Source organism: Cyprinodon tularosa, unplaced genomic scaffold (assembly GCF_016077235.1).
Source record: "Cyprinodon tularosa strain WSP-4 unplaced genomic scaffold, ASM1607723v1 ctg8, whole genome shotgun sequence".
NCBI classification, from domain to species: Eukaryota; Metazoa; Chordata; class Actinopteri; order Cyprinodontiformes; family Cyprinodontidae; genus Cyprinodon; species Cyprinodon tularosa.
Window position 1 is genome coordinate 761,611 of NW_024039562.1, and position 121,896 is coordinate 883,506.

A 121,896-nucleotide genomic window follows, 5' to 3' on the forward strand; every position below is an offset into this window, starting at 1 on the left:
TTTAATGGGGAAACAGATTTTCTTGGATATGCAACATGCAATAAAAGTTTACCAGACTTTGCTGTGCTTTATTTAAAATGAAGCTGTCGCGGCCTTCTGTTCCAACAAAAATAAAGTACCAAAGTTTCCAATGAAGGCCGTGAGTGGTAACAGGTGGTTTTGTTTTTGTACACAGTTCCAGCTTGGCTTAAAAGGCAAGAATAAAAAATATATAAAAAAAAAGAAAAAATACTTCAAGTGTCTTGGAACTTAGTAGAAACGAAATTTAATGTTTTAAACTTCCAAAAAGGTGGTCAAAAAATCATTTTTCAAAACCTCCCGTCCACACTAGACATTTTACCAAACATCCTCCAACACCTGGTGTGCTCCTAATCACTCAAGTTAATGGGAGGGACAAACAATTAAGAACTTACTCCAAACTACTCCAAATGTAAAAAATAAATAACACATTTTGGTTCTAAATTAACTGAAATATATTCTATATACCAAAAGACAAAAACTAAATTTGTAGAAATAACAAATTACAAGAATTTAGCACAAATGGCCACAACAGAAGCATGTCCATATTTTTCTGAATGGATGGAATTGACATTTTAATTCTAGGGATGCATGATACCGATGTATATCGATTTTGACATCAGAATCAGCTGTTACTCATTATTTTTTTATACATTAATGGTATATATATATATATATATATATATATATATATATATATATATATATATATATATATATATATATATATATATATATATATATATATATATATATATATATATATATATATATATAATACACTAAAAGGCATCTCTCTAACATCTCTAAATATAAGTGTGTTATAGTTCTCTTGTGTTCTCAACTATAGGAAAGCATTCAATAAATAAATGTTTCAGCTCATTTTTTGGAAAATACAAAAACCTATATAAGGGGAACAGAGCAAAGGATGGTCTAATGAGCTGAATATGGAGCAGGTGTGAGTGGAACTAACTAGAAGGAAGCCGAGGGGAAAGGAAACAAGCACAAGGGGGCATCAGAGAGTAACTAAAGCTTGCAAAGACCAACAAAACAGAACAACTAAAAACTCAGAGTCCTGAATGGGGAGAACCATGAGAGAAATCTTTAACAATTGTCACATTCTCTCATTACAAACTCTTTTATTTCATGTTCATTTTTTCCAATTGTAACTACGCTTTCTTGTTAAGTATCTTGTTCTTCAACACTTGATTGTTATGATCAATGATTTTACAAAAAAAAAAAAAAAAAAACCCAACATTAATTGTTTAACTCAGCCATCTACATTTTTTCTCATGGGCTTTTAGAGATTGCCAAGGAAAACAGCAGCATTCTTCCTTTTCTGCATTGCCTGCCAATATCATCATTTCTATAAGCTTTCATGTTTTGTTTCTCTTGTTTTTTCCTAATAAATCAGTGAATCAACTTGCTCTCAGCAGTGGCCAAGGACAGGACTATGCAAATGTTTTGCAACTGTTGAATAATATTTATCAAATGGATATTGTATTATTTCCTAGTTTAAGTTAATTTAAGTAGTACAAGGACAAATAAGATTGTAGACTATCACAACAATTAAAAAAAGTCCACTGTAGTACAAGTGTTTTACTGGGGCTGAAAAGTAGTATCAATCATGAACATTTATTGAATAATAATACTGAAACATCTCATTAACTGTCTTAGCATATCTCTATAGTTATGCTGCTAAAGGCTAAGGCTGCTGGAGCACTTTGGCACCACTTTTATCAGTATGCTTAATTCTCTCTCTTCTCCATTTGTTAGTTTAGCTTTATGTTATCTTTGCTTTTCCTGATCATAGTAACTTCTTCTGGGCTGATTCTGATCGGCTATGAGAACATCCTGTTGGGAAATATCAGCTTGACTTCTGCCATCAACAGCTTAGATTATAGATGATAGCATCAAGCTTGTTTTGAGTGTTTAGTGCTTTTTATCCCATGGGGAGCTTACTGTATTGTATGCGTTCTTTTTCATCCCTTTCTCTTTTACCAGCTTTACTGTTTCTTTCATAGACAGAGACAACTCAGGAGCTAGTTTGTGGTTACATCTTCCAAAAATGGAAAGTATTTGTGGAATAGTTATTCAATCTGTGCCTCAGGCTCCTCAAACCCCCTGTTGGCCTCGCTAGCAGGGCGCTTACACTGACCTGGTATTGCTGGAGGAATCTTGTTCCACCCACTGTCACTGCATGCATGCTCAATGTGAGGAGTTGCTCTAGAATCAACAACGCATGTAGGAAAATATCTACTAATGCCAAATGCTCATCCAAGTGGAAATAATCCTGCAAAATTTAGATAACTTAAGGGCTAATACTAAGAAATCCATTAATTGAGGAAATGTATCAATTTCTATACACATAAACACATATACAGATTCACATGTGCATACACCTTCATTTATAGAAATGGGAGAGTGTGGGGGTCCTGTCAATTTGGCTAAAGATGCACATTTGTTACTTGGCCATTGGAATGTCCCTTTGATTGACAGGTGTCAGGAATCTTGGCATTAAATCCTGCCTGGTCCCTCTGTTGTAATGTACCTTGCCACACAATTATAACCCATAGCCCACATGGCCACAACTATTGAAAAGATACTTATACACCTAAAAATACAGAATTTTTCTATCTTATATATTTTAATAAAACCAGTTTGAGCCATTTCCTGAACAGCCTCATCCTTGGATATTGCTTTAATTCGACACAGTATGGTTGTTTATATCAAAGATGATGAAAGCTTTTTTGTGGATAAAGTTTTCTTTCAGGACAGCAAAGAGGTGGTAACAGAATACACATGACTCTTAGATGACTAAAAAATGACATGCCTTAGCTTTCATTGTCAACACAAAGACCAAACAATAAGGTAGCTGATAAATTAATCAACAAACATAATCATAAACATTTCTGCATATTATTCATGTATAATGGTCACCTGTAGCCACACAGTTGATCACCCTGCACACTAAATCTTTTCACTTTGTAAACAGTCAGTTGGCCTATTTGGAGGGCTACAGTAGTCACTATACTGTTTGGTTCGATGGTGTGTACCACACCAACTGGAGGAAAGAGTTTTCTCAGAAGATTAGAAAGTTATAGAAAAGCATATTAAAGGTACAGGCTATAAGACCATCGCCAAGCACATGGATGTTCCTGTGAATACAGTTGCACATATTCAGAAATTTAAGATCCATGGGACTGTAGCCAACTTTCCTGGATGTCGCCGCAGGAGGAAAATTGACAAATTAAAGAGACAGACAATAGTAACCAAAGAGCCCAGAAAAACTTTAAAAGAAATTAAAAGTGGAAGTTCAACCTCAAGGAACGTCAATATCATATCGCACCATTTATCAAGTTTTGAGCCAAAGTAGACCTAATGGGAAATGATCAATGAGGATGGTATTGTTGAAAACAAATCATAAAAGAGACAGACTGACGTTTGTAAAACTACATGTTAACAAGCCGCAAAGCTTCAGGGAGAATTTTCTATGATCAGATGAGACAAAAATGTAACCTTTTGCCAAAGCATATCAGTTCCATGCTTATATGGAAAAATAGGCATATCAAGAAAATAACTCTGTGCTTACAATGAAATATAGAGGAGGCTTTGTTATGTTCTGAGGCTGATTTGAGGCTGTGCTGCTTTTAAGGGTTTCTAGAAGGAAATGTGCTGACCATTTTCAGAAAGCCTTAATTGCAGTTTCGAGCCCTTACTTAATGATAATGACTTAAGACACAAAACTAGAAAAAAAACAGGAACGGAAAATGAAATCATTGCACTATTTTAAAGTTGCCTTCCATTAGCCCCAGTCATCGTTGACGGTCCTTTTTTTCACGATGATAATGAAAACTGACGAGCTAAACATGAATTTCTGATGACTAAAACATTACTAGTCATGTGTTTGAGTTTTTTTCAATGAGATGAGACTAAATAAAAATTAGCGGGTCATTGTTCAGATGTTTAAAATGCATAATTTTACTGAAATCAGCAAAGCAATATCAGCTGCGTCCTGTTTGATCCTGCCGCCCACCTGCCATGCAGCCTTGCACAGGTTGAAGGAGCACAGATGGATCATGGCAGCAGCGGCAGGGTCTGAGAAAATAACCCAGAAAGGTCAGGTACTGCGCGCTCAACGCTGACAAATTCTACTCTGATCTTCAATCTGCGCCGAGAGATGGCGCTGGTCAGACTCGTCAATCTGTAAGAAGAACAACTCCCTTGTTTGCACATGCACAGTGCTCAAGGTTCTGGTAAATCGGCTCGTAGACACTCGTAGCTCTTCTTCGACAGCAGGATTTGTCCACGAACACCTTATGAGGGCTGACTACATTTAAAAAATGCTTGATTTTTTCCCCCCCAACCTTACGATTCCTGATCGGGAGGTGGTTGTGAGAGGCTGATTGCCCCTCATTACCCCCTTATACTACACACTGATACACGTCACACAATGAGGCTGAAACTCGGTCCGATTGAAAAAAAATCTTGCACAACTGGAGAATCAGCCCGAAAAGGGCAAAAGAATTTAGAAAAGCTAATTGACCTAACATTGTCAGAAACAACACATTAATTCATCCCTTAGATTTGTATATGAGATTTGGTGACTGGTGTTCATCTGGGAAGGCATAGGCAAGTTAAAATAAGACTGGAATTAAAACCAAGTGTAGATAAGTGATACTTTCTCTTACCTTGCAATTGATGTCTGCTTATTTATAAAAGGTGGGTTCAACATAAAGACGTAAATAATTCCAATGACGTGTGTGGTTTACTACCACTAAAGCATAAATAATTAGCAAATATTAAGGTCCAATGAATGCTTTTTAAGCCTTTCAAAGTCACGTATAAACAATTATGTGATGAAGTAATGCCTTTTTTTTTGTCACATATTGTTGTTTTCTCCCACTGACACCACTTCTGAAGGCTGAACAAAATCTGAGACCTCTAACACCCAAAAAACAATTCCTATGACTTAAACACTGCGACAGTGCCTGCAGACTGGTAGCTGATACCTGAAAAGAGTCTTCTTATGTAGATAGCTTTCAGCCACCCATTTTCACAGGTGATGTCACGGGTTGGTGGAGGTTTTTGAGGACCCAAAGGCAGAGATCAGGAGGCATAGGTGAGTCTTGAAGATTTAAGAAGGCAACTGAGGCAAAAAATCCAAAGTACGAAAACACAAAGAACATAAAAAGAAAAATGAAAAAATCAGGGGAAAACTCATGTGGGGAGCCAGAGATGAGAAAGCAGTATAGCAACAACAAGGAACCTACACTGAGTGACTGCAGAGGTGATGTATATAAGGGGAACAGAACAAAGGATGGGCTAATGGGCTGAATATAGTAACTATAGTAACTACTTTAATATAATGAAAAATAAACCAAGATAAACAAAACAGAATAACTCATAACTGAAATCATAAAACTCAGAGTCCCAAAATGGGAAAACCATAACAGTTTGTTTTGTTTGCCAGAAAGGTATGTTTCAATTTCAGCAGAACATTCATACAGTGAAATTAGATACTTTGTTCATTTTAGAGGGTTTAATTACCTGTAGAAAACTTCAAAAAAATAAGATGTTGGCCTTCCACTTGAGTGTAGCCTTAATGTGTTTTGGACCTTTTACATTCAGACCGAATTAAATTCTTTCTAAGATTTGAGGCCATTAATAAGACATAATAGAACTGAATGCACTTTTTTCAAAATGAAGAAAAATAAGAATTTTAGCTTGATATAATTTTCCTTCATTATTTCATCCAGTAAGTCCTGAGCTGCACTTAACATGACCTTCATAGGTATGTTAAAATCTGTAAATCATTTGACCCAATGCATTTTTTTAACTAGGAGAATTGGCATAAAAGCAGAAGTTTTCTGTAGCTTCATGGTTCACTAATTTACTCCTACCCTCAACCATGCTCTCTGATTTGACTGTCAGGTTCATTTTGATATTCTACACACTGCCACCTTCTCTTTTCCTGCAGGAGGCTTGTGTCCTTATCCCAGTTCCTCCTGAGCTGTTCTGCCAATCTGTAACTCAGCAGGTTTCACAGTGCTGGCACACACTTAAAACATCCCCACAAGTACAGACTGTTATTCTGAACTGTAAAGCATGGGGGTAAAATTTGCAGCTTTGTATGTAGACAGCTCCTGAAACTAATACTCATGTATCCACTTATGTCTTTACAGTTCGGTTCTCTAAAAGTGATGTGGTCTGGTATCTGTCGCTTTTAATGTTCTGCTTCTGCACACAGACCATGGTTGGTCTGTTTTTATAATAAATATCATAACTAGCTGTTTCAATTCAGTTTAGGTTATATATTTATATATAACCACTATTGAGCATTTTTTCCTTTGGATAAACTTTACATGCCCAAGTGCACTCTCACAAACAACTACAGGTGCTTGGTTCCACGTACTTAGAGATTCACTTCTATACAGATAGCCCCTTCTCCCGTTCAGCTGCCACAGTATACATGTCAGATTAAATAATACCACTTATACTTCAGCAATAGTATCAAGGTTTTACTTTATTGTATCTCTTTTACTATATCCGTTGGTTGTGTTGTTCTTTTTACATCTCTTTGCAAGTGATGAAGCAGACTGAAGATGTTTTATCATTATCTCCCTTTTATCTCTTTCTTTCATCTTTTCTCCTTTTTGTGTCCATAAAATCTGTAATACACCCTGCTTGAATTATAATAAAGATATTTAAAAGCATAAATCAGGCGGAAAACTATGGCGATAGCCGTACTGCTCCACTTGTGAAAGCAAAATCTGTTGGGCTCTTTTTGGCAATTATTCTTATTGCCACATTGCCAGACAGGACACTGTTAATTAAAAAAAGAGACAATTCATTCAACACATACAGACAGATTGGTTAAAAGTTTTCTATCTTAGGTAACCCAACCTGGTGACACTGCACACAATCCAAGTGAGTGTTCGATATTACTACGTTGACTCTGCAGCATTCCCTCATACCGGGCATACATGCAGTGGAGTGAAAAGAAACTCCCTTTTAAAGGTAAAAAAATTATTAAATGATAGTATACACCAAGTTTCCATCCTCATAGTGTTTATATAGAGTTTTTGAGCCTGCAATGAGCTCAACATGAGCAGAAAAAGAGATAGATGTGCTGGTAGATGTGTGCCATCTACCAGCACTACCACAAAACTTTCAGAAAGCAAGGTGGCAAAGATCAACGCAGCTACCTAATACTAACCTTGCCTGTGAGCTGAATTCTATGAAATTAAACTCTTCCATATAATATACTGAAAAATGTGCATAAACACCAGTGAAAAGCCCTCACATAAACTAGTGAAAACCTTTACCTCTTAAACTAACCTACTCAAAAGCTTTCATACAAAGTAGTGAGAACTGTTCATATAAACTGGTGGAAAGCATTACCTTTCATACACACTACTGAAAACCTTTCATATACACCACTGAAAACCTTTCATATACACCACTGAAAACCTTTCATATACACCACTAATAAGCTTTCATATACACTACTGAAAAGAGTTTAATTTAATTTGTGTGTGTAGCCCGGGAATAATTGGCCTCACAGGACACAATAACTGGGGTTCTTAATGTGCAGTATATTTTATTTCCAATTGAAACAGATTAACAAAGCTGTCTTATTTTCTTACTTTTGTTCAGAAATCAGAACATATGTGTACCAAACATTAGGTAACTACTGCTGAAACGTGGCAATCTCTCAAATAACAGAGGAAAAGCACAAAAAGAAAATAGAATGCATAAAAGGCGAACAAAGAAATATGGCAGTGGCCTCTGGATTCCACAGTAACGTCTCAGTTCACTCTTAATACCGGAGCACATCGAGGATCAGACATCTTATTATCACGTGCAGGAAATGGCCGCCCCGCACCGCACATACAGGTTCCCGTTTTTTCTGCCAAATCTTTCTCCCGCGGATAAAACACGTACTAGTCACATCCACGTTCAACACGCAGCATAGCAACACAGGAAGACGCACTTCTTCTCCCGTCTTGGGAAACAGCAATCACCTTGAAACACTGCCCTCTGGTGGTCAAAATGTCCAGCACCTGAGACCAACTACCAGCACATATTTATATATAAAGAATAAATAAAATTACATAACTGAACCAAAATAATTCAATAGCATTGTTACTGTAACCTAAAAGAAAACTAACACTTTAAAACAATACAGTCATTCAACCAAACTTTACCACCCGGCTACATGTGTATGGAAGTTAATTTTGATTTATGTCCCTGGGGGAATCTCTTATGCCTGTGACCCTTTTTTCACATCCAGAGATAAATGTCAGGACTCGAAACCTTGGACCCAATATTCAAAGAGACAGATCCGAATAAGTTCAAACTGTCTTTTCTTACAAATGGGGTGCAGCTGCTCGTCAGCTGGAGAAGATAAACTGAATTCTTTGTAGAAACAGAAACTCAGGTCAGTGACTAAGAATAAGGACTGATTACAACTAAGAGAAATAGTCACTGACCTGGTTCAGAGTTCAGTCCGATCACAGAGGGATGTGATGAATCAGTGAAGGGGATTGTCCTCACTTGTGATGGGCGCCGCCCCCCGAGCTCTGGGTGATGAGCGGAGCTGATGAAAAGCGACATCGAGGAGCAGCCGTGCCCTGAAGGGAATATCCGAGCTGAAGTCGTAACAGAACCACGTTCATAAATTCAATTTAATTCAGTTTATTTATATAGCGCCAATTCACAACACAAGTCATCTCAAGACACTTTACAGTTCAACCAGATCATACAGTCAAATTAATTCAAAGTTTTCTATCTAAGGAAAACAAGTTGATTGCATTGACTCATTGACTCAAATGCAATCCCTCACACTAAGCATGCTTGTAGCGACAGTGGAGAGGAAAAACCCCCTTTTAACAGGAAGGAACCTCCAGCAGAACCAGGATCAGTGTTAGCAGCCATCTGCCAAGGCCGACTGGGGTTCAAGGAGACAGAAGCAGAGATACAAAAAGCAACTGTAAAAAGCGGCCCCGTCCAGAAAACACAGAGCCAGGCAGACGAGCTCTGAGCCAGCTCCCATGTCAGAGGATGAAGAGAGCACATCCAGCCAGTCACTGTCAGAGAAACAGGACTACACTGGAAAACAGGCCGATCTCCAGCATCTATAAACAAAGGTGTTGATGGAAGCAGCACAGCTGATATAAACCAGACCATCAGAGAGCCGATGAGGTACAGATTGGGGAATCCAAGCTGGGGTCAGAAAAACAGTCCAGGTTTGGTAAGCCAGTAGAATCCTTAATCAGTCCAGAACAGATCAGACTAATAGAGCAGACAGGGACAAAAAAACAACTCAGGATCCACAAGACAGAAACAGATCACAATCAGATAATCAGAACATTAATCAAAACGCTAGAGTTACTCTGACCAAACATCTCAAATAATCTGGCACTGGTAGCTTGTGCAAAAGTTATACATTTTTAATAGAGGAAACGCTTGTAGATATCTGTCCAGACTGCTTGACATACCTCTGGATGGGGCAGAATGTGGGTCAAATATGCCACACGTTAGTACAAGGAGCCTACATCTCATTTGATGGGAGCCAAGAAGGTACCTGAATAGGACATTGGCTCAGAAGGGTTGGGGACCCCTGATTTACATAAACAATACAATATGCTTTTCCATTTTTTACCCAAAAATGTTTCTGTGTAAACAGGGCCCCAGAAAATAAAATATACCTAAAGAAGTACTCTTTATATGAAATTGCCTAAGTTAGCATGTCATTTTCAGATTTTAGGTTTTCTTTCTGGCATTTTCTTTTATTTATTATTTTTTGCTTCACAGTTTCTATACAAGGTTTCAGGTAATCTTTGTGTTTCTGATAAAATATGAAATAATGCCTGAAATATTAATGATGTTATTGACAACATCTTTAATATCATTATTATACACCTTTGTTTAATAAATTATTGTTAAAAAATGAGTGGGTTTTTTCAACCAAGGTAAAGCATAGGGAGTCTGCTTGTGCTAGATCTGAAAAATAAAAGTGCTGTTTCTTTTATATCCTCATGTTCTTATATGGAAATAAAATTAGGAAAACTTTGGGGATTTCATTTTGATTTTGTGTCCAGTACTTTTTATTTAATTTCCTTTTTTGAGGCAAGTATTTTGCCTTGATGTTTGAACATTTCCTACCCAACTTTTTACAGATACATTTTCAGCAGAGCTAATGTTAGGAAGCAATATTCAGTAGAAATAATATGTTACCATCTGTTTATTAAGGTTGTGTAAATTGTAAAAATAGAATTCAAAATAATATTAAACTGCCCTTAATCTGTTGAAAAAAATCTGTTTCAATTTCTTTTTCTTCTCAATCTGACATTTAATGTTATTGTTTCTGTAATTCATAACACACTTATTAATGTATATGAAAACAGTTGAAAAACATGCAAAAAAGTGAGCCTATCATTCTCTCGTGTTTGTGTTCTCTAACTTACCAGAAAAGGTCAAGCCAATTATTTCAAGCTAAATTTAAAGTGAGAAATAATTAAACATTAATTATATTTAACATAAAATCCTGCGTCGCATAAAAATGTACTAAATAACAACATCTGCAATGCAAAATCTCTGTTCTTTTGCTTACTTCAGAGAACTGCTGAATAACAAGTAGCCCCCCCTCCATTTCCATGTTGTTTTTGGTTTGCATTCAGCAGATTTCTTTGTTTACTGTTAGCTGAAGTCCACAGTTTCATTTTCCAAGAAGCCAATATTAACAAAAAGACTATTGAAACAGTTTTTCTCTCGAGATCATCAGTATTTTGTCAGTTCTATAATGAGAGGGTTCAGCTTAATTCTGAGTAAAGTCCAGCATCACAAAGTTGCCTGCCAACTTTTAAAGCACTTATTTACCAAAGGATAAATGGATCCTTTGTAGACTTTAATTCAGTACATAGTTTTAAGGGAACATGAAGTCAGTTTGAGAACATATTTACTGGTACAGTGGGAATATCTTTTCATTTCAAATTCTTGTTCCTATTACACATTTGTTGAGTCTGGCTTTGGTAACATGAAGTGGTCCTCGTATATAAAACAGACTTAAACAGCAGGTATTTTATGAGTTCTGTGAGCAAACCTCTTAAAGTTTTATCAGCATATTCATAGTTTTAAAGTTTTATTTTAATTCTTTTGTGAAGTGACATATACAAGAGACAGTTTTGATCAATGAATGTCCCATCAAATATGAGAATGGATATAAATGGCCATTTCTGTATGTTTTTTAAATAAATGAGCAGTACAAATGTCCATCTCATATAGTGCTGTATGTCCATTTGAAGCACTTCAGGACACTTTAGAGTTAAAACCCTGAGGAGTTATAAAAAGCAGCAAGCTCTCAAAGAATAAACTCTAGTGTGATTGCTATGAGCTTTTGTTAATATATCCAACACAGTGGAAGAGTAGGATCTTGAGTTACTGCTGGGTTAGGAGCTAAAGACAGACATTTACAGATTAAGTGATGAGAAAAACAAGATGAATGAAGTTCAGCCATGCAGTAGAGAGGAAATGGAACTTAAGAAATATTCAGGGAAATGAGACAGAAATGAGAGACGGAGAGCTAGGAGGAGATGAAGACCAATGAGAGCAGTCAGCAAAATAGCTTAAAGGAATGAGTAATCTGCAGATATTAAATATATTAATTATTATTTGCTGGATCCTGACTATTTCCTATGATTATTTGAATAGGTAAAAATGTGATCCTTGAAAACCTGCACCAGTTGTACCAATGATGCAGGCATGGGAAGATGGGCAATTATTCATGTCCTAAGGCCAATATACCTCCAGTAGAATTAAATTAAAGGATCTCCCTTTATTTTAGCCAAGATTTACTGAAAAAAAAACTTTACTTTTTGGTTCTGTTTAATTAACTTTGGTTTCTCAGTTATGCTTTGCTATTCTGTGTTATTTTCAAGATTTATTTTTAATGATTTTAAATTTTTTTTTTGTTTGACTCTTCCTTGTTATGTCTTTCAGTTATCTCTTTTCAGCGTTTATTTATTTATTTATTGGTGTAGTTTTTCATGTGTTTCACATGTTTTTCATATGTTCCCCAATTGCATATTAGTTTTCTAGTTTATCAAGTTTATTTCCCATAGTTTAGTTTTCACTTGGTCATTGCTTTCTTTTTTCTTGTCATCTTGGTTCCCAGCCAAATTTCATTTTTTCTCGTTACTCTCCGGTGCCTCTGGTGTCACCTTCTTTCCTTTTAGTTTTGTTCTAGTTCTTTCTCTGCTCACCTGCTCCCACATAGATCATTACTCCATTCATTGTTCTGTTAGTCTCCTCATCAGTGTATGTATGCCCCTCCTCTGCAGTTTGTCTTTGCTGGATTGTCTTCATTACCTCCTGGGATGCTCCCTGATCTGAGTCCTGTGCCGTTTTACTCTGGATTTGTACTGCAGTTTCCATCAATATATCTCCAAAACATCAACTGCCTCCCTCTCTACACTTGGGTCTTCATCTAAGCTCCACAAACCTTACAAAAAGTGAATAACAACATTTTAGATAAACGGCATAAAGTGTCCTTTGTCAGATTTAGTTTCCCTATGTTTTGTTGTATTTGTGTAATTGGTTGATAAACTATTCAATGAAATATGCCTTAACTTTCACCATGTTTTTTGTAGTTGTTTTTTCTCCAGCAGATTATATGGAGTTAAAAGGATGCAGCTTAGAGAAGAGTCTGTGAGGATCCTATTTAAGTTAATGCTTTTTTAGTGATGCTTTGTGACTATTGATGAGCTTTGTGGTATTAAGACACTGTATTCCCCGCTAGAAAAAGTTGAGACTTTTCTTGGCATCATTATCTTTCCTTTAGTGTAAAGGTGCTCTTGCATGACTGCTGGCAGTCCTCAGCAAGACAACTTCAGGTCGGTCAAGTTTAAAGAGAAGGGGGGTGCATGTGGGACAGTTAGCCTACTGTTGATTGGGAGGAAAAGGAAGCAAGGAAGGCTTTAAAGATTCACACACTGAGATAACTTAAATTATTCTGTGTGCATGCCCTTATTTGCTGGTTTGAAATCTGCAAAGACCTTACTTTGTTGAAGCCTATAGTTTATGTTCAGTGATACTTTGGGCGCAGTGGGTAGCACTGCTGCCTCGCAGCAAGAAGGTTCTGGGTTCAAATCCCGGCCTGGGGTCTTTCTCCATGGAGTTTACATGTTCTCCCTGAGCATGTGTGGGTTCTTTCTGGGTACTCTGACTTTCTCCCACAGTCCAATAACATGACTGTTAGGTTAATTGGCTTCTCTAAATTCTCCTTAGGCGTGAGTGTGTGCGTGAACGGTTGTCTCTGTGTTGCCCTGCGATAGACTGGCGACCCGTCTAGGGTGTACCCCGCCTCTTGCCCGTAAACAGCTGGAGGCACCAGCACCCCTCGCGACCCCACTAGGGATGAAGCGTGTCAGATAATGGATGGATGGATGATACTTTGAGGTGTGATTGGGCATGTCAATGTGTTTTGTTGCTGGTTGTTGTCTTTGATAATTCACAAAAAAAGGTAAAAATTTGATTAAAAAAATCAAAACACTGTTGTCTACAGCAACAAAATGATTTTTGTCAACCATCAGTGTTCTAGAAGAATTTGGGATAAACCAAATACAATGTGTGGGCTGCACATGCAGTTTGCACCACTGTTGCCTTTCAGCATGAAGGGTTTGGTTTCCATTCCTGACCCTGGAATCAATGGTGAAAGAGTTTGCATATTTTCCCTGTGCATGCATGGGTTCTCTCTGGCTTCCTCCCACAGTCCCAAAACATGAGTAATTAGTTAATTGGCGTCTCTAAATTGTCCCGGTGTGTGTGTGTGTATGTGCATGGTTGAATGAATGAATGAATAGGAATTTATTTCAGACAATTTGACAAATAACCATAAATGAATCAACCAAATACACACAAAAGAGACTAGTTAACATCAAACACATATTTCCAAACTAATGCCCCTGTCGCACCTTGACGATTAAGATCAGCTTATGCCTGACGTAGGGAAAATCTGGCAAAACTCTTGCATACATTGGATAGGTTATGGGTACGTTTTGCATAAGTTACGAGCACGCTGATGTACGCTGACATACGCTGTCACACACCAACATACGGCAAGTACCTTCTTTTTTTTCTTTTTTTCTTTTTTCTTTATATTTGTTCTTTTTTTTGTTAGCTGGAGGCAAACAGCAGGTAGGTTAATACCATGATCAAAGACATATTTTTCTACAGACCAGGAGCCTCATATACAACAAACATAGATACCTTCACAAACACATCAGGCCAAAATCCACATTTACATTGTTGTAAATTGGCACTCAGAGTACTGGGATCCCCCAAAACCCCCAATCACAGCCACAGCCCAACACCAAAGTCCCTCCACCCTAATACCCCACTGGTCCTACCTCGCATCCCACAGCGATATTCTAGACAGACATTTACAAGTCCAGTCCAATTATCATCTAATTACCATGTACTACTCTTCATAATAGCATTATATTAAAATCTAATATCACAGAAGCAATAAACCAAATCATTAACCCAGCAAAATTTGTCGTTGTAAAAAAAGAACACTTATTTTGTGGCTTATGTACATATTTGCTTAAAAAAAATGTTTTAACAACTGGAGCTGTACAAATTTTTTTGATTGTTATCCCACCAGGTTTTTTTTTAATTACTCTTCCTTGAAGTTGACTTAGTAGTTGACTCAGTATCCCTGCTAATGATCAAAAACTAATTTCCACCCACCAGGACATTGCTTTAAAGAATTATATAGAGAAAAAAATTGTCAGATGAGGTTAGTTGCTGCCTTTACAGCCCTGCTGTTTTCACACAGGAAGAACTAAGAGAGACTGAAACTACTGACATTGCCAGTGGCAAGCTTGAAATATAAGTGTGTCAGTGTCACATCACAGGAGACCCAACAATCTCCCCAAGCTTGTCAGACAGTTTTGCTTTAGGCATGTCTGCATCAACAGCTGCCAGACATACACTGATTTGAAAAAAACATTTGTGGTACTTGTCTACCCCTTGTTGACCATTGTTGAGTAGATACCTGAATACCTGGAGTTTTTTTTTCTACAGATTTGTTTCCATTCATATCATACTATCACGTCTTTTTTACCCCCTGAAACATACCCAAATAAGGGCATCTGTAACACATTTTTACTCCATGAAAATGATCAATTCTACCTTAAAAAAGACTTTGTTTGCTTTGGAGATTCCAAACTGCTGATTAACACACATATGAGCTTTTATTCTATTCCTGTCCAAGCAAAGCATGTTCAGTAGTAAATTCGTTGATGTAAAGCCCAAATCTTATCCAATACTTTGCATTTTATAGGCATTGAGTTATGTCTTTCATAAGGCCAAGAAGAGCCCAACTGCTCATTTAGAAAACACTCTGCCAGCTTACATTACATTTCAGAAACACTAAACAATTTCTTGTTCCGTGGCCTGGCATGCACTCACGGTTTGTTTTGTCAGTTTAGCTGCATTTATTCAACCACTTGCGGCAGCTGTTGAAAGAAAGTTGACAACTAAAAGTTACCTGACTTCTATTAGTGTCTGGCAACTAAAGTAGTCAAATTCCCCATTTGTGTCTTGGGTTTTCAGAAATTTAATGCCACATGCCTGATCAGGATCTTAAAGTGGCTAACTTTGACTTCATGAAGCAAGCAGTGTCTGTGTAATGTGATTTCCAATTCTAATAGTATTTGGATTATTCAGATCAGCCTGAAAAAAAAATTATTCAGAAATTTAGAAAAGATTTAACAGAATTTTATTAACTTATCCTGATTATCAAATGGGAAAATTTTAATACTTTCTTCAAGTGAAGAATAACAGAAAAGAGATTACTTGTAATATCTCATTAATTTGGAATTTTAAACTAGTTAAAAGATCAGTGAAATCATAAGTATCAGTGATGAAAAAGATTTTGTTTTGAAAGTAGCACTAATGAGAAATAAACATGATAACAGTCATTTAGGTTTTTTTCAGCAGCAAATGATAAATAACAGCTTAACCTTGAAAGAAATAATTGAACAAAAAGAACAAATGAGGGTAATAAAGAAAAAAAAAGTAATTTATATGAAGTACTGTCCGCAAATGTGTGTGTGTGTGTTTTCATGTATGCATGTGTTTGGGAGGTGTTGTTTATTTCTGAGACAAAAGAAAAAAAAGAAGGCATCAGGTGCTGACCTGCATGCCTGTAGCCTGGCTGTGTAGGTGTAAAAGTGAGGAGACAGGTTTTTTTTGTTTGTTTTTTTGACTAGGTGGCAAATTTAAAGTCACTTTGCTTAGCTTCTGTTTAATTTATTCAACACAACAGCTGAACTACCTTTGCAGGAATATGTGGTTTATGTAGAAAAAGAAGAAAAAAAAAGTTTGTGCAGAGAAAAGTGGTTTAAGCTGAAAATAAACATGTTTTTTTAATTTTCATTCAGGGTGTGGTTCAACCCAGCTGTTACCAGCTTATCAGGATTACAGATTGTCAGGGTTGCCGCAGGGTCGGTGGGCTATGGGTAAGAGGCAGGGCACACCCTGGACCTGTACACATCTGACAGGTCGTCAGGCTGTCACAGGGCTACACATAGACATACAACTATGTACACACACACTCACACCTAAGGACAATTTAGAGAAACCATTGAACCTAATAGTCATGTTTTTGGACTGTGGGAGGAAGCTGGAGTATCCAGAGAGATCCCACGCATGCTCAGGGAGAACATGTAAACTCCATGCAGAAAGACCGCGGGCCACAAATCAAACCCAGAACCTCCTTGCTGCAAGGCAGCACTCCCACAGCTCCACTGTGCAGCCCCAAACAAACAGAAATTGCTTTGGGTATTATTGTTAAAATCTATGCCATGTTAAAATATCATATTTTGACACATACAGTTTCTTCATACTTTCTAGTCAGAATAAAACATACTGGTCAAGTTTATGATAGAGAAAAATTGTTCAACATTTTAAACAGAAGAGGACAGAAAGTGGTTTACTCAGTCTATACAGTATAGGTAAGAAAAAGGTCATGCTTTATGTCACACACCTGTAACCTTACAAACGCATGCCGTGTATCTGCCAAGTGTTAGCATTGTGAATTGAATGGCTTTAGACAGAGTCAATGGGAAGTGCATAAGTTTGCAGGCAAAATGTTACTTTTTTCTTGATCAAGAAAAAAAATTGTGGTTCAGATGCTATGATGGGTTTTGGGGTTGTAAACAATGACATGAGATAAAGGGAATAAATAAAAACACATACATTAAATCAAACTCACAAAAAAGAATGTCCGCTTAGGAAGCAACACTGATTCACAATCAATTTCACATGCTGATATGCAAATGGAATAGAAAATAGGTGGAGAATATTGGCAAATAGTAAGACACCCTGATTCTGCAAGTTGGGTAGGGTTACTCAGGTAGTGCAGCTCCTCTAGTGGCAAGAAGGTTTCCTGTCTGTCAGCACGGTGACCAGAGGCTGAAGGCACTACAAGAAGGACCAGTATACCAGGAGACGTGAAGAAGGTAGTAGGAGAGCAACAACCCAATAGTAGGTCCGCTGCCTCTACCTTTGTGCAAGGTGGAACAGGAGGAGCAATGCCAGAGCCCTGCAAAGTGACCACCAAGGGGCTAAAAAATTTTCAAGTGTCTACACAAACTTTTAGAAACCGACTCCATAAGGATGGCATGAGGGCCCGAGGTTTCACAGAAATCCAAGTGTTGACTAATCTGCACTAGCATAAAATCCTTCTTTTATACAGTTTTCAGGCAAGTGGCCATGCAGGAAAGATAAGGAATCCATTCATCAACTGCATCTCTGGACAATTGATAGACATCTCATATAGCCTGCCCTGCAGCAGGATTGCCGTTCAGAGTATTTTACCAAGGTGACTAGCCTTGCTAAGAAGGAATCCAGCTTTGTGGTAACGAAGAGTCAGGGTTAAACCTGAAGCTGTCTCACTAACCCTGTAATCCTGCTTCGTGGTAGGCCAGGTCCTTTGAAGGATCCAGACTTTGAAGAATCCAGCCACTTAATTTGGCCATTGCCACTACATTATTTCTAGGGGTGTGCCCATCCACGATGGGAAAAAAAAAACAAATATCAGCCAAATATATTCAGGATCTCATTCTTTTAGTAATGACTTAGATTTCATGGTCACAGGTAAAGGTAAAAACATAGACAGATTAGTATAGTAGGAGGTTTGCCTTTTAGCTCAGCTCTCTCTTCACCACAGACCAGCGCAGCATCCAAATCACAGTGGCTTAAGCACCCATAGTCTGTCAATTTGACACCCCATCCCTCCCTTACTCATGAACAAGACTCTAAGATACTTTAAACCCCTGGGTGATTTATAATACTTATGCATAAATAAGAAACTGGATGATCATCTTAGAAAATGATTTATTTTACCGGTAGTATAACCTTGTCCAGTCCAATATATGTCCTGTGGAAGAGGTTTAGATACAGACATTCAGAATTATCTTTTTGTTTCAGAATGTCTGCCTATGGGCAACAAATGTCAGCAAGCTCATTTAGCACAAGGATTAATATGGACAGAGAAATAAATAAATAGCTTTGGGGATTTAAGTTCAACTAAATAAAATATATGAATAATAGCACTGAGACTGCAACACTTTAGGTTGTGGAACACTACTTATTATGAAATAATACTATATTCTTGCAATTTCCCAAAGGCAGCTTTTACATAATAAAAATAAAAATGCAAACACTTTTAGCTTTTAGGGGAGGAACAATAAATTACTGTATGTGCTTGCTGAACTAATTTACCTTAGAACTGTCTCAGAACACCCATTTAACAAGTATTAATTACATGCAGAGCCAAACCATTAAAACCGAGGACAGTAAAATTGTTTGTATGGGGGATTTTGATAAGGGAGTAATGTACTGCTTGGTATTGCTGCAGATTCCCTTAAGATCCCACCCTGATCTCTGCTTCGCAGAAGTCTAAATCCACTGATCCCCTGAGCTGAAACCCAAAGATGAAGAAGGACATTTGGTTCTGATAAAAATTCCCCTGGACATGCTGTGTCTATATTCATCTATTCACTTATATTGAAAGAAAGAAGGAACAATGTAAAATTATAATGCAGAAACAAGATAATTGACCAAGATACTGATACCTGATAGATAAATTATAATAAATGTCAAATAGATTGTGAATCCTGAGAATTACATCGGTATGCTTTCTCTCTCTCTCTCCCTCTCTCTATCAACCAATCTCAGCAACACCTACAACTCAAAAGAATAACAAAGAAAAGAAAAAACAGACAAGGCTACTGACCTGAACACCTACCCACAGGTCCAGGCCAAAAGGTTATTGGACAAGGAAAAGATCCTGGTTGAACACATAGGTTAAAGCTTAAACAAAGTATCAGATAAGAGATTTAATATATAACAGTTTTACTCAATGTCAAGAAGGCAATATTGTTCAAGCAAATATAAATGCATTTGTCTTTAAAAACAATGTAAAATAATTTCTAAAATATTCAACAGTGTGGAACATTTAACATACTCTAAATAGTTTGATTATTAACATAGATAACAGAATTCTTATGACTTTTTTCTCAATACAATATTCATTAAAGTATTCACAGAGCACGGAGTTCACACTACCAACACTTATGGTTGTGAACTAATCATACATTATTATGCATGATTTTTACATGTATGTAGATAACATTTTTGACATTTTTTTAACAAAAAATAAAAACTGTTTTCAATGAAAACATTTGATCATCCATCCAGGTTTAATGTATACCACCCAATCAGTCAAAGGATGTCTTCTATATTTAGTTTAAAGATTTTCTGAGCATAAGGCCATAAGGTTCTTAAAATGTTTCAAAGTGACTTAGAAGAAGGTTTACCTGCGGCAGAGCCTCAAGCTCGACCCTCTCTTGGAGCTTTAAGGATTGGATGAATATCCGACTCCAGATCTGTTTACATTTCAAAATCATCGACCTCCTCTTCCTACTTAACATATACTTTAAGAAAAAAATCCTTGTAGAAAAATGAGGAATGAGCATCCTAAGAGATGACTCCTGATAAATGTAAAATAAGAAAAACATATGTACATAGATTGGGGCATGTAGTATTTACATAAGTTAAACAGACCTCTTAAAAAATGTTTGGCCTCAAGATATATAAAACATTTATAGATAAAATGGCATGTTTTTAACTAAATAAACACTGGATTTGGGGTTTATTGTTAGGTAGTGCTTACTAAAGTATGTACCGTCCAATTTTCCATCAGAGAACATTTGAACATGTCACATGGTGATCATAGTTCAGAGGTTTCTGACATACGGCATGATAAACAGGTTATCCACAAGCAACAACAGCAGAAGAACAAAGTTCCAAGTTATTTCCCCAGTAGGTTCCCCACATGTCTAAAAACAAGTAGAGACCTTGAGCACACAGCAAGAAGACAGAATTTACATATATATATATATATATATATATATATATATATATATATATATATATATATATATATATATATATATATATAGATGTTGATGAATCATGTAGCATTTTACCAGTCTTGCAGTAAATGTGCTCTCAGTTAAGATATTTATCCCTTCCTTTCTGTTCATCATTTCATTGTTTTAAATCGGGATATACACTGCAAAAACGACCAAGAAATAAATACAAATGTCTAAAATTAAGTGCATTTCACCTTAATTTGAGTTGGTAAATAAGATGATTGGCCAATAGATTGAGTAGTTTTGCTCTTAAAATAAGAAAATTAGATAATATGCACTTAAAAGAAGACAATGTAATTGTTTTGTCTTATTTTAAATGTACAATGTCTTTTTCCATTAGCAAACTGTCTCACTTACCACCTAAAAAAAAAAAAATGCATTTATTTTAAGAAAAAAATACTTATTTAGATTTAACTTTTTTGCAGAGTAAAGAGAACGTGTTACTGGAACATTCCATGTTCCCTGAAGAATAATACATTTGGGGTTAGCACCTTGCAAACTTGTCTCGCTTTTTTTTTTTTTCATGACTGAAGAATAATACATTTTGGATTAACACCTTGCTTAACTTGTCTCTTTTAGACCATCAAAACATGTGCTACCAAAGAGTTAAAGAAATTACTGTCTAAGTGTCACATCGACTGTATCTGTGACACAGATTTTACTGAGAAACACTGCTTTTTACAGTCAGTTTTGACCTCTAGCATTTGACACCATACACTCAAAAATAAATAAAATAACTAAACATTTGTTCAAATTTGGCTGATATCCAGACATTTTAAATTTTTAGGTATCTTTTTATTTGAAAAGACTGGAAAAACTTTATTTTACTGGAGTGCAGTACATATGTTTTGTAAACTGAGGCTTGTCATGATAAAGTGTCTTTCTTAAAAATAAAGCTTATCTGCAATGCACCAACTACTATTTTCATGACAGGCATATTATGACACTGTGCTGCTCTAGTAAGTTCACCTACACACACTACCTCTCCATTCTGCCCTGATGCAGACATGGCAGAGTGGGGTTATTTTGGCAGATGGTGTTCAGTGGGGACATCTTGTTAAGGTGAAGCAGGCAGATCAAATCCATCTGTTTGTATACAGTGCAAATCATTCAACTACATCTAAGTCTACAGGATTAATGCAAAAGACCAGGTGTGTGAGGGAAAAGAAGATGATGAATATATATATATATATGTGTGTGTGTGTGTCTGCTCTAGGTATTTATACATTTTTGTTATTTTTTGCAAGAACTGTGAGAGTGTGTTTAGACTTGGTTTAAGATATTACTAAACTACATTTCAAATGTAACACTTTCAATAAAATATATTTACATGCTTAGATTAACATGCTTAGATTAAAGCCCGTTACTCAATTATGGTTTTACTTGATTTCACATCCTTGTCCAGTGGTGCATTTTCTATCTTTACTAGATTTTTGCAGTATACTGTACTTGAAAGGTTTGCTTTAGATGTCTGTGCTGTCCAAAACAACTTGCTGGGGCTAAAGGTTTTAAAAACTAGAGCATGTGAAGCCAGAGAAAAGGAATTTTGAGGGAAAAAATATAGAGACTGAAGCCTGATGAAGGCTTGCCAACTTTTATACTTTTGTGTGAGATGCTTGCTTTCAAGCTTAATCCCCTCTATTCACATTGCTCAAAGTATTCTTGCAGAAGTTAAAGAAAAACTCAAAAGTTCTGTATTGTATGATAAAAAATAATGTCGCAAGTAGGCGAAATGATACACTGTAGTAATACCTTTTTTTCTGTTTGTTTGATACTGCATATTTAAAGATTTCGCTAAAGTTATAGACAATAGGCAACTTAATATATATTTATAGTTTAAGCTTGATAAATCATAATTCCTAGTTTATTATTAACCTATTATGAAAAAGCACTTTGTGCCAACCAAGCGGCCCTTGGTTGGAAAAACAACTAATCTAGTTGGTTAAAACTATTTTAGTCAAAATAAACAATGTAATGATCAAGCCACTTGAACTTCAACTTCAGCAGACAGCACTATTGCTGTCTGTTGAACAGTTATCAGTGTTGGTGGTGTCAGCTGTAAGACACTGACTCTCACTCCTGAGTTTGATGGTTTGAGAACCACGTTACACGTTTGAAAGTTGGAACTGTACTTATGTATTTTGGCTAATGTGACTAATTTGTTTTGTTTTATAGATTGGGTAAAAACACTGGCAAATTAGATTGGCTGGTTTAGCCAAAAGATTGGTTGAACACATAATTTAAAACCCAATGAAAAACGAAAACCGTGTAAAAACTATCATGTTTGAAAAAATTATCCAAAACCTTTCATTTTGCTCCTCATTGCCCAATTTTCACAAGCACTTCCACTGTCTGCTTGAGCTCATTTCACTAAAATGGCAGAAAAAGTGTACCTTAAATATTTTTTCTCCTCTAAGACATTGTACAAACAAAAATCTTACAAAAGACTTTATTATACACACCAATAATTAGCAATTTCAAAGGAACCTAAATGGGAAAAGAAAAGAAAAACACATGCAGAAAATCACAGATTATATTACTAACTGTAGTTTTGCACTCCATCAGAAGGTACTGACATGTTCACATGAAGCTTCCTGAACCGTGGGGATCGTTAAAGCAATTAGCCACAACAGCTCAATGCCTCATGAGGGTTCATCTCATCACCACCACCCAGGATTTTTTCCTCAGCTGTAGTCTTCTGGTGCTATCTGGCTCATGGTGCTGTCTGCCCGCATGCCCCACTCCCCCTTTTCGGTCTGCCTCCCATACCAGTCGGGCAAGGAGGGATGCGTGATGGATAAGGAGGAGAAGATGACAGACGGGAGGAAGACAGACGGGAGAGGGGCGGACCTGAGCAGCGGACCTGAGCACTGGACATGAGCGGCATTTCTGAGAAGCGGGCCGAGGGTGGGCGAGGAGAGAGCAGAGCAGAGGTTTCACCGAGGAGAGGATCGCAGAGGAGCGCCGCCGCCGGCATCCACCAGCTCTCTCTTAGGTTTCGGGGTGGGGGAGAGCAAAGGGAGACAGGCAAGAGGATTGCAGAGGAGAGGAGAAGAGAGCTACCAAGAGCTGGGATCCAAACGATATAAAACACCACCCGACCCAGCGGAGCGAGTCCCCGGCATCCTGGTTGTCGCAGCTCAGTGTTGTGCTGGGACAGCGGGAGGGTAAAGATGGACTGGTATGAGAGCAGCAGTCTAATAAACCGCTGTTGTTCTTCACTTAGAGACTCACTGGTAGCAGCAACCAGGCCTTGGAGATGTTCAGGAATGTCAGAGCTTGTTGCTACCCTTCCCAACAGTAATGGTGATGCACTCTGTATCATACAACTATGCATAGCACTTTGTTCTGGTTCACATGTGGTTTCAGGGAACGCTTCAACAAGGATTCCAAGAGAACCTTTGGCAAAGCTGTTCTCTTGATTGAAAAATTGCACACTCTAAATGGCACCTTTTTTTTTATTGTGACAACAACTCTTGCAAGGGCCACATTTTCTGCAATGTCTGAAGGCTCTAGCACAGCTGTAACATCCGGCCTTGGGTCCTCCACTTCACTCCTACAACACATTTTAATGTAGCTAGTGTGGTGATGGTTTCTCCAACAGTCACTCAAGCTACACAGTAGTCTGACCCATTATTTCCCACATTTTTTTAGGGTACTAGTTAAACTTTCAACGAAATCCTTCCCATGGGTATATGTGATGGAGAGCAGAAACAACATCATGGGCTTTCATCAGATCCAATCCAAAGAGAACAAAGTCTCTTATTGAAGCAACATACACATCCGATTAAAAAGACTTTGGTGCAATTTGAAAGGTCACTGTGAGTCCATATTTGTCTTTCATGCCATATGGTGAAGGTCTACAGTTGTTGTGTTGCTCTCCAGGAGCCTTTGGTATAGCTCTTCTGATATTTCAGTTGTTTGAGCCCCTGTGTCTGCCATGGCTTGTGTTGAAATGACATTTATGACCTAGGGAATTTGTAAACTCTCATCTCTCTTCTTGTTGCAACCAATCTGCCGCCCTTGTAATTAGAGATCTGTGATAGAGGCTCCATCTGACTGCAGCATATGGTCGGTATGCTTTTCATTATGATTACATGCCGCCACAGGGCTGGGTGGTCTAACACAGTCCTTTCTAAAATGTCCTGCCTCTCCACATTTAAAACATTGACAGGGTGCTCCATGATTTGGGCTTGGTGTTTGAGAGCGCCCTCTGTTGTGTTGCACCTGTTGATAAGTTATCTCTTTGCGTCAGGTTCAGACAATATAGTTATCCTAGATGGCCCCTGTGCTTCTAGATCTTTGATTGATGACCTCCAGTTCAGCTGCAAAGGTCACATTATCTCTCAGTCTAGTAGTTATATCAGAAGAGGCACATGGCTCTGGTGCATGCATTTCTCTTGTCTGTGTTGGGATTACATTCTCCCTTCCATTGACAGGAATAAGTGAACAATGGTAAAGTAAATAATGATTCTTATTTCATATTTCAACTGTTGCATATATTAGCTGCGACATATGAATCAAGATACAATGCAATAAAATTTTATTGACAGATGACCATTTATATATGATTGGCCGAATTTAGATGTATAACTAACTGGCCTGCAGAAGATAATTTAAAAAAACAAACAAACACAGATTTTAAGACAGTTCGGGACAATATAGTCTGTTAAAGAGTACATTAATATACAGGTTTAATCCAGAATGATTTGATATTCAAATATGATTCCCCTACGACTTTAAGCTGAGCACATGAGACAGACAGTGATTCAACATAAAGTTTAAATTCTAATACTGATCCTTTTTAAAATACCTTATTTGAGACCTACTATGAATACACACTTAATATAGCAGGTTAACAAATTTCAGACATCCAGACACCATCATATCCCAAATGGTGCTAATATATAAATCAAATTCAAGCAGCCAAATGATTAAATCTTACAGGTATATAAATGCTGTTAATCATTATAACTAAAACCAAAATATGTATAAAAATAAACTGATTTACTTATTTCATTCCTATTTTGTCAGTACACCATTATCAGTTACTGCCAAGCTCCATTTTCTATCCAAAAGAAGAAATATTCACATAAGTTGGATTTAGAATTGTATTTTTAATGTTTCCTTTAACTCAATAACAAATGATTTGCACTTCAAATTATACATTTTCAGTTTCCATACAATCCTCTTCATTTATTGAAACAAATAAAAATGTGTAAACTTGTTCACAGTGTTTCTTCAACTCTACCGACAACAATTATAATATTTTAACAAATGCAAAGGATATAATTTGAATTTCTAAATAGACAAATATTTTTTTATTCAAAAATACATAAATGTACAACACATCACATTCAACCTTAATTGTATCTTTGAAAATGGGGAAGAAGGCCTGCATAAAGCCAGATGTGTTATATTTTCAAAGAAATAAAGGTGCAAAGCGAAACATTTTTCACTGATTCAGTCTCAAAAGGGAACCAGGAAAATTAGTTTTTTCATGTTTTTGGGTTGCATCATAGCCATAGAATTCAAAGTTAGCAGCAACATATGTAACAAAGGCATTAAAATAATACATTTAGTAGCAGTGCTGAAGACAGCTGAATTAACAGAGAATAGTGACTGCTGCATGCAGCCTGAGCCTTTTCATGAACATTGCTATATCAGCATTCTGATGTTGCTGTAATTAGGTCTCCATGAAGCATACAGCTCATCCATGCAAGTGTAATGTAATGTTTCCACAGCAACTCTTGTTACTAGGATCTCTTTACAATGAAAGCTCTTTTACAAAAATTTAATCCCTTCTATTATACCTCCTAAACTTCAAATTTTGTCTTGTTACAAACCTTTGATATTTTTTTAAGGATTGAGTATTCTAGATCCACACAAAGCAGTCCCTAACTCTGAACCAACAACAAAATATTTTTTTATATTTTTAACAAGTCCTCTGAGATTTGCGACATGAATTAGTATTCTGTCTCCTAAAATACGATACTCTACAAATATCCATAGCAATAAAAAGCTCTAATTTAAAAAATAAATATACTTAATCTCAGGATAAATACGGCTTATATGTGAAGGTCTACAGGTTTTATTAAATAACAGATAAGCTTAAAGAAGATCAATGAACAGTCCAGACAGGTCATGGATATATAGGTCAAACCAATCAAGAAATCGCTCCTTTAGGAGGTTTTCTGACAAACTGCCAAGATGCCCAAAGTTATCGTTGTTGAAGTAGGAAGCATTGGTGATGCATTGCACAAGCATGGTCTTTATATAAAGAAAGGCATTTAAAAAAAAAATCTATCTTGCTTACATATTGCCAAAAGCACATGTGGGAGACAAAGCAAAAATATTCTAGAATTTAAATTGCTTTATGTATATGACACCCAAAATATTTTTGCCTAAAACATTTTAGCAAAATGTCCAGTGTCGAGAAAAACTAACACAAAACATCAGCCTGAATACACAATTTGAACAATGAGACATGGTGGTGGCAGCATCATGTAGTGGAGATGTTGTTTTGGCAGGGGCATGGGAGCTGGTCGAAGTTGGTGGACGGAGCTAAATACAGGGTAGGCCTTAAAAAGGAAGATGCAAGATGATACAAAAGCCAACCAGAGCTAGAATGGTTTTGTTTACATCCAAGCATATCTACTCAGTATGTCGGTAAACAAAAGCTCCATTCAGATTTCGGACCAGTTTGGAATTTGTCGGAAACTAGTAAACTAATGCAGTTGAGCTAGTTTGTAAAGAAAAGATTGTTGAGACTATCAGTCTCCAGATCTGAAGAGATCTCTGAAGAGCATGTTTTGTTGTTTTTTTTTCCCAAGAGATTTTTCAGAAATTCAGGCATGTAATGGGAAGAGAGAGAATGGGAAAAACATGAATCAGGTTCTAAGTTTGGAATAGTAAGGACCATCAATTTCAGTAGAAGTACTCAACTGCTATATCAGAGTGCTGCTCCACACTACAAAAATGATCCAGAAATAAGTAGACATTTCTTAAATTAAATGTATTTATTCTTAATTTGAGTAGGTAAATGAGATAGTTAGCCAATGGAATGAGTATTTTTACTCTTAAAATAAGATAATTAGATAATATGCACTTGAAATAAGACAATGCTGTTGTATTCTTATTTTAAGTGTAAATTGTCTTGTTCCATTGGCAAAATGTGTCATTTACCTCCTCAATCCAAGCACAAATGCACTTATTTTAAGAAAAAATTACTTATCTAGATTTCAATTTTTTCCAGTGCATAATTAATATAATTCTGCAACAAACTTAGTGGGGCTAGGCTGAAAGGACTGCCACACGTCACTACTTAACTTTTTTCCTTTCAATTCATAATTTTGAACTGTTTTGTGATTGTCTAACTACATCCAAATAAAATACAATCAATATTTTTTTTTTATTGCTGGCAGTAGATTTAGACTTTTGCCATTTAAAAGTATTTTAATCTCAACATACCATAGTACATTTACGCTAAAACTTGTACATATTTGAGGTGGAACAATGGGTACAAATGGGTCAAAACCTTTGAAACTGACAAGTGAGAGCAATCTAGACTTGTACAATAGACAGCCTTATACAAATATCCTCTTTGCCTCCATTTATGGAGGCATCATCTTAGCAGTCTCATGGAAATTTTATACAAGCTTAAGTAAAATTGGCTCCAGCTGCTGAGGAGGAACCCAAAAATCCAGCAGCTTACGAGCACCGCAATCTCTTAATGACCAAAGTTTATGGAATCACATTGAATATGACCCCGCTAAATTGAAACTACATAAAAAAAAATCCTTCAACCCCATTTCAAGATACTGCAAAGGACATTTCCTCCTTGATTGCACAATGTGGCTGATATTCATGATAATTTACCTTTGTTACGAATTTTTACAAACATATCTACACACATGCAGCTTTATACAGCATGTACACTATATTTTCTTTTCAGTAAAACCTGTGTAGGTGACAAGTAGGAAATGGCTCAAGTTACATAACGATCTAGGTATTTTATAATTTATTATCAGACAAAAAAAAAAAAGAGTAGAAAATAAGAGACATCAGAAGTAGATTTTCACAGTTGTGTTTCCTAGTTTCAATGTCCATCTTTGCCCACAGATGTAAGGTCAAAGAAACCTGTCCAGCACAGGGCTCGAAACAATGTCTTTGATATGTAAATTCTTTTTATGTTTATCTGCATATTTGTAGAAAAATATGAAGGTCCAAAAATGACATTTTGGCTATGACCGAACGTTTCTGAATCTTTCTGTAACCTTTGGTTGCTGCAAACAAGCATTAACTACAAAATGCATTTCATTGATCCTCAGGTCTTTACAATCATTTCCTTCTTTTGGAACATCTCAGTCAACAGGAAATCACTACATGTGTGAAGACATCACATAAGTACAATCATTTAGATTTTTTTCTGGATATAGTACCATACTTAACCACATTTTTAATTCCCTCTGGAGTTCACAGAAAAAAATGAGCTGCCACTGTATATATTTATAATTGGAGCTGATCAATATGCACTGCAATGGGAGAGCTGAAGGTGAAAGGGTTTTCAGCAATCATCTTCATAAGAGCTGAGAAAAACAATGTTTTTTGCAAATGGTGATTTCTTTTATTTTTTACAACAGCAAGTTTTCACATGTAGCTACACTTGTCAGTTGAAATAAACTCAGGCTACGGATAGCTCCAGGCATCGTTCATTTCATCTCACAGCTCAGTTTTGATGTACTAACACCCAAGCTTCAAAAGTCCAGGCTGAGGTTATCAAAACAATCAAAGAATTAACTGGTTGGTTTTGAAAAGACCACAGATGTTAAATGGTTTTTACTTTTCTGTCACGTTTTCTTTTAAGGTAACGTTCAAAAATGAAAAAAAAAAAAAAATAGGTATTCCAACTTACGTTCTTAAGTTAGTAAGAAAATATTTACCTGGGGATATGGCACATTCAGGGTTTAAAACAGCTGGGCATTCATACTAGCATATAACACAGTCCTTCCAAATGTAGAGTTGCAGAGTGTTCCTGCAAGTCAACCTTATGGACCAAGAAAAAATATATGTCTGGGTAGGTCCATGTTATGCAGCGACTTAGGTTATGTCTGTAGATATGTCATACTAAAATCACTACAATCATCCTCCATATTACTGATAAAAAACACAGCCTTTACTGTAACACTTACTTTAACTAAAATATAGGTATAAATATATACTCAAAAAATGAAACAAAGGCTTTTACAGAGTTACAGAACATCTATTTATAATACTTTAAGACACACTATAACAACCATTAGAAGTTGTCATAGCAACAATAGTCTATATCCTCCACTTTGAAAGTAAAGAGGTAGAAATAATCAGTTTGACATACGATAACTGTAATTTGTATTTAGTTACATTTGATTGTCCAAACAAATATGATATTGGGCATAAACCAGCAGAAAAGAAAACAATCTATGCAGTATTTTTCCCAGTAAACTAATCTCTAATGCTCCCATTGACATGAAATGCTCATAAGATTTTAGTAACAACCATAGAAATAAAAAAGCTGAGCTGTTCTCACTGAAAGATTAATAAGGATTAAGATGTGTCTGTTACAAATGGTGTCATTGTATTGCATTTCTAAATGCAGACAGACTTTTTTTATGATTCTGGCTATTTCTCTTGTTTGCATTCAATGTTTATTAATTTATTCATCAAACCTTGATTTACAGTTTTTGTATGTGTTGATTTATATACACATCTTTTGGTTGTTTTTTTAAATTGGCCATCGCACCAAATCAGAACTGCTTTTGTTGTCAGTTAATATGCCAACTGAGCAAGTAGAGAATGTTTATCAGTTATAGATGAATGAATGAATTATGTAGGTATGTATTAGAACTAGTTTATAGGACACCATAAAATAAGATTTTTAGTAGAAGTGTATACATGGATGTTTAATAGTGATGTCTACAAGTCCCAGAAGCTATTATGACAGGTTGTTGCTCAATTTTTGTATTCCTGCTTGTGTGTATAAATCTCAGTTTTTGGCAATCTCCTCAAATTTAAATGTGGGCAGAGGAAGAAGCAGACAAATAAAAAAGAAAAGACTAAATATATATATATATATATATATATATATATATATATATATATATATATATATATATATATATAGACTCATTCAGGTAAAAACTGTATGAGCTTTTTGCCTTAGATGATAGTTTTGGAACAGATGTCAATGAGTGTATCAAACTACCTCATGTTTTATTGAATAAAAATATGACAGTATGAGTAATTACAAAGCAAAATTATGAAATACAGGTTATGGTGCAAACAAGAAGACATTGAAAAAGAATATGATTTGACAATACTGATGAAGAAAAAAGTTTTATATGATTGAGGTATAGTAAAGGTTCTGTTGAAATTGTGTCCAGGGGACTAATGTTTCCATGTGACAATAATTCACACTCTATCCAGCAGGAATGCCAGCACTCCATTTGTCAGTCTGTATTTCCAAAGTTGGATGTTTCTTTTTCAAAGATAAATCAGAGAAGGAAAAAAAACCTTCACCTCCACAGTTTTGGTCAACTCTGAATTTTTTTATATTTGAAAAGAAAAGTTTACTTGGACCATAAAGAGACATTACTGTTTTGTCACGCCTAATATAAAAAATAATTTTATAATTTGCTGATTTAGCTCAGCTAGGATTACTTACATGATTTTTAACTGGCTTAATGTTAGAATATTGGGAAATTGTATTTTTTCATAATTTTTCGATGTCTGAAGTTATAATAAATTGGTCATACTCTAATAAAAATAGGAATTTATATGATTATCTTTAACATCTCTTTCTTAATCAGAGGCAAACCAACATTTCTATTCTAAGGTACCATCTCATACCTAAGACCTCCCTGTCTGATTGGGGCAATCAATAAAACTAGCAAGCAAGACTTCAAAATAAGAATTTTGAACATCACCCAGTCTGGATTATCTTTGGGTACAAATTTTAGATGCTTGAAACTCCATCCGTTTAAAAAATTTCTGCAACTACAAAAAGGAAAAGGATAGCAGAATTGAGTTATCACACTAATTACCAACATTTTTCTTTTTTGAATGAGACAACTACTACTTTGATAATTTGTTGATTGTGCATTTTTGTTTTGATTTTGTCTCAGAAAATCAGATAATATATCAACAATTGTAATAAGTAAAAGGAAAAACAAAAAAGCTGCAAAAGAAGAATAAACTTTTCTATGAAACAGAGAGAAATTGTTCATATCTTGGTCCATAGGAGCTGCTCAACAAACTATTCATGTAATTTGTTCTAGAGTCATTTCGATCACCAAGGCTATTCTCTTAATCAAACGTTAATTTCTATATAGGCAATATGCTTTCTCAACTCGTACTTTTCATAATTTCTCTATTGTCTCTTCAATGAATGTACTTTTAAAAGACAAAATTCAAGTTTAAACAAATTGTAGAAGCTTATGTTAATTAGGGCTTTAAAATGTTCTCGCATAGCAATAAAGGACATACTCATTTCATGATAGACAAAAGCAGCAACCCTGTTGTCCTTCAGTTTGAGGCATGCATAAATAAATACAAATATCTCATAAAGTACAGTACTTGTAAAAACACATAAAGGGTTGATTAGGGAGTAGAAGTTTTTGTATCAGTTCCTCCCCCTTAATCCAGCGTAAATTGATTTTGCTTCAGTCTTGTTTCCTTGGTGCTGATTGTTCAGAGCAATAAAATAGTTGCTGTTTGTTGAGTTGACCTGACAAACCTTACAAAGAAATTATTAACTCTGTATAGGTTGGTTTGCTTAGTTTCCTGTATTTTGCATCATACTGCATGATCATCTTTTCATTTCTTTTTTAGTTTATTTTTTTTGGCAGTATTAAACATTTGAGGCATAAAACAAGTTCTGACTCTAAATCCATAACATATTTTTTATCTGTAAATAAGTCTTCATCCTTTGACAATTCCTTGAATGCAATTAGTCTTTTGTATCTTTTGTCCTTGCAGCTATCTTTTGGCAGCTTCTCACTTTAGAGAAAGTCACTCTGTAGCTCATTGGAGAGTTGACTGACAGCAACCTCGGTGAGCACAGATCCTTTAAGTATTCTTGCAGTCTGCTGAGGGCTGTCATCTGTGAAGTTTTCCTTGGCACCGGTGACCATTTCAGTGCAAGGACAGTGTCTGCAGGTCCGATGGTTCTCTGGTAGCCCATTGGACAACCTTGTAGAATTGCATTCATCATTATGATGAGATTGCCTGCAAGTACCCTTCCGTGTAGAGCTGTGTTGACAAATAAATCTACAGAAAGTGTTTCTACAGTGAGCTACATCCCGACACAATGACATGCGGAAGTTGGGTTTAAAGACCAGATAAACGATGGGATTGTAAAGAGTGGAGGATTTGGCAAAAATGGCTGCCAGAGCAAATGCCATTGGTGGTACATCTGTTGAGTGACCAAATGCTGCCCACATGGAAACAATTGCATATGGACTCCATGCTGTCAGGAAACCGATGCAAACTGCCACAGAGAGCTGAAAAGCAAAATGAAAACACTCAAAAGACTTTCCACATGAAATAAAAACGCTGATGCCAACAGAATAAGACAGAGGACTATTGTGTAGTTACCTTGACAATAAGTGTGTGTGCATTGGTAATCTTGTTCTGCGGAGACATATGTTGCTGCACAGCCTGCCGAGAGCCTCGCACAGTCACCAAAATGAAGGTGTAGGACAGAAAAATCACAGTGCAGGGTACAATGTAGCAGAAGAAGAAGAGACAAATGATGTAGCTCATGGCTGCCGAACTGTAGTTGGGAGCATGCCAGTTGATGCAGCATGCTGTTCCATAAGGTTCAGCCCCATACTCTCCCCAACCTGACAGTGGACCCACGGCAAACACTCCAGCGTAGCACCAGATGCCTGCGACGAGCAGGTAGGCATGGCAGTAGGAGAATTTGTTACCTGTAGTGAGAGGATAAGGATAAGTGATTAGCTAATAACCACAGGCAGGAAATAAATCTGGAACAGAAGAGTATAATAAAGTGAAAGTAAATGGTATTTACAAAAAATAAGGCAATTTATATTCTGTGGATCAGGAAGAACCATTCTTTGAAAATTCAATACATTAATTGTCTTGTACAAAGACCCCTTTTTAATACAAGACTGAATAAGTGCTACTTTAACTAAGCCTCTGATGTTTGTTAGAGAAAAATTGGTAAAAATAGCATCAAGACCAAGGAATCATAAATGTGAAGAAGCTTGATAAGGAGTTAGATATCCCAATCTTTGAATGTAACCCAGAACACTGCTCAGTATATCATCCAAAAACAAAGGTATGTAACCATTGGCATTTACATAAATTGAAAGGCCTGTACCAGTTTTCTTTTTGGCAGGCTTGTAAGTTTTAGTCTTTGTCTTTTAGATGAAAATGCTTATTAATTTTAGTCAAATTAAAGCAGTACTAAATAACTTTTTTGGCCCTCCACGACACCTGACTGATATATTAATTTAGCACTCGCAAAGTGATTTATCAAACCTAAAAACAATTTTGCTAACGGTATCTGACTCTATATTTAACACGTTTCAAAATAAGGTGCAAATGGTCTGTATGCGTAATTGCGCACACATGGCAGCGGTTATTGTCGCAAGAAGGAGACATCGAAATGAAGCAAGGAGACGCAGAGAATGCATTTTTTCACTCCGTGTGAATATTTTTGGAATGAACGAGGAAACGATCATCAAAACATGTCGTTTATCCAGCATTGCCATTTTGGAGCTGTTGGGGGAACTCCGAATGGATTTGGAGCCAGCCACAAGGAGGACCCACGCAATACCAGATATCACAAAACTCCATGCAACGTTGCACTTTTTTGCATCTGGGTCATTCCAGCGTACGGTTGCAGCAAGAGCTGGGATCTCCAAATCTCGTTTTTCAGAAGTGCTGTCCGAAGTGCTGTCCGACGGGGTCGGGGTTCTCCACCTGCGCCTGTGGAGCAACATGCCAATGCTGCGGGGATGCGTAATCTCATCCACAGTCACTTCTTGTGAGCCGTTTGGTATGTGCATTTTTCTACAGGCCAATACAAAACACCTGTTTTTTTTTTTGTTGTTGTTTTTTTTTTTTTTACTGCAGTGAAGTAGAAATTCAGCCACATACCACCTTAGGGAATAAAGGTTGCCAAAGTTTTTTCTTTATATCACTGTAAGATTTAAATTTCTTAATGCACTAGTTTGTAGAAACTACAAACTACTTTGCCGCAAACCACAAAACGCGCAAAACCATCATTTAAATAGGGCGTCTCCAACAGTTTTGCACCTGCCACCAGTTACGCAATCGCTCTTGTTAAATCACCCGCAAACCATGGTCCAGCCCCTCGCGCAAAATTCCAGTTTGCGAGCGCAAATTACTGCACGCAAAATTGGATCTTGATAAATCCGGCCCTATGTCGTCAAAAGTGGCCTGCTGTCATATTCCAAAACATTGAGGGGCTGTTTATTTTTACAGCAGTGCATTCCGACAGTAGCGATCGAGGGGCTAAAGCTAAAAGTCACATGGTTAGTGACCCAAGGTGGCAAAAGTTAAACGGTGTTGCTTTAAATCAAATACTCAGATTCTGCAGTATGCAATTTGGATGTTTGATTGTTGCTTTCATGACACCTAACTTTCTATAGTCAAAGGTAAGTTGTGCAGCATGTCACAGCATTTGTGCCCCAGTGTAAATCACAGGATCAGTAAAAAAAAAAAAATAATAATAAAAAAAGCTGCCATCCTCTGCTGTAATTGATTTCGGCAAGGACTTTTTCAGAGCACATTCTGTGAGAACACAGACAGTCTTATCTGGCACCATACAGCCTCTTCAGCAGGATGTCAGCCCCTCTTACTCTTCAAGCTGATGCTGGGGGAGGCGATTACACCCAGTGGCACTTGCTGAGCTGCATGGTATTGGAGAAAGTGTTCAGATAGCCAATACAGATTTTTATCTATTGGCTTTTATCCATCATGGAGCATTACTGCTGAGCAAAAAACTCAAAATATTCAAGTGACACATCAAGAATTCTGCAAAATCTTTTTGTGTTTAGTTTTGTTAAGAATCTGCACATAATTTTGTAGCAAAAAAGAACTCTAATATTTGACTAAAATAGTGTAATATTCTATTTTGTTAATGCCAACTTAAATATGTATGAAATATTTATATTCAATGATTGATATTTTTATATAAAAATATAACCATGTTGACACCCTGTCTAGAATGTTATGTGAGACATTCTGTCACTTTCCAAGACAATCTTTAAACGTGTACAATAGTATTTTTTTTATTTTTATTTTTTTTTATAAATCTTAATTGTAATAGAAAACCGTGAAAACTTAATTTCTTCGGAGTACAAAGACTAAAAACCAAAACAAAAAACATATACAGAATTTGGTTGTCAACATAGAAATAAACTGTGGAAAAGATATGTTAAAAATCATATTCATTTCAATCAAATCAGTTTTCCTACAATAGTACATCAACAGAATGTTTATAGTGGTGCAGAATAAAAGTATTCAACTCAGTTTATGTATATAGGGACAATCCACAAGACATGTCATCTCAAGGCACTTTACAGAGACAATTCAACCAGATCATACAGTCAGATTGGTTCAAAGTTTTCACTAGGATTGCATCATTGATTCGACAGCAATCCCTCACCTCAAGCATGCATATAGCGACAGTGGACAGGAAAAACTCCCTTTTAACAGTAAGAAACCTCCAGCAGACCTACAGTAGGCTAAGTGTAAGAGGCCATCTGCTGAGGCCGACTGGGGTTCAAGGAGACAGAAGCAGAGATACAGAAAGAAGCAGAGTTACAAAAGGCAACTGTCAACCAGCTCCACAGGTGACCCTGTTCATGAAACACACAGCCAGGCAGACAAGCTCCAAGCCAGCTCCCATGTCAGAGGATGAAGTAGAGCACATGGAATTAGTCACAGTCAGAGAAACAGGACTACCGTATTTTCACGACCATAAGGCGCACCGTACTAAAAGGTGCAGTCTCAGTTATGCGCGCCATTTCTGTATTTAACACACACATAAGGCGCACCGGACTATAGGGCGCGTTTTTTATATACCGGTACATGTCCTCTACTACCTTTAAATAGCTCTACTGCGTATTTAAAAATACAGCGGGGGCAAAACTGAGTATGACTGTGCTTTATTCATGTATTTATTACAAAGTATTAATCAAACCTGGAAGCTGGCCGTGAGACAGACACATCGCAGATGACAGAGCGCTGTGATCACTCCTAAATTAACTTGAAATCCTGAAACCTGCCGACGGAATATGTTCGCTTTTATTACCAGGATCCTGGTGCCTACAGTTTAAATTATTTAGATGAAAAACACCTGCCAGCCACCACAGTGAACCCGGAGGCGACCCGGCCCAGAGGCTGCTGTTGAAGGGATTTCTACTGTCGGTGCACCGCTGGTATGTGGGGGTCTGAGCGGCTCCGACAGAAATAGTATAGGCACGATGATAATCTGGATGAACTGACTGCAATTATGAAGTTTTCAGGTGGACTTTCTCACTTAAAAACATATTAAAACTACTTTATTCCCACTGATCACAGCAAATATAGTTGCAAGATTTAGATTATTTAGATGAAAAACACCTGCCAGTCGCCGTGGTGAACCCTGCCCAGATGCTGCTGTTGAATTAAGTTTTCAGGTAGAAAAATAGAGCGGGAGCAAAACTGAGTATGTTTGTGCTTTATTCATGTATTTATTACAAAGTATTAATCGAACCCATCAAAGTCATCATCCTCTGTTTCTGAATTAAACAGCTGCGCTAAATCAGACATGCCAATTTCCCCTTCTTCGCTGTCAGAGTCACTTTCCGTGCAGCGCGGCTCCTCAGAAATAATGCCTGCTTTTGCGAAAGCTCAAACAACAGTGCCAGCAGACACGTTAGTCCAAGCATCAACAATCCATCCGCAAACTGTGGCGTTAATTGCCCGGCTCTGTATTCCACTTTTCCCCGTTGGTCATCCATCGCTCCCACGCCGCTCGCAGCCTTACTTTGAACGGCCAGTTCACACCGATGTCGAGCGGCTGAAGTCTCTTTGTCAGACCTCCCGGGATAACAGCAAGCACATCGTTTATTTGTTTCACCATGTTTTTCACATCGGCTGTGAGATGGGCACGCATGGAGTCACAGATTTAGCGATGGTAATGCGTGGAAAAAAACCACCTGGTCTCCTCACATACACCTCCCTCAGCCACGCTTTCATCATCTCCTCATCCATCCAGCCCTTTCATTTGCCTTAATATCATATGTCATCAGAGCGATGTGTCTGTCTCGCTGTCAGCTCCCAGATCAGTTTCTCTGATTGGTTGATGCGGCGCGTCCAGCAGCAAAACTTCAATTTTTCCATCTCGAGCTGCAGCAGCGCGTTGGCGGTGCGTCAGATGCTTAAACGACGCGCTGCGCCTGCTGCACAAAACGCGCCGCGGGACCTTTTGCTGCGCCTATACGCGCGTCAACCATTGACTTTGCATGTAAACTCGCTGCTTCTGCTGCGCCTGCTGCGTCCGGTTCACACCGATGTTGAGCAGTTGAATAACAGCAAGCACAGTGTTAATTTGTTTCACCATGTTTTTCACATCAGCTGTGAGATGGGCACGCACGGAGTCACAGAATAACAGCAATAGTGATGAGTGGAAAAAAAACACCTGGTCTCCTTACATTCAGCCACTCTTTTATCATCTCCTCAATGAGGTGGTCTCAAAAGTCGCAGTTACAACACACATAGGGCGCACCGCACCAAAGGGCGCACTGCACATTTTGAGGGGAAAAAAAGACGTTTATGTGCGCCTTATAGTCGTAAAAATACGGTACACTGAAAAAACAGGCCAAACTCCAACATCTATAAACAAAGATGTTGATGGCAGCAAAACATCTGATATTTCTCTCTCGGAACCACATGGGAACAGACCACATGAAGCTCCTACGACAAGAAAAAGTAGAGAGCGCATAAAAGTTAGTTGTGGAACTTAACAGATACGGCAGAATGCGAGAACAACAATAGAATAAAGCAGAATTATGAAATGCAGTTCCTATGTCCATCCTACAGTTGTCTAAGGATAACCTGAGCCACTCTAACTACGTATAAGCTTTATCAAATGGAAAGTTTTAAGCCTAGCCTTAAAAGTAGGCAGGGTGTCTGCCTCATTGACTATAACTGCCGTATTTGACTATGGTCCCCGGTGTCTCAATTACCATGTTTCTGACTATGGGACTACTACGTTCCATAGTGCCCAGTAGAGAAGTGCAGCGGTAGAAGCTGTGATTAAAAGTGCTGAACAGTTTGAGTAACTTAGAGATGTACTGTATCACAGAAAAGAGAATTTAGCTCAGATGTAGAGAGCCAGAGCACCACCACAGAATGTTGGTCAGCAGTCAAAACAGGAACTGAATGATATATGTCTCACCAACAGCAGCAGAGGAACCCTCTAGTCGATATATAGTGCTGATCTAAGGAGGCAAAGGGGCTCAGGAGCCAAACAAAGGTTGTTTTCCCTCTGGACAGGTAAGTTGCAGGGGACCTGGCTACAGACTGAAAAAAGAGTGCAACTGAAGGGTGGAAAGAGAGTGGGCTATCATGAGTGTGCCACTTAATGGCTGGAAGGACTTATAGCTATCTTCCTCATTGAAAAGGCTAAAAGGCAAAAACCTACTTAAAAGGGAAAAGCCTAGTTTTCAAAACAGTGGACAAGAAAAGAAGACCATAACCAAAGATACATTTCACAATATATTTTACAAATATTACTAAACTTTAAATATTCTCTATTATATCTCCAATATAGAAATGTTATTGTGATAAATAATCAATTCCAAACACAAAGCTAAGGTTTTTCTTTGTTTATGAAAGCTTTTTTCCATTTTTTTCTCACTATACATCTATATTTTAATCTAATTCATGTTTAAAGTATATTCTACAGTTCCAACAGCAACATCTGCAGTATAATATATTCATCACCATCTAAGGAGTTTCCCTTAAAACATTAAATATTTCTGAACCACCTTTATCTGTTCAGCCTTTCTCTGGAGGAAAGTGTCACCAGTTGCAGGGTTACAGTATGTATGGAGTAATGTGATGCCTAGTGCTAAAATAAGGGTTTATTCACAATAGATTTGTATTTTTTTTTTCTGGGGACTGTAAGATGAGTAGATAAGGGTTCTGAAACCTGGATTTATATTTTATAAATTGGTTTAAAGCATAAATGTAAAACAAAATTATAGGTATTTATATTCAAACCCCCAAAGAAACGCTTCATGGTATTTCTTCATCGTTATTGCAGAATGTGCAGTTTGGACTGCTTCTTGTCAGCCTAAAAAACACATTTTAACATTTTAACATTACAGCATGAAAAATTCTCAGTATTTTAAAGCAACCTGGAAGGCGAAGGCTATATCCGTTTTCTCCACAGTGGGAGCCCAGTTCCACAGTGGAGGGGTTTGCAACTCAAATAGGTCTGTTCCTGTGTGACTATGACTCCAACCTCGAAACAAATCAGCTGGGCTGCTGCCATCAACACCTTTATTCATAGATGTTGTAGTTTGGCCTGTTTTTTTTAGTGTAGTCCTGTTTCTTTAACTGTGAGTAAATGTTTGTGATCTCTTTCATCCTTGACTCAGAGCTGGATAGAACCACCTCTGAAGATAGTTAATAGTTATCTCTTTGTACATCTGTTTTTTGTTTTTGTTTCTTTTTCATATATCTGCTTCTTTAATTTGAATCCCAGTTTGAGGTCATGAACCCCAGTCTGCCTTGGGAGAAAGGCACTCACACTGACTGTGGTTCTGCTGGAGATTTATTTGTGTTAATAGAGAGTTTTCCCTTTCTACTGTTATTGTATTCATGCTTGATGTGAGGGATTGCTAAAGCACCAATCACAACATGCAACTGAAAACCATTGCTGCAAGCCTGTCCAGGAGGACCATGTCCAGCAAGTTAATAACTTGATGCAATCAGCTAGTTTTTCCTTTATAGAGACTTTTAACTAATATGACTCTGTATGATCTGATTGAATTGTCTCTGTGAAGTGCCTTGCGATGACATGTGTTTTGAATTGGAGGTATACAAATGAAGTGAATTGAAGTCCATTGAATTGAAAAGTCATGTAAGGTTGCTATGCATTGCGGGTGAAAAGTGAAAAGCAATTGGCTGAACCCAGAAAAGGTTAGACCCAGTTCTTTAGAATCACTATTTGGAAGAAATCTCTACATTCAGTTGAACTAATCCATTTGAACATCATAACCTCACTAAGGACATAACCTGAATAAGGATTTATATGAACTTACATGTAGTGTTCATAAGCTGAGTTTTTTTTTTCTATACACCAGCTAAGAATTCAGAAATGCTAAGTCCTTTGCTCATGGCAAAAGTAACTTTGAGTGGGTCCAAGATCTCAGAATGTTTCAGCTTAAAGAGAAAACTGTCTGTCTGCAGGTGTCTTGTATAAATAATGTATGTTGTTCACATAATGCCTACTGGATTACACGCACAAGCTAAGTGTATTTAGACAAGCAAAACAAACCAGTTGTAACTAGCAGAGATGGGAAGTAACGAAGTACAAATACTTCGTTACTGTACTCAAGTAGATTTTTCTGATATTTTTACTTTACCTTACTACTTATTTTTATGGCGACTTTTTACTTCTACTCCTTACATTTTTACACAAATATCTGTACTTTCTACTCCTTACATTTTAAAAACTTGGCTCGTTACTTTAGTTTTGAATCATTTCAATGGAGTTACCGTTATTATTTTTCACGTCATCAATACCAAATTCAATCTAATTGGATGGGAATCTACGTTGCATTTGACGCACCACTACAAGATGAATCGACAGATTCGGCGGTATTCATTGGCGGCAAATCATTGCAGCTTGGTGGCGGTGGCGTTAGCATAGTAGTATGGACGACGAGATGATTGAAAATGAACACAACGGAGATCTAGTCCTATTGGCAGACATCCATTTAAAATGTAGGCAACGGCATGAAAAAAGTGGTTTCTACTTTTACTTTTATACTTTAAGTAAATTTACAAGCCTGTACTTTGTTACTTTTACTTGAGTAAAGAAGTTTAATCAGTACTTCCACTTTTACCAGAGTATTTTTTAACACAAGTATCTGTACTTTTACTCAAGTACGGAAAGTGAATACTTCTGCCATCTCTGGTAACTAGTTATTCCCAACTCACTACCCTCCAAGCAAAAAAAGCTACTATCAAAAAAGTAGAAAATAAATAGTCTATAATAAAAATGTATTAAGGATTTTTCTCTGAATCAAAATGTTCAAGCATCAATGTTTGGGCTGAACATGCAGAGCCTGTCATGCTCTTCATGCCAAAACTCTCTTCCTTATATGAGTTCTTGCATTTCTGCGTTCCAGATGAGTGTCAGAGGATAAACTAATAAGTCATCTTATGTCTTTGTATTCATACAAGGTCAGAAGGACACATGAATTTCCTTTTATTTTTAAAAGTATTATAATACCTTCTGTGACAAGTTAACATGTATTAGGCCAGTATTGATTCGTTTGTTTTTATAACCTCTGCTGCCATAGATTTAATATACAATAAGATATACTGGCAGCCGTTTTGTGCTCATGCTTGTCTTCTATTGATCCTACAGTGTACACCCAGTGTTAGTTAGCAAAACTGGTCAGTATGTTTTAGCTTTGTTTTTTCTTGAAGGATTGTGGGAATGAGTGTGACAGTTAACAACTCAGCAGAATTGCACTTTGTTTTAAAAAATTTAAAAGCAAAACAAAAAAGCAAAGGCAGCATTGTGGATGCAAGCCTTATAATTAAACAGAAGCCTTTTTCTGGATGACCAGAAATGTAGAGCAGATTAACTTTGCAGAACTTGCTGACATGCTAAAGAGGAAATTCAGCCCTTCAGGTGTGTTGGAGCGGGTATTCATCCAAAAGTTTAAGGCCAGTAGCACTCTAGGACTGAAACTGCAGACAATTGATAAAGGGATCCAGAAGTACGGTAGATATTGTAGTTTTGTTTGTTTCAAAGGTATTCTAAATAGGATATACTCCCTTTAAAACTTACTAACTAAATCTAACTTTGAGCCCAGGGATGGTATTGGGTTCTTTGTCTTGAGGTCTCATAAAAGTGTAATGATTTGTCCTCATTTGCACTTCAGACACTACATAAAAGGCCTGCTGTCTCTTGTGTTTTATAAACTTCATAATAGAGCATGTTTGCCAATTAGACAAGAAGAGATCTTTGAGAATTAAAGCCACAAAATGTTCAGCCTAATTGAGAGCAGAAAGCACATTTTATTATATTAAAATAAAGTCAGGATGAATGAAGAAAAAGTAATTTTAGTTCAGTTTCGACTAGAACGATGTTTGCATTGAGGTTATTTAAGAATTTAATGTCTAAGTCTTTGTAATTTAACTCACCATTGCAGCTGGATCTCATTTTGTTTTTTGAAGCAGCTCTTCTAACTTCTAAAGTACTAATAATTCTAACCGATAAATTATATTCAAAACTGTCCTGTCCTGTGAACACCTGTGGTGAAAATAGACAGGCATAAATGTGGGTGGAATATGGAGCATCAATGGCACCTGTGCTTTGGGATTCCACCAGTCTAAAATACATTCAAGATTGAATCATTCATCTAAAATCTTCAGAAAGATTGCATGTAATTTTTTAAGATTATATGATATTTGAAAAATATACTCTTACTGTTAGGCAACATAGAGCAAAACAATGCTATCCAATACTGTTCTTTACCTGGGAAAATATATTAAATAATTGTAGTCTAATAATGTTTGCAGGACTGTAAGTAGATAAAGCTAGTTATCTTCTCACACTCATTAAGTTGTTATTTAAGGAAAACCAATGATATAAAACTACTAATAAAGCATATATAACTAGGGATGGGGATCGTTAATATTTATTGATATCGATACCTTTATCGATACTCCTTATCGATCCGAGTCTTTATCGATACCACTATCGATACTTTTCTGTTATTTGGTGGAAAGACGATGCGACAATATGTTTTTAACAGAACTGGTATTGCTTTTATTGCTTAACAAGTGAGCATAACAAAAAAGTTTCTAGCCTTCAGTAAACATGGCTAATGTAATAGGCCACTTCTAAATGACATAAAACTAACTAGAATATATCAGCAGCACCAAATGAAAAATAAAATGTCATAATGTATATAAATTAAATGAATAATATGCTGTGTCAGAAAAAAAGGAAATAAAATATCAGCCCATAAATTAACAGGTATTTTTTTGCAGAAAAATTAACATGTCTGTCACTTTTCATCAGGTTTTTAGAGATTAGGAAAATATTTATCAAATAAATAATTTTATTTTAAATTAAATGTAATTTTTAATAAATGTTGGCATCAGTAGTTTAATTATATATTGTAAAATAATTACAGCAATATACAACTGTATTACTCATGTTTCTCGCCAAAAACTCAATTTCCCTTTTCTTTACGTTACACTTGAACGCATCATGATAACCTAATTGTCGTTTTACTGAGCCAACCTGAACACATCATCACGCAGCACGTCTGAAACTTTATTTACTTTTTAAGCTAACTAGCTTGTATGCTGCCGATTACAACACGGATTTCACAATTACCATTTTTAAGTGACCAGACAAGCTACAAAGTCTGTGTGCGCGCTAACCAGTGGTTCTCTGAGTGGATGATGAAGACGGGCCCGACTGTGGTGCGGCGGGGCAGCAGCAGGAGGAGGAGGAGTCTTTTCCGTTCAGCCATTCTCGAGTTGCGAGCAAAGTTAACTGCCAGACTTCACTTGTTTTACTTTTAATATCTGTTTGCTTACAATTTCATTCCAAAACATTGGTAGACATGCTGCAGTGATTGGATTGATTAGATTTAAATGCTGTATATATAACCTGACCTTTGATTTGACTTATTTGCTCCAGTTTAGGTTTTCCACTTTCAAAAATATTTGCATAATTTAAAACTTAGATCTGTTTAATAAACTCTATAACATCATTTCTCCTCTATTTAAATATATATATATATATATATATATATATATATATATATATATATATATATATATATATATATATATATATATATATATATATATATATATATATATATATATATATATATAATACATTTTTATAATCATATTTGTACCCCAGGCTTTTATTTTAGTTTTATAGAAACCTTAAACTGAGAAGTCTACTCTCAATCAAGATGCCTTCTAAACTTCTAAATATCTTATCTTACCTAAAATTATAGAAAAAAATAGTTCCTTGTTGTTTTTGTGGGCACTTATACCATGATCACTGATTGAACAGTTTCACTCAGGTTTCAGAGCTCTTTATAGCACTGAAACAGCACTGATAAAGAGACACTAATCATCTTGCTATTGCCTCAGATGGACAGCATCTGAGGCAATGCCTGTTCTCTTGGACCTCAAAGATGAATTTGTTACAGTCTTTCAAAGTATTAAAGTTTGAAGGCCCAGCCATATTATAAAGACCATACGGCTTATGAGTAGAAATCTACAATTGTACACACCACAACACAATTGTCTACTTATCTGTTGAATAGTAATAAGGGATTATTGCAAAGTAAATCACCCAACACCATTGGCTGTGTTTCCCCAGATAAAAAGATTTTTTTAATCAAAAGGAATAATAAACTTAACCACATTTTTTTATAAGTAGAATTAAATGGACCTCTTTCTAAATTCTCTTTGTGAATTTGTATGGATGCTATTAAGGCAAGTGTATAGATAAAAGCCTAGTGATGCTCAAACACTTGTCCTTTTGCCTGCCCTGCATCATTCTTTATAAAATTATTCATCCATATTTAAAGAAAAATAATTCACTCCACCATCCATTTTCCCCAACAGTGTTTTGATATTTGCTGGACATTTATTTGCATTCTTTTAAGAATTCTTCACTGGCCTCAATCACTGAATACGCAAGTCCCCACCTTGCCATCCCCTCCTCTCCTCCTCCACAGGCATCTCACCTGTAGAAATCCCTTGTCTTTTCATAAGAAAAGCATTAATGCGCATCACATCCCCCAACACTTTGTACTCCAGGAAGCCATATGAAAGCCTTTTCTAATTGACTACTGACATTTTGTTTAATGAAGAGAGAGAGAAACAGACCAGCTGCAGCTATTAGAGAGGCAGAGTATTTAAAGACAGTTTTACTCTTTTACAAATAAAAAAGACAAAGTCTTGCATGTTTTAGAAGCTTCCCTGTCTATGCACACCTGAATTAAATAAATGTGTGATTAGCAGGCCCCTGCAGCCTACTGGCTGCTGAGGAGGATTGCAATCATTTCATGCAGGTGTGCTTGGATAGAGAAACATCTTAAAACGCAGAACAGTGGGTCCTGAGGGCCGAGTTTGAAAACTACTGATTTAAGGAGTTTTCCAATGTAACAATTCAAGCTTCCAATAGATAAAGATGCTTTTTCTCTAAGTCACCAACAGTATATTTGAGCACTCAATAAAAAGATGAGTGAAAAAGGAAAACTACATTAATTGATATATATTGCCTGTCAGATTAGCTACCAATGCCTAGTTCCATAACTCAATGCTAAGCTAATATTCTAAAAAAAAAAAAAAAAAAAAAGTAGGTTGATTTAAACCAATATTGTGTAACTTTCAGCTTCTAGGGTCATGAGATCTGCATCTTCTAGGCTTCTAGGTTTTGCATCTGTTTGGTCGGCTAACAACAACTTTTAGCATAGTAGCCTATGCTCTCATGTTTAAGGTGTTACTTTAAGGGGTTATTTTAAGGTTTTCAGACAGAGCTCTGGGTAGTTCAATCACAGATCTTTTCCCTGTTTCTGGCCAGCCCATATGGAGCATGTAGCAATGTGCATGTAGTTATATATTAACCTAAAAAAATAATATATCTCAAATAAAGACAATACCCAAAAAGTACAGTGTTGCTTTAACAAACCTTTAAAAAAAAAAAAAAAATCAAATGTTATGTGGTTTAAGCGGTACAATCCCCCCTTTTAATGTAGCTAGTGGTTTGATTATCAATGGACATGTTTGTTATTAAAGCAATTATTCAAATTTGAGGCTTGGACTGCACAGACAGATGGATTTGCACAAGGCAGTGAGGATTTTTCTTTGTCATTTTTTATATAGAACCAACAAAATATTGCAAAAACTAAAGAGTTTCCCAATCAGTCAAAAAATAAAAATATTAAACAGACTAGTAAAGCATATAATAAATGTAATATACTTCCCTGATGGCAGGAGCTGTAAAATACTGTTTATTAAATCAAGATAGTTGGTTTATTAGAATGTTCCTCAAATATTGCTTTATTCTGGTCCCTTCTAGTAGTCAAAAAGCCATAGCATCTTATGAGCAGTCTGTATTGCTTATATCTGAATTAATTTCATGTGTTAATATAAATACTAAAAAAATAACCTCAGGCTCAGAAGCAGATAAGAAAAAAGATTCTGCATTTTAGAAGCCTATATCATAAACATACAACCTGTATTTCATCACTTTATTATTTATTATTCTACAGAACAGAAACTCTTTCTAAAGCCCTGAAATGAAAAACGTTCAGTAATATTAAATTAACTAGATGGAACGTTTAGTGGAAAATTAGACCTATTTACTCTGTGGTTTTCTCCAAATATATAGACAAGATCCTGACAAACTGTTATATTAAATTATCTTTCAATCAGATTATATCTGGAGATAGGCTGGATTCGATTGAGAACAAAGGTACATAGAAAATTCCTGTCAATAATAAAAAGCAACAATATTTGTTTCATAAAATGTTAAGACATTTAAAAAATGGAATTGAATTAATCACAGATTAAGTTAGTTGATGGTATCAGTTTTCATGCCACAACAAACTTCCCCCTTCCTCCAAATAGGCACAAAACAGGGGTGGAAAAAGTTTAATGAGCAACTTGGAAAAAGGAGACATAAAAAAATCAAACTGAATTAGTGTCCTGGAAAAACAGATGCGGAAACATGCTGCTTGTGAAACTCTCCTTGCAAGTCCCTTCATTTCATTTAGAAATGATCCCAACTTTCTGGGCAAATGAAAGACCTGGCCTAGAAAAACAAAGTTATGTAAAAAATAAACCTCATGTCCAGTTGCCTAGACTGAACTTTTTCAAGATTCACCATGACCTGGATGACTGAGAATCTTCACAGGTGTGAATAAATCTGTATTTTCAAAGTGCTTATAGAAAATGGATAGTTCACCTTACATTTGAGACATTTACTTCTAAAGCGTAGTCAGTCCCTAATTTAACTCTGTCTGCATTGTTTTTATGTGTTACAATGACCCAGGTTTCTTGTATAATAATCCAAGTATCTATCTGCTCCAAAATCTTTATCAGTATAATGTCAGGGAAATCATCTTAAAGGCTTTGTGTATATAATAGTAAACTTAAAAGCAAAGCTAAATGTAAGCATCAAGGTCAGCATTACACAAGATTAATCCAAAACAACTATAATCCTTTCAGTAATTATCTGTGTTGATGTCTTTGTCTGATGTTATAATTACTTTCCTCTGCTACATTTCACATGGAGCCTTCATTTCGGAAGATCTACTGTTTTGCATTTTTCTTTCAAAAATCTACTTATTATTTTTACTATTTTCACCTAAATCAACTCAGCGTAGGTTGTACCTTGGCTTAGGTACAGTATTGTTAAATGTTTTAAAATCTAACAAGATTTTTTGTCATACCTCTTCACTCAATTTCATAGATGCAAACAATAAGTGTTGCAACAAAGAGAAGCTTAACCTAAATTGCTGATATAGGTATCCTATTTCATTGTGCTTTCATAGATTATGGTTTCTGAAGTGTAGCTACAGTTGCAGCAAAAACGGAAAGACCTCTGTGCAGATACATACTTCAAGGTAAATGCTATTATGTGAGAACCTTAAAATAAATATTTTTTTCCCTTCTCTTGGCTGGTAAATACAGAGTATTTATGCTACCTGTTACTTTTCATGTTTTTTTTGTGTGGGTTGGCACACACCCTGTGTACTGTCAAACAGTACAGTGGCTAAATGTAGCCCTTTATATAGACCCACAGTCTGGTTACAAGATTGTAGATACCTGGGATTTCTGTGTAAATTCTTAGTCATCCTGGCCATAACAACCACAAAACAGTCCCGTTGCATCTGATTTAGGGCTGTTTTATGGATACTTGTCATGCAAATTACTGGTCACACCTTGATTTCTCTTGTCCCTCTGGTCACATTGTTTTCATTCTTGTTTAGGCTTACCATAAAGTTTTCCAAGCCTGTTTGATGAGTTTATTTCTTTCATAGTATCAATGTATGCATCTTTTTATGTTTCATGTGGCAAGATTCCATTTTTTTTCCTAAAAGTATAATGGAGGATTTTTGTAAAATTTTTGAAAAGACCCGCCCTCTATCCTTTAAAAAAATGCACTTGCACAACCTTTACCTGCCCCTGAGAGGGAATGTTCGAGAGCATGCACAAGCCCATTTCTCCTTGTGCACACTCTGTTTACAAGTTACTGTTTGCATCACTCATACAAGCTTACTTTCCAAAAGAAGATTAGCAATTTCTCCATTATGCCAGACTCGCCACCAGTAAAGCTGAACATACACTGTACGATTTCTTGCGCTTTTAGGACCGATTCTCCATGCGATCGGGCATAGGTTCAGCTTCATTGTGAATCGAGTTGTATGCAGGGAGTAACGAAGGGTGAGAAGACTCTCACGACCACCTGCCGATCAGGAATTGTAAGGTCGGGAGAAAATCAAACATGTTTGAAATTCAATCAGCTGTCGCAAGATCACATCAGAGCATTGGGCCGCACAGTGTGAGAATATTCATCATGAGCTGTGAACTTTTAAACCCTGCAGTTTCATTGTACAGCTTGAGCTGTAGCTGTGTGCAGCAATTAAAAATTTTTCACAGTGTATGCCCGGCTTAAGTGAAAATGGGGACGAGCATGTGGTCTTACGTAAACATATCACCAGAATAATTGACAATTAGGAGGATCACATATTTCAATGATCCACCCAGAAAAAAACATCCTCTATTACACCTTAAACAGAACTGATTTATGAAAAAAATTTGGGATAGAACCGTTTTTGGGTGTATAGTGCGTTTTCCCACTTGGTTGGTTCCAAGGATATCAAGAGGGATTGTTTATACCGACAAGTACTGTATGTTAAACCCAGCATGTGTACCTGTGAAAGACAAGCTTGTAATTAAAACTCTAAGCTAAAACCTTAATTACTACTGAACGTGAAGTGGTTTTGCATTGGTGTCAAGTACTGGTGGTTTGCGTATACATACCTCCATTAACATGTCTCCACAATTCCAGAAAACAAATAAAATATACTGCTTGTTGACTTCAGTGGGGGAGAAGGTACCCACAACCCCAACCCCCTTCAAACACTTCTTCCACCAAATCACCTTATAATAGCATATTAGGTTTTGTAATTATACAGCATGCAACATGAAAATTTGACACCACAGATCTATCTATTATCTTTAAAAGTCAGATATGTATTTGTTTAAGGGGTTTACTCTTTTTAGAGAAAAAAATAACTTTCATTTACTGTTATCTCTTGAAACCTTTTAAGTATCAAACTTTGTATTCTATTCTTGTTGTGAGGTTTTCCTTTACATAAGCAGGAAGTATATAAAGGTGTAAAAAATGTTTTTCTTACCATAGTTTGGACAGCAGACCTTGAGCCAGCAAACACAAGAGAGCACAGTGAGGTTGGACAGACTACAGAGGCCAAACAGAACACCACAAAAGGCATATGCAGTGCATGTTGTCAGGTTGAATAACCACCTGAACAGAAAGAAAGACAGAAAAGAACATTTATGAGTGACATTTTGCTCAAATAAATGTGTCTGTGCAAGCCAATAAAACATCTTAATCTATATGCTAGTGTGACAGGTAATATATTAATTGGCATCCTGGTTCGGAAACAAGAGACAACGGGCAGACAGTGATGTGTTTTGACTTAAAAGGGGTCTAATTGACAGCTAAGGCTAACATACCAAAGATCTTTCTAAGATCAGAATAAGATGACAGAGATGGTCATTAAATAAATTGGGAGGAACAATTAAGTAGCATGATTTCAATTCCTCTGAAATGTAAAAAAAAAAAAAAAAAAAAAAAAAAAAAAAAAAACATACCTGTGATGTTGGAAGCTATGAGTTGGGTCATCATAGCAAACAGGTCATGATAATGGAACTTTTGGGAACATTCTTTGAAGAGACACTTTTAGTACCTAGCACTTGACTTTATGATTGCCAGTGAATCACAATGATAAATGTTTCATTATGATCATTTTATAAGATCTTTCTCTGAAAATATAAGCACACTGTCCTTTTTGTCTAAGGTCTTTCCCTTTTACAGTATACCTATATTTATAATTATGCTTATTGTTCTTCTTGTAATCTTGATGATAATAATAATGATAATAATAATAATAATATTAATAATATTTTAATTTGTTAGAATTATAGTCTGCTGGAGGAAATATAATGCAGTACGGTGTTGAGCAGTAGGGAGATGGTTACTTTTTACTTTGCAACTGGAGACACACTGTTTCTCAATTCTATTACCAGGGTTTTTTTTTTTTATCATTTTGGTACCTATTTCTCAAAGAAAAAAAAATACAGTAATAATGAAAAGAAATATACAGAATGGATCAATGGTTTTATTAGTTGTTTTTTTTACTAATGTTAATTTTCAATTAAGATGAAAGTAATAGTAAAGAATAGGGTTAATTGAGTTCACCTAAAGTTTGAATGCATGCTAAATAGCTGTTACCTAGTGAGTAACCGTACAGTTCAGTGTATGAACATGACAAAATATCAACGATATGTTAATTAAAAAACGCTTTTTTCTACATCAACAAGAATAACATTTCTTCAGGAGAAAAAAACTCAAATATTCAAGGTTTTTTTCACAGTTTATAAAGCCAGGATGTTTCTGTTAACATAAATACATTGTAGTTAAGTGTCTTGTCTCACTTATCCCACCACACACTCCAAAATAGTGGGAATTAGTTTATGATTTCAGAAATCTAGCGCTTCTTATTAATCATTTTATTGATCATTTAATCGCAATGCAAATGTAAACAAAACTTCAGATTTTTGTTTCAACTTCATTTGGAAGTGAAGCAGCAATCAAATGTCACCAAGTTCATCAAAATTGTGCCATTCGCCTCCATAAATTTGCAACCTTTTCCCTCTACATAGAGATAACATGGGGATCATTTGCATTAGCTACCAAATTCACATTTGGTGTGAATGCCCCTTTACAGTAAGCCCAAAACCTTCTGCTTTACCATTACATTTCTCATGCATATTTTTTTTCCACATTGATATTGATTTCTACCAAGATTGTGTACAATGAGCTCCTTGGCTTCAACACAAAATGTTGTAAAATTAGTTGTGAACAATAAATTGGTGAATTTGTGTTTGACTACTTTGTGGCTAAAGGACTTGGTTGCCTAACACAAAGATGCTACATTTTTAAACTGAATATGAATAAAAGGTAAAAGGGAGCAAAATGTATTTTCAATACAGCAAAATACATTTTCAAAGCAAAAACATTTCATCTCAAGTTATTTGATACTGTTTCAATTTCCTGTGTTGCAAATTAAAAATTACTCTAATAATACAAATTCATTCTGAGCAGTTCAAATGTTAAGTTAGTTAACAATTTTTTAATATATAAAAACATTTGGCAAAATCTGTAAAAATATCCAAAATGAAATCTGCAGTTATTCTCCTTGACAGAAGCACGGGGTCAGGAAGATGTCAGTTTTATTTTGAAGAGGTAGGAGCAGTCCATTGAAAACAGCCAATAAAGCCTTGTGATAGTGCCAAAAGCTAGAATCAATTTATCTGTGACTAAAATAATGTGGAAAAAGATCTGCATACAAGATGAGCTGAGAAACTTAACAAATAGGGCAAAGAAAAGTCATATCTGTCATGATCTGCCCTGATAGTTGACCTTAATTGTTCACTTCATTTACCTGCTTAACTCTGCTCGGTTCTTAATCATCATTCATCTTATTCACCTGCGTCTCTTACTTTATATTCGGCTCAGCCCAGCTATTGGGGACAGTAGTTGTTGTAAACTTGCTTCAAGCTTGCATGGGTTTTTGGATATTTACAGAGTTCATGTTCCCGTCCCAATAGGCCAGTGGGTTAAAAAGGGTTTTAGTGTTTTCTCCGGATCTTGTCCTGGCTTCTAGGTGGAGACCAGTTTAAAGTTCTGCAGATTTCCTGGTACCATGTCTTGTCTCTGTCCCCCAACCACTGAGCCTGCCTGTCTGTGCATGTTTACCTGAGATCGCTGCTGGACTCATGGAACTATGAAATTGCCTTCTAGCTCTGTGGATTCCTGGAACCCTGGATCTGTCTGTTCCTGCGGAACCCCTGTCCAGGCTGCAGACTCTTGGACTCCGGAACTGTTCCTGTCTGATCTGAATCCCTGCCTGGATCGGATTCCTGCCTGCTCACTGAGGTTGCTGCATCTAGGACACTCTGGGCAGCCCTGCACCGCAGCTTGTTTGGCAGTTCATCAGCTGTATCCTGCCTTCTTCAGAGAAATTTTCAACATCTCACTGGTGAAATATAAAGTGCCAACCTGCTTCAAATCCTCAACTATTATCACTGTTCCAAACAAGCCAAGGTCTAGCACGTGAAACTGGGAAAACATGTCTCCGACTAACAGATCATCAACTATGGTACCCCCCTATCGCTGTGTTCTTTATCTTCTGCTCTTCTCCTTGTACACCAGCAGCTGCACCTCTAGTCATCAGTCTGTCAAGCTTCTGAGGTTCACAGATGACACCACTCTCATCGGACTTATCTCTGATGGTGACGAGTCAACCAACAAGTGGTAGGTTGACTTAGTGGAGTTTGTTGTGGACTTCAGGAAGAACTCAGCCCCAGCTATCCCCATTACCCTCTGTGACTCCACAATTTACACTGTGGAGTCTTTCTGCTTCATGGAAACTATCATCTCACAGGACCTTAACTGAACCTCAAATCCCTCACGAAGAAAGCCCAGCAGAGGTTGAAAAATTTCCAACTGCCAAGGAAAATGATGGCGCAGTTCTACTCCTCCCTCATTGAGTCCATCCTCACCTCTTCCATCATCATCTGGTAGGCTGATGCCACCGCCAAGGACAAGGGCAGACTGCGGTCATCCAGTCTGCAGAGAAGATGAATGGCTGCAATCTTCCATCTCTCCAGGATCTGTACGCCTCCAGGACTCTGAGGCATGCATGGAAGATTGTGGCTGATGCCTTGCACCCTAGCCACAAACCATCAGGACCAAAACCTCCGGCCACAAGAGCAGTTTCTTCCCATCCGCTACCAGCCTTATCAACAAGGCCCACAGACCCCCATGGCACTGACACTGCCTCTCTTCCACCCCCGTTTAAGACCTACAAGCTACACCAATGTAGCATCTCCAGACCAACTGTGTTACATTAACGCACAGTCTAGTGTGTATATAGTATATAGCTATTTTTGCTATATATTGTATCTTGTTTATTGTATGTTTTATATTTTATAAAGCTTTAGATTTTGTATTCAGTATATGTATTGAATTTGTCTGCACCAATAAATCCAAATCAAATTCCTACTTGGCGATATATCTGATTCTGAAGAATGGATATGATAATATGATTGCAAGTCTGCAGCTTCTGCAGAGCTCTGCTGCTCGCTTACTCTCCCAGACTAGTGGACACGTAGTGCCCCTCCCCCACCACCACTTGTTCCTTGTGCACTGCAAGAACTAATTTTAAGCTTCTATTTGTTTTTCAATGTTACAACAAACTTGCTTGACCACTTTTTCCGAGCTGCGTCATTGCAACTGCTCACCCTGATCTCTTAGATAAGCTGATTAACTGATGCTGACAAAACTAAAACTAGGCTGAAGCTCAGAGCTTCCAGAGCATTCGCTCTAAATTATGGAACAATTTAACGTTAAGTGTCTTAAAGGCCTCCTCTTCTCCTGATTTTAAACCTTGGCTTTTGACACACGGTGATTTTTTTTTGTATGGCATTTTAAAATATGCCCACTGTGAACCTGGCTTTTATATCTATTTTTAAAATATTTTCTCCCATCCTTCTTGCAAAGTACAGCATTTTCCCCCCATGCGTTTTAAAAAAGCGCTATAGAAATTGGTTGACTGATGATATTAAAGAACAAATACTTCAAAAGGTTCTTCTGTCTTTGACCATATTTTTTATATATGGGCTGGGGCAGTTTCTAAAAAGGAAAAAAAAATCTGATAATAACCTGAAGATCAAAATTAAAAAGCAGAAATCTTAAGCTGTCTTTGAATTTTGTTTTGAAATTTAAGCGATTCATGCATGATTTAAAGCAGATTTAAAAATCAAGCTCCATACTAGACATTAAGGCTTTTTTTAGTAAATTTTTATTTTTCCTTTTTTAATTCTTAATATAAACCTGGAAAGCTTTAATATAAGACAGTTTTGCTTGGTCTCAACCAAAAATACACTTTATTAGCCAAAATTAAGTATAGACTTCACAAAGACTTGAATAACTGAGTGGGCCATGTACCTTGATGCTGAACTCAGGTGGGTTGCTTAGAGAAAACTCCAAACAACATATTTAAGCTCAGCTGAAATTTCACCCTTCCAATAGGAGAAGCTATGTAGTCTCTAAAAAAATTTTCTAACCTCAGATGAGACAAATATAGGGTAAACTGAATTCACTGACAAGAAGAATATCATTAGAAACCAAGGTGAGGCTTTTAAATATGAATAAACTGACAGGCATGTTGATGGAAGCAATATACTAAGAGTCAATTTCACTCCCAGTGGTACCGTTACATTCCACGGAGTAGCTAGAATAATGGAAAATGGGTTCTGCTCCCAAATGTTTAACTTAATTTCAGATCAACAGCAGGTCCATTGAAATGTGTATATGACACCTTAATTTCTCAGTAAGATTAAGATCCAAAATAAAGGTTTAAAAAATGGTAGGATATGCTAGAATATAGCTTCTGGAATGGGCTGCCCAGTGTTTAGAAATCAATCCTATTAGACATGGGTGTGCTATGTATAAAGGCATATCTAATAATTATAAAACAAACATGTTTTGAAAAATATTGTCCAATTCAGATAATAAAACTCACATGTGAGCATAGGCTGAAGGAATGGCCAGTGGAAAAAGAGTTGTAGTCATGCTTAAATCACTGATTGCCAGATTTACGACAAAGAACTCTGCTGGCTTTAGGGAGGACTTCTTTCTATAGGCCACAAACAGCAGGATCCCATTCCCCAGAATGGACAATACACCTGGAAAACAGAGAGGTAAAATAGCAAGTAGGAGCCACCTGACATATAAAATAATCAAGCATGCGACATTTAATTGACCTACCAAAAATCGTGTAGAGTGTTCCCATGATGAAGTCATTGTCTTTCGATATTCTGGACACGAACAGAAATATTTCAGAGGCATTTCCCATCTTAAGTGAAAGAAAAAGAGTACAGGAAATTAGAGTATATAAAATCTATTGCAATATGAATCTGCCAATTTTGTCAGCAACAACCCAAACAATCCTCAAATCCAAACAATCCAATTTGGAATTTTACATCAGATAGGTAATGTATGGGGAAAAAAAGGAAACAGGAAGGGCAAAGCCAAAAACCAAAAATATTGTATTCTGTCAGTATTTACAAAGGATTCCTGATGTGCAAATCAGTGTCAGCTGATTTAATAGTTACTGATAACCAGCTAAAATAATTATTTCCACCAAGGTACTAGGAGAAAAAAATGTTTAAAGAGGCAAAGAGACCTTAACAAAACTGTCTTACTATAGCAAAACATACTTATTTTACCATTGACAATCCACAACAAGCCACAATGCATTTAGCTACTAACATTACTATTAACACTGACTGCACATGACTCTGATGGAAAACATATATTAAAGCTTATTGTTTGTGCACAATACTTGGACAAGCTGGTTGATATTGTAAAATCTGGTGAGATTAGGCCAAAGGTGAACTATTTGACGTTATCGCAAACACAAGGTTAGTTAAAGGGAGGGTTTTGCATGTGACCCTATAAGCACAGTGATGAAAAATGAGGCTTGTAGGCAGGAATATGGTTTGGGTTGTCTTACAACATGTGGTACTAGAAGACTTCATATAATTAAAGGGAGTACAAATGGAGACATATGCTTGAAACTTCCTAATATAAGTGAATTTGAAAACAAAACAATGGTTCTAACTAGACAGCCTGTTAAACTCTACATTGTTTTCAGAGACTAATGGTAAGATTGCTAGAATGGGCCCAGTAATATTTTTTTTCGGATAAAAATTGCAACACAGTATACTATATTCAAATAACATTCGCCTAGGGTGCCCCTCATTAGCCTTGTGAGACCATCCTGATCTCGCGAGCTTTCAAGGTTTCACTCGCAGATCAGTCTGGAGACTCTCGGTTGAAGAAAATTTGGAGCCGTTCACCAAACGAACGTCCAATCAGCATTGGCTTTGAGGCGGGTTGAGGTGTGACGCAACGAGAAGCGCGACAGTTCAGTCTAAAGAACATGGCGGCTTCAGCCGATGAAACTAGCATTAGCGTGGCTATCGAGCAAGTTTTATCGGAATTACAGAGTATTTCTTCACTGAAAGAAGAGCAAAACACTGCTCTGGAGGCTTTTCTCAGAGTAAAAGATGTTTTTGCTCTTCTCCCGACTGGTTTCGGCAAGAGTTAGCCTGGCTTGTAGTTATGTTTTCGTCGTCGCTCTGTTAGTACGTCATATGCTTCGTTGCTCTGAATGGTTTATTTGACCCGTCTATCACCAACAAAGGCCAATCAGCTAACCAGCATTTTCGCCCCTTCCCAAAATTTCTTCAACAGAAGGTTTCCAGGTGGATATGCGGAGCAAATCCATCTGGCGGAGTCAGGTTAGCCCCTCATGGGATTGCATGAAATAAGACTAATCTACTATTGTTAGAGGAGCAACTCACTAGTCATATACAAAGATAGATGTTGCTGTCAGCTATTTTGATACCAGTGAATTGAGTATTTCTTGCATTTTTATATGAATGATGATCTAAAATATAAATATCTAATTATCTATGTTGTGTTATGTTCTTGCTGTATCACAGAAGAGTTTTTATATTTATATGTCTATATGCTCAAAAAATGCTGCTGGAGGAATTTTTAGACTTAATTAAGTCTGTTAACCTGATCCAGTCAGCAACTGGCTAGCTCAAGTGGTAAGTCACCTGTCCTGCACCCGGGGGAATGAGCTGTCAGTGTGGGCACTAAGGCAAGACCCTTCAAGTGATACCTGCTTTGGGGTGTGGCGGCATAGTGGTTGGGGCATTGCACACAATGGCAGCCCACTGCTCCCCAAGGGGTTAAATGCAGAGAGTTTTAGATAATACAAAATATGTATTTAGCTGGGATGCTCAGTGGAACAGGGGGTAGCACGGCTGCCTTGCCTTGCAGCAAGAATGATTCACGGCCCGGGGAGTTTGCATGTTCTCCCTTTGCATGCATGGGTTCTCTTCAGGTACTCCAGCTTCCTCCCAAAGTACAAAAGCATGACTGTTAGGTTAATTGGCTAGGTTTTATTTAAATAGGTTATTCCTCCTGAGGTTTTCACTTTAAACAACTTTTAACTAAATCACGTCCCCTTGTTTGTCACTGTGGGACTTTTAATACATCCTCTGCTATGCAATTTTCTGTAGCATTTAATCAGTTCCCTGTCCCTTCTGAGATGCTTGCTTTTGGAGTATAGGAGCTCATCTCTTGGTTTAACTGGCCAAGTAAAACACTCCTATACTCTGAAGATCCCCTAAAAACAAACCGGCCTAGGTCTAAACCAGAGCCTTGGTTTAATGTGAGAACCAGGGCTGGGAGAAGGGAATGTCACCAAGCAGAACGGATGTGGAAAAAGGTAAACAGCATGGGTTACATTATATCATGAAGGAGTGCTGGCATCATTACCGAAAAAAAACAAAAAACTTTTCTGGTTCTGGAAAACAGACATAATCTTTTCATTCTGTTCAACATAATTGACTCATTCTCAACCCTCCCTTTGTCTCGTGTTTGGAAAAAGTTGAGACTTGCTATAACTTTTTTAATATTTAATTGAAGAGGTGTCCATCACAACGGCTCTAATCACACCTCCTAACGCTGATCCTTCGGTTGCAGCTCTTTGATCTGTTTTTTAGATGGTTTGAGCCTGCAATTCACTCTTTTCTAAAGGTTTTGTCAACAGATCAGAAACCTCCAGGTTCTACATTGGATTCTCTCCATTCATGATTCTTTAAGGATTTTTTTTCTTGTATTTTATGAATTGTTTTTACCATTGTTAAATTTCATCCTCAGTTCTGGTTTGGTCCTTACTAAACTTAAACAGCAGTTACACTTCTAATGAAGAAACCAGGACTAAATCACTCTATATGTTATCCTATTATAGCCCTATTTCTAAGCAACCAATTGTTTTGAAAGTAAAAGTCTTGGAAAAAGTTTTCTCTCAGCTAAAACATCTGGATGAAACTGACCTCCTTTAAACAATTAAGTCTGGGTTTAAGGTACAGACTCATTATTACTATGAGACTTGCTTACTATGATACTCTCCTTGCATGTGATTCTGGTCACTATACCTATTTGGTTCTGCTTGATCTAACAATTATTTTTGACACTGTTGACCATCATATCTTGATAGCAAATCTAAATCAATTAGTCGGTATCCAGCATGCTGTTCTCGACTGGAAGAGATGGTATCTGACTAAATGACCTTTCTGCATCGAAATTTGTAACGCTGAATTGTCTGGTGTTTCCTTATCCTACAGGGTCCCACAAGTCTCAGTTTTATGGTCCCTGGTCTTTGTATGCATTTGCTGCCATTCAGTTCCATACTAATAACACATGGGATCAATTTCAAATCAATTTGCCCCACCAACTTGGGTTTTAAGCAGTACAGTGACCCAAGGTAGAGCTACAGAGTTGGATTTACTTGTGACAAATCTTTAGCCTGGAAACTACATTACTAATCTATGGCTATCATTCTCTGCTGATCTTAGTGACAAAGGAAAGCCTTCTAAGCAGATGGCTGATTGATCATCTTGGCTACTCATCAGTGTCATTCCTTTCCATCTCCATTCTGGGGTCTCTGTATGAACAGCACACTTCTACCTGCAGAAGTCTCAGCTTTACACCAACTTCTCGATGCAATAAGTTATAATACACAATTGTTTTTTTGTTTTGTATTTTACTTGGGAAAATATATCCTCACACAACTATAGAATGTATAACTCATATGCACAAAATATCTTAATTTCTTGCCTTTTGTGCTTTGTGAAAATAACTTAGGGGCTTGGGATAACTCATCATCCCCTTTCATTATTGATCAAAACTTTTTTCTTCTTTGACACTTATCTGGATGAATGTTAAAGGGATTTTCTACAGAAAGGTTAATGCAATTTTTACATCTGCAATTCAATTACTATGAGTATAATCATTTAAATGTGAAAATAACCCAGATTTCAAGTGCCTGAATACTGAAATAAAGGCAGTGAGATTAATTATCGCTGGTATTATTGAAAGTTAAATGTGGAGAAGATGTGTTAATTTCTGGGATTTCAATACTTCGTACTTTTTTTGGTCCAAGCAACAGTATTGCTGACTAAATTGTAGTAAATTGTTCATTAAAAGCAGTTTAGGTCAAAAAACTATAACTAAGATCACCAGACTGAAACAAGACTAAACAGTGACGAAAGTATGTAACTTTTCACAAAAGCCTTTTACTTTTCTTGTCAAATAACTATACATTCTAAAACTTGTATTAATTCTGGCAAAATGTTAATATATTCTGCCCTGTTCAACTCTTTGAAAACACTTTAAACATGCATACACTTTTTGAAGATAGTACCAACATCATGGTCTGATCATGTATCTGCATTATTGAAGATTTGATAGAGGAGGTTTAATTACACAATTTTATTCAATTAAATAGTTTCTTCAATTATGAATGAATCTAATTTCCAATGCTCATGTGATACAACTAATAAGTTATTCTGGGCTCCCAGATGGAGATGTGGACAGCTGAACAGGATGGATAAAACAAGAGTTGTTTGTAGAGTACACAGAGAAAAACGCTGTGATCATGGCTGAAATCAAAGCAAAATTAACTAGCTTATCAAGTTTACCAGCATAACCTTACAAAATATTTAGACTGGCCAGACAGACTGACCTGTGCTATATATAGTACATTGGCATATTAGTGTGGCAAAGAGTCAGAGGAGCCGAATTTCAAAGGCAGGACAAGGCCTTGACTAACAGGGAAGGTATTGTGCATATATGATATATGTAATGCCTTCAACTGTAAGGGTGGAAAATATGTTGTTTAATCAAATCAAAGTTTATTTTGAAGAATTAGGAATGTAAATGAAAATACGTTAACATTATTAATAGAAAGCTGGCTCTTGTGTTTAATGCTGAGCTGCAAAATGCATTAAAGCAAAATGCTAGGAAACTGGAGAGAAAATCGAACTCCACAGGCCTACAGGAATCCTACCTTCTTCTTACCTAATCACAACAAGATAAGATGGAGTAAGACAAGGAACCAGCACTGAGGAACTGCACAAGGAGAATATTTATGGGAGACTGAACAAAGAGAGGACTAACGAGCTAATTGTGAGCAGGTGTGAACAGAGGAGTCTAGAAAGGAGCTAGGGAAAAGGAGACCAACAAAAGAGGGCAACAGAAGGCAACAAATAAAAACCTAAGAACTGAAATATAACCAGTAAACACAACAAACTAGGAATAAAACCAATAAAACTAGAAAACATGGAGCAAAGTAAAACTGAATACTAAAAAGAAACCATAACAGAACCAAGACTGTGACAGAAGTTTTTCCTCTCCACTGTCACTACAAGCATGCTTACAGTAGTGTGAGGGATTGCATTTGAGTCAATGAGTTGAAGCAATCAACTGGTTTTCCTTAGATAGAAAACTTTGAATCCATTTGACTGTATGATCTGGTGAACTGTAAAGTGCCTTGAGATGACATGTATTGTGAATTGCCGCTATATAAATAAACTGAATTGAATTGAATTAATTAAATCAGCCTTTGACTGATTTAGAGCAATTGGAATGTGTCCAAATCAACTCACAATACAAATTAAACAGGTCAATAAAACATTATTTGGTAAAATAATATCTTATCAAATAATTTTCTTATTTTTTGCAAATAGATAAAAAAATTTACAAAGGTAATTTAAATGATAAAATATGTGAGTATGATATAAACTTATTTCTCTCTAAAATATGTTTCAGTTGTTTGTTTTTATTCTGATTACTGTATGTCAGAGTTGGTTCTACATGTCTCTTAAGTAATTTTAGACATCTGATAACAATGTAAAAATATGTTCATTTGACCAGCTTATTCATTCACTTAAGGAGGCTGTAGTTTTTAATGTAATTTTTTAAAATGTTAATCCAACATCTGTAAATAAAGCATTTCACTTCTAAGGTTATTAGGGGTGAAGAGGTTTTTTTTTATTTTTTTTTTTATTTGTCATGAGCTGTCATATTCACTTATAGATCAAGCGTTCACATTCGTAGAGATCAGTAAGAGTTATGAAGAACACAAGATAAGACTAATAAACAATTATCTAACAGCATGTATTTCTCCCATAAGTGAGTGTCAGTGTTTCATATATTACGAAGCAAAACCTTTTTTTTCCAAAGTGCTTTCAGGACAACACCTTCAGCCTTGAGTTTGTTTTTTGTTTTTTTTTTCAAATAAAACAAAACAAATATTAAATTAAAGAATATTTATGCAGCACAATTATCAGCACTATTGCTGTTCAAACCTCTGCTGAGGATTTTCTACACAGAGCTTGCATTCATAGGTTTTTCCTATTGCAAGCACTGCAGTTTCCTCCTGCTGTCCAGAAATGCATATGGGTTTAATCGCTCATATGAAGAGCATATATTTTCTTATGCAAAAAGACTTAAAGAACAACAAGCTGACAAAAAAGAATAGATCTAAACACCTCTAGAACCTCTTGAAACAATTTTACAAAGAAGGGTTCTTCATAATATGATGAAGATTATGTACAAAGGTGTTTTCAGTTTGTTCTCTAGATCTGGTGCAAGAACCCTACAAGGGATCCTTCCTGTCTACAGCTATTAACATCTGCAACAACTCTTTGAAAGGAAAAAAATACTGCAACACATAGTTTCCTTTGGATTAAATAAGATACGTTTGAACTGAATTGAACTGAATGACTACTCAACCTTCTAATTTAGGCTGTTCAGGGTGTAGCTTTCCTCTTGATGCAAGCAGGAAATCGCTTAAAACTGCCATTCTTGATTTAAGACTATTAAATGGGACATAGCTAAAATATAAAGTGACATTTTTGTATTTTAATTTAGACTTTTATTGACTGCACTACTTTTATTCTCAATCCATAGCTATGATGCTTCTTCCACTACAATTTTGTTGATTTATAGCTAAAGGTTAACGGACTAAACACTAAACAGACTAAATCACTGATTAAATACTTTATCTGTGATCTTGCCTGCTTGTTGACCACATGCCCTCAGTTCATCTCTCCCTTCACAGTCAGTTCTACAAAGGGCATACTCAGATTAACAGTGAGAGAGGGTAAAGTCTAGAGAGAGAGACACTCTTAAAAAGAGTGAGGTAGAGCAGTAAGGCAGGATAAGAGATAATTCATGTAATTCATGGGTTCAAAGGCTAAAGATTCCACAAAGTGAAGTTGAAAGTCATAAAATGCCTGTCAGCCCAGTGCTGAATAGTAGGATTGTAACTAATCATTTTAGAGGACATCAGTGACAACTTAAGCCCTGCTGTCATTTGAATGGATCTTTGGGCAAGGGGGAATATTGCCAGTCAGGAGTTAAGGGAATTGGGGATGTTGTAAAAAGTATTTGAGGCTGTAACAAATAGAGGATTTGTGAGGGACAAGAAAAAATTCATAACCAAAACTGTCAAAAGCAAAGAATTGAAGGCAGAATGATAGAGATTAGCCACAAGGAAAATGGGACAAAGGAACAATAAAATAGAACTGAAAACATTCTAACCAGTGCACACGGATCAGTGAATACCCTAAAGATAGTAAGGCTACTGTTAAAACAAGAATCATGGGTGAGTTTTCAAGTAAATATATATTTGAGAAAAGAGCAGTATTTGAAGAGTTCTACGCCATTAATCTTCGTCCTCTCTTTCAATTCCCAGATTCTCAGTTTGAAAACAGTTAAGATTACCTAAAAAGGCTAAGCTCTAAAGATTTACTTCACAGTTCAGTTTTCTGAAGTAGGGTTTCAGTCAACAACTGTAAGCTTTTTAAAATAGTTTTACAGCTGATTATCTTAGGATCATTCAGTAATAAAAAAAAGTTGTTAAGTCTCATTATTACTTTTTCTCAAGCAAATATATATAATTTTTGAATTTTGTTGATCTTAAATGTTTCTGTAAATAAAAGCATTTATAATTCTTTAGTGTAGTTTATTGTGAACCTGCTTCAAGCAGCATGCAACAAAATCACTTTGTAGTGCCAACTCCACAGATACTGTAAGTTCTTACCCTGTAGAAAACACTGTAATGTACGGAGCCCCTCTGATGACATGGTCAAAAAAAATTTTTTATTGTGGCCACGAAGTAGTATTTCGTGGCCACGCAATAAGTATAACGTGCGCACGAAATACTACTTCGTGGCCACGCAATAAGTTTAACGTGCGCACGAAATACTTATTAATAATATTAATATCATTCCTGGACAACTGGGTAAGCAAATCGAGCGCGCCTTCTCTAAGGTCTAAGGCGCGCTCGATTTGCTTACCCAGTCGGTCTCCGCCAGTCACGTGACATTTGTTGCTAAGACGCTATTTTAGGTGGAAAAGGCATAGTGTAAACAACCGCAGCATAGCTAAACGAAGGACTAAAGGCCCGTTTACATAGCAGCCCGTCCAAGATAAGTCATTACAGTTAACATAAGCCTGAAAACAGGGGCGGATTTATTGATATTATTAATAAGTATTTCGTGCGCACGTTAAACTTATTGCGTGGCCACGAAATAGTATTTCGTGCGCACGAAATACTACTTCGTGGCCACAATTAAACATTTTTTTTGACCATGTCATCAGAGGGGCTCCGTAGTAATGTATGATATAACTGTTGGTAATTAGATTCTTTTCTCAGATTCAACAAATTATATTTCATCATCTAATGCGATTTTTACCAGAAACGTTTTTTCTACAGTTTTTTACATTTTAATCAGTGAATTACTATTTTATAATTATCAGGCAAGATGTACAATTTGCGGGTTATAGATAAATATACTCAGTTTACATGAAAGAAAAAAAATTAAGTTACATTAATTACCTTCTATAGAAAGGAGGAATTCCCTCTGGGACCCGACTTAAGACATCTTCAGCCCTATATTTTTCTCTAACTCATTTAAAACCCCTTTAAAATAATTTAGATCAGTTCTGCAGTCTGCAGACAGACTGAATGACACCTGCTATACATGAGGTGCTAGAGGGCAATAAGGAAACGTCCCAGCACTATTAATATGGCATGAAGGATGTAGAGCAGAGCTCTGAGCCATTGGCATCTTTAAATGTTTGGGAGGACAATATTCTGTTGCTATCAATTAGAGAACATCAGAAAGGGTTTTAATATGGGTAACGTCTGTTCTTTTTTTGATCCGCACAACATTATTATAAACTACTTCAGGCTTGCTTTAATTGATCAGTATGTTGCAGAAACGTATTTTTTATTAAGAAATTTGATCTGCATCCTCGAGGTATTATGCAATCTAAGTTTGCTATCTAATTCCTATCTAAAATTTAGAACAACAATAAATCTCCCTGTTGCTTCTCGTAAAATACACAGTCTGGTAAGTAATCAGTGCAGATTAAATGCTAATGAATCCCCAAAAGAATTGCTGGAAAAATGAAAAAAAAAAAAAGTTGTTTCTTTGTATTCTCCTCCACCAGAAACTGCCTAAACTGTTAAGAGCTCCATCAACCATGTGACGGGTGTTGGCTAGTTGAAACAGTGTCATAATCGTCTATGAACGCAGCTGGCATATATGCCAACTTTTTCACTACTTCTGCTTGAGAGATTTTTCAGCAGATCTGATAACTATGTAGCTAAAAGAAAGATTGATCATAAAAAGTGAGTTACAGTTAATTTGCTAAATATTTCCAAACCTTATCATTGTGAACTGTCATTTGATTCTAAATACATCTTTTTCCAATGATTACGCACATCCCTTAGTAACTTAACAAGCAACTTTGTTATACTCCTTAAGCGCTGTCTTAAATAGAAAATGGATCTAAGTTAATCTCTTGAAAGGATCGTTGACATGTTATACTGGCCTATAAAGGTCCTGATCTTTGGCTGGGTGTTAAAGAGATCATCATATATTGTGAATTAATTCCAGTGTTAATTTAAAATGTTAATTGATATGCTTTTGTTCCAGTAACTTTGATGAGCAGTGTTCCTGTCAGACAGGTGTTGGGGTTTATTTGGATGTTTGCAAGTAATAAATTTGAATATGTGGCTGAGTTCTATTTCCTTTCATGAAGTGCTGTGGCTCAGTAGTGTTGCTTTCTCCCTCAAGTGGAGAAGTTAATTGGAGAATGGGAGGAGTGATGGGGAAAGTGCGGCTGCCCCAGTTATGTGGATGGTGAACCAGGCTGTTAAGGTGAAGAGAGAGCTGAAAACCAAAGGCAAACATCTTGATGCAAAGGTCGTTCTACATTCCTACTCTAATCTAAGATCATAAAATCTAGATCATGACCGAAGGAATGAGATCCCAGGTAAAAGCAGCTGAAATTAGCTTTCTAGGCTGAGTGGCTTCATGAAAACACACCTCTGAATCTCACAGGTGTGCAGTAGGTGAAAACAAATACAGACAACTAATAAAGACATTACCTTCTTAAACTAATCTAACAGAACCTTAGTTTAAAAATGTTTGAAATTTTACTAGTATATTAGTTACTAATATAATCGTATATATATTTAAATCAAAATTCTGAGAATTTTTTTATGACTTTTGTTTTTATATCCCTAAGCAATTTGAAATGTGAGTTTCTATTATTTTTTATGAAAATGCTAAAGTATAGCATTCAAGTATATTAATTTTAGTAAAAAAAAAAATTCATTCTTTGGTGCAATTTCCACAGATTTAGGTTTTTTTTTTATTGTGGATCATCTTAAGGTCATGGAGCTCCTCTATTCCAAGCCTATCCTTTCCAATAAAAACTGGATTTGTCAATAAGTAGGACAGGATTATTCCATATTCCAGAGGTCATGTTCTGACATCAGCATAGATCAGTCATCCTTCAACCTCCTTATGGGAAGACAGAATGAGATCAGTGGACAGACAGCTCTTCATCCAGAAAAGGAAGAAGGACATGAGTTACTCCTGCAGGGAACTACATTGGATATGCTCCGGAGGGTTTAACTAGTGTGAAGAGTCATGGGTGTCACTGTCAATACATAGCATGAATAACCTTAAAAGAAATTGCATAAAAATGCCTCTAAAGTTAATTTTAAAAATTAAGAGAACATCATAGCCATAGAACTTTGTAACCATATATAGCTTAGTATAAAGCACAATAATTTTAGTAGCTTATAACAACTGATCCTAGAATTTTATAGCCTGATTACCACATTTGTAGATGTGCATTACCCAAAAAATGTTAATGATGAAATTTTGGCAATTTAACAAATTTGAGATTAAATTTTTTTATTTTTGCTTACTTGTTGGACTTTTTGAGTAGTATTGACATTTAGGTTAACCAGGCATTGGAAAGATTGCTGATGTTAAGGTCTGAGAATGAAGAGGTATGAAGTTTACTTTTTTATACCTTTTTTAGACATAAGCACTGAAGATTTTATCATGTTAAGATGGATGTCCTTATTTAAGGCAAGGAAACAGTAAAAATCATACAGCAATTACGATGACAAAATATACAAAGAAGAAAAAAAAAACGTCACAGAGACATAAATGAATGAATACATAGACCTCAACAGTGGTAGAAGAAAAAAAGAAAGCAAAAACAAAGTCTATTCAAACACTCAAATGGGAAATATGCATACAAAAAAAGATTGTCATGTTTGCAACGCTAAGCAAATTCTTAAAATAGCCCCTCACTTCCGTATCAAATTCTCTTTACATTTAGTATCCAAGGCCTGAAGCATCATCCCACAGTAGCTTAGACACATCTTAAGGAAGGATAAATTCTTACTCCTTTTTATTTAACCATTCCAATATTCCTCAGATACTGCTGCCCTCTGAATGAACCTACCATTTATTGAGTTAGTCATCATATTAATAGTATAAACAGTACTGATATCAGAAGGAATTGTTTAGATTATTGTGTAAATGTAAAGCTACCAGGCCAGCAGGTAGACTTTCACCACCTTTGATGCCAATAGGTGATATATATTCACAAGCCAACACACAACCTGCTAACACAGATAGTGAGTCAGTCAAAAGCATGGTAACAAATAAGTGTGTATGCAAAGCAACATAGTGAGAAAGACTTGCTGAAGTTCACTTTAGGCTCGATTTGAGCTTCAGCACATAAGGATTCCAAAACTGGTCAGGTTTATGGTACAAGGTGGACTGGTCTCATCCAGCCTTAGTGATCTAAAAGGGATTTTATCACAGATATCTCTTGGATTTATGGAGAATGGTCTGAAGAAAGAAACAAACAAAAAAGAAAAATAGAATGGCAGATGTGTGGTCAACTATGGCTTGATGATATCAGAGAGAGAAAGACTGGACAGACTTGCCAGGGTGGAGTCAATGTTTTCTGGTTTGCAAGTGTGTTAGTGTTCTACAATTTCATTATTAATGTCAGGTTTTAGCCTCTGCTCTCTAACTTGGCAAGTTGAAAGATTAGAGATTTAGAGTGCCTAATTTTGTTTAGTGGAGACCTAACCTTCTAATTCCCTCTCTTGTGTCACTGGATGTCAGATGACAAGACCTCATTCAGTTAATGTTTCAAAAATTAAGATGCTCTCCTGAGGATGCAAGAGCTTTCTCTCTAAGCCCCTGTCAAGTACAGCTGCAATTAAATTACTTTAAATTTGCCTTTTGACTCTGGCTTTTAGTCTAATTTTCCACAAGCCCCGACAGGTAAACCATAAAAATCAGCAAATAAATGTAGATTTTGATGACTGAGACAGTAAAGCGCATACAAAATACTGGGGTAAATTTTAATTAAGATGGAAAAAAAGGGAATTGTATGTTAAGGGAATATTGGCAACGACAATTGTCCAGTACTATTGTGAATGCACTATTTCATGAATAGTTTCAACACTTAGCCAAAATAACATGAGCAAAAAAAAAAAAAAAAAAAGTACCGTAAGAAATATTCCTGTCCTACAAGACTCCTAAAGCCTAGTGCGTATATTTTCTTCTCCCTAGATCCCTAAAGGAGATAGGCCATTTAGATGCATTGCACTTAGACATGCAGAGTATAGATCTGTTTAGAAAGTCATTTGAAATTCGAAAAGTGTTCTGTGCTGGAACAATTTGAGAGACCCAGCAGGAGAGTTGGACTTTAAAATGGGAGTGTGGAGGATGTGATATCTTGCACTAAGAGTCACAGTCAGTGATGGATTTTCTTCTCAATGCCAGAACATGTCACCCCTTATAGTTTCAGTGTATACTGTATCTCACATTTAACAATAGTTATATATCAGCTCTGGCAGGGTCACCCCATCAACCATATTTCTCAGAATGTAAACTTTGTGGCCTTGTCCTTTCAGCTCTGCTTTAGCAGATACTTTTTTATATTTTATTTATTTGGTTTTCTTGTGTTGGGGATGGGGATGGGGGTGTGGGGGGTGGATGAGAGGGGTGTAGGGATGGGGGGCTCGTGACCAATTTCATCTAAAAGAGGTAAACAGTAAAAAATGTTTAGATTAATCAGTTCTCACCATTAAATCATTTCCTTAGCGTTCCTCATTTCCCCCCCAATTAGCTTTTATTCAGGTAGTCTCTGGTATACAGTAACTCTTCTGCATGCACTTTTTCTACGTACTAAGTTAATTCGCTTAAATTGCAATTTTTACTTTTGCAACTGAAAAGGAAAGTTTATTTTAGCCTATTGCTTATATCCATACTAAAGATAATCTACCATCATAAGACTTAATCAGAATGTATTCAATATTGGTAAACTAAACTTAAATTAATTTAGAAACAGTTTTTCTACAAATTGAACGACTGAATGAGGGACTCTATATCCATCAAGGATATAAGTGGCCCAACGAGAAAACAAGGAAAATGAGAATCAAACAGGAATTTGGTAAGCTTTTCAAACCTGTAATAAGGTTTTAATGAATTTATTTTTCAAGGTTGTGTTGATGACAGAAAATCCCATCTCAACATCTCTTTATAAGAAGTCGCTCTCAGATGTGTCATCTGACATGTATGGCATGTTCTAATATACTTAGACATAACCCCCCTCAATAAGGCTGGGAAAAGTATTGCAGAATGTTGTTGTAAGTTTTTGGACTTGAAGATCCCAAAGGTTGGGAAGCCCCCAACCTTTGGCTGCAAAACTGCAAATCTCACAAAACCGGCAAGCACCAATAATTCATCCTTCAAAAGGTACAGCACCTACTTTGCAAAGCTTTGAATCAGAGGCTTTTTATAGAACTGACTCAGGGAGGGATCTACTCTTTGTTTTGCCAAGAAGCCACTGCAAGAAACAGGCAAAAGAGACATCTTGAGAGCTTCCAAAGAAACCTTACCTTCTCTGCCTCCCCATGCTCAAGGTAGAGACTGGACCGTAACTCAACACACCACAAAATTTGTGTCACCGCGCAGGCCGCAAAACCTCACAAAGATTTCCAGCACCAACATCTGACTTTCCTGTAATAGATTAAACTGTTACTAGTGGTGGAGGTGGCAGGTTTCATCTCCAGCTTGTCTCCTTGCAAGACCCTTGACAAGAATGACATACACTCCCTCAAAGGTAAGAGCTGAATGCACTTCCATGGTAACCTTTTCCTGAACCAACCTCCATTTTACCATTAATTTATGCATTGGAACTACTTTAGAAACACAGTCAGTCCCCTTTGCCTCATTAAAAATAGTCTCCAGTATTAGTTTGCTCAGAAAAAGGTAACAAATAGCTCACAATGTATAAATCAAAAGCTCCACTTTCTCTCATAGCTGTACCCTGAGTATCACTCCCTATTGGGAACATAGCCATCCAAAGCGAGATAAAATATCTGCCAGATCCAAACTGCACTTCCCTCTCATTTCCACCTGCATCAAAAGGGGAAAAGACTGAACAAACAGGTACTATCAACTGAGTATGGCCATTTCCAAAGTTTATAACAATCATGTTTACACTGCTCCAATTCCATTTGTAATAATGGGATATTTCATTTGAGTCAAATTATTCTTAAATATTCTGAATCTATTTTGAACCACAATAATCAGGTTATGACTTACTCCATCCTCCCACTTTACATGACCTGCAACATGAAATTTTCTGGCTCTCCTGTAACCAGAATAATCACAGGCACTGTACTCATTGCCACTCTTAGTGTGTGTTTAAGGCCCGTGGGTGAGTCGAATTTTTAATAACTTTTCTCCAATTAAAGGTATTGTGGAGGATGTTCTTTTTCAGGGCAGATCATTAAAATAAGTGGTCCTCCTAATTGTTAATCATTCTGGTTATATGTTCACGTAAGGGTGTCCTACTGTACCTATTCTATCCCCATTTTAACCTACCGTAACCCTATAGAATACAAAGATAGAATAACATCCCCTCTCACACACTCATGAGAAAACCAGCTGGACATATGAACTTTTCGTTCATATGTCCAGCAGCATGGGAAGCAGTCTTACCTGGTGATCACTGAAATGAAACTGGGAGCATAAAAACAACTGGAAGTGAACCTACCAGAAGGATCTGGAAGCATGGCCTGCACCAACCAAACTTGACTTAAAATCTTTTACTTCCAGTCACTTCACTTAAAGCCGGTCATGTTCCATCACAGCCTGGAGCTCCTGCAAATCCTACTGCTGTTTAAAAGTTAAACTAACAGGAACAGGAGTGAAAATGTTAGACATTGGGTACCAGAGTCACAACGGTTCTGTCCCTCTGACTAAGCAGAAATCTCACAATGTCCCTGCTAGTATTCAGATGCAGTTTGTGGCAGATTCATATGGAATAAGGACCAGTAAAATATGAAAAACCTGAGACTGACCTGCAGCTGAGAGAACGCCACATTAAAATCAGCCCCTAATAAATTCCAAAAGAAAACACATTCTAAAGCAGGACAGAACCACTGCTACTTACTACTGACATATGCAGAACTGCCAACTCTGCTTAAAAAACTACAAAACACACAACGACTGCCACACTTAATGACCCAACAACAATAGACAACAGAAGCTGTTCAACAACCTTACAAATTCAAATTAATGAGCCCTCACTAGCTGTAACACCTCGACTCTGAGGCTGCATCAAAAATCTAGGCAGATGAGGTTGAACATATTTCTAAGTAGCTCTATTTTCTCCCCTTATATTAAAGCATATCAATGAGACTGATCAAGAACTGGACACAGACACCCAAAGAACGAATAAACAGTGAGGTCAACCGAAATGCTTTTTACAGTGATTCCTCACAGACGTATGAAGAAAACAACACAAAATGGAACAACTAGTGGATCGGAGGGCTCGTCATGACCTCATCAGATTTTAGTTTTGGCATTTTAGTGAATGTTTTAGAGTAGTGAGTTCAGAGTAAATAAACATTGCCTAGAACAGGGAAGTAACGGAAAAGCTTTGTGAACAGAAAAAAAATCATAAACTATATATTTTATTTAACATGCCTTTCAGGACCCCCAAGGACACTGTACAACAAAACAATCAAAAATACACCATATAACACCATATACACAATATCAGCTACAGTGGTATGCAGTATTAAACAGATGAGATCTTAGCCTTGATTTAATTTGAGATAAAAAGTCAATATTGCAAATTTCAGGTGGGAGTGACCTCCATAGTTTGGGAGAAGAGAGGGAGAAACCTCTGCTCCACACAGTGACGAGCCGGGCAGGAGGCTCAACAAGGTGGATGGATAAGGAACATCTAAGGAGAAGGCGGTAGCAATCTGTAGGAGAAGTAGGGGGGAGAGATTATGGAGAACACTGAAAGCAAACAGAAGGATTTTGAACTGAAATCTGACAATGACAGGAAGCCAGTAAAGCACCTGTTAGACTGGGTTGATGTGATGGAATGAAGGGGGATTTTGTAATTAAGCAAGCCACTGAATCCTGGACCAACTGAACTATATGGAGAGATTTCTGAGGCCAAAAAGAAGAGGGTTGCAGTAATTGCTCTGAGAGATGACGAGGCTATGGACCGAAACAGAGTACAGGGAAAAAGAGGGATGCAGACACAGAATGTTTCATAGGTCTTGTGCTTGTAGAAGAACAAAAGCAAAAAAAAATGTTGCTTGTAGGTCAAACACTGTTAAAATATGTGTCCTTCCATTAGTCATGTTATTATTATGAAAAAAATTACTAAATTCTTCACGGTAAATTATTAAAGTTATTATACTATCATACTATATGTCATATACAATTACCAAAGGCCCGGATGGGTTCTTTGACCAGAGGTTGCCGTAAGCAGCTTTTGAGGGCCTGCATGTTTCAATATGTAAATAAATGGATAATTAGAAGGCTTCTAAGAAATCCACCAAAAATAAAAAAAAAACATTCAAACTGGTTGTTTTGGAACAGAAATATACCTAAAAATTGTAGAACACCAAAGCAGCTAAGGCTCTAGATGAGAGGTTCATGTTGAAGCTGAGGATAAATGGGTTGATATCTGGGGAAAATTCTTTAGTTGTGGTTGAGTCAACTGACTGCAGTGGTGTAGCTACACAGTGCCTTTGTTTAAGACTCTTTGATGTTGAATGCTGTAGGGAATGTCTGTTTGTACTTATTAATTTTGTTGAATACACTTCATGTGGAACGTATCCATTTATTTAAGTAAAATAAGTCAAATGTAGAAGTGTATTAACAGGCTGGTGGTGAGGAAAATGGAGCACGGGGCCCATGGCTTTTCTAAATGGGTAGCCTCTTGGGGGTGTCATGATCTGGCCTGTTTGCTCTCCCTTAATTAGTCATTCCTTTCACCTGTGGTTTTTCGCTCCCTGCCTCAATTATAATTTATTCCTCTCACCTGTTTCCTCTGGTTTATTATCAGTTCAGCCTGAGCATTCAGTGCCAGATCATTACTTGTCTTTCTCTTAGCCTGTCTGTTAGTATTGTTCCTTGGTTCGTGTCCTGGATCCTAGCAGCCAGTGGAAAGAGGGTTTTTGTGTTTGTCTCGTCTCCTGATCGTCCACTGTTCCTCCCCCGCGGAGTCCTCTGGGTTTTTGGCTCATTATGTGGGGAGGTTCAGTTTTTATCCAGTAAGCCTGGCTCAAGGGAGGAGACCAGTTTAAAGTCCTGCTTCAAGTTCAGGTTCCACGTCCTGTCTCGGGCACCCTCTTCCACTGAGCCTGCCTGTCTGCACCTGATCCTGTCTGCTCCTGTGCGTGACCACCCGGTCATGCTTCTGGTCCCAGTCAGACTCTGAACCCTCCTGGGAGCCTGTGGATGCCTGGAAGTCTGGATCCTGCCACCTGTTTCTGTTCCTGCCTGATCTGGATCCTGCCTGTTCTGTCTGTTCCTGTCTGTTCTGGATCCCTGACCAGGATGGGCTTCCAGCATGACCTCTGGGACTGCAGCACTGGGACATTCTTGGTCTGGACTGTTAAACCAGTTGTTTTCATAGAACACTTTTGTAACCTGTCCGTATGATTTGAATGAGTTGAGTTTTTAAATTGCCTTGACATGGTTTGTTAATTGTTGTTATATAAATAAACTGAATTGAGTTAAATATACACAATACTGGTACCAAAACCTACAAAATAGTTAAAGCCGGGGTAATAGTTCACCTTACAGAAGGAGAAATACCCTAGGCATGTATTGCTCTAATGTAGTTGTAGAGATGAAATTTGTTAGAATGGCTCAAATGCCAGACTAAAATTTTGTATTTTTTACTTCTTCTATTTTGGTAATATTTATTCATTGCTATTCTATTCATAATTATTGCCAGAGAAGTATTTCAGATCCATAACTGTGATGCTGAGGGATCTCAGCCTGACTGGAAATGATAAAGCATGTGGTAAGTCAATTATGTAACCATTTTCCAAAAAATCACAAAAACTGTGAGTTTCAAAGGTTATTCATCTGCCTTTTAAGATTAATGTGCTGCTTTAGTGATGTATTAACCAAATTTAAAAATCACAGAATTACCCAGAAATTTAGCCATTCAATCATTTAGAGTTCCATTAAGTTCTATGCATTGCATCAATAAAATACTCAATAATATTCCACTGATATTAGGACAGCAAACTCTCAGCAGCTAGAGTTATGATTGCACTCAACATATGATTTAAAATCTGACTTTAAACAGTCAAAGCCCTTAACAGCACTACGTTATTAAATCTTAAGGATATCAAAGCTCCATGTAATTTTAACCGAGCAGTTTAATATTTGTGGGTATGATTATTGTGACTTCCCAACATTTAAGTGTTCTGGTTAGTGTGCTTTTTGCAATAGTTTCGCTCAATGAGGCATATATTTTATCCTTTTAATGATATCATGATAGCACAGAATTAAGAGTTTTATTTATTAAAGCTAAGAGATGGTTCAATGAATCATATTTTGACTATGTTGCTATAGACTTTCTTCAGAGAATCTTGATGATACATTTAGCACCACATTAATACCCTCATTTTTTTTATCATTTCATATTTATACCATCATTACATAATGCTTAAAATAGATAGAAGATTATGCACAATATAGCTTATTAATGATTGAAGATCCTTGAGAATATATCTTTTGTACTTTGCTCAGTTGAAAACTGCAACACTGTCTGAATTTCCTTTAAGAACCTTGTAGCTTATTCCAAAAATGCTGAGTACCACCAGACGTTAATTAGGCTGTAGTTCCTCTATGAAGTATAAAAGTCCTTAGAGAGCAATTTGGTGAATTGATTGTTAAAAAATTACATGCACCCATCAGCCATGAGATTGCAACATATCTTAATCTATGTCTTGTCATTAATTGAATCACAATTATTTGAAATTGGATTACATAAGTTAGTAAATGAGAAAATTAAATACATTTTCTAAAGAACAGAAAAGACTTCAATTTTCATGGATTATATTTATGGTTTGATGTGGTGGTCTTAATTGCTGCTTCGTAGTTAAAATTAAAGAGCAGAACAACTTGTGGAAAAATATTATTGTATCTTTTTTATTAAAGTCACAGGTCAGGCCAATTTATAGATATCTCCCCATAATGCAGACATCCTTTGGCTCACTGAAAGGATTCAGCACAAGCACCGACATTTCTTGTTCATTGTTGAGAGCACTGCTGTAGCCAACGAGCATTAGAGGATTTGGAGATGTTTACAAGTCTAAGCCTGGCGATATATTATTGGATGTTAGAACACAAAGAATCACCAATTTATGTGTGAACAACCTCCTCTGACAAGATGCTCTGCAGTTCTTATCCCTGAGTCTAATGCAGCTTTAAATTTACATACATGACATTATGGGTAAGATTGCTCTAAAATTATTAACTTTGCCTCAATGTATCTCATCAACCACTGTTTTCTCCCATGGAAAATCTTTATTTAAACTTTACAGCATTAACCTCTTGAGCTTGGTGGGCCCAGTAACGGGCCCATCTGACACCTGCTCATGTTGATCTATTTATAGAAATGGCCAAAACACAGTCACATGGTGTTTCGCCTTTCACAATGGGGCTTTAAAATTTTTAAACCCTGTTTCAATATTATTTTTCACAAATCCTTTTAGTTTCATAGCTGCGTAAATAAATAAAATGAGATTTAAATTCCACCTGACATGACTCTTTCGAGAGTAATGCAACAGCAGGTATTCATTTTTAGCCACAACCCTTAATGCAGTGTTTTTCAATCCTGGTCCTCAAGGCACCCTGCCCTGCATGTTTTAGATGTTTCCCAGCTTTCACACAACTGTAATCAATTGATAGCAGATTATCAGGCTTTGCTGAGCTGCAATTATCTGATTCAGGTGTGCTGAACCTCAGAAACATCCAAAACATGCAGAGCAGGGTGCCTTGAGGACCAGGATTGAAAAACACTGCCTTAATGCATCACTGGAAACTAGAGCCTCAGGTCTTTTCAAGGAGGTGTTCTGCAACGATTTCAGGTGATCTTACCTGCATGCGTTACATAAGCTTGCTGTTTTATTCTTATTTACTATTCAGTTTGGTGACATACTGGTAAATTTCAATGAAACAACAGCTAAATCTTTTTTTTTTTTTTTGAGTTTTTACGGCAGTAGTGGCTCGTTTTTATGGATAGTAGGCTGACAGGAAAGGGGGTATGAGAGAGGGGGAGAGACACGCGGGAAAGGACCACAGGCCAGTTCGAACCCGGGTCGCCAGCGTTGAGGACTAAGGTCTCCATGCATGGGTCATATGCGCTAACCACTGCGTCACCAAAGCACACACAACAGCTAAATCTTAGGAGAATAATGTAAATCCTTATATTTGTCTGACCAGATTTCCTTTTATGAATGGAAAAATTAATTTGGCACATTTTGGCCATATTTGGCACCACCTTGCCAAAATTAAATTTCCGCCTTGCACACTGCCCACTAAAACCTTTGTGGAATAAACATGCTTCAAGTTATTCAGTCCACATTTGCCTGAGATACAGTCAAGATGTAGATCTATAAAGTCTGAAGGTTCATCCAGAGGTTCAAATGGGCTGTCATTGTTTTTTTTCAGTGTTTATTTTGGAAAACATTTTGGCAAGGCTAAATATTTTTATATTTTTTCTTTGTTTAATAACCTATAAATCAGACATTGTGACATTTAAAATAGTGCTTCCTCCTCAAAAATATTCCTCAATGTCTTTCTGTCACACAAATAAAAGCACTTGTATTTCCAGTTTATTGTTTGGAAGCTGTACTTGCTTTAATACACGTTTATAATTTCAGGCAGAATTTTCTCCTAAGACCCTCTGGGCTTAAGGGGTTAATTGACCTACCAATGAATGCTGCGAGTAAAAGACAATGAATAAAAAAACAATTACTCAGTCAAGACCCAATACATTTGTTTGGCATATTTTTACATCAGGTAAGATTCTTTCATAAGCAGTCTCTAAAAAATGACACGTGAAGGAAAGCTCTACGTTTACATCTTTAAGCTTTCTCTACTCAAATCTTTCCGGAAAAGAGATCACTAAGAACAGACACTTAAAATAACACTTTTTAAGGTTTATGTATTAAATTACTATGAGACATGACAGCAAATTTTGACAGCAATTATAACCGTCCTCAGACCAGATTGGCTCAAGGTTATAGATGGCACCATGCACCCTTCTTCAGAAAGTCGGCCCAGAATGCCAGTTAAAGAAGCATTTTATACATGTATAGTGTCACACCCTGCCACATCATCAATTCTCGCCTTATTACATCATACACGTTTGTAAATGAGGAGACTTCACTGGCTCCAGCCTTATCAAAATATTACACAGTGATATATAAGATCAAGGACAACCCAAATGCACAGTGGCAGAGCTATCTGTTAAGAATAATCCACTCTATACATACAGTATGCTTCAATTTCATTCCCAAATTTTTGATACCTACATAATGAAGATGATAACTTTTTGTCCTGACAGAAGAAATGTCCTAATGAGATAAACTGCTTGGGAAAACATTGTCCTTGACACGTAACAGGCAGGCAATATTAAAGGTCACAAGCACATAGTCTAATAATAAAACTAATCTCAACTGATGCATAATTTTTTATCATTGATTACTTGGGGGTACATTTATCTTATGAGAAGGCTTTTATATAGTCCTTTATTTCCAATACAAAATTGCAAAACAATGGGAGTTTAAGTATAGATCTGCTGGTGTAACTGGAGAATAGTCAGTGTCATCAAAGTTATTTGAGAGTGCCTCAAAAAGTTTCTTGCTGCATAATCCCAATTGCCCCTGTTGTTGCTGTCCACCTTGAATCATATAGTTGTGCGGCTCTGAGATTTGGCCATTTTTTTTTTTAGCCAACTCATCCTTTAATAGAATGAAAACCAGGACAGAAATAATGCATAATTTCACAACCTTACAGGGGCAATATTATTTTTTTCTTGCCATGACCAGGATGTCCATTTAACTTTTCTAACACACTCCCCAGAGTTATCAGCTTGCAGTACAAATAAAGAGGTGTTTATGTGCCAGTATGCACAGCCAAGTCCTGGGGCATAATTTTCTTGTTATTTTCTAAATGGGCCAGTTTTGTTATTATATTTATCTTTCTCTCAGCTCTTTATATCCTTCATCGTTTGCCAAAATCACTAGGCTGCTTTGCATACAGTCATTTTACAAGCCGCAGTTTGGTTTAGGTTACCTTAAAATCAGAATTCATTGGAACATATATATAATACTGCAAGATTATTTACAAAATTTTATTATACAGTCGATATTTTGCTGTTAGAAAATACAACACACTATCATTCTTCTATCATTCTTCTAAAACCTACTCACAGTGGATGAAATAAGTATTGAACATGCCACCATTTTTCTCAGTAAATACCTTTCTAGAGGTGCTATTGACATGACGTTATCACCAGATGTCAGTAACAATCCATCCAACCCCCACATACAAAGAAATTAAACCATACATGTAACAATTTAAGTTATGTACTAAAGTAAAATAGCACATGGAAAAAGTATTGAACACACGTAGAAAGGGTTAAGAAAGGCCAGAAGCATTCTCACCCTGTTGTCTGGAAAAGTTAATCAGCTGGTTCAGCCCCAAAAAGAGATGGAGGAACTGGATTCAACAAGTCATCTCTATGTCATGTATTTGTTCTGCTCAACTACTGAAACAGGTGAGTCCAATCTGCACAGGTTTGTTCACTCTACAGATTGGACTAACCTGGTTCAGTGGCTGGGCAGAACAATTACATGACATGGAGGTGACTTGTTGGCTCCGGATCCCCCATGTCTGGTCACAAATGATGGCCTTTAAAAAGGTGTCTCTGTTAACACACAAGAAACATCTCATGATGGGTAAATGCAAAGAGCATGTCAAGACCTTTGCAACCTTTAATGATGGCATTGGTTACAGAAGGATTTCGAAACTTCTGAATGTTCCAGTGAGAACTGTTGGGGCCATAATCTGGAAGTGGAAATAACAGAATTTCACCTTAAGTCGACCATGACCAAGTGCTCCTCACAAGATTACAGGGGAGTGAAAAAACTTATGAGAAGAGTTTTCCAAGAGCCAAAGAACACTTGTGGAGAGCTTTAGAGAGATCTGTAATTAGCAGGTGATGCACTTAACCACCATAGCCTGTATTCTGTATTCACCACGCAAGACTCCTTTGCTGAAGAAAAAGCATGATGAAGCTTGCTTAATATTTGTTGCACAACATTTAGACAAGCCTCTGAAATACTGGGAGAATATATTCTGGTCAGATGAGACCAAAACTGAACTCTGAATGCCTTGATACACATCATCTTTGGAGGTCAAAAGGCACTGCACATGGCCCCAAAAACACCATACCAACAATGAAGTTAGGTGGGAACATCATGGAGTGTGGCTGTTTTCAGCATACTGTACTGGCAAACTTTAAATAGTTGAAGGGAGGATGAATGAAAAAATGTACAGAGACATTCTTGATAAAAATTTATTGCTATCTACCAGGATGATGAAGATAAAACATGGGTGGACATTTCAGCAAAACAATGACCCTAAACACACAGCCGAGGAAACTTGATTAGTTTCAAAGAAAGAAAATAAAGCTCCTAGAATGACCTAGTCAATCACCTGACTTGAATCCAACAGAAAATCTATGGAAAAAAAACTAAAGATCAGAGTTCATAGAAGAGGGTCATGAAACCTTCAAGATTTGTAGATAGAGTGGAAGAATGGGCCAAAATCAAACCTGAGCAATTCATTTAACTAATTTATCCATACAGTAGGCATCTTGAAGTTGTAATTGCAAACATAGGGTTTTATCCAAATTATTAGGTAAATGTCAATAATTGTGTTCAATTCTTTACCCAGTGCCATTCCACAATATTACACATAACTTAAGTGCTGGACCTCTATGGTTTGAGTTCTTTGAATGAGTGGATTGTATAGATTGTTACCGACATCTGATGAAAATGTCAGGTCAAAACCACCTCTAGAAATATATTTACTGAGAAAAATTGTGACGCGTTTAATACTTATTTCACCCGCTGTATGTCACTTAATTTACAATGAAAACAAATATTTAATATATGCATATCTTTAGTGACTCTCTTCTTTGTGAGTTTTATGCAACATATAATCCTTTGTGTGCTCTAAAAAAATTTTTTTCAAGCACTACCTTAAGACCCAGTACCTTTGTCAAACACACAGTTAAATAATCTTGCACACATATTGTATATTGATTACATATTACTGACCACACGGCACTGATCTAACAATGCAAGTGGGGTTTTATCAGCACAAACCTCTTTTTACTGTTTTTTTGTTCTTGATTCTTGATGGCAGACCTCTCTGACAGATACACTATTTTGGAAATGCAACTGCAGTTATGTAATACTTAAACGAGTATTAGTACTTCCAAAAAAGTTAAAATAAAAATCCACTGGACTTTTTTTCCAAGCTTAAAGACGTTTCACTTTTTCACTTCATCCAGGAAGTTTTTTCAATTCCAAATTTTGAATGGAAAAAGCCTCATAGATGGGAAGCAAAACTTCTTTAAATGTCTTCAAACTTGGAAACAAAGTCCAGTGGATTGTTATTTTAACTTTTTTGGAATGACTATGACCTGGATGACTGAGAATCTTTACCAGCATTAGTATTGCTATCAAATGAGGGTCTCTGTTTATTTTGTAATCTTTACTGTTTAAAACAGATCAACTGCTTTGAAAAAAGTTAAATAAAATACCTTCTATGTCAATTTGGTAAATAATAATTTGTTCAAAATATTACAATACAATTAATCACATATACAATAAATTCGCTTGCTAGTTGTTGTTTACCACTTTACCCAATTTCATAAACTCGCTTTTTTTTTTTTTCTTAAACAGAATTTCTAAACAACGTGTATTGTGTTCTCCACCATACTGTTATATCAATGAAAGGGGAAGCAAATGTTAAGAGTAAATAAAAAAAAAAACACTTTTTAATTTTTATATTTCACTTTACTTATTTTTGTTACCAGTTTTTTTTTTAGAAAGTTCTGAAAAGCAAAATTACAGGGCATAGCATGTACAATGATTAAGTATAACATTATGACCGCTTGTCAAATCCTTTGCTGGTGGCCTGCATGTTTCTGTAAGGTATTATCAATGGAAGCATTCGATAAAAAATAATTTAAAAAAGAAATAAAATTTGTGGTTTCTTTCAGACATTTCCATCCATTTCATTGTAAAAAACGATACAAGGGACATCGACTTTAAACTGTAGAGGATCTATTACATCCTGTATAGGAAACAGACAGAAAATCATGTTGGTTTGTCTCTACTGCTGAGGATCAATAAATTACTTTAGTGTTGAGCTTCGTGTTGCTGCATCTAGTTCATTTATGTTTCCGACTGTGAGCTCTTATGGGAAAAACAGAGCATTTGATATATAGAAAACAAAGAGATCCTCTGTGCTTTTAAACCACAGGGTATCTGACAGTGAAAAATGGTTGCATAGATAAATACTGGCACTCTGTGAGAGTTTATTTTGTGATGTGAATCTTGTACAATGTGGTACAATGATGACATTTTGCATTTTCATCTTATTGCCTGAGTGGTAGGAAATTTTAGACTTTTCTGTTTTCATATATTAATTTATATATTTACTCACTATAAAAGTTTTCACTCAGTCTGTTTCACCTGCAAGGCCACACAGTTCTCCTGCGTGAGGGTGTTTGTAGACCAGACATAGCTACTTCCCGAAAAAAACAGATTCTTTCTCAAGGATTATTCATAACATGTTACTGTTTAACCAAAGTGTCTAATTTATTTTGACTCTGACAACTTTCCATTATTGTGAGTAAGGGGAACACACTGTTTTATGTTGTAGTGTACAATTAATTTAAAAAAGAACTTTAGGCAAGGCTATCATTTTCTTTATTTAATCAAAGATATATCAGGAAAGTTATGATAGTGGTTTGTTAGAGAAAGAAGTCTTTTAAGGCTCTCTATTACAATGAATAATATCAATATTTATAATATGAAGCTTTCCTTGATTTGTTTCTGTTGTGTATTTTCAGGCTGAAATTACCGTATTTTCACGACCATAAGGGGCACCGTACTAAAAGGCGCACTCTCAGTTATGTGTCCCATTTCTGTATTTAACACACACATAAGGCGCACCGGACTATAGGGCGCGTTTTTTATATACAGGTATATGTCCTCTACTACCTTTAAATACCTCTACTGCGTATTTAAAAATACAGCGGGGGCAAAACTGAGTATGACTGTGCTTTATTCATGTATTTATTACAAAGTATTAATCAAACCTGGGTGCTGGCCGTGAGACAGACACATCGCAGATGACACAGCGCTGTGATCACTACTAAATTAACTTCAAATCCTGAAACCTGCCGACGGAATTTGTTCGCTTTTATTACCGGTATCCTGGTGCCTGCAGTTTAAATTATTTAGATGAAAAACACCTGCCAGCCGCCGCGTGAACCCGGAGGCTACCCAGCCTAGAGGCTGCTGATGAAGGGATTTCTACTGTCGGTGCACCGCTGGTATGTGGGGGTCTGAGCGCCTCTGACAGAAATAGATAATCTGGATGAACTGACTGCAATTATGAAGTTTTCAGGTGGACTTTCTCACTTAAAAACATATTAAAACTACTTTATTCCCACTGATCACAGCAAATATAGCTGCAAGATTTAGATTATTTAGATGAAAAAACACCTGCCAGCCGCTGCGGTGAAGAGGAGGAGACCCGGCCCAGAGGCTGCTGTTGAATTAAGTTTTCAGGGAGAAAAATACAGCGGGAGCAAAACTGAGTATGATTGTGCTTTATTCATGTATTTATTACAAAGTATTAATCAAACCCATCAAAGTTATCATCCTCTGTTTCTGAATTAAACAGCTGCGCTAAATCAGACATGCCAATTTCCCCTTCTTCGCTGTAAGAGTCACTTTCCGTGCTCCTCAGAAATAATGCCGGCTTTTGCGAAAGCTTGAACAACAGAGCCAGCAGACACGTTAGTCCAAGCATCTGCAATCCATCCGCAAACGGTGGCGTAACTTGCCCGGCGCTGCCTTCCACTTATCCTGAAACTGTGGTCTTCGTCTGTCATCCATCGCTCCCACGCCGCTTGCAGCCTTACTTTGAACGGCCGCTTCACACCGATGTCGAGCGGTTGATGTTTCTTTGTCAGACCTCCCGGGATAACGGTGAGCACAGCATCCATTTGATTCACCATGTTTTTCTCATCAGCTGTGAGATGGGCACGCATGGAGTCACAGATTAACAGAGATGGTGATGCGTGGAAAAAAACACCTGTTCTCCTCACATACACCTCCCTCAGCCACGCTTTCATCATCTCCTCATCCATCCAGCCCGTTTCATTTGCATTAATATCATATGTCATCAGAGCGCTGTGTCTGTCTCGCTGTCAGCTCCTAGATCAGCTTCTCTGATTGGTTGATGCGGCGCGTCCAGCAGCAAAACTTCAATTTTTCCATCTCCAGCAGCAGCAGCGCGTTGGCAGATGCTTAAACGCTCCTGCTGCTCAAAACGCGCTGCCGGACCTTTTGCTGCACCTATACGCGCGTCAACCATTGACTTTGCATGTAAACTCGCTGCTTCTGCTGCACCTGCTGGGTCCGGTTCACACCGATGTCGAGCGGTTGAACAGCAAGCACAGCGTTAATTTGTTTCCCCATGTTTTTCACATCAGGTGTGAGATGGGCACGCATGGAGTTACATATTAACAGCGATGGTGATGAGTGGAAAAAAAACACCTGGTCTCCTTACATTCAGCCACTCTTTCATCATCTCCTCAATGAGGTGGTCTCAAAAGTCGCAGTTACAACACACATAGGGCGCACCGCACCAAAGGGCGCACCGCACATTTTGAGGGAAAAAAAAGACGTTTAAGTGCGCCTTATAGTCGTGAAAATACGGTACTAAAATCCCTTGGATAATAAAGCTGAATATAGAAGTAATTTTTTTTCATTCACTTTCATTTAGATATACCCAAGCATTCACCTTAGTAGGGAGTTATGTCCACAGCTCTAAAACGTGATTTGTGAGAGGTGGTTTAAGGCAAATATTAAAACTATGTCACAGATTAAAAATAATGTACTGTATGAGTAAATAAAAAAAATGTTTCTTACTTTTACATTACATATTTTGACATCAGCTATTTTTATTTGGCCTTTTTTTTTGGGACCTTTTGTCCTTTATATCATTGCAATGTCACTTACAGTACCCCAGTTTGTTGGAACACTACCTTTCAGTCCTAGTTTTTTTTTTTTTCCCTACTTTTTATTCACATTTATTTTTCTGAGGGGTTTACTTGTGCACTGTATACCTGGGGTTGCCTCCTAAAACATACCAAAATAACAATTCCCCTACTGCACATTTTTAATTTACTATTTGGAAAAAAAGAGAAAGCATGAGTTGGATAAAGACCAGATTTATTTTTCAGTTCGAGGATTTTGCCATATGCCTGGCAAAGTAGCCATTAGTGTTTCAGAGGGGGAGTTCAGCTGCAGAAATGCCAAACATGAGTTTCCTAGCTTTTGTTTCTGTGAAGCACAATACTTCACATATAAATATTCCAAACTGACCAACACTAAAAGCTGCTCTGGCGCGATGAATAAGAATCAGGTTCATAAGTGTTACCATAGTTGACAGTGATTATAGTGTTCCTTTTGAACACTTTCAGACACTAGTGAACAAAATATATTCACTTGACTAACTCGTTTGTTTTATGATACAATAAACATAATTAAATACCATTATTTATTTAATTCTTAACAGCACTATGTGTTTGAATACCAAAAAGACAGAAATCTAAATCAAAGGGGGAGATCACATTCATAAGAGTAATAGACTAAATGATTTTGAGATAAGGCTGAGTCAGCCTAGTATAAGGTGTTTGAATGAGAGATTTTATCTCTGACTTTGACGTATGAAGGTACTGAATTATCAACCACAGGGCCAAAAAAATAAACTTGGCCCCCAGTCTGCACAAAGTAAGAGGATATCTTGTCAACATTAAGATCTCAGTTTATTTTGCATTTAACATTTCTGTCCCGCTCAAAAAAAGAGATAAATGTGCATTGTTCCATTCTCAGATTTAAATTGAAAACTCTAAAATGTCTAGAATGAGTACAGTGTGATCTAAAAAAAATAGAGAGGCAAAAAGAAATCTTGCCCTTGGCTACTTATTAAAATGTTATTTACTATGATCATCACTCAGAATTAAACTTAATTTTGAAACCTTTTGAGATGTTGTTTTAATGTCTTTGATATATCAAACATTTTACTCATTCTTAATCCGTGTATCATTCGTTCTTTCTATTTTCAATTGCCAATCAAAAAACAAAAAATAAAAAATTGACTGGTTATTTTGTTTTTTATCGTTAAACCAAAAACGAAAAAAGGATTGGTTTTTCATATTTCAATTCTAAGCTCAGATCAAGAATACGAAATGGAAAAACGGACAGCAACGCAGAATTTGATTTTAATATTTAATCGGTACAGTTTACATGACCCGGAAGTTTGGTGGAGCGTTAGCTAAAAAAACAATTGGCTTACTCCCACCACGTTCGATCAAACTGCACCAGATAAGGCAGTCGGACCTATCAGCCATGGACAGTTACGTTTTATTTCGAGGATCCAAGCGTGTGACTCTTGAGGAGGACATGACAACGGAGAAAATTTGCAGGATTTTCCAGGTATAACTTTTTTCTTGAAACTTTTCTGTGCACTGTACTTTTAACTAGCAACAACAAACAGCTTCTCGATCAACATAGTGTGTGGTTCTAGCGTCGCCATGGTAGCCACTTCATTACCCCAACTGCTGCGCAAAGAGCTATTTCCGGGTCACGTAAACTGAACCGATTAAATATTAAAAACAAATTCTGCGTTGCTGTCCGTTTTTCCATTTCGTATTCTTGATCTGAGCTTAGAATTGATATATGAAAAACAAATCCTTTTTTCGTTTTTGGTTTAACCATAAAAAACAAATAACAAAATAACCAGTCAATTTTTTATTTTTTGTTTTTTGATTGGCAATTGAAAATAGAAAGAACGAATGATACACGGATTATTCTTTCATATGTTTTGCCCCTTTTCTTTTCTTCAGTAAGATCACCTATATTGTATGCTTTTGTTATTCTTTGTTTGGCTGTGGACATTCGGCACACCCTCCTTCCTCTTTTCCAGCTTAACTGCAGTCAATCTTTTTTTGAAAAAATTAGAATTCCCACATTAACCCTATATTTGGTGTATTGGGTTTTGGAGTAAATAGAAGAACTTTTTAAGTAGAATCATTTCAATGTAATTGTACTTTTTTAGTTTATTCCAAGCAGCAGATAATAGACAACTCTATGGCGACATGAGTGAAGTATAGAGGTTTTCGGTAATTAATGTTTGAACTGAATTATCTTCAATCTTTTTTCTGTTTATCCTCTTTTAGAGGTGCCACTGCTGTTTGTTATATGTTGTGGTTAGATTTCAGCTTTTAAGTGAAGCTGCGTTGCTACTCTATTGAGTGCTAACAGCATTGTTCACTCACCATTTCACTGAATCTAAGGTTTCCTACTGATAAAATACGGGTCATTCATTTCTCCATATTGTGATCCTCATTCTTTTCATTTTTTGCAACTCAGAAATAAAAATAAAGAACCCCTGTTATATGAAGCTCCGTGTGCTGTATTACTGATCTGTAGTACCTTGCAGCTTTAGGAGACGTTTGCTGTGAGACTCCACTGTCTGGTGCTGTTGAACGACTCTATGTCTCTGAAATAGGCCTATATTTAAACCCCAGTAGCGTGATCAAATAGGGAGAGCAGTCAGTGGAACCCAATGTCTTCCACTGCTGCTCATGGTGTAGGCAATTGTGTGTCACTTTACCTACAGTCTTTTTTTCCTGCAGTAGCCTTGATAGTTCATCATACTTTGTCAGCTTCTAGTTTTAAATCTCACGTTGTAATCGGTGCAATGATGCATTTTGATGTGCTTCCCCTCAGAAGAATTTTTCCATAGCTAGATGCAAACTATGCATTTTTCCCAAAGCACAAAAGTTCCACATCACAGCTCTTAGGATTTGCTGCTGCACTGCACAGTGAAGGAAAGAGTGTGAGACCTTGCAGGCAGAGCCTGTACAGGCTCCAAAGTAAGAGATAGAGTCGATCCGTTTTAGTGATCAGTGACAAAAGGAGGTGATAGGCGATGATCACACATACCTTTTTATGAAAATCGGCCCACAACTTGTTAAGGTAATGGAAAAGCTTGAAAACTGGTCTGGAAGTCCTTGAAAAGTACTATATTTGACCATGAAAAAGGTGTATGAACCCTGTCTAATAATGTTACAAAAAAATGCCCATCTGCTTCAGCTTCATTAGTTGAAGCATCAAATTATTATCATCTTAGATATGTAGTCAGGGGCGAAGCATAGAGAGCTCTGTATAACCTCTGAAGTAGAATCTCCTAAAGAAGCTGGTAGGGTACAGATTTCCTTTCTTTGTCAGTGGGTGATTTAAACAGAAAATGACATTTTTAGCAGTGGAGTTTTTGACAGTTTTGTTGCAAAAGGCTTACTTCTTCCTACAGGAATAATGTTTGCTGCCAGGCATCATAATTCTCACATGTAATGATACCCTTACTCATTAGCAACCACTACAGAACAAGGAAAGAGTGATTGTAGTTGGAGTATATCTCCAACAGTGAAAAGAAGTAAACACAAATGAGTCTGTTGAAGAAGTGTAAAATTATAAATACTAACCGAACAGGTGTGTCAGTTGCAGGTAATGTTGAATGTTTGACTCGGACTAAACAAATACATTTTCATGTCAAAACGTATAAAATCAGAAATGAACTCAACTCCTGCTCATGAAAGAAAACTAGTTATGGAATGAAAGTAAATGACCCTGAAAGCAGAATGGCCTCTAAGAAACATTCTTTCTCTCATCTTGTGTCAATGTCTCCTCTGCTCTCGTTTGCACTGCAGCCACAGGATGGATTTTAAAGTATCTCCCTATTATCCATTTAAAATACAAACCATCTGTGTCACCATGTTCATGGCCGCTGAATGATTTGTTACATTATTTCATTTTACACATTTAAATAAGCCAAGGATAAAATAAATGTTATGAAAAAAGTTATGACGTATTGAACAAAGGCATTCTGAAAGCCATTAGAATTGTCTAAGGTCATCGGGTGAATGCAAAAGAAATGCACTTTATTGTAGCATTAAATATGCTGGGCCCATTCAGCTGCAGATACACCTAACACATAGATTTCCTCTTCAAAACACTCATGCTATCACAACAAAGATAAGGTTATTGGAAGCCCATTCTTCCTGTTCACCCTTCTATCCACTCTTTAAACATAACTTTACAAACCTTAACTCTTAATCAAGTAGGAAATCATTGTTACTCTTTGGATCAGAGCAGCTGTAATTCCCTCAAACATTTTGAAAGGTAAACCATTTAAACATCTTGTTTCCTTTTAAATTATTGCTCTCAAGTTTCGAGTTTTATTAATTAATCTGAATCTTATCTTAAATAATTCATTATGGAAACAGCTGGCCTTCCTTTTACCTCTAGGCTAAAAACTCAAGCCTGTTGGAACCTTATCTTTTAAAATACATCTGTAAGGAAATAAAGATACACAAATAGATTTAAATTCAGTCAAAAGTACAGTGAAGCCCTGTTTGACATCAACTAAACATGTTTCTGTCTGTTTTATTAAAAACACCTTTGTGTCACACTTAATACAGCTTTAAGATATATCTGTTTGGTCCACACATAAAAAAGAAAAAAAAATTATGATGTTAAGCATTTCTATCTAAGGTAGAAATCCGGTCTAGTCAATGATGTGTTCTGAGATGGCTGCAAAAAAAAAAAAAAAAAATAGTTTTCAGCCAATCAGATTTGTTTTCTACTGAAGGCAAAGTGAAAAGTAATTAATCTTCCCTGAGGTCATTCAGAACAGTCAACAGCCTGCACTTACAGCCCCTTTGAAAGTCAGGGAACTCTAAAGCGCTTTACACTGCGTTCAGTCATTCACCCATTTACACACAGTCAATTAACATTGGGAGGGCTATTAGTGGAGATTAGTTAAAAAAATTTTTATTTGATCTTTTGCTTTTAAACCATTAAGATAAACCTCAACAAATAAAGTGATAGATTAATTATAAGTCTGCATTTTGAGTTATTGAGCTCCTGAACAAATCTGAAAGAGGCTGTCTCATCTCACACCTGATACCCACACAGCTGTATTTTAAATAATAGCTCAAACTAAAGGAATAAATCGAAGAACTGCCCACAAGATTGCATGTTAAGATTGCAAGATTATAGACACAGTTACTTAACTCATTTACAGTAACCTACAGTATGCGGTCAGCTATTTACTTCACTGTTGCAGCGCCATAAAAAAAAAAAAATGGTGCATTTGTTACATTGACATATAATATAGATGATAATTTATAAAAACATGCATAAATAAACAAAAAATAAATACATGAATAAATAAAACAGCACAGGTATATACTTGATTCAGGTTTTTATTTATGTATTAGTTCCAAATAGGGGTTGACATTGGGGGCTTAAAGTTAATGAAAACAAAAACTTAAAAAAGAAAAAAATATGAACTGAGTGAATGGAAAAGGAACTCCAGGCAGGGCCAGGGGTCCTGTCATCTGGTTAAATGGTAAAAAATGAACAATTCAGATCAGGGCTTTGTTCTAACCTCACAGAACACACAACAAATTAAGCATTTGGCCAGCCGCCCTGCACGAGGATGTCATCAAAAGGGAATAAACACAATGCAAACAATGGTGGTGTTGTTCCTCTTCTCACTGTGAACTGCTGAACTGACCATTGCCACAGGAAAACAAAAAAAAAAACACAGATTACATTAATGTTGACTCGCAAGATACTCTTGTGTAAGCTCGGCCATAATGAGTCATTTCTCCCTCTAAATATATCCATAAATCTTGTATATTGACTTAAGGAATGATTGCTAATTTGATAATTTTTTTTATCTTTATCTAAACCCTAAAAGCAGCATAAACCATGGATTCTATTTTTCTATGAAAAACTACATTTGAAGAATAGATCATTGCCATTTTTCATTATTATTTTTTCCATTTTCTCTCACCATAACTGTTTCTTTTCCAGTCAAATATATTGCACTTTCTGATGTTGAAGAGGCTATAAAATGTATGTAGCAGTCTCTCCTATTGAGTATTTTCTAAGTGCTAGTTCTAATTTGCATTTATCTCTTTATATGGTTCAGAATTATTTGATCTGTATGGTGTCAACCAGTGTTTTTTCTTTTTTTTTTCGTTAAACACATTATCTCTGTTTTGTAATTACTATGTGATTGGGTGCATATTTTAAAGAACCTATGACAAATATGTATGCAGGAATATACCTTCACACACTTTTGCTTATGTTCCATATTCAATGTCCACATAGACATAGATAAAAACACAACAGACAACTTGATGATAGATTTACAAACCAACTTTTTCCACAAAGACATCGGGTAGCGTAACGCAAAGGATATGAAACTATTACAATAAGTAATTGTGGAAGGTCCAGATGACACATAAACTGCCTGAAATGTTACACCATTGTACACAGCAAAACACTGATACTGGACAGGTTCATTAAACAGCGTTCTCAAGGAGACATTATAACAACCTTAAGTTTCTGCATATATATCTTTTTTAAATTGACACCTCAAATGGTCTGTACACTGAGCAATCCGAGCCATATCGCAGAGCTGCTTCTGATGTTGTTACTCAGACAAGTACTTTTTATTGATATATTAAACTTTGGCCAGAGAAAAAGATGTTTGAAAACAAAATTCTTTTTCACCTTTAGTTCTCGATATTAACACAACCCTAACCCATAGTCAGCAGACGCTCACCAACTTATGACAGCCAAGGCTGCTGGGAAACAGAACTGACAAATTGTAAACATAAATTAGAAAATTATCCAAAGGTTCATACATCCTGTTTTGCAGTTGTTTAGTATGTAACCATACATATGTAATCTTCTTTCCCCATCCTTATGTGTCTCTTTGTAATCTACCTTAAAATGCCATTTAAATATTCCCTCCTTACCTTTTACAGATCTCTACTGCCTGTCTGATATCTGGAAACAGATCGCCTCTCCAACTTCCGACAACGTATCTTTGCTTGAATTCTAGGGTAAGCATATCTACATCTGGCTTCTTCTGACTCCGAATTTGACTGTGAGATATTTCCACATCTGTGATGTCTCTGGTATAACACTGCAGAGACTAAAGAGGAGTGCTGAAAGGTTCCTCTGCACTTTCTCTTTCCACAAGATCAAGCTGCTCCCCTTGGATCCCAGCCTTCCACTCACTCTCTGACATCACCAAAGCTGCTGCTTCCTCACCAGCTTCTCTGCACTGCAGGTTAGAGAAACTGATTATTCCTCCTCTAGATTGTTCAAGTCCCCAACCAACCTCCCGTCCACTCCACAGAGCTACTACTGTCAGAAGGCTCAGAACATAGGACCCAGAATTCAGTGGAGAGAGACAGTGATATATTCAAAAGAGAGTTTATTGAAATAGTGTGCATCTGCTTGTCTGCTGTGGTGGGAAACTGGAAATTCTGGCAAAATTCCGTCTGTGCCCAAAAGAAGGAGTGTTGTCCAGAGAAGTGAAACTGTTGCTTTTTACCAGAGATCTAGAAGAAAAGAGGAGCAGTATCCTTCAGCAGCCAGAGCACGTGTAGGAGCTGAAAGATCCAGTAGTGTAATCCAAGCCATGGTCAGAAGACAGATCCAAGGTAAGCAGCAGGCAGAATCAAGGTAGCAGTCCAGAAAACACAGAACAGGCGAACAAAGCAAACAGGGGCGGTCGAAAACTCAGAAGTCCAAGGGCAGAAAAAGATGACATAGACTTAGACAACTTTTATCGTGATTTTGTATACACAGAGTGTATACAAAACAAAATTTCATTTTGTACAGCTTTGATGACATTTCCATTTCTTAAAGTGCAGCAGTGACCAAATGTAAACAGTGTGGGAGAAAAAAACATGGTGCAAATATGCAGTGTTTTGGTGTCGTCAGTTTGATGCAGAGTCTGTGGCATGATTTCGAATTTTCTCAACAGTTAAGTTGTCTGATGGCGATGAGGAAGAAGCTGTTTTGGATACTGCTGGACCTGCATTGAATGCTGCGAAGCCTCTTCCCAGTTGGTGGGGTAGTGAGGGGTCATTGACAGGCAGCGCTGGGATGAAATGTCTTTTATGGAGGAAAGAGAGCGCCAAGGATCTTGTCTGCAGTTCTCACCACTCTTCTCACTTTCTTCCAGTCTGCAGCATTGCAGCCTCCACACCACACAGTGAGACAGCTGGTCAGAAAGCTCTCTATTGTGCTTCTGAAGAAGGTTGTGAGGATGGGAGGGGGCAGGTGGGCTCTCCTGATCCTGCTCAGGAAGTACATGCGCTCCTCTCTGTAGTCCTGGTCGTCTCTGATGAGGACCACCACTGTGGTGTCATCTGCAAACTTCACAATGTGATTAGTGGTGAACCTGGGGACGCAGTCATGTGAACAGCAGATAAAATTATCTGATCTGTTCTAATCTGCTCAGGAAGCACTTCAGGATACAGCAGAACTAATCACAGAGAATGCTAGACAGCATTCCCTGTGAATGCAGAAATTAAAATAAAGAACCCCTGTTATATGAAGCTAATGAGCAGAGGGCGGAGCAAAGCAGAGGAGAGCAACAAGGGGGGAAAAACAGCCTAAAGGTGCCAAGATCATTACAGCTAGTAGGGATCTGTTTCCCAAACATTATACCTGACTCTAATTTAATAACCATGGTTTCATATAAAAGTTGTCTGTCTTGTGACCAAAGTTCTAGGACTTCTGAGAAAACTTTTACCTGTTACTACATAAGGCAGGCGCTCTGCCTGGGTTACCAAAGAGTCTTTCACCTTTAAGTGGCTTTGAATGGCAATCTGATCTATTTAATAAAGAATTAGGCTGGCAATCAGTGCTGGGATTGATGTTGTTACATAATAACGAAATTAGTAACAGGGTTAGTTTTTCCTCAAAAAAATCGAATTACTTCTAACACACTGGTGCATATTTTACGATACTTGTAATGCAGGATGATACTACAACTTGATCAATCCATACAACTTTTTATCTTTGCTGCTGGAAGATTTTTACTGCAGGGATGAGCAGGGGGTTGAGACAAGCATAGGTGATGCCAATTCGTTAAGTGGAAGTAAGATGGAGGCATACTTGACAACAATTGGCTTAGAAGAAGTAGTGTGGGTGAATTTTCCTCATGCCTTAAACACAGGTTGAGAGGAGAAAGGATGGCGCAGAGTGACGGATTCACTGACAGCGTTCCTAAAGAAAAGCTGTAACTGAAGTCAGAGGCTAAATGCTCCTATGATTTGCTCATTATGTGTGGGAACAAAGACTTCATATTTGCTAGTTAGAAGTATCTGTAATCTTAGAGAAGCTCCTCACATCAGTTAACACTGACAGATTACTGCCTTTAATCAACACATCTTCCTCACTTTCTAATGATCGTTATACTGTATTCACTCATATGGTTTACTTGTTTTACACAGTGATACTGGAATTATTGAGTCAAGCTGAATAGCTAGTTTAAATCTATTGCAAAGTATATTGTTAAGTATAATGTTAAGTCGTTTTTTGGAAAAAACACTTTTTCTCACATTCTTGCCTATTTCATAGCAGGATAAATGCAAGAAAATAACACATATAACATCCATAACTGAACATTCAGGTTATTGGCTTTTTGCTCCAGCATTCCTTAACTTAGACAACTAAAGTATAATGAAGAAAAGAAGGAAATCACAAACAGCATCTAAAAATATCAATCCAAGACCTAAGGAGACTAAATTCAAATTTTATGGATTTTTTTCTACAGATGGAAGTTATAACTTAAAAATAAAAAAGAGAAATACAACAAAGCTGAGGCATCTATGGCGTCTGATAGGGTTTTTCAGACTTAACGGTATAGTGGAGGATTTTCACAAATTTTTGAAAAGACCCTTCCTCTCCACTTTTTTAAAAAACATGCACATGCACAACCCTGTATCCGCAAGAGGGGATGCCTAGTAAATGTGTGCGAGAGCATGCACAAACCCAAAAGATGCTATTTGCATCGCTCATACAAGCTTACTTTCCAAAAGAAGATTTACAATTTTTTCACTATGTCAAACTCACAACTGGTAAGTGAAAATAGGGCTGAGCACGTAGGACGGCCTTATGTAAACATATCACCAGAATGATTGACAATAAGAAGTACCACTTATTTTGATGATTCACTCAGAAAAAGAACATCCTCCATTATAGCCTTTATTCAGTCTGATAAAAAAGATAATATCTGAATGTGTTGAATTTCCCATTTAATTTGAAGAACTTGTTTATCTTGGAAATACATTAGAATCAGAATCGGAAGAACATTTATTGCAAAGACATACTACATACAGTATTTATGAGAAATCTCTTTTGATGAAAGTGTTCTACAAACACACAAATAAAGCATATGTTACAATTTAGAGTTAAAAAAGGTGCAAGTTATAGAGGAATGTTATGAGAGAAGAATAGTGCACCATTTTGCAGAAGAAGACCACCATTGCCGATAAAACAATATGAAATTAGATTAAATGATTTATACTCAAGTAGAATAAGGGTTTGCAATACCATTGCCATTCATTTAACTAGGTTGCTGTGTGACCAAAACTTTTTATTCTTTAGAAATAATTTAGAAATAACACTTTACACATTAGCAGCCTTTTGATTGGCATCAGGGAACACAAACACAGGGTCAAGCAAAACACTTTATATTTTAAGTAAAAGGGTAAAACAATCTGCTTACAAATATGTGATTGTATAACTTAGATATGTGTACTTCCTGCAGTACATAGTTTCTGATTATTAAGAAATTCATAGAGGACCAATAGTCTCAAAAAATATATATCTATATATATTCCGACATAAAGTATGTATAAGACACAGCCATGGGATGAGATCCAAACAGCAGGCTGCAACATAGATTAAGATGATATATACTGCAACACAAATGTGCTTGGATCAGTTCCAAACAAAGATATAGACTGCTCTCCTGTCTGTCATAGACAAAATCAGGATACAAAACAACTCCTTATATAGTTTTGCATTTTAAATGTGCAAAATAATTTGCTATATAAATATATATTTTTAAATTCAAATAGTGAGTTTGGTGCTTTGTGAAGTTTATCATTCTCGTTTATGAACACTTCTATCAGCTAAATATGAACTTTTTTCCTACAGCATTGAACATTTAAAGATTAAAAGTAAATCAGTGATTTCTCATGCCTTTGTTTTAATTTTGTAATTCTTCTGTTTCTGTAGTTGAGTGTAAAGCCTGCATCTTCTAGTTTGACCCATTTTTCTTTTAATCAGTATTTTGTTTTAATAGATTGCTCCTATTGTTCTATTAAACTCTTTGAATTGCGGTGTTGACACCGACTGAAGTCCTCATTTGAAACGGTAACAAATCATGAAAAATAGTATTTTCATTCTCCATGAAAGAAATGCAAAAATAATAATAAATTTTTAATGCCACTCTGGTTGTTAAAAATGTTTAATTTACACTTTTGATTTGACTATTAAAGAAATTGAGGAAACTTCTACATACTATCATTTTTAACCAACTATGTATACCTGCAAAAGTTCAAAACTAATACGAAAAAAATTAGGAACTGAACTGCTGGAGCGTGTTCACATACATTTTGTTTTTGTGCTTACCTCCAGTGAGAATGATCTTATTATGTCATTCACATTCATATCACATACAAAAATAATCACTGAGGTATGTGTTAGTGAAATGTTTTAATGAAGAAAGCTGCTGCAGGTGTATGTGTTGAATAAAGGTCTGGATGCAGGGTTGTAAATTAGAAGGTAGTGAACTCTTTCACCTATCCTTATGCAGTAATTTGAGATGTGTAGTTGGGTATGGTGATGCTTCTCATTATGTTCTTATCTTTCAGTTTATCCCACAGGTGTTTTATCAACATCTCAATATTCATGGGGCATTTTAAAGTTCCACAGGCATTTGAAATCGATGGTCCATCATACTTAATAAAAACACCTGAGGTGCTTTTCCATACATAAGTAATTTGCTTCACATTGGATCCAGCTGATTTTTTTGTTTCAGAAAAAGGCTCAATATTATCTGAATTATTCATCTAAAAATCTCTTTATAAACTGGACATGTTTACAAAGGTTATCCTATTTCAGAAGCTTATTTTTGACATGCCTCCAAAGCAACCTTTGGGTATGTGGGAGGCTGGATTAATGATGCCAACCTGCCAATCAATGCTCCAGTACTCCATTAGGGATTGGACATAAAGAGGTTTTTTAATCACTTAACTCATTATAAGTACTAGTCAGATCAACATTGCACCCAATGGTCAAAGAAAGGGTGTCATATATATACCCCAGACTAACAAGTGGTAAACTATTAATTAGAAGTCCTTTTAAGTGTGAAAAAATTTAAAATGCATGTAACAAAGTAAATAAAATTCCTTTTATTACATTAATTATGAACCGGTCACTTGGAGCCAACAATCTTGCAGTTTTTTTAGTTTCTGATCTTACCTAATAAAATACAAATTTCATGTTTGGAAAAAAGAAATACAATGTAGGAGTATACAATATTTATTCATATAGGGATTATTTCAGCTTCAACAGGAGAAGCAATAAAATAGTTGAGTGTTACATTAAAGTCATGAAACACGGAAGTTGCAGCCTTGATTGTATACAAAGCAAGTACCATCTTTCTATGTGCAGATAAAGGATTTATTGACACTCTTACAAGAATATTGAGACTGTCTGCCCTTGTCTGTCTTTGTTTTCCCCATAAGTTTTGGTACATGTACCAATTTAACAGTTGCCAATGCAAAACAAATACAGCACTTCTCCTGGGTACAACCATACCAAACACATACTACACATCAGCAAACCCATTAATCACGTGCAACAGCACAAGAAAGTGCTGGAATATATAAAAAGCTCTGATCACAGAAATATACACATTTAAAATAAGGTTTGTTTTTTGTTTGCTTTTTGGTTGTTTTGGACTTTGCATTATTCATGTGTTTGCAGCAGGTTTCCCCAATTATGGAGGATCTAGCTGCTTCCTGCAGCATTGAACTTGTTGGCCACAGTGGGACCTAATGCAAAAAAAATCTAATAAAATAGTGACACCAAAACAAAACAGATAAGACTCCCAGCTAACAATGCACTTTATGTTATGAAAAGGTTATGATAAAGAAAGAAACACCAAGCCTTTGGTGTACCACTCCAAAGCTTGTCCTGTTTGTGACAAATGAGAAGATTTTATCTTAAATTTATGGAACAGATTATTAATATGACTGATTTCTTTTACTGAACCAAGGAAAAGTTTACAGAAAAAAAAAAATCTAATCCCAATGTTGGCAACACACATTGTTACAGATAGAGTTAAAAGACAGATGACCCCCACCCAAACATGATTGTTTTGGCCATTTCATATGGACCTCCCTTTTCTTATTAGTACAGCCTTCTGAGAAGAGATTACTGTTTTGTTTTTATGTCCCATGGGCACCAAAATCGAGAAAAGGGGAAAGGATTCTAGGGGGCCCATGACTGCAAGGTGCCCAGAGAGGTACTAATATAATTCTAATGCTGGCAAATTAATATGGCAGTAATAAATTTCAATTACACATTCATGGTTTTTATAATGTATTGGTAAAGCTAACTTGATTTGTTTTTTGACCCATTTCTTATTGCCCACTACCTTTTCTATCCATGTAAAAGTGTTTAGTCCTCCACCTGCTCTGACTCCATCAGAAAATATGTAGAGAAAATTCAGGATTTGTATACTTCACTCTAGTTTTAGTTAATGCAGGCAAACATTAAAAAAACAAAACAAACTGTTTCGATCAGACATATCAGTTTCAGCCTCTGTCAAACCCCCAACCCATTTTCCTGAAATCAGAAGACTGATTTCCAACAACCACACACACACACACACACACACACAAATGGGCACACATATATCTGTGTGCCTGTGTGTGACCATATACATATTTTATTCAGTTCATACAATATTCCATATCATTTTGCTTGTGAAATCCTGCTTTTTTTGTTTCTATGTGAGTCTAATTTACTTATTTTACATCTGCTGATTTCATTTTATTATTGTTTACTTGTTGCATAATGTTTAATAGACAATAATGTTCAAGTTGCAATGAATCACAAAGGGCATTTTGTTTGTTTGTATTTTCTTTTTTTTGCTGATTTTTTTTATTTCTCCACATATTATATGATTCCGTATTAATAGAACAATATGTGTTTAACCTTTTATTTGCAGGTAATTAAGTTTAAGAGAAATATATATCTCATTATTTAAATAAAACAAAGGGGTTTTAGATGATAGGGCATTAGTCTTGAACAAATAATTTAATCTAAAATATTTGTACTGCTAACTTTTCATCTTCCTGAACTAGCCTTCTTATTCTGTTCAGACATCAACAAGGCAATTGTTTCTCTTTTTTGGGGGGTGATTCTCTGTAAACCACAGTTATGATGGACAGGATAAAAAATACTCTATATATTTTACATAAAGTTGCTTAATATGAACCGCAGCAAGTTGTCTTTAACACATCTAGATTTATAAATGCATTAAGATGCTGCTATGCAAGAGTACCCAATAAAGTGGTAATTAAGTGGAACTATATAGGTAAGGTTGTATATTCACGAAGGATCATAAGAATAAACATGTCGCCATGTGATGTAGTTTTAAGAAAAGCTTTTGAATTCTGCGAATGCTGGGATTTTTCTTTCAGTGTTTCACCAGAATATACAGTAACATCTTCAACAAATATGTTGGACACTAAGAGAGCTCTTAAGGTAAAAATAAACTATTATGATGTGTGAGTAGGAATCTTAGTATGCCTAATAGTTGGTCCAAGCATAACATATGGTGAAAAGACTGAGAGAAAGGAACAATCTTCTCCATTGAAAGAACAAAATTTAATTAACAAGACATTAGTGGCTTGTGTGGGGATCACGTTTGGGGTTGACCTCCTCACCCAGTATAGTCAAGTTAATGAGCACTTAAATATCTATGCAATTATTTGTATGCAGATAAAATAAAAAATCAAAGCAATAAAAAGTAAATTTCATCCATTTGGCCTTTCTTATCTTCAAATACCTGACAAACAATCCTAGATACATTCTAGTTAATGATAGTACTGGCTCCTGCTCATTTGAGTTCAGACTGCTAGAAGATGTCCACATGATTGCTGCAAGAAATTTTGTTACCTCTATGAGCTCACCTTGTCTCAAATTCTCAGTCTCACACCCTTCCTTGACTTCAGCATCTGATTCAGAACTCACTATATCTATAAGAATAAATAACTGGTATTAACCTCTTAACATACAAATAACCCACATTTTTAGAGCAACTCACTTTGTATTTTTAGAGCCTGCTAAAAATAATGTAAGGGTCATGTATTTCCTCATTATCTTGATTTAAGGATGTCAACCAAATAGTCATAATGGTAAGCATCCACAAAAGGGAACAAAGTCCTCCTTGATTACTTAAACAACAATCTCACCTTGTCTTTGCTCATCTTCAGAAGAGCCACCAGGACTGGCTACTACTGCTCCAGCTGCTGACGCTGATACAGTGCCAATTTTAGTTTCTGAAACTGGTTAATGTTAACTGCTAAGGTTAGCTGGTGCATAATAGTCTTTATACTTACAGCAGCAAGCAGACTGGCTTGCAACTAAGTTAAACAGCTACTCTAGATGAACAGATGACAGATAACTTTAACAATAACTTGAAGTTATCATATATACTTTAAATAATACTCTAAACAAATTATGACACCAGTTAATTGGAGGGCCAGACTCATTAAAGGTAAAAACATAAAAGTATTTGGTATCCATGCGCCCCTCTTCCTATGAGGACCATGGGTAGTCAGGTCAACTAACCCCCCTCCCCCCACCATCCATTAACTGGTCTGGTAGACTAGCGGGGTGGTTCCCGTTCATAAGAAGGGGAAACGGAGAGTGTGTGTCAACTATAGAGTAATCACACTTCTCAGCCTCCTTTTTTAGGCCTATCACAGGGTACTGCAGGGGAAAGTCTGGTTGAAGCTTCAGCTTCAGGAGGAGCAGTGTGGTGTTCGTTCCACCTATGGAACATTGGACTCGCTCTACTTTCTCTGCAGGGTGCTCAATGGTACACAACGGTGTTTGCTCGACTAGTTCACATATGTCTGGTGGACATTTAGAAGACCGGTTTAACTGTGTCGCTTGTGGCGCTCTGTGGGGAGCACTCCAGGAATACAGAGTCGGGAGCCTTTTACCAGGGGCCATCCGGTCTCTGTACAAGTGGAGCAGGAGTTCGGTCCACATCACCTGCTCTAAGTTGAACTTGTCCCCTGTGTCCAGCAGAGCTGCCCTCTGTCATCGGTCCTGTTCAAAAAGGATTTCCGGACACGGCCAAAGGCCGGAGGGTGTCTGGTTTGGGGACATGTGAATTTCAACCCTGCTCTGTGCAGATGACAATATTCTGCTGGGTCCCTCCTGCCAAGACCTACAGCACGCATTAAGGCATTTTGCAAAAAGTGCTTGCAAACCAGCTTTCTCCACAGGGTGGCCTGGCACTCCCTCCCTTAGAGATAGGGGGAAGAGCTCAGTAATCCAGGAGAGGCTTTAAGAAGAGCCGTTTCTCCTTCACATGGACGGAGTCAGCTGAGGTGGCTTGGACATCTTATTCAGAGGCCCCCTGGGCATTTCTCTTGGAATGTCTTCCAGGCACGTCACATCAGGAGGATACCCAGGATGGGACACCCGTGGAGGGGCTATTTCTCTGGCTGGGCTGGGAGCACCTCAGGCTTCTAGGAGCAGAGCTGGAGGTCTGCTGAGGGGGGAACTCTGGGAGTCTCTTCTGAGACTGGTCCCAGATAAAGTGCAAGACAACAAGTACCGATTCATATAATACACACTAGGCTAGAAAAAAACAAACATTATTGCATTTGATCAATTACCTCATCGGAAATTTACTAACACACCATTATTACACTTTAGAGTTAAAAATTTGTAATTAAACCTATTAGTACTGCAATTAACTTTTTTTAATCATTTCTGCCTTCTTCTTTGTGCTATTTTGATATAATTTTTAGTGAAGATTAGAATATTGATTCACCAGGAAATTATCTAAAGGGCACTCTGCCTGTTTTCTTTTTGTTTTTTCTTGCTTATTGTACTTTCAAACCCCTCTGTACCTTGTCTACACTCTGTTCATCGTCTGCATCTAATCAAGAGATGCCTCCTAGTATTGCTCCTGCAGCAATCGTTTCTGCTTTTGACAGCAATGCTGTCCTGGAAAGTCAATTACAAAATCATTATGATCCATGCTTATGAAACCTAATATATAAAAATAGAAACATGCCAATGTATATATATATATATATGTGTGTGTATATATATATATATATATATATATATATATATATATATATATATATATATATATATATATATATATACCGAATGGTAATGGCAAAAATAAATTAAATGGTGAGTTCAAAAACTGAGCAAATTATACTTGGCTTGAGCTAAAATATTAAGCTTTGAAAGTATTTGCTATTCAGCTTAAAGAAACAGTTTAGACTACGTAATAACTCAAGAGTTGATTTGTCATACCAGTGCAGAGTTTAATCATTCAGGGCATGAATCTATGTGGGAGTAGTCAGAAAGAGACTATTTCTGACCAGAAAACTTGCTGGGAATTTGCCAGAGGACATCTGATAAATACCAGGACCTTGGGGAGTATTTTATTTTCATGAATCCATGGTACAGCTAAGCATTTGGAGTTAATGCAACACACCATTTGTACAGAACCCCAAAAAACTGAACATTATCTTCAACAATTATAGATAGATATGACAGAACTCACCTATTTGGGAAGTTTTTCTGAGAAAAATTGTCAGAAATCAAGAAGAAGAAAGAGTTGCTGATAAAATTAAAATAGAACACTGAAATATCAAAATAAGAATAAACCGTTTCTGGTACATTACATTTCAAAAATTGGAGTAAAGCTCAGCAGCAGAAAAACCATACCTGGGGGAGTACCATAGTAAACTCCACGCAAGTTTGTTTCTTGATCCATAATACCATGTCTAAAGTTTGCTATAATGGGATCTCCTTTGTGTCACAAAGATATTTGTTTCAGGACTAAGTAAAATAGTTAATAGATAAATTACAGTCAGAGCTGTGACAACCTAGAAATCATATTTTGGTTTGACATCAAAATATCAAAAAGCAACTATAAAGCAAACAAGGGGATTTTTATTACATTTTAAAAATAAACACTTATTGTATGGCTGAAATATTCCTGCTGAATAATATGTGAATATATAGTCTTGGGAATAAAGTACACAAGTTGGATTATTAATTCTTGTTTTGCTTCCCAGATATTTTACAATTAACATTTTGAACCTTTAAAGGAATACGCATACTATTTTGCTATAAAAACAACAAGATAAATCTATTATTTCGTTTCATTCCAATTTCTGGAAAAATGTCAAAGTGACGGGAACCTCGAGGCACTGTTTTGAGAACTGGGCAAGTAATTAAGTTAGAAAAAACATAGCTGGGAAATCTATCTGGGGTAATATGGTGAGAATGCTGCAAGGCATAAAGTTGCATATACACACAAAAAAAAAGCTGAGATGCTTACAAATCCTACGCATCACCTTCATATTACAAATTACAGGACATGAAGCGTTGTGGAAACGATAACTGTAGAAGACCCAAAAAGAAAATATCCAGTAAAACTCAACTTGATCAAAAGCTATCTGCTGTTATTTAGTGCAATTTCCGAAAGCTCTTTTACTCGGATTTTAATATTCAACAGTTGAAATAGAATAAGCCTAGACTCATTAAGAATGTCAAAATTCTTAGGCAAACAGCTATTTCAACAAAAACAAACAGTATCACTGACTGGAATTGCAAGCAACAGAAAACTTCCCAAACAATCACGAGTGGGGTCAGGGGTGAGGAGATTGCACAAACAGCTTCCCTGACCCAAATTTATTGCTTTTATTTGGCATAGCCACACACACACTATAACTTTGTGCTTTTAAAACTAGGCCAGTAAAGAAAGATGTTCTTCTCTAGAGTGAAACCTCTTTGTGAAAGAAAGTTCTGAGACATGTTTCTACAAAACTAAATTTAATTGGTTTTCATTGAACATTTAAAGATCCAGTTTATGAATTTTGTCATTATTCACTATGCAAGCTACAGTTTACTACTAAATAATACCATTAACTTTACCAGTTCGGCTCAACATAGTTACATAAATATATACCAAATATTCTAACACAATATAAGATTGCTTTGGATCTATGTTATTACTTTATCATAATATTCCAAAACTAGATCTATCATTAGAAATGTTGTTTTTGAAGCATCAAATGTGAATAATGAATTGTTACTTACACTGGATGCATCAGTTGGAGATTGGGATTATATCCAACTGTCTACCCTATTAATGTGTATTTCTGCTGGGCAATAAATGTGTCAAAGTATCGTTGCTGGATCCATGTTTTTCAGGATTTCAGCAATCAGACTTACATCACCTGTTTTAACTGACTGGCCCTTTAAAATAGCACAAAAGAAATGTGATATTATTGAAATACAACAGTATGTTTGTAGGTGTCAACAGTCTAGTGTTCTACAGCTGAAGAGCATCTGTATTTCTAGGTTACTTTGGTTGAGCCTGCTGGCTGTATCATTCCACACCTTCTGCTTAATCTGACCATTGCTTGTGTTGTCAGTCAGGCTATAGCCAGGCTGGTCATTTAGCCTAAGAACTCGGTGTCACGTTAAAAATGGTTCAGTAGAGAGTGAGCTGAGCAGTTTTTTTAGCTAAATTATTTATGGATTCCTTGAGAAATTCTTTCACTAAATGATGGTCCTGCAAAATAAATATTTAAAAAATGTTAATTCTTTTTTTTACCTTTAATTGACATCTTATCAAGATATATATAAAAAAAACAAATAAAAGAAATATATATATTGCTATGAGCAACACAGAGATTCATCTACTGCTTATTTGAGCTCATAGTGATAACAAGTCAGGATCCTCTCCTCAGCAACACTCTCCTGATCATTCTAAGAAATCCCAACATGTGTCAAGGTGAGGGTCTAAACAATCGATCAATAGATTTTTTTTTCTTTCTTACTTAATCGCAATAGACAAATGCAATTTAAGTTGACTTCCCCAATCTCTCTATCCATGTCTTGCTCCATCCCATCCCAGTCCATCTCATAATTAAGTTTTGCACAAACTTGCCATACAGTAAATATTAATCGGAGAAAAAAAAAAAAAAACATAGTGCTTATTATTGCTTGAATAAATAAACCATCCATAGTGAAAAAAGTATGTTTTGTTGATGTACATGGTACCAACAGCACATTAGAAAAAAAACTGTTATAAAAATCCCCTGAAACACTTTCGGACATATTGTCATGTCAACACAAATCAATGAAAGCAATGCTGGAATGAGAGATCTCCCAAGCTTGACATTTTTTACTCCTCGGAACAGGATGTGCTGGAGAGCTGTAAACAAGTAGCAGTGGTCAAGTCCTCACGGTGTTATTGTTATTGTTAAACTACATACATCTGCCCCTAGCCTGAATGCTTCATCAACAACAATGATCACAATACTTGATGCATTCCTCTTGTTTTCTATCCTTCATTCTGCTTTTGTGATCTGTTTTAAATTTCATTTTGAAGTGCTGGACCTCTTCACATCTTAAACAACCTCCTGCTGTGCCATCCTCAGACCTCACACTGCGTCATAATCACACGTTGCAGGTGGCAGTGAATCAAGCTCTGTATCAGGCAGACATAAGAGGCTCAGTTTCAGAGAGAATGCAACACAGTGACTCGATGTAATCTTTCAAACCTCAAAGTCATGAGATGAGAAGCAGACACAACAAAAGGACCATGCATCTTCTGCTATCTTCAAAGCCAAAGTCAGGAGGATAAATAAGTGTTATTTATAAAATAATAAATACAAAGTTAATATGAATAGAAAAAGATAGTGATGAATGCAAGAGGGGCTTTATGGTATTTCTTTGTAATATCCAAAATAATTGCTTATTTTGGCATTGTGGTAGAACAAATGTTTTGTATAAAAATACAGTTTGCGTGTTTTTATGTAAACTTATGAAAAGGATTTGAATAGAAAAAAAATTGAATTTGTCTCTCTGGATAACGCTGGTGAACATTTTTTTTTCTGATCCCTGATTTATTTATCACAATCAGGGTATGTTTCCTTCATGTTCAATATCTTTTGAGTCTAACAGAAAGCTACATGCAATATGAAATGAAAAAGCCCCACAGCCTTTGACTGGTATTTTAAGAAGATGGGTTTGAATTCTATCTTTCTCCTGTGAGATGTTGCTTTGGTTTGATTTTTTTTTAATGCTGTTTATAAGATTTCATCTCCAAATATAAACTTTAAGGCCAGACAGGTTGCTCATGAATTTTTTTATCTCCATTCTGATTTTTTTCCACTGACTGCATATAGAGAGGCTTTGACTACGCAGAGTGAGCGGATCCTGATATTTGCAGGTTTTTTTCACTTGTCTCTGTGCCCCACAAATTGTCGCACATTTGACCCGGACAGATTATAAAAGGTTTAAAAATTATAACAACAAAAAAGGCAGCTACAAAGTCAGCCCCACTTTATGACCAGACTGCTGAGCAGCTCTTCAAACCAGAACAGATAGAGGATTTTAATAGGCTTATATTAGAAATATAATGGCAACTAAGTTTGAAGAAAAAGAAATCACAGCAATAAATGCTGTGGGATGGTTTAATTGGGTAACAGATGAGCAGTGAGAGTTGTTTGTTGTTTTTGTGAGGCTCAAAGAGGATCACTGCTTTGCTTTTCCTGTCCATCCATCCATCCATCCATCCATCCATCCATCCATCCATCCATCCATCCATCCATCTCCTATTGATCACTTATTTTCTGCATGCAAGAAAATACTAAGAACTACTTACAAAATACAGCAGCATTTGCAGAAAATGGTGTTTCTGAAAAGGCTTTAAGAAGAAAACAAGCTTTTTACTTTTTATTTTTCATGAATTCACACATATGACTAAACTGAAATGACAAGTTGTCTGTGATTTTTATGTGACATCTGTGTTAAATGCCACATCAATGTTGTATATAGAGCCTCAGTCAGGGGAGACAGTGTCATATATTAGTCATGAAGTACATGTTAGTAAGAATGGCTGACATTTGGGTGCTTGTCATTCGAGGTCAATCACCCCTCGGGGAATGACCACTTGCAGATAATCACACTGGCCTATTGATGCACACACAAACATCACATAAGCCAATGAATGTTTGCCTTCAGGGTGGTGTGATGATAGAAGTTTCAACTACTTATAAGACTGATCTTCAGTCATAACTTGCTACCTATCCTTAAAGTATGTACCTCCACTTGTTATGTATCATATTATCAACTATTCTATACAATACATCATAAGGCTGAATAGCACAAAACATCAATTGATATTCTATTGGACATTTAAAAAAAAGAAAGCGACTGGTTCTTAGGAAACCAAAGCCAAACACAATGTGCTTCCAACTAAGTTGTGGATAGAGCAGCTGCTTAGTCTGGATAGCAGCATACTGTTGCAGTCACACTTTTATTTTTAAACTTCTGGTTTGTGTCACTTCAGTGAGAGCAAATCAAATGGCAGGAGTGACGTGTACCTGTCACAGCCGGCTTTTAAATAAATTGTTTTATCCTTTTAAACAGGTGTTTTGCAAAGTTTTTTTGGGATTTTGCTTTAAAACACAACTTTTTTTCATAAAAGTCAAAAATTTCCAAAGCTATCAGATGTTTTTTTAATACAGTCTTTAATAAGCTGGTAGGCTACATATTTTTTGTGTCACATTAGTGCCATATGTCTGTGAACTTAGAATCCATTTATCGTAATTACTGTTGCCACCCTATAACATTTGCAAGAACTCATTAACATCGTGCAATTAGTGGCAAAATGTCAATACCCAGACATAAGCGTAATATGCTGGATATGTGCCTAGTTGTTCTACAATAATAGAGTTTCTCAGAGTTTCAGCTTTAGAACTAAACCATATTTATTTAGTGACATTTCTTGGAATTAGAATAAAATATTATACAAAAAAAATAATACAAAAAACCCCCCTGACACCTCAGAGACTAGATCTGTGTTAAAACTTGTTCATTTAATATGCATTAAATCATATAAAGTGGACATAAAAAAAAAAAAAGTGAGTTGCCAGTATAATTAAAGTGGGGTTCTTCTTTTTGTAGGACGTTTTATGCAACCTGTAACCACAAAATGATCAAGGCTCTGCCAGGTAAACAGATTTAGATAGCACACCAATTTATATCTTTTACACAGAATTCAAAAATAAAGTTCTTTCTTATTAATTTCAACAATAGGTTGCATTTTAAAAAGAATCGAATTCACATCAAAGCTCTTCAAGCGAAAGTTAAGCCCTACTCTTAACAGAATGATAAACTTCTGGGGAAAAAAAATCAAGAACATTTTAGCCATGTGTGTTATTGCATACTAACTATGGGATTTAATCATTGTTGGATATAAATCAAGGCACCACATTAAGTGCTGTCTAAAAATTATTCACTGTTTTTAAAAACTAAAAGGATATATATTTTTTTCCCCATAGAGTAACAGCTTTATTTTGTGACGTCCGCATCATGTATCACCCCTAATAGAGAGATAATTGTATCGCAGCATCTCTATTAATACATTTTAGTGGGAAACCAAAAATGAAAAATGTGCCTAAGTATTAAGAGCTCACTACTTCAGTCTGGAGAAGAAGTCTACCGTTAAGCTAAACGTAATTTCTTTTCTGCGACTGAGACACAGGTTAGGTATTTATTTTTTATTTACCATTTTTTTAGCTAGGAAAGGGAACTTGAGATTAAAAACCTGTATTTCAAGGGAGTTCTGGCAAAGAGGCAGCAAACTTACACATTGAACATCATGACATTTAAAGATAATTTGAATATAATCTATCAATTTGATTAAAAGTTAAAGATTATAAAATCTTCAGGGTATATTTTAGATAAAATTCACTTAATTCACTTAATTAAATTAAGCAGTTGGGCTATGTTTTGATACAGTTCTTTAGGTTTCATACGTTTAGCTTTTCTTAAGTTGTTTTATGTTAAACTTATTTTGTAACATTTGATAATATATTTCTATAACTTTTTTTAAGCATTTTTCTAGTGGTTATTTTTCATGGCCCAACACAGAAGAGCGGCCGCCTCTGGACAAGACTCCGCAGTACACCTACACCTTATGGACAAAGGACATTCTTTTGAGGACCAGAATGTCCATATTCTGGATAAAGAAAATAGGTGGTTTGAGAGGGGCGTGAAGGAAGCCATCTATGTTAAGAGAGAAAAACCAACTTTAAACAGAGGTGGTGGACTCAGATTCCAGCTTCCAAAAACATACAATTCAATCATAGACATGATCCCTTCCAGATATCACCAAACCCCCCACCCCATCACAGAGGAACGAGGGACCTACCCGCCCCAGCCGGTGAACAATACCTCCTTAACGACCAACCCTTAACAATCATAGACAGGTTTCAGGTATTACAGGAGACAATCCCCCCCTTAATGGCTATCCCCCCTTTAACGACCGACCCCTAGAATCATAGACAGGTTCAGATATTACAGGCTAACGATGGAACTAACGACCCATTCATCGGTTACCATTGCATGTTTCCAAGCGATACAAGGCGTTGTCTATATAAGACTCAAACTCACTGCGGATCCAGACATTTGAATTGAGAAAGCTTCCTGGAGAGGTGGCGAAACGTCTTCAAATCTTGAAAACCAAGTCCAGTGGATATTTTTTGAATTTTTTTTTGAATTTTTATGGAAAGCATTTTTCTAGCATTTTATCTATACAGTATGTATTATAAATGAACCATTGTCATCTTAACTATTATCAGCTTAACTAGAGCAGAGTACTCAACTTTTCTATGGATCTGCAGCACCATGTAAAGCTGGGGAGCATCCTTTCTACTCAAAAACCATCAACACCAGTTTATTCCTTTTAATCCTTTTTTGTTCTTAATACTGTGGTTGTTTTAACACTATTACAACCCAATCAGTAGATAAAAAGTCAAATTCATTATTTGTGCACACAAACCTGGCAATTAAAGTTCTTTAATTTCATCCTAACTTGCCAGAACACAGTATTTTCTTTAATAAAGTTCAGTAATATGAAGAAAATAAAATGAAAGAACCACATTCCCCTCTCTAAGAGCAATCTGTAAACATACATTTTGTATTTGAATCTTCCCGTATCTCTGCCAAAGCCCTTCTCACTGCTTCATACGTCCTACTAAATATCAACATATTATGACTTTTCATTTTGTGAGCACCATCTGAAAACACCAGTTGCCTGTTTTACTGGAATAAATGGAGCGCTGTCTCCCTTTCGTTGCATCCTTCCAGTGCTGTTGCACCAATTTCATCATTTCTTTCTTTTCTCACCCTTTTCCTTGATCATTTGATTTGAATAATTAAAGCAATTTGGCTTAAAGGCTCGTTTGATATTTTATCTGCCTTTTCATCACCAGGGATTTCAATACAAGTAGTAATTTTTCCCAAACGCTATTGTTTTTTCCCGGGACACTAAACCTTAGCTTTGTAAGAATTCATAAATTACATACATTTTGTCTAAAGTTGATAGTGATTCTCAACATAATGGTATCTCTGTATCCCTAACATTTTCTTCTAATTCTGACACAGCATAGGCTTTCATAATATTTTGTTTCTCCTATACTAAACTTATCTCCCTATTCCAGCTACTGTCTGTTATAATCACTCACCTATCTTTCCTCCACTAATCACACAGTTAAGTATACATACTGTTCAGCTCAGTGACTGTTGGAATCTCCTGTTGCCTGCCTTCTTTAGCTCCTGATGCATCTTGTGCTTTACATTTTTGCGGATAGTTTTCACTCTATCAATTTTCTCAGTCTTGCTTTTTTCTTTATTGCTGGCTTGACTTATGTTAAAGGTACACTATGCAACCGGTGTTGATTTTCCAGCGAGGCTCCCCCCAGAGGGCGAAAGTAAAATTGCACTGTCGTAAATATGCACAGCTGTTCTCCTGGTTTCTCCGTCAAGCCAGGCGCGGTTGTTTTGAGCTTAGCAGCGAATGACTAATGCTGCGTTCACACTGGACGTAGCTGGCGCGACAGAAGCAGCGAGTTTACATGCAAAGTCAATGGTTGACGCGCGTCAAGGCGCAGCAAAAGGTCCCGCGGCGCGTTTTGAGATGCAGGTGCAGCACGTCTGAGCAGCTGAAGCAGCGCGTTTAAGCATCTGACGCAGGGAGAGAGACACAGCGCTGATGATCACTCCTCTTAAACAGTTTATTGACGCCTAAATTAACTGAAAATGCAGAAATCTGCCGGCAGAATATGCAGTTTGGATTATTTAGATGAAAAACACCTACCAGCTGCCGCGGTGAACTGCGAGGAGGCAACCCGGCCAGAGGCTGCTGATGACGGGATCCCTGCTGTTGGCGCATACCTGGTATGTGGAGGTCTGAGCGGCTCCGACAGAAAAAATATGGAAGGCAGGACAATAATCTGAATGAACTGACTGCACTGATTACGTTTTCAGGTGTATTTTCTCACTTAAAAACATATTAAAACTACTTTATTCCCACTGATCACAGCAAATATAGCTGCAAGGCAGAGAAAGGATAGTGAAGCTCCGTCCAACGCGCGTCAGACACACTTTTGCACCGCGCAGCCAGAGCAGCAAAGCTGCTTCAGCCGCGCGTCAGAACTAACTGGTACAAGCAGCAAAAATGAAGCAGCAGACGAGATTTTGCTAGCAACGAGCATGCTTTTAACTGGGGGGTGTAGCAGTTCTCGCCGTAAAGCAAGACTGACTCTCACGAGACTTCTGAGCCTGTGGGTGCGGGTCGTTGCTCCTGCAATTGCAAGTGCAGTATTTCCCCCACAGACCACCAGGGCGGCCGAGAATACCTTTGTTTAACCTGAAATTACTCATTTAATCATCCAAAACGTTATGGAACACATTAATTAACTGAAAAATGTTGCATAGTGTGCCTTTAAAATACCCATTAATCCTACCTGCCTGCAAGACATTTAGAAGTCAACATAGTGGAATTTTGTGTTTATTTTGTGTCTTGATACCTAAACTGAGAGTGAAAACTAGGGTGAAGAAGTGATTGGGGAGAATTTTGAATATCCTGGGCATAGATTAAGAGTAGTTCAATAACCACGGAGCCCCTCAGGTAATATTGGAAGATTAAGATTTAGTGTCGTTGAAAGAGGAGACGGTTGGTGAGATGATTCAACATATAGAACAGATGGATGCTGTCTGACATGATTAATGATTCAACTAATGAGCTGAAAAAGTTCCTCTGTCCTTCTCAGAGCATTTTAAAGTCATTTGTTTTTTTCTTTTATTAACATTTTATGTTGATTTGAGCTTTTTCAGAGCTGTCAGTGACTCAAAATTTTGCAATTCCTCTTTTCAAAACAATTTCTGCATTATATCACATTTATATAATTGTAATTGTAAATCAATCTGCTTCTTAAGGTGCATCACACATAATGGTTTGTCCTGAGTGATTTCCTAAAGTCAGCAATTGCTGAATGGTAAATGCGTAGTTAGGGCAGGTTTTTGTAGTTAAAGTTATAATTTGTGCTTGTTTTGTTAAACATTATTGTATAGGTCACCCAGAGGTCACCACCCCCCATTATGATCTGAACTGATGGTGCTACTTTATTGCATATTTGTACATGTGTAACATATAATATCTTTTTCTGTCGGCCAATGATGTCACCATCCAACCAGACATTAGCACTGCACTTGTTTCTGAATATAAAGTTTTTGCATAATATATGTAATTTCTGTGCTGATATATAATATAAGAGTGTGCATGTTTACCTTATTGTATTTAGTGAGTTGTATGATTGTTTCACAATATTTAGTAGTTTATCAGCCTCCCAGATCCCTCCATTTGGCTGTTACCCCTAGCACTCTATTGTATTTCCTGTCAAATCTCACTATTTGGACTTCACAACAAAAGCACAGATGAAACATAACATTATAGACTGCTGCTAAATAGTTCTATATGCAAAACTTTTGGTAAAGCCTCAGAAACACTTAAAAAGTGGTCAGATGGTCAGAGAAGTTTAAACATTACCATGTCCTAAACACCAAAGCAATAGAAACTAAAATTTTAAAAAGTTGTCCCCTTTGGTTTATCCAAAGCTGCATCTGAATGATTGATTCAGGGGAACCTCCTTCTATCTAGCCAAGCACCAGAGCTGGGGGGAGGCAATGGTTAGCCAGGGTTTGCACTGGAGGTAAGGGAAGCTAACGTACAGTCCTTCTAGGGCTAAATGAAAACAACTTTTAAAAAAGCCACCTCGAAACCTCTTAAGAGCATCCCTTATTTTATCCTTTGACGATGTTATTTTCTTTATATTACATTTTGACTGAAAAAACCTTTGTCTGTGCTGCATGTATTTAACCTCTGTCACAACCACAACAAGCCCCTGATTGGTTGCTGCAACACGATTTAAGAGAAAAGTTCTGATTTTTCAACTTCAGTGGTCACCACCTGTCAAGTACATAGCATGTGATGAGGATGAAGGGGCGAACACTCTCACTGCGTGAATTTCACCAGTGGCCGCCTTACCACTCTTGACTGCAAGGTTTGCATAGGGAAAATATGTAAATCCACCCTGATCGGCGTAAATTTAGACACTGGTGTGAACGCACCATTACATGTCCACTTTATAATAATATATGCCTCCTCTGTTTCTCACTGTGATGCTGAAGAACTGACATCTCTAAATCTTCGGCTTTACAGCAGTCACCTTGAAATTTTGTCAAAACTGGCCGGTATTTATATTAAATTATAATTTAATCCACCTCAGTAATCGTCACTCTCATCTGATGCAAATTAATTTCAGATCTTGATGCTGCCACTATGGCTCAATGTGGGTACAGAATCCTCCTGCAAATGAGCAGGGAAAAAAATAATAATAATAAAAATTTTTTTTTGAAATATTCAGAAATCTTTGCAGCTATTCAGTGTTTCTGTTGGCCTCCTGCTGCCTCACCAAATAGATATGATTTGACCTAATCTATGCTAGGGAAATCTACTGTTGTAAACGGTATGTAACAAAAGCTTAGTAACATCAATGTTGGTTTTGTTTTATTCCAATTATGACTGATTCATTAGTAGCATTACATAAATTCTTTCCCTTGCAAATTCAGAAATTAGCTAAGACTGTTAATGAAACAAAAATCAGGAAATTTTGCAAGGACAAGTCAACTTTATAACAGATATCCACACATATGTCAAGTTAAACCTAAATTTACTAGTCAATACAAGTTCCAGATCTTAGGAAACAATTTAGATTTTTACAAATGTTTGAATGTAGTTTAAGTGGTACTGTATGTAACCAAGGGGAAAGATCCAGATATGTCTTTCTTTCTTTCTAACTCCTTCATTGCTGCAGGAGAACTTCATTTACTCACTCTTAACTTCAAATGAAATGACTCAAACATAAATAAAACAGCAAGTTAACCCTGCAGCCCTTACCCTGTCTCTCATAGTTAAATAATATACTTAATTTCCCACATAACAATATGTGCTAACAGCAGCTAGATTAAACTCGCCACATTGTGTTGATTTAAACTACAGGATCTTGTGGAATGAGATCAGTCTATACAAATATGTTTATTGAATGATAATTTGATTGCTTAAGAACGATATTTTTTTTTTCATATAAAACCACAGTAAGAAATTTCCATCATGTATGTATCATTTGACTGTGCAAATTCTGAGAAAGAATCATAGTATTGCAGCTATAATTTCAGCTTGTTTTGGTACAATAAGCTGTCCAAGCAACAAAAACTCCCCTCCCAGCAAAGCTACACGCTGAGCTTCTTCGGCCGACACTGATAATGTGCCTCCTCTTTAATTATTTTTACAGGATACTACCCGCAGCGAAGCGCTTCTTTTCACAAAAAAGTATTTTCAATTACTTGAGAAAGGGAAAAGTGCCAGGCTCCACTGAGCCTCAGCAGCACGGCAGTCAGTGTTCAATGAACAGTGCTGTCGGTTTTCTTATTTAATGTTAACTAAAGAGCAAAACTAATTTAGATTTTTACTCTTTGTTCAATCACCCTGTGGTAAAATAAACAGGATTTTTTTCCTCACGGTGGATAAGTACAAAAAATCAAAGTCATGACAGGGTTAATGAATGTTACACAGCTGTGACAAACGCTGTGATGAAAACCTTGCATCTCTGCAGCACAGTGGTGCCCTGCTTAAAAACTGGATCTAGTTCAGATAAAATGCACATAGAGAATGCATTAAAATGCTGTTTAGGTTGAGTCTCGTCTTCCCCTCAGGACTAATTTAAAATTTAAACATGTATGATTTATACATGTTGCTATACAACCTTCACATAAATATTGCATTTTGAGAACTGAAATTTACTTAACCCCAAAAGAGAAAAAAATAATTAGTCAAGGGAATTATTGAATAAATCAATCGTAATGAATTTATGCCTGTTACGACTTCCACCATAGTATATAAGGTATATTATGTATTTATATAAGGTATATAATACATATATAGAAAAATTCCAAAATCTAAAAGATAGCAAAAATCAATGAAAAAGATATATGAAATCCTGAGTGATGCTGCCTAGGCTGGACATAGTTACACATCTATTCAGACATCCCTTACACACCTAGTAAGGAAGAGATTAGAACCAGTATACTCACAGGAGACCATGAAAACAAACATCTCTTGCCTGAAGTTACGGTAAAAGCTAAAAAAATTGCTGCATCATCAATGTTAAGGGGAAAAACCCAGAAGATTTTTCAATAGCAGCTTTGTATGCTTCACCTCATATTCAACCACACAATGGATGGAAAACAGATAGTGGCAGAACAAAATAATATCCTGATGGTTCGGTAAGATCAGGTTTGTAAATGGACAGTACAATTTATTCTCCCTGTAGAGGATAAGTGAGTTTTCAAATGAAGTGTCCTTTGTTAAACACCAGTACGGGCTTTCTTTGCTAAGGGTCCTCGAGTTTTTCTGATTATGGAGACAAAATCAAAGACTGAAAAAAACTTTGGTAGAGGCACAATGCCATCTTTGGTTGGAAAAACCCCATTGTGTGCCTGTTGGGCTGGAGGCCCATGGTTACGAAAAACTTTAGACCTAATAAAGTTAAAATTGTATGTTTAATTTAAACAATTTATTATCTTTTTTTTCATCTTTTATTTATGTGAAAGTTTTTTATTTGATCAAAACAAAGCAAAAAAATATTGCCTGGTAAAAAAGTTGTGCAACAATTAACTGCTTCTAAATGTACATTTTAAGAAATACAAAAAAAAAATGTACGTTCTATGTCAAGTTTAAAATGTTACAAATTTTATCAACCAAACTCCTTATTTATTTACAGCACAGAGTGCTTAATAACTTGTGGCTTTTAATAGACATGTAAATAAAAAGCAGAGTCTATAATTGAACAATCTCAACAACAGTGATAGATCAGACCATGCAGCATTCAGATGATAGGGTCAGAATTGGATGAACAATATGCGTTGATTCTGTTCTACATGAACAGTCCAGCCTGCAAATGGTGATAAAATTGTTCAGGAAAAAAATTCTTAGAACAGTTTTGGCCCCTCTGAAATTGTTTAAATGCAACAGCCTGTTATCAGAATCATTCCTGACCTTGTCCAAGTCAAAGGACAGAAGGAATACCCATCCTCAGATTTTAACTGCACCATGCTCAAATAATCTCAAACTGCTTTCTTAACACACCTTTAAGATGATGATGGTGCCATCTGATCTGTACTGGAACCAATACCTCATTCTAAAAGTTAACATAGAGTCATGTTTAATAAAGAATATATGTCTCTATAAATGTTATTTGTATGAAAAAAAAAAAAAATTAAAATACCTTTTGAAAATAATAACCTATAGAATGTTTTCAAGAAATTTTCTAATGTAATTTTTTTAATTACATTTTATCTTGGTCTGGTGTAATATTCTATTCGTAAATGACAGTTTCTCTGAAATCTCAGTCGGAAGTCATTAAAATAACTGAATTGGAGCCTAGAAAACATCAGTCCATGTATACTTAATCTACATAACGTGTTTCACTTAGTTCAGTTTCTGAAGAAAATTAAATCTTTAATAATATTTAAATGGATAGAGGATTAGTTTATATCTGGAGCCAAGATTACATAAACCGACAGCATAGGCTGTTATATACAGTATAGCTTTTAGATTTAGATTTACTTCCAGGACAGTAGATATAAATAGTCTCTCTGTCAATATGCCAAAGTTAGCCACTAGACTATTTTCCACGTTGACTCTACAGACAGATGAGAAAGGTTACCCTAAAAAAATAAGAGTAAAAGAACGTACATACATTAACAATAAAACAATTACAATACATTAAGTAGACACACTCTAATATGTAAATGGACATCAAAAGTGAAAAAGGGAAAATAATTCTGCCTGCATACAAAGGCTGCCTGCTGAGCTGTTTGCATTATTTTACTCTTAACTTTTTATCTCTTAGGCAAAATTGTAGACTTGGACTGGAACTTCATACCAGGGACCCTCAGGGATTAATATTATTTAGATTTTATGGTAAAAGAATTCACCTTTTTTTTTATTCTAAACTGAAAGGAAAAAATAATTTGAGCTTATATCAATACTTTAGAATTTCAGTAAATACTCAAATTGTTGTAGTCTTTAAAGCCTTTTTTCAATTAGAAGCCTTTCTTTCAATAAAAGGCATCACTCAGATATCAAACATTTCATGTAAATGAATCATTGAAACTGTGAGATATAGGTGGTTTAAATGTAAGCTGATATAAAGGTCTGCATAACGCTGAATATAGGTGAAGCAAATACATCCAATAATAGGTACCTACAAGGGAATGATGATAAACCTCCCTTTAATCTTCACTCCTACACTATGTTAGTGGCCTCTTCCACTTAAACCGATGTTCAATGAGAAGTTAAAGTATTGTACGGCAAAAATAAATTAGAGCTGTATTGTTGTTGTTTTTATATAATACAGTGTTAACCCTTTAAAAGGAAATGTTTTTTTTCAGCAGCAAAAAAAGTAAAAAAAAGGATTGAAATCAAAGAAATATTGTCCGAGAAAAAATGAGTACATGTAATCCATCTAGAAGGCAGCAGAATCCTGCTCACCCAGTGGACTGCAGCCAATAAAACATCACCTTTTCTAATTCAGAAGGGACTTCTCCTTCAGCTGTTCCATAAACCTGATTAATTGTGGGTTCAGGCCTTTCCTCATACTGGTAAGAACCTGGCTCTACAGTATTACAGAGTGGCTCTTTATGGGTTATGTCATGTGTTATATATAAAAAGACAAATGCCTGAGCCTACTTTATTAAACAGAGGCATGCACTGGGACACTTGCATCATGCCATGTCATGCCACACATAGATACATACAGTCAAAAGCTAAGAAATGTCAGAAAAGCTAAATCACAATTTACCAAAAGTAGTCCACTTTATCTCTTTATTTCTTTCTTTGTATTTTTTTTTCTCTTCTATCTCTGTAGGTGAAATAATATTTATTTTTAAAAAATATTCACTGTTTCCCAGGCTACAATCTGTGAACAATGCTTTATAAGGTGACAACTTAAAAAAAAAAGTAACAAATTCTTACATCTATTATAGTACGTATAAGTAAGTGTTGGCCTAGGTGTCATCTTTTGATAAACATTTAAAGAAAATGTGTTATACCTCTTACAGAAACAAATGTATTTCAAATAGTGATAAAAAATGAATTCCTTCTAGTTCAAATCATCATAATAAATACAGTTATAATAAGGATATCTGTAAAATGCTGAATTAACACCATGTATAATTAGATACAATTTTTAAATGACATGCTCTTGTTATATAGAACATTACCTTTTGCTGTCTTAGTTTTCATCCTTACCGTCAGACTGGAGGGTTGATCCCCTAGTTTCCTCCAAATGTAGTTTCCCTAACAGAAACGCTTCAATACCAACAAATCTGAGTTTTTTTTCAAAGCAAGGGAAACATATAGGAGGCTTCTTCTAGCTAACCGAATAGAGGAATTACTCTCAAATAAAGGTGAAGATGATAAATTGATAAATGGCATCAGGATGGTTATATATTTGCGATAAATCATGCAACCTTAATTTAAAATGACATCTATTTCTAACTTTTTTAGTTTGAATTAGGATTTTCATCCAATGAAAATGAATGTGATATTCAAAGAAAATTCAAAACTGCTGCAGGAGCATTAACTTCCGGAACGGTACTATTTTTCTACATTCTCTAAATTTTTGTTAAAAGAAAAAAAAATTAATGTTACAAGAGTATCTTTGTCACTTGCTTTAAGATCCAGTTTCTCTGCTGAACTCCCACTCTGGCCCTGACCATCACGTGACTCTAAAATAAATTTGCCGTGGAGCAGTGGGTATTACAAATTTCCCGCAGCAATAATGACAGCAGGCAAGTGATAAGCTCAGTATTCTAATGTTGGATATTAGAGACGGCTGTCTAATTATTATTGCGGCTGGCAGGGTCATGCAGAATATCAAACATCAGAAGATATTGAGATGTCTGTTCTGCCAAACCGTGCTTTACATCCTTTTAAAAACCATTACCTCTCAGGCAGCATAAATAAGTTTATCTTCTCCAATAATCACACATTGCTCTTACGTCTAAAATAAAACCAACCCAAGCAGTTGAATTGCTAATAAGTGAGAGCTTAAAACACATGAGCACTCAACATAAAACCCTTTTTTTTTTACTAAAAAAGTGAGTGCAAAAAGGCTTGAAAGTTGCATTTTAATTTACTGACGTCTTTTCAATTCTGTTTAGCAGAAATTCTAGAAAGTTGAATCAAATTTGTGAGGAGTCCTTTCACACATTATTCTTCATGCAGTGTATCAATCATGGCAGATTTCTTAAAAAAGTGAACAAGAATACTAACAAAAGAACTTGGTGTACTTTTACCATTTCTGGAGTTTTCAGGTAAAAATTATTGGTCTTTGTCAGACTGAAATAGTATTTCAAGTCTGTGTTTAAAAAAAAGAGCTCTAAAGTGAGCAAGTGCCTAAGAAATGGAACAACACCCTAAATAGAGATGTGCCGTATACAGTATCTAAAACCCTAGAGTTTAAAAACAGTCTGCCTTTTGCTTTCGTGTTTGTAATTTCTTTAGGTTTAACTGTAAAAGCAAATTCATGCATAAAGTAAAGAGAGAAGCTGCACCAGGGTTAGTTTCTGTCAGTGAAAGCTCACATTACAGAGCCATGTATATTTAGGTAACCTGCTTTGGGGGGTCTATTTGCGCTGTAGAAAAGTCATTTGCAACATACTCATTGAAAATGTACCACAAGAGCAATAACAGGACTGCACCATGCTACCTTTTCATTAAGGTAACTTAAACTTCTATAGATTTTTATAGCAAATCTATTAGAGCTATCACACTCCACAAGACACAGCTAAAACTCAATCAATTTCTCATCCACAACAAGCAAAATTGAGATCTGGCCCAGGTGACCTATAATGAATATATGAGTAGTATGCTGTAACCAGGACCTACACATTTAAAACATCTCATCCGAACATAGAGCTTGCCTAAGTCACACAGGAGAGACAAGGCATGCAGCCAGAGATCTCATTTGCATCAACTGTACAAGCAGAGTAACTAGGAGGATGTAACCCTTGGGTCATTGCTTGATATATGTGCTCATCAATCAACATCGGAAACGGTGACAGCATGACCGATGCTGAGCTGCCTCATTTCAACCCTAAGTTCACAAAGTATGCTTAGTTAAACATCTCTTTTGTTTTTAATTAGCAAATATCTCTTTGGTTTTGGTGCAGTTTATAATATTATATAATTGCATGATGAATGAGTCTAATGCTGTTTATACAACAATTAGATTCAGTAAATGTCTTTGTTTCCTTACCTTAATGAGAAGATATGCCAGTGTTGGCAGGGTTTCATGGGTGTTGTGTCAGGTCCAGAGTGAAACTGGTCAGACCTTCATTCGTGTGTGACAGTGCTGGAACTCTGGTGTGTGCTCCGGGAGGATCCTCTCGCAAGTCAGCAACAGCAGCCCTAAAGCTCTGTTTAGGGAGATCCGACAGGCGGGTGCTGGAAGCAGACTCGTCTCTGATGCTCTCTGCTTCTCTCTTCCTTTTGTCTGTTTCTCTCTCAGTCTTCTGCTTTCACTCTCGCTCCAGTCCCTTCTCTGCTGCTCTACTCGCTCTCTCTCCACTTAAATCTCCTTCCAGCACATGAATTCTCCACACTGCATATCCTCCCTCTCTTGTTCAGACATAGGCACACAACACTGTCAGTCTCAACACTGTATGCCCCACATTTTTTGCTTCTCACCTCATGTAGTCCTTGTTGCCCACCGTTGTAGATTTACACCGGGTTTACAGCTATAAATATTTTCTGAATAAGATTATTCTCTTGTTGTGAGCATTACATGGCATACGTACACAGTAATGAACAACATGGAAGAGAAAGACACCGAGGCAAAGATTCTGGGGAAAGATAAAAGAAAAGGCAAGGGAATAATGATGGGAAACAAAGATTCCTGGATGCAGAAAAAACAACCTGGTGGGACTGTGACTTTGAAGTGCAAAGAAATATTTTATGTCTTTGCCAAAAAGCACAGTTTATTGCAGTTTTATAACTGTCATAAAATAGAGCTGTGTATGCCATTGCTCTTTTT

General features: G+C 36.5%; 1 protein-coding gene and 1 long non-coding RNA gene across 2 annotated transcripts; one reads left to right on the top strand and one right to left on the bottom strand.

Annotated features, from left to right (window-relative positions):
- Nucleotides 1–30,678: 30,678 nt before the first annotated feature.
- opn7b (opsin 7, group member b) lies at nt 30,679–121,527 on the bottom strand. The gene is made up of 6 exons (XM_038271336.1): nt 121,120–121,527; nt 55,984–56,071; nt 55,739–55,901; nt 50,264–50,391; nt 33,162–33,496; nt 30,679–33,067 (listed from the first exon to the last, which is right to left on the bottom strand). Exons 2-6 carry the CDS (start codon nt 56,069–56,071, stop codon nt 32,567–32,569), a joined length of 1,215 nt encoding a protein of 404 aa, XP_038127264.1. The 5' UTR covers nt 121,120–121,527; the 3' UTR covers nt 30,679–32,566.
- Nucleotides 76,812–92,350, top strand: LOC119774045. The gene is made up of 3 exons (XR_005279484.1): nt 76,812–76,909; nt 92,050–92,127; nt 92,268–92,350. It is a non-coding gene; the product is annotated as an uncharacterized LOC119774045 (long non-coding RNA).
- Nucleotides 121,528–121,896: the final 369 nt, after the last annotated feature.

What these genes read in the sequence shown, in the direction of transcription:
- opn7b (XM_038271336.1), bottom strand. Translation starts at nt 56,071, where the DNA reads ATGGGAAATGCCTCTGAAATATTTCTGTTCGTGTCCAGAATATCGAAA. An exon ending in CCTTCAGCCTATGCTCACAT is followed by an intron (nt 50,392 to 55,738) that starts GTGAGTTTTATT and finishes CTTTCTGTTCAG; the next exon opens with GTGGTTATTCAACCTGACAA. An exon ending in GGTCTGCTGTCCAAACTATG is followed by an intron (nt 33,497 to 50,263) that starts GTAAGAAAAACA and finishes CTCTCACTACAG; the next exon opens with GTAACAAATTCTCCTACTGC.